The following is a 108,512-nucleotide window of genomic DNA, read 5'->3' as shown; positions in this document are numbered from 1 at the left end:
TGATGAAAATAAAATGTCCCGTATTCTCGACTAAAAACTATCGCTATTCGTATTCATATGCTATGAAAAATAAAAAATAATATAATTATTATAGTTAATATTGAAACTTTTTTTATGTAATTTATTTAATAAAAAATTGAATACAATTATTTTGTCCATATATAACTTTAGTAGGCAGGTACTTTATGTAATAAAAGAATTTAAATAAAAATTAAAACTTGACTTCTCATTTATGTATATAGCCTACGTCACTACACTCTACAGCCACTAACATAATAATTCAGATCATTGCAATGAAACCTCACAACTCAAAATCAGTCCAACGGTTTATACTGCAGGGCGTGTCAAAGAAATATTAATATACATACATCCATAAACTCGAAAAACATAACCCTCTTTTTTCCGTAGTCGGGGAAAAATTTGGGAATTTTTTCAATATCTGGCAACATTACACGCACACAGAAGCACCGTGTACGTTCAGTGCAGCGGCGAAATGACAGCACACATAGCTTTATTGAAAATGACGATAAATTATTCGGTTTAGTTCGGCAACGCTCCATCTGTCTTTTATTTTGTAATCTAAGCGGGACACTTTATTTTCATCATATCCATCATGGAGTTCACACTTCACATAAATTAAATCGCTAGCGAAAAGGACTATGACGTTTTTAAGCTTTATAAAAGTAACAAAATAATGTATTATGCTTATTAAAATAATCTAATAATTATCATGAACCTTTAGTGCACTATACAAATAATCACATTCACGATCGAAAAATCCAACAGCATTACCCTTTTTTTTTTTTTTTTTTTTATAGTGGGGAAATCTTCCAAAGATACCCACTGCCCCCGGGGAAGGAGCCGTGGGTTATGTCGGATTCCTACCGACTAAAACCCAACTGTGTTCCGTCGAGCCGCTTTAATGATGGGGCCGCGGGTATTTGTTAGAATTCTTCCGCGACAACAGCATTACCCTGAAGATCTTTTAACCATTTTACCGTTTTACCAATAAAAATGGCAAATTCATTTTCAAAATACTGGCAACATACGTTGAAGTTTTGTATTCCTTCATATCTGTAAAATTATTATTCGTATTAAAGAAATAAATCAGCCAAATAATCTACAGAAAACCTGTGAAACGATGTTTTATCTTTTTTTTTGTTTTCGGGAACAAATTTTACAGCGTTTCATTATCACAAGACGGCATTTTTTTACTTAAATTGCAAACCCTTTTTGACGTATTGCATGACACTATATGCGCTATAGCACTGGTGCAGCGACGTATTTGTTTTTGATTTCGTATTTTCTTTGACAAGGGCGACGGGCGGTTGTCATGCTCCATCTGTACTTTATTTTGTAATCTAAGAGTATACCTAATTTAATAATAGAATATTTAACTATTATGGCAAATGACATTAGATATTATGTGCCGAATAAATAAGTTCTTAGAATTTATATCTAATTAATATATTAATATTAAGTTGGACCAAAGAATGCACAAATCACAATGTAGGTATGTATTATATAATTTTTTAAAATTTTAAAATGTAGATTTGTCACAAATATGTAATTAATAAGTTTAAATAATATGGCAATAGTATAATCATATTTATTATGCTTGGTGCATAATGAAAGAGTTTATATACAGGGTGTTCCACAAAGTTGGGCGGGTTGCTTGTTATGGGTGTACACATAGAGTTTTAAGAATTCATCTATTTGAAAAAAATGCGTCTGGGATTTTATAAGTATTTCTTACGTACTCAGCGTATGCAAAACTATAACCTCCACCGTACTGCCAGACACAAGCAAAAATATCATCCACACCACCTGGATGCATGGCGCTCGACAACCGTGCTCGACACCTTAAAACCGGCAATGCGATCGCAGTGTCCCCAACGTTGTGGTCGTCATGGGCGGCGTCTATCACCTACCATCAAGTGAGTCGCCTGCCCTATTGCTAGGGTTACTATAAATAAAAAAAAAAAAAAAAAAAAAAAAAAAAAAAAAAAAAAAAAAAAACCTCCTTTGAGCTTAGTATACCAACAGTGGGACACCCTGTGTATATATTATTGAAGTTGTGCAAATTTAAAATTTTACATATTGCTGCAACTTGAAAGTGGTTTGTGTCTCTGTGAGGATCCGTTATCGGTGCATTTACATCAAACGAACATAAAGCAAGAGCTCGTATTCAGTGTTAAAACATTACATAGAATCTTTTCGAACGCACTAAGAACAACGAAAGAATGCTTGTTTACACTAAAATAATTTGACATAGTGGGGTTAGAATGAGCATTCGATTGTTTGATGTAAATGCACCGTAAGAATGCTTACAGACAACTTCAACTGTCCTATCAATTTAATAAAATCTTTTTATATCTTATTAACTATAATTATAAATAAATTTTAATTAAATTCAATTTATTATATGAATCTCTATCGTAAAAACATTTGATTTCCGATCTTAAAGTCAACTACTTCTAAAATCGTAGTAAAATTTTGTTCCTACGTAACATCGGTTTCATGAACACGTTTCGGACAAACAACCTTTCAAATGTAGGTATAATATAAGAAATTAATATGTATTCGTTGGAAAGAGGTCAAAATAACTGCAAATATAAGAACAATTTAATGTATACTTAGGTTATATTTTAATGAGTCTACATAAATAATGACTCTACATTAATCTACTTCAGTATGCACCAAGCCTTATAATTTACATAAGTGCCTTAGCACTAGTTAAATAAGATTTTTATAAGAATAAAACACGTATAATTATGTAGAAAGCACTTTTATACAAATACTATATAAGGTTTTAAATGAAATCCATAAATTAAAAGATCGGTATAGAACAAACGAAATCAGTAAATATTCGATTTTATTAATTATAAAAAAAACACTAAAAAAATATTCTTTATCTTTATTGGTGGTCTATGGTACGATAAAAAAGGCTATTTGTTGTCTACGCTTCAAGATAGAGCTCGAACGACATAGTAACAATATAGTAAAAGAGACATAGTAACAAAAAATATAAATTCAAGAAAAGGTCGTGTTCCATCGTTACAATATGGTATTCACTGAAAAGTGCTTCATATTGGTTGAGATGGTTGTTAAATCATCTCAATAGATGGCGCGCGGTGTGTCCCTTAAGACACATAAAACTGAAAGGATAGAATAAATTCGATTGCTCAGGCGGGTCACGAGTGGCTGAGTTGGTGAGGCATCCGCCCCGGAATGGCGCGAAGGATGCGGGTTCAAGTCCCGCCTCGTGATCGAATTTTTTCTATTCTTTATAAATTTATATTTATAAAGCATTTGAATGCCATAAAAACCAAAAAATATAGTAAAATCTTGAAAAAATAAAATTTATCTACCACAAAGATATAAAAAGAAAAGTTGCCTTATAAGCTGTAAATAATTAAATATTATTCTTATTCACTTTAATTTAGGAAACTATTTTAATAAAATAACAAATTAGTAATTTACACGTAGTATCACTACAGGGGCCAAGTTAGATTTAGATGTAATAATTAATTTTTTATCGAACACACAAACGTAAAGCACTATTTTTATACAAAGTTAATAAATAATATTTAAAATAAATATTACCTAACTATTTTGGTATACAATCTGAGCATTTTTTATAGATTCTGATTTTCGATCTTGTCTTATACGATTTAAAAATATTATGTTGTAGATTATTTTTAATTACCTAAATAATGTTTACGATGTTTTTAAGATATTATGTATTAGTTTCTTTTCTTATGTTTATTTTATGAATAAATAAAATAATAATGCAGTTAATATAACTCATAAGATACAATATAAATGTAGAAAAATAATTAAGTACCTAATGTAAAAGTGATAAATAATAATAATTAATAATTTGTCATCTCATTATCGAATCTTAGGATATAGATAAGTACAATTAAACACAATTATTGTATGTTTGTAGACATTTTATTATTTCATATTTGTATACGAACAATAAATAAATGAGCACAAATTTTATATGAAAAGTTGTTTTATTTAAAATCCTTAACTTTATAAAATTTAACTCATGCTATTCGATCTATTGACTGGCCGGTTGGCTTGATTGGTAGTGACCCTGCCTTCCAAGCCACTGGACATAGGTTCGATACCCACCCGGGGCTAAATGCCGTGTGTGAAAATTGTCCCGAAATATTTATTATTTATTTATTAAACTCTCTTTCGATTCAAAAACAATGATTAAGACAGAATCGAGTAGATATTTGCACAATCTTATCAACGACCTTCGCGGTACATTGATATGCAATTACAGAACGAACAAAAAATGTCAGTTCGCGCCATTTTTTCTGAAAGTTTCCCGCGCAAGGGTCGCTCTGGCTGTTTGGCACAGTTTCTATGGCCTTGACCGCCTGAAGATCCGCAGTTGCCCCACGAAGCTCGTGCAGTTCGGGTGTGGAGTGATCTATTTAAAAATCAGAACATCGTGATAAATATTTAATATGGTAAGTGGTTGATTATAGACTATTTTCGTCTTTATAATCTAGATAACAACCAAGGATGTTCTGTTTTATTTATAAACCCGCGCATTGAGTTGGTGGACCGAATTGAAGAAATTTAAGATAACGTTACGTCACGTAATGATAATAATAGGAGTTAGGACAGTTAATACTTTCTAATGTTCTTGTTAATGCATGCTGGCAGATAAGTATAATTATCAATGATAATATAGACAAAAATATTGATTACACACTGTACATATTATGACAAAGCTTTGTTTATTCGATTTCTAAAGGTTTTAAAATAGTGAGTATGTCTAATAAAAATTTAATGCAATCTCGGGCTGTGGATCCGGATTATAAATAAAAAAAAATATTAAAAAGTAACAAATTTCGATCTACTAATTAATTTTAATTTATGTCATTATTTTTGTTTTATTTATATTTATTTAATAATTATTTAAATTTATTTAATAACTCTTCTAAAGTATTATTACAAAAAGCTGAAAACATCGATTGTTATAAAGCACGCAGGTCATTTGAAAGGTCAAACGGCATTGATTCTACCTTGATTTTTCACAGTTTAAAAATACACTACAGTAATTCTCAGACATGAAGAATGATTAAATGCTTTTACATTTTATTAATTAATAAAATCTAATGTAATCTATAAATGTGTGTTTTTTTCTGTATAATCATCAATTTTATAAATCACAGATCAATTCGCTACAAATACATTTAAAAAAATAACTTAGTGGATTTCCATACATTTACGAGAATAATTCATAAATTATTATATTTTTAATCATTATTAACGTATAGCCAATCACTTCAACAACAATATTAGAATTATGAAATTCCTTCAATCCCAAACTATAAGCAAACCCAGGGCACACTATTAGGTTACAAAAGCTTCGTTGGCGTAGCAAAGTCTACGCCGCTCTACCATTAGCTTTGTTATTCGTTCAAGTATAACATTCTCGTTAAAATATATTTTTTTACCTTTGTAAATTATCTTTGAAATTAAAATAACGAGCTATATTTAAAAAAAAATACTTTTTAGAATCATATAATATGTATTTCCATCTTTATGGTTTTTACTGGTTTTTACCTACGTATATTTTTTTTAAATTAAAACATACATCATTAAATCATATCTACGTCTTTTTATACAATTATATGCTTATATAATGATAAAAATGATTTATTACAATAAAAGTAAGTTCTCTATCAGAATTTTTTTATAAAAGGCTCAATTGGCGTAGCAATGTCTACGGTCTCTACGCGAATCCGCATTAAAATTAATTCTAATGATGCATGTGACATCGTAGTATAACAAGAACCAACTCTGCGAACTTTCAATTTTAAAATAAATAAATTATTTTACTATAGCTAGGATTAGTTAGATTGTAAGATAGGTGAGCTAAAATGTTATCATTTTTTATAAAATACCTACTAGCTTACCGCCTGCGGCTATGCCCGCTTTACTTAAACCTAATAAATTATATACTAAAACCTTCCTCTTGAATCACTCTATCTATTAAAAAAACCGCATCAAAATCCGTCGCGTAGTTTTAAAGATTCAAGCATACTAAGGGACATAGGGACAGAGAAAGCGACTTTGTTTTATACTATGAAGTGATATTATGAGGCGACGTTTTTGAATCTTAATATTTTACAGCTTTGCTAATTTATTAACCGACTTCAAAAAAAAGGAGGAGGTTATCAATTCGGCCGGTATATTTTTTTTTTTTTTTTTTTTTTTATGTATGTACACCGATTACTCCGAGGTTTCTGAACCGATTTACGTGATTCTTTTTTTGTTCGATGCGGGATGGTGTCGAATTGGTCCCATAAAAATTTTATTCGGATAGGCCCAGTAGTTTTTATTTTATGAGCATTTTTGTCTGTAGGTATTTGTAAATTTTGCAAGTGCAAGTTTGAAGTCGGTTGTTTTTAACGCAGTTATTACTTGTATTGTACTAGCTTTCCACCCGCAGCTTCGCCCGCGCAGTCAAAGAAAAACCCGCATAGTTCCTGTTCCCGTGGGATTGCCGGGATAAAACCTATCCTATGTCCCGGGGTAAAAAGTAGCCTATGTCCTTTCTCGGGTATCATAATATCTCTATACCAAATTTCATGCAAATTGGTTAAGTAGTTAAGGCGTGATTGAGTAACAGACAGACAGACAGAGTTACTTTCGCATTTATAATATTAGTATGGATTTAATTATGGCACTTAATATCCAGTTAAAAAAGAAACATCATTTGCGTTGATTAATAATATTATGATTAATGAGACTCTGTACCCTCATAGAAGGCCTGTGTCCCTGCAGTGCGAACAAAAGATATGGACTGATGATGATGACGTCATTAATGCTACTTTTTTCACATATAAAATACAGATTAAACAATATAGGATAAAGGAACAGTGACTATGAGTGTTACTGCTTAGAAATGCGGTAGTTGGCAGAGAGACAATTCTATATTTATGTGAAAAAAATGTTCCTGTTAATCTTTATAACGATGTTAGACATTTTTTGTGTGGATGTTTTAATTTTGTTAATTAGATTTATAAATGTTTAATTCAATTTATTATATTTCGTACTAGCTGTGCACCGCGGTTTCACCCGCATTGCTCCGCTCCTGTTGGTCTTAGCGTGATGATATAATATTATAGAGTTTTTCAAATCAGACTAGTCGTTCCCGAGATTAACGCGTTCAAACAAACAAACTCTTTAGCTTAATAATATTAAAATAGATTAGAAATATAGTACGATTTCAATTGTTTTCATTTGAATTAATTATCATACAGTATTCAACAATACCATTACGTAAATCTATACTAATATTATAAAGTTGAAGAGCTTGTTTGTTTGAACACGCTAATCTCGGGAACTACTGGTCCGATTTGAAAAATCGGTGTTAGATAGCTCATTTATCGAGGAAGGCTATAGGCTATATATCATCACGCTGCGGCCAACAGCTGTGCAGCCAGGGGGGTGAAACCGCGTGGAGCAACTAGTATGTAAATAAAAGATAGATTTAGGTAGGTCATGTTTATTTTTCTATCGCACATGATTACTATTTGTTATTGAACATAAATACATAAGTAATTATTTATATTATACACACCTACAATGTACACACCGTGATACGAATAAATAGATCATATGAGTATAATTTTTAGCATTGATCTATAGATAAAATGTAGGCTTCACGATATAGTTTGGGCCCGGCGACGGGCTGCCGCTGATGGGGTCACGACTCACGGATGAATTCTACACATACCCGTGGCCCTGTCGCTGATGCGGCTTGACGGAACACAGTGGGGTTTTGGTCGGTAGGAATCCGACATAACCCACGGCCTCTTCCCCGGAGGCCGTGGGTATCTATGCAAGATTTCCCCACTAAAAAAAAAAAAAGGCTTCACGATATAGGTACATATAACTGTTACCCTTAACAGTGAACATAATTCATTCATTGCCAAACACTTCATTCAGAGATAAATATAAAAACATACAATGACGTATGAATCTACGTAACTTTCGGTCGTAAATTGTTATTTCTCCAAAATAATCCAGTAGTGTGTTACCCGCTGAAATCGACTCACAGCCAATTGGCAGCTGGTGTATAGTTCAAGATCTTTCCTCATAATATTAACGATATTTTGATGTAAAAATTGGTATTCTACAAACCATTTATTGAAATCTCTCCAAAACACGCAGTTTCATTTGGAAAGAACATTACATAATTCAAGAATAGAGATTATGCCAATTGACTACATATTCTAAGACTGCTTTGGAGTTTTAATTGATCAAAAACTATGTCGCGCTTATAAACATCTGTGTCGATTAATGAGGACAAAGCCTTGCTTTTTATTAGTTATTCCAATAAATGAGAAGCTCGATAAATTTATTGTCGAATAACACCAGAATACACCGCTCTTGGCGTCGTTCGTATCGCGCCAAGTATCACGCGTTTGTTTTACGCCAAAAATTTTCACCGCAGCCTTGTAAGATTTGCAGTTAAATGAAAATCACCATCAAAGACGACAGTTTTGTGAATAGAGTGTTGTATTTCATTATATTAGTGACTACAACGTGTCTTGAATTGAAGTTAGATTGGAGAGCTAATTACAAGGTAATAAAGACGTTTTTTATATAGATAGGTAATGTTTTATAGAAAACAAATTGTGTTTGTTGTTCAACAATAATATTATATGTATATAATAAAATGTAATAAGTGTGCGATATTTATTAAATTATTCCGCTTATTGGTGCAATGTAACAAATAGGTATGCATTAGGTACGTGCTAAGAATACAGAGTGAAAATTGACGAAAGATGATCATGCATAATGCATATATATACCGGATATCCGAATAGAGATAGTTGTGCTACGCGATTTTGGCGAAATATATACAAATAAATTAAATTAAAATTATTATGGATTGTTTATTGTTATAAAATAATTAATATTTATTATTACTTTTAAAATTTATTATTAATTTTATTATAAAATAACAAAGAAAACATTTGTGTTCGAGGGACACGTGGACACATAATGAACTAGGTTTTTCGTTCTTTCCGTTCATTCGTATTTTGAATATTTTGAAACCAAAGTGAAACGAACCAAAGTGTCCATTATTCTTAACCACCTTGACTATTTCTGAATAGCAACTGTCAATCATATTCAACTCAATTTAACTAAAATATAATTAGATTTTAACGCCAATCACCGTGTCTTTAACATCCATAAATTTAAAAAATATTTTAACAACAAAATTGTCGAGACAGTGACAACGTGTAGCGGTCATTGTCGGATCAGAAATAGTCGGCCTTTCGATTTTGAAATGCTCATGTGTTGTGAAAATGTTGTGAAGGTTATTTTACTCGTTATAAGAAATAGAGTGATTTTAGAGTTGTTCATTATAACTCTAAGGTTATTTTTTGAGCAATAAATAGAGATTTTTTTGTAGTTAAACTTCTTTAGGTGCGTTGAGAGTAAAATTTCAAGGTCGCGTCATGGCATTATCGCACGTCATGGAGGAAGGCGACGATTTTTTTGCACGATGATGCGAAGCATCAGAGAGTGCTTTACGATCGAAAAATTTTTTTCGCCTCATTTTTGCAGCTATTCTTATTATTATAGCCTTGTTAGTTCACGGAATCAAGATATTTTGCATACTATTGTCGAGATAATTTAATGGAGATTAATCCCATACTTTTTAAAAATTGATTTACTTCAATAGAATTGGAAAAAAACACCGAAATAGGTTAAAAAATTTTCCTGTCCGTCATGTGTGAAACCTGAAAACACTATAACTTGTGAAAAAATCCATCATTTGAGTTAATTTTTTTTTTTAAATATTCTAATCGACGATTGTAGGTCACTGAATGCGAATGATTAATTAATTCAGTGTCGTTTAATTGCAATTATTATTACTATTTTTTTTATATTTCATAATTAAATGAGCATTATGAGTCGTGCACTTTTGGATTTTCCAAATTTTCTTTGAATCTTGCCAAAGAAGTTTCACTTCTGACACGTGTGCTCGGCACACACGCTTTTTTGTGGGGACACAAAAAGCTAGACTCGATAAAGAAAGGTTTGTTTCGAGCATAATTCAATCTGCATTAATATGATAAAATTGCCAATTTTATAAAACCGAAGGTATAACAGAATTTAAATTTTATCAAAAAATATACTTACGTACATACTTATTATAAAAACAGCATTATACTTACAAAATAAACATACCATTTAGATTGAACAGGTATCAGATAGGATCACTTGTTTTTCTGTAAAATTACAATTAATTTAATAAATCAGAAATCAAACTCAAACTCAAACATTTATTATGTCACTGCTCTATAATGTTTCTATACTACAGAAAGACAGAATATCACTAATTAACCTCAATTTACATAAACTATAGATATAAATAAACAATAAACATCAACAATGACACTGTCAACATAACTTTGATATTATTTACAAGAGATTTGTTAAAATAAATTTACAATGGAAGATAACTGCTACCCGTGCGACGAGCCCATTATCGAGAAGAAGCCAGCGTGCCCTTTGCAGTGCATGTCGCCTAAATGTAAAGCTTTTCAGGTATTATGTTATTTATGAGCCACCGATCGCGGTTCCGCCCACGATTCTCATAAAACCAGCGCAAATAAAATGGTAAAATACCGGTTTTTAGAACAATATAGCTCTAGTTGAAAATACACCGGTTTTTAGCAAGTATATACACATAGAAAAAATATTATTTCTTTATATTATATGTATAGGTGATAAAGGTTATATTGGTGCTTATATTGGTGTAGGTAATAGGTGTAAGTTGCCTTCAACTTTGTTTCCGAGGAACTACGACTTGAGTTATTTTAAGAAAAAAGCATATGTGTTTCTTAAAGGCCAAAAGCACACCGCTTCCTAATTCACGGTTAGCTCCACCTTTCTCCATAAGACCGTTTTTATCCCATCCCATTCACCTCTATGGTAAGCAACACGCACAACGTACGTCTTTGGGCGGCGCACTTTGCCAACAACATCGGCCATTGCGTCTGCTCGTTTGCCTTCCAATGCTATAAAAAAAACGACGTGTGGCACTCGGGGACTGCTGCAGTAAAGCTATTGCATGCTATGCCTTCAAGCCACACCTCCGCCCGTCGGAGTGGGGAGCGTGAGGTTTTTTCGTTACGGAATTTCTCGATTCGGTCCTCGCGCTTAAGGCCCGCGATAGAAGCTATGCAATATCTTAAAAGGTAATAAGGTATAGTTAAATATCTATAACTCTATCCTAAAATGAATCCAATGCTCTATATTTTTCTATATGGTAATTATTATTTGTGTAGACCGTATAAAAACAAAAATGAGTAGAATAAGAGTGAATTAACACGCTTTCATCGAAAACTTCTAAATGAAGACCGACTATTTATAACAAAATCAATGTCATGTTCATTAAACATTAAGATTGAGGCTCTAAGTACGATAGTCCCTCGTGAATCAATATTTTATAGCGCTGGCTTGAGCAACCGACCTTATATTTAAAACTTTTGTATTAGATAGTTAAAGATATAGGTACTGGAAGAAAGAAAGGAAAAATTTATTGAAAATTACACATTTGGAATACTTTCTGAAAAAGCAGGTCAGATAACTATTAGCACTAGTCTAGAGTCTAGATTTATAGTTATAAAAAAGTAGATATGCAGTATTTAATTTATCTGCAGTTTTAAGCAAGAAATCCGCATTTTCAGTTCAAATACCTACATTTTCATCCGTGTAATTTTTGTATGAAAAGCACGATCAAGCAATTTGGCAAGGCGAATGAATAAGCAGTTTTTAGTTGAATCTGATTTATTGATTTTTATGAACGATTCAAATAGCATGTTGTCACGAAATTATGAACAATAAGTACTTATGTATCTACCAGTAGAAATAAATGCTAAGTTCAGCAGTGAGCTTTATGCATCGTAATATGATAATAGTAATTATTTGCATTCGAAGCATTTCTCAGAAAGCAATGAAATTTGTATTAGGTTTATAAATCAAGTTTAATGTTATTTGTAGTATCTGCTGTTTTAATGGACAATAATATTTGAAATAGGTTGGTAATTATTTTAAAGTGAAGTTATTCGAAATTATTTTATGTTACATGATATTTATGGTTTATTCAAGTTCGATTTACTGAAAACGTGCTTTTTTAATAACAATTGAAGGCAAATAAAATTGCTAGAATTATCTAAAACAGTAAATGTGTCTTTTATACTTATTGTTTCACATAAAATGTCTTAGACTCATATTTGAAAGTAATATCTTATCGATCTTCAATTCGGTCTACACGTCACACCAATCGATTTAATACTAATTCAATTAAAATTTTATATTTCGTAATTATCACTATTCCAGGCTCCAATCGACACAAGCAAGACACCGATCGTGTGGGTGCTCGGGGGCCCCGGGTCCGGCAAGGGCACCCAGTGCGAGAAGATCATCGCCAAGTATGGGTTCACCCATCTCTCTACGGGCGACCTGCTTCGAGCTGAGGTGAAGAGCGGCTCCGAGAGGGCCAAGTGCCTCACTACTATCATGGAGAGAGGTACTATTAAACTATAGGCTTAGTGTGGTGAACATACGTTTAAATGGTGAATGTGTGTATGTTTAAAAACATAGGTTATACAAATTCAAAGAAAAAGGTGGAAAGTGCCTTAGGACAGTTCCTAATTCAAAAAAGATTCGTAAGTTTTTGTTTATTACAGGGTACCTAAAAATATTTTTTTTTATTCGATCTATTTTATTATTAATGAAACGACGAAATATGGCTCACTGATGTGATGTGTTTAATAAATGGCCCACAGTTATTAATGCCACTTTAATATTCATAATAGCTAAGTAATTACTTCGATATCGATTGTTAGTTCAATTAACTAGTTATTCTTTGTTAAGCAAATAAGGTGGGTAAATTTTCGAAGCATCAGACAAACATACAAAATGTGTGTCCATTCCATGTCCATTTGTATGCTTAAATCTTTAAAACTACGCAACGGATTTTGATGCGGTATAATAGATAGAGTGATTCAAGAGGAAGGTTTTAGTAGGTATACAATTTATTAGGTTTTAGAATTTAGACAAATCGGGCGAAGCCGCGGGCGGTTAGCTAGTCCATAATATTAGATACTAAATGTACATTCAGTAATTGGTGCATTAGGCATTACTCTATTTTATATATCTAGTATTTACAATACTTCAATGTTACTTTCCAGGAGAACTAGTACCAAATGACATAGTGCTAGACCTCCTCCGCGAGGCTATCGTGGCTGCCTCTGGGCAAGCTAAGGGCTTCCTGATCGACGGCTACCCGAGGGAAAAGTCCCAGGGCATCGCCTTCGAGAAAGCTATTGCTCCTGTTACTGTAAGTTTCAGTTTTAATGCACTTTGACAAAGAGAAAGAAAATTATTTTATTTATTATACAAAGTTAAAAAAATGGACAAATTATTCATTTTTCTTTGCATATATAATGATACATTTCCTAAAGTTTTATGGTGGTTCAGAAAAGGTTTACTTCAACTTACTTTAGATTTGGAATTGTTCCTACAATTTGAGAAAGATTTTTATACAATTAATTATGTATTTAAATCTTGCCAAAGAAGTTTCATTTCAGTACGTCATGTGCTCGGCACACGCTCTTTTTTTTGGACTTTAATTATATTTAAGTTATTGTTGTAAATGTATCTTTCATTCAGTTTTATGGTTATTTATTCATTCAATTAGGTAAATCATTAATCGACTTATGGCAGATTTTTCAATCCTTGGTTAAAATTTATCCGTCCAATAAAGTATTACACGAACATTTTAAAATGTCACCTGTAAACTGTCATGTACGGACAATTAGAATACATTTTGAAATGGTAGTTTAATACGTTATTCGATGAATATGTTTTAACCAAGGATTGAATCTGTCGTTAATATATTCCAGGTGATAATCTACTTCGAAGCATCATCCGAGACGCTGACGCAGCGGCTGCTCGGGCGCGCGGCGAGCTCGGGGCGCGCGGACGACAACGCGGAGACCATCAAGCTGCGGCTCAAGACCTTCCTCGATAATAATGATATGGTGCTCGCTCAGTACCCCGATAAGTTGAAGAGGGTAAGTATTTTATCTATATATATATATTATCTATATATCTCTCACGCGTCCTACTATAAAATACAGATTTAGTTACGCGCGAATAACGTGCGTAGGACGTGCGAAGGTTTAATAGGTACTTAGTTAAGTCTTCTTATTTACGTTGTTTTAGTGTTTCTATTACTTACGTGTGTTTCATAGGTACGTCACTTGTCCTGAGGTCTATGTGAATATGTCCACTGAAAATCAGTGGAGTGGTCACATCAATGTGGTTAGATTTTTATGTCACGGAATGGACGTTCCATTTTATGGATGGTTTAGTTTTTAATTATTTTTAATTTGTATTTCAATATTTCTTACGTTTTTTACACACGTAAGAGACTAGCTTTCATAGCATTTTGATTTGAGTGCTTTGAATACAATAAAGTTTCCGCCCGCGACTTTGTATATGACGTCGAAAACTTAAAAAAATACCAACTACGCAAAATCGGTACAGTTTGTGTTTTATAATGTAATTTATAAAACACTAGCTTACCGACCGCGGCTTCGCCCGCTTTCTCTAAAATGATTTGAGATTTAAACTACCCTATCTCTCAAGTTGGATCGAACTGCGAAAAAATTCGATCACGAGGCGGGACTCGAACCCTCATCCTTTCGTGCCAATCCAGGGCGGATGCTTGACCAATTCAGCCACCCGTGACTCGCCAGAGCGATCGAATTTATTCTATTCTTTCAGATGATTAAGAGCTAGCGCACAAGTGCAACTTCTGTCTCTGCAACTATTTTATCTCTCCCATCAACTCTATGGGCTAGTAAGAAAGTGCGCGCACGTAGCGAGTAGCGACGCAACTCCCCGTAGAGTTGATGCAGGGGCCAGGGAGAGACAAAATAGTTGCGGAGACAAAAGTTGTTCTTGCGCGCTAGCTCTCACATTATTTATTTATTCGTTACAGATAAACGCTGAAGACACCGTGGACAACATCTTCAGCCAAGTGCAGCAGATCCTGGACCCGCTCGTCGCCAACTAACTCAACTGCTCTAGTCTTGTACATATTATCATTTAATTTAAATTAACGGCCTCTGCTAATAAAGTATATTAATTATTACTTATTGAGTTTTATTATAATAATCACTTTGGGTTTATTGACCGGATTTTATCAAACAAGGAGATCTCTATAGAATCTTAGTGCTGATTTACACAGGGTCAGTAGACAAGTTAACTGTTTACATAGACTTTAAGCCTCTGTACTGAGTTCAAATCTGTTTACACAGGGTTTTTTTTCGGGTGAGCACTGATTTGCCTCGAATTTGTAGTCAGTTACTGACCCTGAATCAGCACTTATAGCTTGCATCTGAATCTGAACAATAAAAAATATATTCAATACGTAAGAACTTTATTGAAAAGAAATTGCTTAAATTTATAATTTTCGCTTATTCCTAATAATAATTAAAATAAAATATCTTCTTTCGTTCCTATCCTAAATATCTAATACCTACACATAAATTTTACTCCACATTTTTGCCTATAAATCTATCATTATTCTATTTTTTTTTTCCAAAAGTAGCTTCTTAGATAATAATTATCTACAAACACAGAATCTTGCTACAAAACTTTTGTTCAATATTATTAAATCTATAGTTTTTGTTACTTTCAAGTTACTTAATTGATCTTTGATATACTTATAATCAATAATTGTGAAGGAGTTAAATTCTACTTAAATGGTTAAATTCTCCTGATCCTACTCATCTTAATTGATGATTATTTCAGTAATTTTTAATAATTAATAATAATTTAAAAGTTACGGCAGAATCATTTCTTCCTGTTCTATCTCCCTCTGACGAACGGCAACAGCAGTCTCCACGAGGAGGTACAAACACTTAAATTTCTCCTCTCTTTCGTAAGGCACCACCTGAAGACACGGTTCCGTTAAAAACTACACTTACAAACAAAATCTCATCAAAAAGGAACCATCGTATCAGGTGATGCCGGCGTTAAAACTGATCAAAAATAAAACAGTATCTTTTATAAAACGTTTATTCATAACATCAAACAAAATATTATCACTCGAATGAAACCAAAACATTTTCTAATTTGACTCTAAAACTACAATGTCTGTACAATGATATTGTATCGAATTTATATTGTTTTAACACCGACGTCGCCTGCACATAATTCCCGAAGATATAAATTTAATCTTAAATTAAAACTTTTAATTTAAATCTAAATAAAACAACACAATTTATATGATACTGATAACAAAATCATACACGCTACTTCTTAGATATCCTAAATAATTAACTAAAATCACAATCATGCTCTAAGAGCCAGCGCGCTCGAGCAACTTTGTCTCCGCAACTATTTTGTCTCCGCAACTATTTTGTCTCACCCACCCATGGGCTAGTATGAAAGTGCGCGCACGTAGCGACGCAACTCCCCATACAATTGATGGGAGAGACAAAATAGTTGCGGAGACAAAGTTGCTCGTGCGCGCTGGCTCTAAAGTGACTTAATTAAATCTCTGCCCACACGTGTGTAATGCCCGGTTTACACGAGCTAAGTAACTAAGAGCTTAGTGCTTGTCACTTATACTAAGTCCGTGTAAACCGGGCATTAGGCAGTTTTCAAATGCGATACAATAAACTTTAAACTTTACAGCCAAGAAATAAGACGTGAATTTCAACGAATGTGTCGCGCGGACTTTTTGACGATCTTGAGATTGTGAGTCTAGTTGTTTATATTTATTTATATACTCTTTATTCAGTTTCATCCCCAGTTTCCTAAGGGTCAAATAGTGCATGGCATCCCCAAATCTTCACAAGTCCTAACACCATATTAAAAGCTAAATTTTCAATCAGCAAATCTAAGTATAACACCTATTACAAATTATTATCCCCCCCAAATATTTCCAGATCCACAAGACCATCGCGTCCAAGTAGGCCACCTATTACAAGCCAGATCCCCAATATTTCTATCCTCAAATCTTCTCCATACCCACAAGACCACAATAAATGAATTTTAATTTGACACGACCATCACGTCTGTAGGCCGCCTATCATACAGTCAAATCCCCAAACATTTTTTGAAGTTATACTTCTTTTGGCGCGATGAAAAAAAATGATGAGAGTGAATTTTTACGATGCGAGCGCACATAGTAGGGGAGCCCAGGATGCTAAATGTGGATTTACTCGAGCGTCACGGGAACCTATTAGAATTGGTAGATTAGAACATAGCGAGAAAAAAAGGTCCTATAATGTTTTCACTTTTAGCGGTGGGGAAGGGTTTTTTGATTTTTTTTAATTTAAAAAAGAAAAAAATTGGCTTGGAAATACTCAAGCGCGTTAGATATTGATATTTTGCATGCTCCAGGACGTCACTGAAAAAAAGTATACGTTAATCTGACGATTTAAGTGGCGATTTAATCGCTATGAAGAAAGGGTAAAAAATTAAAGTAATATTATTCGAGCGCGTCAGATTAATATATGGGGGGGTTAATTACAATATAAGAAGTCCCCATTTCGCTAATCTGACGATTCGAGCTCAACCTTAGGGAATTATGGATTATTCAAATTTTCCAGCGGGGCCCCTGAGCGCACCCACCAAGCATAACTGCTCATATTGACTAGAGGTACTAATGAATAGCTAAGGTACCGTCCCTTATAGTAATCTGACGCGCTCGAGTAAATCCCAAAATCCCCTCTTGGGCTCCCCTACTAACACCGACACCTAAATATAACAGCATGAAGTTAGTTCTAGGTAGTATGAAAATTGATAACTATGTTCAAGTTGTATATTCTAGTATTTTTTCCATACGCCAAAGAAGTATAACTTCTAACGCGTGTACATAAGTACACAGTCTTTTTTTTATCCCCAAATCTTCCCAACATTAGCTCATTAAGTATGACACCACATGTCTGTAGTGGCCACTTCCAGCTCCACAGCGACGGGCGGCGGCGGAGGACTCACCTGTCTGCGCATCGGCGTGAGTTGCGTCCACACCGCGTTCTCACCGAGATCTGGTGTACTCACCCCGTCCTCTGTACTCACCGCTACTACTGGCGTTCTGGAGGAGAGGATGGTGCTGAATAAAAGTTCAGATGGAAGAGAATAGCTAGTAGTGCTAAGTAGGGGAATTGTTTGAGAGTGAAGGAGATAGCTTGTTTCGTAATTCCTGTAGAATAATAAGTGTTGTGCTCATATCAAAGATTGTTGGATTATTGGATTTCTGCAAAATGGATAAGATAGTATCTCAAGCTTTTTATTGTAATGTTACCAATTTTGAAGGTATCAAAAAAAATACACGAAAGTGACCGTTTTAGTGAAATGTGCAAAAATAAATATTTCAATTTTAATGTTAATAAATTGAGAGCTGTAGGAAAAATCTAAAGAATATTTTATTACTATTAATCTGTGAATATTGTACAAGATAAAAAAACAACAAAATAAATAAACGACAATTTATTACTATTACCTAACTACTATAATTTATTTTCTACTAGCTAGAATTCTATTATCAAAGTCACCTACCCTCTAACAGCATGCAGATCCCGCTCCTCCGGGCCATACCGTATGACACTCTGCCACACGGACGGGTCGTACTTCACCTCCTCCTCGCTGATCGCGCTCGAGTAGCCCTCCTCAGCATCCACCAGCTCGTCCCCGTCCCGGTACACTAGGAGACCATCCCCGTAGTCATGGGGACGACTGGGGTCGACTATGTTCTATAGAAATGGTTGGAAAGTGGTGGGGTTAATGTTCTGTAGGAATACGGAATGATGTGGGATAAGGAAGGAAGGTTTTGGAATAAATTATTATTCTATGATAGAACGACCAACCGTAAGTTTGCCTGATGATACGATATCACCACCGAAGACACGTTTGCAAAGGATCATACAGTAATAAGCGGCTGAACAGCTTATTTTAAAATTGTCATGGTTCCATTCAAATCCGCAAAAAGTCACCTCGAGCGGTCGGTCGTTGGCTGCTCAAGCTGTCGCTACAGACCGCGCAGTTGACGGCTTGAAGCGGATGCGACTGCTCAAGCAGTCCGTGTACGGCAGTGAATGAATGTCTACCGCGCGGTCGCCGCTTCAAGCCGTCCGTCTCAACTGCTTAAAGCGGTCCATGTACGGCCGGCTTAAGTTAAAACTTTTTACTTTTATACGAACCTGAACCTCCACTCCGTTCCACGGCATCATCATGCTCCCGGGTGGCATGCCAATACCCGACGTGGACGGCAGCCCCACCATGGGCCCCACGCCGGGCGGCTGCTTACGACCACGACGCGATATCGTGTAGTGTAACGGGTCGTGTCCCTCCCGTCGGATCATCTCGGGCAGGATGCGGCGGCGCGCGTTTATGAACCAATTGCATACCTGCAAAGTTCTTTGCTTATTGAAATGTAGCATTATAATATATTATGTATTATACTTGGGTATTGTGTAAACCTGTGTGTAACCTAGCTCAAAACTGTGTATAGTAGATCTAGAAGTGTATGAAATTATTTTTAATATTTAAATTTTCTTAATATTAAAATTATATTAAAGGATACGTTTCTCAATTTGAAAGCAGAGGGCCAGTTTCAACTGCTGTAAGTACTTACTTTACATTATTTACGAAATCTAGGATATCAGTATTGTGATTAGCTTTACAAAATCACCTGCAAAACCGTCAAATTAGCCTCTTGACTCAGCGCCATCTTCTCCGTGTCGCTCGGATACGCATTATAACGATGGTCATACAGCCACCTCTTCAGAATGCGCACAGAGTTCTTGGGCAGGTTGCCCCTACGCTTGCGAACTGCCCCCACCATCACGCCTTGCGGTGGGGGCAGACGGGGCATCATAGCCATTGGCGGCATATGGGGCATTTGGGGCATTGGACGCACTGTCTCCCAGTCATTTGTCGTGTCGATGTCTTCGTTAGAAGACGTTGATGGGAAACGGTCTCGCGCTGAAATATTTTCTAGAACTATACAAAATTCTATGAAACCATCAATGTAGGTACCTATAAAATTTCGCATTATTCTGTCAGATTTTTTTCTATTAGATATTTTTAAATTTAATTAATGGTATTTGTATTTTGTTCGGTATTGCGTATTTTTAAAGCGGTTGGAACAACAGATAGAAAATATTAAAAAAAAGTCGAGCAATTAAAATATAAAAAAATTGTGTCGAACCACATTATAAATTCATGCATGCTAGTCTTAGGATAAATTCATGCATGCTAGTCTTACAGAAGATGAAATGTATAATACCTATTGTATTGTGGATTAGCAGATTAATACATATTGACATCCATTTTTATTTAATATAGAATTTGAGATAAGCAATAGCTTTTGGTATGCGATCATTTACGTTTACTATATGAATATAATTAATTAATTATGAATACTAGGATAATTTTGATCATAAAGACACTAAGTATCTGACTCCAATCTGACTCCCATCACATCAAAGAGCGCGTAACAATATTGTCAGAGAAGTTTGAGTCAATTTAGTTTTTGTCAGTGCAAAAGTTTTTTGATAACATTGTCAAAACTTTTCTACTTACGCAGTTTGATTTTCATAACTTTAATCACGGATTTTCGTAGCGTGGCTATTTTTTCAATATTTTAATTATTTCTCAATAAAATTTCTTGTACGATCGTCAACGCTTGAGGACTTTCAGCAAACTGATTGTTTTTTTGTTTTAAAAATCGATCTGTTTTTGTGACAAATGACAACGACGTGTGTCGCTTGTCGACGGTTTGATTTGAATTTTCGAAATAAAAAATATTCTTAACGGCCAGTTACTTTTTTTCCAGTAACTAGATAGGTTATGAGTTTGTATAGCTTTTCCATTTTGTTATCGTTGTGATAGTTGAATTCTTTTCCTCTTTTAATAAAAATATACCTTAGAAAATAATTTAATGTTGGTTACCCACAACTACATTCATTTTTTTTAATGTTCAGTTTCTTATTTAATTAATAACTACTTAAATTATAACTGTGATTATAACCATTGTGGAATTGTATGATGATATCAAAAAAAAAATTGCACCTAACGCAGTTTTCATACTTTATTCTTTTTTTATGGAAAATTTAATAATTAAATTGTAACAAGATTTAAGTAGATTAGATTTTAACTAACAAGATTTCATCTTATTTCTACGAGCATAGCCAAAAATTGTATTATCCGAATCAACGAAGAAGCGATTTGAACACACCCCGAATAAAAAACATTTTTTAGCCATCAAGTAGTAACAAATAAAACACCAAATCTACTGAAACATAATATATATTTAATCTATCAAATCACTAGCCGCGTCGGGACTCGTCATCATGGCGGGCGCGGAGGCCGTCGCGGGCGCGGGCGCTTCGTTTCTCTGCGCTTTTTCCATTGTGTCTGAGAGGATCTCTTTGAGTGTGGTCGCTAGTGCCTTGGGGTTGCCGCTGCTGTCCAACTGTGCAGTTTATAAAAAGTATGAGATAACACTTAGAAAAAAGCAACGAATTGAGAATTTTTGGCTTGTCAACTTTTCCTTGATTTTTGCGTTAATTTCACTTTTGCAATTTTAGCTAACATAATCCTTCGTACGGAGAAATGTAGGAGCATATCTGCATGTATATCAGTTTAATTTCTACTAACAATATATAACTGAAGAATTATTGTTTGTTTGATCGCGCTAATCACAGGCACTACTGGAACTATTGGACCTTTCTCCAAAAAAAAACACTATTGATGTGTACGTGATCCCCGAGTGCTATATCCTACATATTATGTACCACCGTGAACAAAGTCACGAGCACAGCTACTTATATACACTTACCGTAATCACATGTCCGCCGAACCGCTTGTGCACATTCTTCACTTTATGCGCCGCCTGCCTCACGATCTGCCGCGCCGCGTTTATCTCGCACTCCGGACGACCTAGTTCCGACAGCTTGTTTTGTAATCTTGTTGCTGCTACCTGATAGAGAAGAAAATAGTTTTTCTGCTAAATTTTGGTATTCGAAAATAATATATCGTAGCATAAGACGCGCTCAAAATACGTATCTAATGAAATAGATGTCGACTGACCACTCTGCGATATTGAATTCTAAGCACGTTAAATTACAAAGAATCTGGACTAATTGGAAACCATTTCAATACGTAGGTACCTATCAATCATACTTTAAAAAAAACCTTTTAAGCTATTGCATAGCTTTTATCGCGGGCCCTGAGCGCGGGGACCGAATCGAGAAATTCCGTAACGAAAAAACCTCACGCTCCCCACTCCGACGGGCGGAGGCGTGGCTTGAAGGCATAGCATGCAATAGCTTTACCACGGCAGTCCCCGAGTGCCACACGTCGTTTTTATTTTTTTATTTTACGTATTTACCTCATTATCAACCTCCAAAGCGACGATCTTCTCCGGCCACTTGACCTGCCTGTTAAAGATGTTCGACATCCTCGGGTTCCGCGGGAAACCCACCAGGATGAAACCCTTCGCGTCTTGGTTCATCAGCATCTTCTCTTTTATTAGGTCCACTGTTAGTTGCTGCGAGGGGATAGTGTTGTTATTTGAAGTTATGCTTAGGAGGTGATATTGAGCTGTAACTAGATTCAATTTTATGTTTGAATATCACACTTGGACGTTAGATTTCGCGCTTAAAATTTTAAAAAAAGAACTATAGTTTCAAGCATATTATCTCGAAACATTTCAAGCATTTATTTTTTGGTAAAATTGTACTTATTTCAATAAATATAAGTACCTACTTTTTAAATGAACAGCGATCTTACCTAGCGCTCTAACATTTTTTTATTTCTTCGATCTAGAATAACGTTCTCATGCTTATGAATATGTTTTCGATAGCTTTAAATTTATGAACTACCGTACTCTAGAATATTACCTCGGAAATATCCTCTTGCGCGTTCAACTTATCCGAAATCATTCGTCCCCTGGCGGTGTCCTTCTCCGCCTCTTCCCGTATCAGCTCCCCTGGCCTTATCGTCATGTACCCTGTGATGCTGGCCATCGTCTCCGCGACCGTCTGGTTACCGGCGCCAGGTACACCGTTGACGAATATTACAGGCAGGTGCCTGATTGGTGACATATCGTACCCCGTATCCTCCTGAGAGGTTCAAGTATGTTATGAATGATGAATTATAACGAAATTTCATAAAAACCTATTTTGATGTTCTATGAAATTTATGAAATTTGCGTTATCTAGGTATATATAATATAATGTTGATCGGATGTGCCTTGATATAACTTAATACTAACCTCGCGTATTTGCCTTGAGTAAAAACAACCCATTCCGGTAATAAATTATCCACTAGCAAATTATAAATGTAAATTATTTTGGATAGAAATTAAATTCATTTCCAAAAGTGTCAACTTTTTGAAAACGGTACGTCTAGATTTTTGACGGTTTTTGAACGAAGACAACGTTTGACAATATTTATTTTTCTTTTCTTCAGAGTGTATTGTATATCCTTTTTGCATTTAACTATATTGAAATCTTTTTGCACGAAATAGTTACTACACCTATTTTAATTTTCAGATAACAAAAACTAAATTATAGAAATACACTTGAAATACACATAGTTAGAATATTTTACAAACGTTGGTCGTTATCGGTTAAAAATTTTAACGGACGGCGGTGTTAGAATTTATTATCGCCTTTATAGGTATAAAATGCTTTAAACTATATCTTCTCTTAATATATATAAATCTCGTGTCACAATGTTTGTCCTCAATGGACTCCTAAACCACTTAACCGATTATAATAAAATTTGCACACCATGTGCAGTTCGATCCAACTTGAGAGATAGGATAGTTTAAAGCACAAAGCGGGCGAAGCCGCGGGCGGAAAGCTAGTATTTCTTATATATTTTAACAATTATAGTATATCGACTTCCACCTTAGCCTAGCTAAGTATATGTAGAATGTATATTTTTATAACGCTTTTTAAGTTCTTACACACTTATCATCGAATCCCACACTTCGTTTTTAAGATATTGGCTATTATGTTTTCACAATACCTAATTATGTTATTGCTGTGTGCTGTGTGTTATAAATAGGTATAATATTATGTTCCCATCGATGTTCTAAAGTTTAAAATATATTTAATTTTCTATGGAATAGCGGTCCCGGTGAAATGAAAAGCTCATAATTCACAAATAAGTATAGGTAACACTCCTGAATGACTTGTTTAAACTTTCTCCCGCCGCACTGGGTACGTGGTCTATTGAAAGCAAAATTGGATGTCAAATGAAACGGCAATTACTGTGTCATGGACGATGGACATATCCGCCGGGTAATTTATACTACCTGTGGATTATAACAATACCTTAATTTATGGATGATTGTATATAAACTAGATGCTCTTTATAAAGAGGTTTGCGACGTGCGTGATTTTTACTGTTTCGTATCGTATATTAAAACTTACTTAACTCAAACAAAGGTTTAGGTTTAGGACTAGTGAAATATTGTAGAGCTTTTGTTTCGAAAGTTATTTAAGAATATGCATTTTCGAAAATATTCCAAAAGGCAAAAGTAACTACATATTATGTATAATATAAAGTACCAACAGATTTTGTTATTATGAGCCTTCTTGAAAACGTATCTTGAAAATGTACTCTATAACTGTTTTTAGACTTGTCATTTTCATTCAAATCTTTATCTTCACCGAAGCGAACAATAAATGTGCAGTAACGCCTAAAATCCCAAAATACCACCTACTAGAGAAGTGCCATAGATCAACATTAGGTGTCGCCGCACGTGCGAACTACGAATCTCTTACAAGCTGCTTCCGACTGGGCATTGAGAAGAAGGCTTTGGCACTAAACTTTAGCCCCAAACATGCATGGAATAGTTCCCTTGAGTATTCTTGTGAAGTGCTAAAGTGTGCGGAGTCGGAAGGCGGTTTGTCGCTGAGTAATGATACGAGATACGACTATTACAGTATTTATGCCAAGCCTATACGTGAGTGCTTGATTTTTAATAATTTATACCTACTAATATTATAAAGAGTATATATTTATAACTACTGAGTTTGGTAGGTACCTACTCATTAGGCTATTTTAAGTTTTAATTCCGGTTCACGCAGTTAGAGTACAGTCTAGTCTCTAGTAAATTACAGGTCAAACTTTCATATTAGGATTTTTATTCGCATAAATTTTAATATAAAGAACTTGCACTCTATGAGACAACGGGATGACTGTGCGGCCAGCTCGTAGAATATACAAATAAAGAAAATAATTTAAAGGATTTATTTCACAGCTAATGTTAACACGACGTGCGTACCAGCCTCAGGAATGTTTTACTTACTGGACAACCAGTTGAACTATACGCAAGCTCAGAACAAATGTGAAAACATGAGTGGCGTACTAGCAGATGTTACTAGCGAGCAACGCACGGACGCGCTTGCGCAAGTACTAATCAATGCTAACTTGGCAGCCGCTTATGTTGGACTTACTAAAAACAACGGCTCTTCTTTTTATAGTTTGAATGGTAAAAAATAATAAGTATACTTAATTGAAAAAATGTAAAAAAAATATTCAAATTATTTATCTGTGACAGGAAATTCTCTGGATTGCACAACATATAGAGCGTGGGCTCCAGGCCATCCGCGAAATAACCCTAATTACAATTGTGTTGTATTGACCAAGCAGCACACATGGCGAACTACAAGATGTAATAACGCATTCCCATCCTTATGCGAACTTTTTCCAAATGGTCCATACAAAAAAGGTTCTATATTTACCAATATCGGAAATGGTAAGATTTCCTTGGCTCTGTATAATAAATAAGCTTTAAATAATATATTGTAACTACATGCTACTACATGCGTTGCAATTTATAAATACACTGTAACATTTTATATATAATTTCAGAAACAACATCTTTCAACGAATACCATGAAAATGATGATGCAGCCAACATCACATCTTCAATGTTTAATTTCCTTTAATACAAATTATATACACATTCAACTATGAATTTTCCTATGAAATAATATTACAACCATTTTACAACTTTAAGTAGTTTTTCCCTGTTGGATGGATGATGATTAGGTACCTATTTCGTGAAATGAAATTTCAAATTGAAGTGTTTTGACATTTGACATATTGACAGTGACATCAGTTTATTGTATTTGTTTATTTTGCTAACAAAAAATTAGTGATTGTAGATTTGATTTAATAAAATCCAATTTTCTAAGGCATTCAATTGAAATGGGACAAGGCAAGAGCCAATTCACGGAGGAAGAACTTCAGGATTATGAGGTAGAGGTCGCGTCAATTATATCGATTCAAAGTAAATCTTATAACATTGTGTGACTAATTCGTTATTTTTTGCAGGATCTCACGTATTTTACAAAGAAAGAAGTCATGTAGTAAGTAACATCGTATACTTTATTCTATAATTGACATGAATACAGTTGATTTAACCCTTTTATTCACAATTTTAGTGCACATCAAAAATTTAAGGCGTTGGCACCGGAAAAAGTAGGGCATAACAAAAACGCAAAACTACCCATGACAAAAATCCTACAGTATCCAGAACTACGCGTGAATCCCTTTAGGGATAGAATCTGCAAGGTGTTTAGTTCCAGCAATGATGGAGATTGCACTTTTGAAGATTTTCTCGACATGATGTCAGTGTTTAGTGAAAATGCCCCTAAAGCTGTTAAAGCAGAACATGCTTTCAGGATATTTGGTAAGTGAATCTAACGATTTATTTTGCTTATTTGATTTGTTTAATCATTGTGTATATGTTGCAATGCACATTGAGTATTATGTTCAGTAATAATTAAATTGTTTCCCTTATAACATATTGTCTTGTTTTTCTTGGCCTTGTTTAATTTTGAGCTATAATGTGATTGGCATAGGCAAATTTAATTCTCATATTTCATTGATTTAGACATATTTTTTGTTATGTCCTCACCAGAAATGCAGACATACCCAGTACCATAACATGCTCACATTTATTTTTCTATAAATAAGCAACTGAATTGAATTATTATCAGTTTCTACTTTCTATCTTTACATATTTTTCAACAATTTTTCTACAGATTTTGATGGAGATGACATGATCGGTGTATCTGACTTACGGGAAGTTATAGAACGGTTATGTGGCCCAGAGCTCAAATTGAGCGACTCAGAAATACAGCAACTAGTCCAAAACGTTCTAGAAGAAGCAGATCTGGATGACGATGGAGCGCTGTCATTTGCTGAATTTGAGCATATTATTGACAAGAGCTCAGATTTTTGCCAGTAAGACTTCATAATTATATAAATTTTCAGCAATTTTCTCAAATGGGACAGGGGTTGTCAAATTCTCATTTGAAAATTTTGTTTTATACCTTTATTTTAGCATCTTGTTGGGAAATCCTAAATTGTAATAGGAACAGCATTTAATATTCTTGGTTCTATATGCTGTATTGTGTTTTATTAGGTGACTCATTTATTAACTTTAGGCTCAAGTGATTCAGAATTGATGGAAGTTTATTTAATTAACTGACTACTTCCAGAGCTTGCATTTTTAATTCAAGCTGCTTTCAGCGGTGGTGTTGTCGATATTGTATTCACTGCAACTTTTTCTTACACTTGAATTTTCATATAACTTCAAAAAGAAAAACTTTTAATGTAAGCTTCAATTAGACTAATCCTGTAATGTATAACAAAGGGCGGCTCGGCTCGTGCTCAAAACATCGCTCATCCATTAACTGCTCGAGCTGCCCGAGTACGGCTCTAACTTGTATGTAAATCATTGGAAGATAGTTTTGCTTATTAGTAGAATAAATTGTGCACAATTATAAAAAAATTGATTGACTAATAAGATTATTTGTTTCAGCTCCTTCCGCATAAGACTATAATGGTAACAACTACATGGTGTTTTTTGAAGAAGAAGATATATCATTCCCATAATCTAATTGGGATTTAGAGTGAAAGTTCAGTAAAATATGTGTTCAATACATATATTAATCATCACAAACTTTATTATTGTTAATTTATAATACTTTTTTGGATAAATGTTTGTGTGTCTGACTACAGTACAGTGAATCAAATTTGGATGATCATATAGATTTTAAGTTACCATACTTTTTATCCTCTAATTAATAAGGTAATTATTATAAATTAAAAATTTCTCAACTATTCTGAAATTAATTATTATCATTTAAATTTTTATTGTATTTGTGTAAGAAAACACTTTATTTAAATTAATTTTTTGTTGTATTTGTCTTCCTTTATGTAGTCCAAATATTTACAATGTTTTTATTGTGTTGTTATAATGATTTAAAAAAAATTGACTGCCAAATTAGTAGATTAAGGTTTTTATAAGTAGTGTAATTTGAATATAAATATTAAAAAAATTTGAAGCAATAACTGTTTGTTTTAATATCATTGATCAGCTTGTGATTTGAATGAATGAATGAAAAATTCTTTATTGCACACTAAATACAGGATTAGAAACTTAGAGCTATACAAGTAATAACAGGTACAGAGGGTGGTCTTATCGCTGTAAGCGATTTCTGCCAGATAACCAGAAAATTAAGAAGGATTACATTCATGGTGGTGGTGCATCACAGACTTTATATTAATTTTATCATATGAGTGTGCAAGTCGTTATAAAATTACTGAAAGTTATTTATTATCTATGCTTTCCCTTTATGTGCAAGAATGAATTATAATAATGACTACTAGTTACATTTATGCTGTTCTAACAATGACCACATTCATACTTTTTATATTTCAAACTATAACTTTGTTAATAGATTCTATGTCAGATTACAGCTACTTTGAAACTCATTCAAAACAATTCAAACAATAATTATTACCGAGTATAAAAAAATATTTATTAAAATAAATGTTGAAAAATTGATTCTTACATAAAATAATTAATTCAGTTCTGTAGATATCCAGGCAACTTCATTCTCATGAAAATCCATGTTGTAAAGAATGAAACAAGTATACAGAGGAATGCCACAGATATAAGTAGAATTCTGTTTAATTTTGGTGTTGATGGGTTGTGTGTTCTGTCTAGGATGATGAATCCGAGTCCACCAAGAGAAAAGAGGAAGCTGGACGCCAATCCCTCCATAATATATTGTCCATTGACTCTGTTCGGCATAAACGCTACAGGACGGCTGTGTCCGTGCTCATCTGTGGTTGAACCTACGCTAGGAGGCTCCACAATCACGTCATAAATAATGCCTGTAACAATACACACATTTATTGGTATACTTAATACGTACTTAATCTTATGGGAGTACAATCACTAAACTAACCTCCTGTTACAAGAAAATACGATAGGAGCACTAAAGAGAAGGTTGTCATAGCTGATGGGGCCTGCAGCCATGATGGCTTCTTAATTTTTATATTAGGTATTTCAAGCACAGTGAATGGTAATGCGAAAAGTGCTTCCATTTTTCGGTAAATTATCAAAACAAGTAAATTATTACTGATTGCAGCGGTTATGTTTTAGATATGACGTTGACAAGATTTCAGTAATCAGTTGCCATTTGACTTGTTCAACCTGCCTGAATAAATATATAACAACGATCAGTAAAGTAAAAAAAATATATTTTACTACATAATAGTTAATATTGAGCCGATACTGTGTAAATTTTTGATGCATTTTAAATTTTAACATAAATATTTCGTACGAAATTGTGTCGTACACACTTTATATTGATTGAAATTTTATTACAAATTTATTGGAAAATACCATAAAGTAGCAACACCGCCAAAGTGTACGTTTTGATTTTTTTTAGTGACATCTATTGGTAGCAAACTAAAATCGTAAAGACGTTCCGTTTTGTGAAATAATTTTATTTCAATAATTATTTTTATATGAAGAAAGTATAGAAAAAATAGCAGAGTTAACATATTAAATAACATTAAAATTAGTGGTACCAAAATAAAATACTTAATGTCAATTTATTTATTTAGTAATTATTTTCAGTTGATAAATAATTAAGATTTGAGAAAAGCGAAAATTTTAAAAAGGAACGTTGTGCTGAACTTACCAATCAGAAAAGGCTGTTATTATTAAATGTTTAAATTTCATTGGTCTATTTTTAAATAATTTGTCAATTGCATATTTTAAACCAATGGAATATCCTAAAGTTTATGAAATAAAATTAATAGACCCAAAGAAAAATCTACTGTGAAAAAACTTGGAATTTGTTAACTGTCAAATTCATTAAAAATGTTCGCGACTTCAATTCATCAGTTTCGCTTTTCGTGATTGTGGCCCAGTTTTGCAATTTTTTATGTTTCCAGATGGCGATCAGTGTTTTAGTTATTTAAAAATGTCTTAATGTGATGAATGTGCTTGTGAAATGTGTCGTTTGGTTATAAAATAAATATTCCGCAAAGATATGTGCTTCTTTTAAATTATTACACAAAAATGAACTGGAATGTGAATATTTTACTTATATTACGATGAAGGGTGGACTGTGTATCATTTACACGTCGTTATTGACAATTTCGGTACTGTCAAGGTAAGATAATTACAATGTATTGGACACGAAACAATGTTTTCATTCATATGTCGATATTAAACTCGGTTGTTTTTGTTACAGTTGTGCCCTATTTCTTTTGGTAGTGTCCGAAGCTTTGCAAGTAGATGATATTGAGGCAAAAGTGGACCTATCAGGACTTCATAATGTATCAAAGAAATCGGGTGAAATTGTATCTGGGCCAGCAGATGAGTTGCCGGAGAGACCTCCTGAAACAGATGTACCAGGGGAGCAGCACACAGAGGAAGATGACAAGAAGATGAAATTCCCGGACACATTGTCTGTGAACTCCGTAACAACAGATGGGTATGTATTTATTGTATATTTCCATATATTATTGCATCATGATACGATACAAAAAGATTATTAGTTCATAGCATACAGCTTGAGGTAAGTTCAGGGTAAATATGTAAGTTTTTTATTATGTGCGACAAAAGATTTATGAACCAATGAGAACTGAACACTAAATTAAAATTGTATTAATCACAAAAATTATAACCAAATGTCTTGAAATTTTTACTTTAATTAGGGTCATTGCGCCTGTTCGCGTCCACCTGCCTATTCGCGTCCATTTTGCGGATATCTTTTAGAAAATTCACGTAAATAAGTATACTTTATGTAAAATTGTAATAAGAAAAATTTCCGATAATACCTCAATGTATATGAGACATGCACACATATTCAAAATATGCCTGCGCAACTTCTATCCTATTTAAAAAAAATATTTAATTTTGGCTATTAAACGAGAAAGCTAAAACGCGCTGAATTTTGAGAAAAAAATAGTGCGCAGCGTCGCGTTTGACGGTAAGTATCTTATTGTTAAATGTGAATTTTTGAATATGTAACTGTTTCTTTGCTTTGCTAACAAAACGTGGAATAGTATGGATTATAAATCAGCTTATTTCTTTCACAATTAATAGCTAAAATAAGGTGGACGCGAATTACTACACCGATTTTGTACAACTTCCATTTTGCGTCCACAGTGGGCGCAAACTATACCTATAGTGCATAACAATAGAACATATTGCGTCCACATTGTTTTTCATTACGTAGCAATGAATTGTTTGCTAAAATATGTAATTTAGAATAGATTGTAAATTTTTGACTAAGACCACAAGTTGATAATTTAAATTTTCATTCAAATTAGCAAATTTTTATGCTATTTTTTCATTTTAAAATGGGTATTCTAAAAATGAGACTAGTATTTTTGAGAATGACAGTCAATAAGTCTGTGGTTAAGAAAATAATATAAACAAAAAAGAAATTTAATTCATTAGAAACTAAAAAATAGGGTAGGTAGGTAATCTTAATAGAACTGATTATTATTTATTTACATAACATAACTTTGTTTTTTGTTAATTTTTGGTTCTAATAATGATGAGAAGATAAATATAAATAAGTTTTTCCAGTTGCCTCACACAGTGAATTATATTAATAATAATGTTGATTTTAGGGTTCCAAACCTCAAAAGGAAAAACCGGAATCCTTGTAGGATCACTTTGATATCCGTCCGTCTGTATGTCCGTCTGCCGGTCTGTCTTTCTGTCAAGACCCTATTTCTCAGTAACGCGTAGAGGTATAAAGCTGAAATTTATTTTGATTACTCAAGTCTACGGTCCCTTGAAGCAGTGAAAAAATCACACTTATAAGCCAAAGCAATCAAAAGATACAGCCGTTTATGCTGCAAATTTTCGTAAATTTCGACATTCGCAAGGGAATCAAAACCTACAGGGTACTTTAGGTGAACACAGATACTTGAAGTTTGGTACAAAGCAACGTCTTATAGCACAAATAAGGGAAACATTGAAAAAATAATCATTTACAGTTAAAACATATGAAAAAAGACAGGTTAATAAGGAACCCTCGGTATGCGAGTCCCACTCGCATTTGGCCGGTTTTTATTAAATAACTATATTCGTAAATAAATAATTTATTAAAATCTAATTTTTATTTGCATTTATCTGATAAAATATCACCCAATACACTCTTAATTCCTTTTCTAAGCTGGTGGACGCGAACTGGTCCACGGGTGGACGCAAACTGGAATTTTTGGACGCGAACTGGGTAAAACGCCTAATTCTGCTATTTGTCTAGATAAATAAAAACCACATGATATTTCCAACACAATTGAAAGTAAATCTTAAAATAGACTATGTAATAAACACGTTACATAAATTTTGCGTTGAAATTTGTTCTGGAACATTTTTATTTTCTCCTTCAAACTTTCCAACTGCACTAAGTGGACGCGAACAGGCGCAATTACCCTATTATCTTTTATTACTTCATAATTAGTTTAAAATAAAATTAATAAAAAATGTAAGGAAAAGAAGCAATGTTAAAACAATTATTTTGAATGAGTAAGTAGCTATTGTCCATTTACTTTGATGTTATTATATTGGGAATGATTCAGCAGTTTTTTTTTATGTTAACACTGATTGGCTCTAATCATGCATAGGATGTAAATCTTATACAGTTTAAAACCATTTAATTGTAGGTAGTTAATCTTAATATGAAAATCTGCCTATGTAGACTATATCTGTATTCTTAGGAGTAGATAATATATAGGCTATGTACTTATTTTTTCTATATCAAGCTTACTTTAACATATTTAAAAGTAAAAAGTGAACTCCAAAAATCACACTGAAGTTTGTAAACATAAAAAATAGTGAAATACACATAATTTATATCAAGAATGTATATCATATTTGTTTTATCTTCCATTTCCTCTGAAAATAACTAATTATTAGGATGTGATTTTAATTATCTAGTTGTAACGTTATCTCCATAGATATGGGTTTATGTTTATCATTTTGTATAAACTTAACCATTTTGTTATTAATTTGAATCATAATATTGTTAAATTACAAATTTTAACTTAATATTGGTTACAAATTTATATATTTTTCTAAAGGGACCTAAAAACTGAATTAAACAAAAAGCAAAGGATATGATAGATGTTTGTTGAACTTAAGATCTTCAAAATAATGTTATGAATTTCTCCAGTACCGTTGAAGACTTCCACTAAGCTTTATTCTGGTGTTGTGGTATAGGGGTATATATACGTGTACTGTGTGTATACTGTAAAGTGCTTATAGCCTATAACATACAAGAACAATGTTATCTGGTTACATTTGTTATTTAGTTGAATGACTAGCAAGTTCATTGAATGACAACATGGAATTAATGCATTTAGAGCTTTAAAAAATAAAAATATATTTTCCATCACTAAAAGTTATAATATTAAGCAGTTATATTATTTATAGTATAAGCATAGATTCTATAAAGGGGTTGCTTAGAAATCAGTTGTAAAAAATCTCTCACAATGCCCTCTTATCAAACGCACAAGTATTTTTTTAAAACTCATCTCGTGCCAAATTCGCGATATCGCTTATCGACACTGAACACTGGTATAAGTTTGGTCTTGGTCGATGTTTATTTTAGTAAGTACCTAAACTTATCTCATGGCAACCTCGTTAGTGTAGTGGTTACGACGTATGTGTCATAACTCGAAGGTTCTAGGGTTCGATTCACGATGTAGGATATTACTACTGAATCCATATAGTAATACGGAGTCCCATATAATCCCTTACCCTTCCCAGTCCTTGCTTTTATTCGCCGCGTCAATTCTTTGCTTGCATTCCTTGCATTCGGCCAATCATTAGTAAAGACCATTCTGAAAAGATCTTAGGCTAAGCGCGCACCACGATTTTATGCAGCGTGATTATTTTATCGCAGAAATACAACGTATGAGTTACTATGAGAATGCGCGCACATGCGATTAAATAATCGCAGCGATTTTAAAATTGTGATTTGTCACATTTTGCTGCGACTGCTCGCGACGCGATTGTCGCGAAAATGAAATGCAGAATATGAAATTGTATGGTACCGCGCGCACTGCGATAATAAAATCGCACACTCGGGCCCGGCTGGCACTTCACTTGTGTTTCGTCTGTCCAGCAGTAAACATCGTAGTGGTATAGGTAGGTACTGCTTGGTAAACATAAACTCAGTAATCTGTCAAAGGTTTGAATTTATTTATTTATTTAACACTTTATTGTACAAGAAACAAAATAAACATAAAGGTTACAATAATAAAAAAAAATAAAAAAGCACAAAGGGCAGCCCTTTGGCGGAATTTTCATTCTATACCTAATAGCCAAAGAATTTTTTGGGATACATCCGAAGTTCATTATATTTCTGATTAGCTTTCCACCCGCGGCATCGCCCGCGCAGTCAAAAATAAACCCGCATAGTTCCCGTTCCCGTGGGATTTCCGGGATAAAACCGATCCTATGTCCTTTCTCGGGTATCAAAATATCTATATACCAAATTTACAGACAGACAGAGTTACTTTCGCATTTATAATATTAAGTAGTATGGATAAAAGAAACTTTTGACAATTCTATCTGCTGTAAAAGAATGAATCCAATATTGACGAATTTTCTTTTTTTTTTGCCTATCCTCCAAAGTAGTAAATAAAGACAAGCAACTTGTACGAAATCCATGATGAAAGTGAGTAAGTATCACTATTAAATTATCGCTGTGCGCGCACCGTACTCTATGCGATTTTCTACAGCGCGATTTTGAAATCGTGTCGCAAAAATTAAAATCGTGGTGCGCGCTTAGCCTTAAGCCTCTGCTTCTGCTGCTTTTAGTCACTTTTATTCCACTGCGGTGCTTATGAAATATTATTTCTTTCAAGTATTTTTTGAATTTTTTTAACAGTAGTTCTAAATACTCAAGCGTTAAACTGGCCTTCAAGAAAAGTAAAAATATTCCAAGCATTTAACATAATATGATTAATGTAATCGTTTAATCTGTTAAAAAAAGTTACCGCTCTAATAATTTTTTGTTTTAACACGATAAGCATTCGACCGTGAGTATTAATGTCGAGAAATCGAAAGTACTGCCTAAATATAGCTTCGTGTACTATTTTAATGGTTATATTAACGGTTTTATGAGTCCGGTATGTTTAGTTTTTTTTGGTTTATCGATTACTACGAAAAAGTTGTGAAATCTACGTACTAGTTGGTGATTAATGAACATTACGCCAAGTTGTTTATTTTGTGAAGTGATTATACAGAAGATTTGTACTGGATATAAGCTAAACAATTCATGCAATTTTTTTTGCAATATTTATTATTTAGAACAATTAAGTAGGATTAACGAGTAAGATTAACGAGAGAAGCTTTTGCACCGTGGGTATACTTACACATATAAACAAAGTCTAGGGATATTTAAAATTTATTTAATTTAAAATATATTCGTACAATACATAATATCCCTAGACTTTGTTGATGTGTGTAAGTATACCCATGGTGCAAAAGCTTCTCTCGTTCTTTTAATCATATTTTGCATTTTTCGGAAGAATCAGAAGTCAAGGCTACTGAACCATTATCAAAATACTGCTATTAACATTTCTATACCACAAATAGTATCAATTTATAGGGGTTATCAACAGCAACTTACATTTATGCATACGTCACAGTCTACGTACTATATCGTACGTAGTCAGATTTATTTCTACACGCACTTACGAAATTCTTTGTGTCAGTGACATCTATTTTATACCGCGTTGCCTAGCAGGTGCGTGGTCATGATATTTGGCCAATGTCAGACACACCCGCTCATTAACATTGAACGAGATTTCAAGATTCGTACCACGTTCTCACAGCTTTCTATGAGATTGCTTGCTTGTTATTTAGCTTCCATAAAAAATCTGCGGTTTGAAACTTACTTGAAGGAATGCGGATCATCTAAAATGTACTTTTTATGTAGTAGAAAACTACGATTCGAACGCTATGTGCTATGGCCTATGTGCTATCATGAGCACAGGCGGTTTGGCTCTATCTTATTAAACAGCTTAATTTATTTGTATTAACTAATGAAAGTAACTTATTCAGTTCGAAAGCTTTACAAATAATCCAGCTCAATCAAAAACAAATCTGAATTAGAAATGTAATTATAATTACATATACCCAAAAAGACTATCAAGACTTGGCCTATCAGAAAGTTAGGCTGTAGTCTATCCTCTGGACAGTTATACAATGGTCTATGCATGAAATCGGTTACGTAACTTATAATTAAAGTGAGATAATACGATGGACACGTACGGAAGTTCGGCTAATCAACAATGGGGTGCATTGGCTGAGGTTATCAGCCTATCGGTCGTTATGCGAACGCCTTGGGCCAATTTAAATGGCTTTCAGAAACGCGTAGGTGACTGTGGACAATCTAGACTGAATTGTTTTTCCGAGAAGTGGTGTGATTTAAATTGGATGGAATAAAAACAGTTTAGAATACGCATCCAATTTGTAGTGTTCTTAAACACTTCTTTCTTTGATTTTCTGAAATAAGACTTAAGTATAGTTTTCTAAAGTATTTATTGTAAGATATCCGTGTTAGATACTTCAAGATATAACATTTTATACAAACTTTGTTCTGTGATGACGAATGGAAAATTGAATTGGCCTGTGCAGCCGTTCGGAAGACGTTTAGCTCTAAGTTTCAAGTTCATTATAAATTTATTGTCCATTATGTACACAGACTTATAAGTCACATGGACAATTGGACATTCAACTTGCAAGATTTTGCGTCAAACTACAAGTTGCTCGTGTCCACACTCCACGTGCGGTAATTTCACTTGACTCAGAAAACAATTAAAGCAAGTCACAATCACTTTTAATGACGTAATTATAGTTGGCTGATGATAAAGAGATCCTTTTTGCTTTATACGATACATTAAAATAGAAGGTTATTGGAAATATTGATTATATGGATCACGATACTAACTAAATTGAACGTGGAATTGATGGTCGATCGCATGAACTTGTCCTTACAGGCGGTCTCCGACTGGGGCGATGCCATTCTGGTCAAGTTCAATGCTACTAAGACCCAGGCGTGTCTATTCTCCGCTAAACGGAGTCCATTCCATCTGACTCCGACTTTCCAGGGTGTATCCGTGCCGATAACCAACCACCTCGAGCTTCTTGGCATCACCTTGACGCCTACTCTGAACTTTGGTTCCTATATAGAATCCAAAGCCCAAGTAGCCTCAAAAAAGCTTGGAATTCTGGCGAAGGTGAGACAGTATTTCAGCCCGGGACAGTTGCTCAACCTTTATCAAGCACAAGTCCGATCGTGCATGGAATACTGCTCTCACCTCTGGGACGGTTCCGCCAAGTACCAGCTGGAGGCGCTTGAGGCGATAGAGAGGCGTGCCAAGAGGCTCATAAACGACGATGAGCTAGTAGGCAAAAAACTCCAGAGCCTCGCTCATCGTCGCAGAGTGGCCAGCTTATCGGTTTTTTACCGGATACACTTTGGTGAGTGCGCTGCGGAACTTCACGAACTTGTTCCGCCATCCCCGTTCTTCCATCGATCGTCGAGGCGCACAGATTCTAGGCATCGCCATATGGTGGACGTTCCATGTACCCGGACTAAGCGGTTCGATTCTACATTCTTCATTCGAACCGCAAGGGACTGGAACGCGCTTCCTGAATCTGTGTTCCCCGACGAGTACAATATGGGGGTCTTCAAGCGAAGAGTGAACCGGTACCTACTAGGGAAGCGCGTACCATCTTAGACCGCATCTCAGCTTTCCATCAGGCGAGATTGTGGTCAAGCGCTTCCCTATCCTAAGTAAAAAAAAAAAAAAAAAAAAAAAAAACGTGACAAATCGTATAAAAACGGTTAGCATGTTTTACGCTAAATAATTTCATGCATATCTGATTTCAGTAACCTAGGTTTATATATTATAGCTTTTTCTTATAGTAATTTATTCTAAACATGACTAGAAGAACATTTACCACGATATTTGAAAATTTTCCTTTTGTAAGACGTCCTGTTTTCATTGTTTGCCAATTTGACTAAAGCCCTACCATGATTCTGTTTATCCCCTGATTACAAAGCCATCTTTCATACCTCGTTACGCGAAGTCACTTGTTGCACTCGAGAAGTATCACCCTGTCGTAATATTTCATTCGCTGTTTAGATGATAGTTTATTGGTTCTACTGATTGGCGAGATTGGCCCGAGTTTCAGGACAATGGTACTAATGAAACAGTTTGAGAGGCACCTTGCAGGCGATGCTTTGTCTGTGTCGCCGTAAAATTGTAAACAACGTTACATTATGCCGGGTCCAGACTGGTGAAACGTAACATGCAATGTAACATTCTGCCTTTCATTGCATGTTCGCTGCAAGCGTGGACGCATAGCGCGCTCTAACGCGCATTCACTACGAACCTCCCGTATTCGTGTTCCTTGCCCCTTTGTGTTCGTCGAAAAACCGACAAATCACGGATCGCTCCGCGCGCGGCTTGTCAGTTTGCTTCCAATTTACAATATCACGGATAGTATCTGCGATGGCAGGCAGATGTTATGGATCATCATTTTTCGGCAGATTACAATAATAGCTTTTTCGCTGACATAGGTTCAGCAATATGTATGGATTAATCATTAATCCATACATCTTGCTCATCATGAATCATTAATGAATTGAATTTAAAATCCATACTATAATAATATTATAAATGCGAAAGTAACTCTGTCTGTCTGTCTGTCTGTTACTCTATCACGCCTAAACTACTGAACCAATTTTCATGAAATTTGGTATGGAGATATTTTGATACCCGAGAAAGGACATAGGCTACTTTTTATCCCGGGAAAATGACGCAATACCGGAAATCCCACGGGAACGGGAACTATGCGCGGGTTTTTCTTTGACTGCGCGGGTGAAGCCGCGGGCGGAAACCTAGTACCTATTAAATAAACACTTAACTTATTTTTAAATTATTTGAACAGCACAAAGTTCATTATTTAATTTATTATTCTTTAGTTATTTATTATTCTTTTGTTCATTATTTAGTTCATTATTTAATAATTTAATTTGAGTGATAGTTTCAAATTGGCAGTATTGAAAAAGCAGTAGAAAGTGGCTGTTATAAAATAGTAGTGTCGTGTGATGCCGGCCTAGAATAGCACTACCCCATCTCTACCCGTAGGTGTCGTAAAAGGCGACCAAGGGTTAACTACATGCAAACGGGCAGCAGCGTTATGCATGATCTCCCCCACCATCAACTGCGCTCGCCAACCCGCCTGCCAAGCGTGGCGAGTATTGGCATTCTTTCCCCCCAAAAAGATACACATAAAAATACATGAATAGTGCAACAACAACCAGGCCCCTAGTACCCGGCAGCTCCGCTATTCCTGGCTACGGTAGCGGCCATGGTAACGGCGGGGCAAGGGGTGCTAAGAATCACCGGAAGCGATCCGGCTACCACTCCCGACGACCCCTGGCCCTGGTAACATACAACGCACGCACGTTGAGGACGGACGAAAAGATTGTTGAGCTGGAAGAAGAATTGAGTAAGTTACGCTGGGATGTCATAGGGTTATCAGAAGTCCGAAGACAGGGGGAGGACACGATAACGTTGACATCCGGTAATTTATTCTTCTACCGGGAGGGCGACCAACAGTCCCAAGGTGGAATAGGGTTTATCGTTCGCAGACCCCTCATTAACAACATCATATCCATCGAAAGTGTGTCGAGCAGGGTAGCGTACCTGATCCTCAAAATATCTGATAGATATTCTTTAAAGGTGATTCAGGTCTACGCTCCGACCTCGGCACACTCAGATGAAGATGTGGAGGTAATGTATGAGGACATCAGTAAAGCCATACACACCTCGAACACACATTTCAATGTTGTGATGGGGGATTTCAACGCGAAACTGGGCAAAAGAGGCGATGATGAGTAGAGAGTGGGGCAATTTGGATTTGGGCAGCGCAACCCGAGGGGCCAGAGGCTCGCTGAGTTTCTGGAGAAAGAAGGACTCTTCATGATGAATTCCTTTTTCCAGAAATCTCCGCATAGGAAGTGGACCTGGATAAGCCCCGACGGTAAAACGAGGAATGAGATTGACTTTATCATGACTACAAAGAGACATATATTCAATGATGTTTCTGTGATCAACAGGGTCAAAACCGGCAGCGATCACCGTATGGTAAGAGGCACATTGAATATAGATGTGAAACTCGAAAGGTCTCGCTTGATCAAGCCAACTCTTCGACCGTTCCGCACCCTAATTCAGAACCCCGAAGGCTTTCAACTCGAGCTCCAAAATCGCTTCGCTTGCCTAGGCGATGACGTATCTGTGGACGATATGAACAACAGGCTTATCGAAACGATTCGTACGGTAGGGTTGCATCACTGCAAGATTCCCCGTAAGAATCGAACACAAAAACTTTCCGACCATACCCTCAAGCTCCTGGCAGAGCGACGCTCTTTGCTACTGAATACTTCCGATGAAGCGAAGTCATATAGGCAGCTCAATAGACGAATTTCAAAGTCCTTGCGACACGATATCCGCTCCTTCAATACGAAAAACATTGAAGAAGCGATACAGCGAAATAAAGGCTCAAAAGTGTTCGCAAGAGATGGATCTATTGGGCAAAGCCGGTTGACTAAGCTGAAGACGGATAGTGGCAAAATTGTGTCGTCTCAACCGGAGATACTAGGCGAGGTCGAGAAGTTTTATGGACGCCTTTACACCTCCATTGCTAAGCCTGTTGCGAGTCCGGCGAAAGATCCTAGAGCCCGACTAACCCGACATTACACCGAAGATATCCCGGACATCAGCCTGTACGAGATTAGAATGGCTCTCAAACAGCTTAAGAACAACAAGGCGCCGGGTGAGGATGGAATCACATCTGAGCTTCTGAGAGCGGGTGGCACACCAATCCTCAGAGTGCTACAGAGGTTATTCACTTCCACCTTACTCGAGGGCACTGCACCAAAAGCATGGAGCAGCAGTATGGTTGTCCTCTTCTTCAAAAAGGGAGACAAAACCCTGTTGAAGAACTACAGGCCAATATCACTGCTGAGCCATGTTTATAAGCTGTTTTCGAGAGTCATTACGAATCGTCTCGAACGCAGGCTTGATGACTTCCAGCCTCCCGAACAAGCCGGTTTCCGAAGAGGCTTTAGCACCATGGACCACATACATACGCTGCGGCAGATTATACAGAAGACGGAGGAGTATAATCTGCCATTATGCTTGGCGTTTGTGGACTATGAAAAAGCCTTTGATTCGATCGAGACTTGGGCCGTATTGAGGTCTCTTCAGCGTTGCCGCATTGACTATCGGTATATCGAAGTGTTGAGAAGTTTGTATGAAAACGCCACTATGTCAGTCCGGGTTCAGGAGCATTGCACAAAGGCAATTCCTCTGCAGCGCGGGGTCCGACAAGGAGATGTTATTTCTCCGAAACTGTTTACCGCTGCTTTGGAAGATGTCTTCAAGCTCCTGGACTGGCAAGAACTTGGCATCAATGTTAATGGCGAGTACATCTCTCACCTTCGATTTGCCGACGATATCGTAGTCATGGCAGAATCCCTGGAAGACCTCAATACAATGCTCGGTGGCCTCTACAGAGTTTCACAGCAAGTGGGCCTTAGCATGAACATGGATAAGACGAAAATCATGTCAAATGTCCATGTTGTGCCCACTCCGGTATCAGTTGGAAACTCTATTCTCGAAGTTGTTGACGAATACGTTTACCTGGGACAAAGCGTCCAATTAGGTAAGTCCAATTTCGGGAAAGAGGTCAATCGTCGAATCCGACTCGGCTGGGCAGCGTTCGGGAAACTACGCAACATCTTTTCGTCCAAAATCCCTCAGTGCCTGAAGACGAAAGTCTTCGAGCAGTGTGTGTTACCGGTGTTGACTTATGGATCTGAGACGTGGTCGCTAACCGCGGGCATGGTGCACAAGCTTCGCGTTGCTCAACGAGCTATGGAACGGGCTATGCTCGGGGTTTCTTTGCGTGATCGAATCAGAAATGAGGAGATCCGCAAAAGAACTAAAGTCACCGACATAGCCCACCGTATTAGTAAGTTGAAGTGGCGCTGGGCTGGGCATATAGCCCGCAGAACCGATGGCCGCTGGGGCAAAAAGGTTCTAGAGTGGCGACCACGTACAGGACGTCGCAGTGTGGGACGGCCTTCAACGAGGTGGACAGACGACCTGATCAAAGTGGCGGGGAGCCGCTGGATTCAGGCCGCTGGTGATCGGTCGTTTTGGAAATCTTTGGGGGAGGCCTATGTCCTGCAGTGGACGTCTTGAAAGGCTGGAATGAATGAAAAATGAATGAATGAATGAATAAAATAGTATAGATTTATTTGCTTAAATAGAAGCTAATATTATCGCGCCAAAGCTTTTCCCCTTTCAATTTCTATCCCCTATATCAGTAAAGTTCCATCAATCTATAGTTATTAGGTTGTCGCAAATCCGTTTAGGTGTTCAGAATTTACATTCAAATATAGGGAAATAAATTTGAATTATAATAGCCAGTTTCACTGCTTCTGCAAAGGTTTGTTAGTTTATCTGTCAGTTAAAATAACACATGATGTATGAAATAAGATGTAAGTGACTATATGAGGAACTCATGAAACTGACTGGTTCTACCTGTTGTGTGTACATAAAACGGCAACATGAATAAATGAATCCTAACCTTTCGAAAAAAAAGCGTGTTAATAGATATGTCCTCAACTGCAACAAAATCATCAAAGATCAAATAGGAACACACCTACCAATCAGCTATCTTTAAATTGCGTGTAAATCAATAAAAATCTCAATTTAATCATCCACGTTAAATGTCGGCCAACAGCTAATAATAATACTTTGTCGGAATAACTTATCAATACAATCAATCGATAGTTCAGGGTTGTTAAGAGTAGCTCTGTTTATAATAAACTGCGTATTACTGTGACGTCATAATATAGTTTTTGCAAATATTTAACACCATTGTTGTTATTGTTACATTGAGCAGGAAGTTGATGCGGTGAATTTATTTGCTGGTTTATTTATATAAAGGACTAGTTGTTCGCCTCTGTTCTGCCCGTGTGTTCAGTTGTTTACCTATTAGCTTTCCGCCCGTGGCTTCGCCCGCTTTGTTTAAAACTCAAAACTAAAGACATTATAACCTTTCTCTTGAACCATTCTATCTATTAATAAAACATCATCCGTTGCGTTATTTAAAAGATCTATACAAACATAGGGAAAGACGGCTTTGTTTTATAGGTACTATTTTGTGAAGCTGGGACGAAGCCGAATGAAAATCCTTCAGACGTCCTTGAGCATTCGTAATGAAATTAATGATATTCGTAATGAAATGAGATGCGGTAAAAAATATAGTCTATATTAACTACTGTCTAGTTTTATGACTGACACAAAATCATACAGAAAAATAGCTCTAACATAATTTCGCATTGATAATATTTGTGAAAGTATAATTTAAAAAATAACTCTAAATTTAAAGGGTAAGAATAATTAGTACAGCCAGCCACAATTATATGTACAAAGTCAAATGTTGCAGTGAAAGTGGGAATACGGTTGCATTGTAATATCTGTCTGTGAGGCATTGTCGCCAGACACACTGCACGGTTATAAATCTTATTGCGAATGTAAGAAGACTTAATTTCCATTATCACGATTTCCTGTTGCGGGCTAAAGGTGAACTGAAATTGTCTGAAACATGATTGGTGGTATCGGTGTATATAAGGCGGAATTTACACGAGCGACGAGATATGTAAATTGTCTTTATTTATAGAATTATGGTAGTGTGTACGATGTATGTACTAGATGCTGTTTATTTGAGAACGTAGTTGAATATGTATTTTTAAGCTTTAAATTGTTTAGTCATTGATGCTTTTCAGTAAAAGCATAGCAATGGACAATTTTTTGTCACTAATTGTACAAACAAGTACGGATGCGTCATTTGGCAAAATTTTGTGGTTGGTTCTTTATTGGAAAGCTAAATATGGTGGATTATTAATTTTATCAGGCGACAATTTTTAAACACATTTAAAAAAAATTTGAATTGAAGTTTTCATGACTTAAAAAGTTTTGGGTCGCGCGTTGCTAACCAGCCTAAACAAATGTGACTCTTATCTCAAAGGTCGTAGGGACTACCATTTTTGGTGCCGTTTCACCGTCAAACACAGCGGCATTAGAATACAATCGCGCGGGAACGGCGGGTGTTATATTATAATCAGGCTTTCCACGGGTTGTAGCCGTCAAGCTGTCTGGCTGATGTTTTTAATAGCTGTAAATGTAGGTATGTATAGATTGGAAAGTTGCTCTGTTTGTAGGTATTTTTTGTTTGGTAGGATTATCGCCGTGAGGAACTTTTTGATTGGAAGTTCGGATCACACTTTATTTTTTTGTTAACTTTGTGTTTGTATATCCGCATCTTTATACTCACTTGGTCGAAACACATAGTTCAAGTTTAGTTGTAAAGTTTGATTAGCTAGAGGTAAAAACTAAAGAATTCATAGGCAAGTGCCAACATAATGTTTTATGTGTATTGAACAAAGTATTCTACAAGGTGTCCTCATCCTAACTGGAGCGAAGCCACGATCGACAACTCAGCTCATTATAATTACTATAGATATAATATTTACCATTACCATACACGGCTATCTGCTATCAGCTTGTCTGGGTGTTGACGAGAAAGCGGTCTCTAATGCGGTAATTGCTGCGCCGTTTCCGCGAAGTTTTTGCCGCTAATAAGCTTATGGCACGCGTAAGACCTTTAAGAATTTAGATCGCGTCAAATTATCTTGACACTTCGAATATTATTCAGGTGTTGAGGATTGTATGGAGGCAAAGAGATTCCTAAAATGCTGTTTTAAACAACATTTGGTGCAGTGCTCTAGTTCGTGTCAATTTATTTGACTTTTCTGATAATGTTTAGTTGGTAGTTGAATGTTCTATGGAAGCAGACATCCTTGTAATGCAGAATTTTTTAGAATTAATAATATCCATTTTTAAGTGAACCTTATTTTATAGTTTTATGAAGGAAATTGTACAATGGCTGCACCACAATCTAAGAGTACAGCTAAGGTATTATGTGTACCTAAATTTCATGCACAATCAATTGTTAAAACATTGATTGCATTTACTTGTTAAAATAACCTAAGTACGTACAGTATTATCGATTTACCCACATATCATGCACGATTAATTGAAAATGATTACGTGTTGCAAGTTTCCTGGCTAATTGGAATTCTATACATATCAGCATTCCTAACCTAACCCAACAAAACCTGACCTGACCCAATAGATTTGCTTACTCGACGTAGAAAATGCATTCCAGCTGAATATTTGCCTATATTTCATTTCCTATGTACTAAAACTATTAATACGAATTTAATTGTTTTAGCCTGTTTACTTTGCTACGCAACCTTGGTGTTAATTTCGTATTTAGCTGTGCGATATACAGATAAACTGTTTTTTTAGATATTCCTACTCCGTTATAGAAGTCCGTTAAAAGAAACTAAAATGAGGTTAAAGATAAGACGATTAATTGTAAGTAATACCTATAAGCCGTTAGCTTACTACAACGAAGTATATTGTATACGCCTCATAAATAAATGCCTCCAATAAACACATTTAACACCCTGTCCCAGCAATCGTGACAGTTCAATATTGTTCTATCTCGCCATCAACGATTATTTAACTTATTAGCTTTGACGTGCATAAATAACAAGGTATTATGTTCATACCGAGTCGTTTCCCCGCGCCTGTATTGAAATATGACAGTAAGGTGCGACTTTCAATACGATATTAATACACAAAGCGCACGAAAACCAACTTTCTAAGTGCAACCTCTATCACATCGTCAGCCAAACCGATTGCACTATTAAATCTCCCTGGGCGAGCCTATTAAAGTTTAACAGCCGATCTTAAATCTAACGCAGCCGCATAAACAATCCGAACAGTTATATTATTCGAAATCAATAGTATATTTATTAGTGTCTCAGGGAAAGCGCTCTCGTCGCGCTGGACCTTACGACCGACTCCCACATGTTTGTCGAAACCGACATGGCTTCGAAAGTGAAACGATAACGGCCACGATTGTAAATCCCGATACATGCGCCGACGCGTTCTATTTGCGCGTGCTTTATGGGATTCTAGTCGTAATTGCGATCGCTCAATGACCATTTTCCGTTGAATGCTCTCGATTATTGTCCAAGAGTAAATTGTGAGTATTATTGTGAATGTTGGTAGCGTGTCTATTTCCTTTAGTGGATCTGTAATGAGGCTAATTAATAAACATCGTCTGCAATGAACGAGCTAGTGTCAGGTAAACTGTGTCGAGATGTAGCCGAGTCTTGGAAATGTTAATTCAATTTATCGATGTTAGTGGATGCTTTTATATCTTATGGAACGTTGGTTAGGGAAACTCGGAGGTTCTTAGTGAAATATTATATCTACGGAATTCATTTTGTGTTCAGGTAAACTATATTTATCCTTCTTTATGTTAGATACACAAATTGCGAAGGCGGAGATGCTTGATGGTTTTATTACTTTTTCAATACGATGTTTTCAGTTTTACTTCAATTTATGAATTGCAATTGAAATCACTAAAACAAGCAATTAACCCAATTTGTAGCAAACCATTCATTAGAGAAGCCACTTGGATGAAATAAATGTAAAATATTTCGTTGCTATTTCTAGCTCACACAATTTTTAGGTAACTTTGCGAATTGCGATAAATGTTTATTATGCATAATTTATACATTGCTGCATTGAAATGGTATTATTAAAATTTTCTCTGACCGCCAATATATTGACCTTGAAACGATACTTTTTTTAAATCTTTAAGGACACATGATCCAATACTTATGTAAAAATATGCATCCCATTCAAGCACACCCCAGGAAACTATACACTTACACACGACCAATAGCTACATACCGTTGACAAAACTCATCATTTTCCGCACTTTTTACACCACTATCGAGTTTCCATAGTACCCTACAAGTTACACATCGCGACGGTCGGTCCAGTACTTGTTAGTCTGTTTATGGAAAACAATAACGCCTGATTTACTGGCCCTTTATGCTTTCCTCGTGGACACTGATTGAGACTTTACCAGCGGCTGTGAAATGCTGCTATTGGTTATAGATATTGCACGGTTATGTTGTTTTATCGACAGATAATTGTGGTGTAATCGGTCTATCGTTTTATGAATGAGCTTGGAACGGATGATGGTTAGAAGCTTGATAAATGGTTTATTTATAAGGGAATATAGGGTGAAGTGTTCGCCGTTTATTTTATAGGCTTGTATGTTCTATTAACGTTTGACATTTTCAGTAGCAGTCCTTATGAAGTTACTTATGGAGAAGTAAGTTTATCACAAGTAAAGGAACTTATGTGTGAAAAAATATTTATTATTGTTTGATGTTTCGTATTTTTTTCAAATTATATCCGATTGACTTTTTGGGGGAGTATCTTACAGGTATAGTAGCTTTTTTACTATTTAAAATTCAATTCGCATTATTTTTACTATTTAAAATACCAGCTAAAAACTGTTTTGATATTAGGTCTGTTATTTCGTTTTACCAATAACAATTTCACAGTATAATAACCTTCGCATCTAGTTACCATAACCATGAGTCTAGTTCAAATAAATTATAATAAATATCTAGATATCCTCCGACTTTCGCAAACAGTTATCCGCGACGGGAAACATACGGGCTCAAATTGCGCGGACATTAATTGATTGACAAATTGACGGACATACGGACGCATAATGGGACGCTATTTGTTATGCGCATACGCATGGCTCTGTGGTACGGCGTTGTTTATGGTTGGGTTTTGTCTTTGATTTTATAATGTTTCGATGTAGTGATACGTTGTGTATTTGTGATTTTAGAGATTAGATTTGATCGCTGGAAATGATAGTAACATGTGTTTGGTGAATGCGTCACTCAATGTGAGTTTAATTAAATGTATGGAATTCATAAGCATATTGATTTACGAAAATAAAAAAAAATATTATATGTAATATAATAAACTTTACAGTCAGTAATATTTACAGTCGTATCTCAAAATTTTATAATCAAACTTTAGTTTTGTCTGAAATTAAATACCTAAATGATTTCCAGATAGAAAAATATTCTGAAGTTCATGTACAACAAACATTAACATACACAGTAACTCCCATTTATATTTATCTATACATATAATAAATCTGTAACAGGGTCAATTCTGTACATTGAAAATATTGAAAAAATAAATAGCAGGGGGTGTTACTGGATCGAAACCAAACCCAAATATGTGATTAAAAAAATTTTTGTCTGTCTGTCTGTCTGTCTGTCTGTATGTTCAGGCATCACGTGAAAACTAACGGTTCGATTTCGATGAAACTTGGTATAATTATACCTTATTATCCTGGGCATAAAATAGGATACTTTTTATCCCGGAAAAATACGTATAAAAAAAGTAAATCTTAATTTTTCCGCGCGGACGGAGTCGCGGGCGGAAGCTAGTTGATGAATAAAGCTTTCTGAACACAGTTATACATTTCATGTATATAATTTAAAATTAGATACTAAAATCAGTCTGTAATACTCAGGCAATCAAGTTATAAATATTTATATTTACATAAATGTGTTAAACACTAGGATATCCATTATATTCTCATGTCATTAACAATTTTATAGTAAGGATTCTTGCGAACGAGCGTTTGTATCTGTTAATTTAAATATGTACGTCTTTCCGAATACAAATCATCGGGTTGTGTGGATTACATTGATATACGGTATAAATAATTATAAGTATCTACTTTATATATTTTTATTATATTTTATTTATACTTACCAATTTTTTAGTTCGTTACGAACAAAGCAAAAAGTTTATTAGTATTACATCAGTAGTAAGTTGATTTGTTGATTTGACTATATAATCCAGTCTGTAGGTATTTATGCTCTACAAAAGGTGGCGTAGAAAATGTTTTGAAACAATATTGTTTAGGTATGAAAGGTTAATAAAAATCCAAGTTTTCGACCTTGACGGACCCAGGCGCTAGCCGCCATCTTGAATTAAAGGTGCTAAAATTAGGTATATTTTAAATAACTTCTCAATTGTTTACTAAATCACAAAAGTGTCTATGAGGGGTTCAAAGAAGACAAAATTACCTAAATTTTTTGCATACATGATTATTCCGTAAGTCTTAAAAGTAAAAAGTTACAAGCGACGGAAATAATAATATTTACAGAAATCATATAATTTTAATTTTGTTTAAAAATTGTACAGCTATCATTTTTTAATTCTCTTTGATGGCCCAGGCTGGTTAATGGTGGCTTCTTAATGAAGAAGCCACCATTAACCAGCCTGGGCTATATATATAATAGAAACTATATATATAATAGAAAATTTCAGCGAAGATAATGATCTTCGCTGAAATTTTCTATTTCATTGTCTGTATTTTTAGTTTCCAACCATGAAGTTAACCAGTCCGGGCCATCAAAAAGAATTAAAAAATGATAGCTGCACAATTTTTAAACAAAATTAAAATTATATGATTTCTGTAAATATTATTATTTCCGTCGCTTGTAACTTTTTACCTTTAAGACTTACAGAATAATCATGTATGAAAAAAATGTAGGTAATTTTGTCTTCTTTGAACCCCTCATAGACACTTTTGTGATTTAGTAAACAATTGAGAAGTTATTTAAAATATACCTAATTTTAGCACCTTTAATTCAAGATGGCGGCTAGCGCCTGGGTCCATCAAGGTCGAAAACTTGGATTTTTATTAACCTTTCATACCTAAACAATATTGTTTCAAAACATTTTCTACGCCACCTTTTGTAGAGCAGAGGCTTTTACACTTCCCCACAGACTGGACTAATACACCAGTAGATCTAGAAGTCTGTCGCAAAAGTCTTCCGTCGAGTCCAACCAGCGTAACTGAATAAAATTTATAGTACCTTCAACGGTGAACCGTAACCACCTCGTCACTAAACAGCCTAACAGATGCACAATCATTATATTTTGAAGTTGAATTATTGGCGATCGCAAATATTGATGAATTAAGTGTTAACTTTCACGGAGGCTTTCAGGTGAACAATTTGCACACGGGTAAATGGAGAAAGCGGGGAGTTTTTATTGACGAATAAAATCGGCTTAGATAGTAGATATTAGGCGATTATGACTACCGTTTGTTGACTAGTCGTGCGTCCTGGCTTCGTCCGGATATAAATTTTTGGATGGTTGTTTTTAAATTTCCTTTCGATAAAAATTTGTTCTGGCAGTTTTGACTGTTAGAATTCGGTAAAAAGATTTTCCAGTGTTCTGCAGGTATGCGCGTACATACATATTAATATATTTTGCATTATAATTCATACATTGTTTAACTTTGTCCATATCGTTTTTCACGGGGAAGAGAAAACAATAAAGTTTTGCTCGCTAAATTCAGTAAATCAAGAATCAGACGGAGACAAAAATTGGAAGTGTAACCTAGGACTGTTAAAATAACAGCAAAAGTACAGTATTTAGGATACACAGAACGACACTGCAGTTATATTTAAATGTATCTAGTTAGACTAATGATGGGTCACAGGCTAAGAACGAATGGTGTTAAAGCTTGCTTGGTATTCGTTTGCGTGGGATCTAATGGTGTGAGATCGGTAAGAGTTATAGGTGGTATATTATCAGGAATTATTGTACTACGCTACAATAAAATACTTGGGTTTAATTTTAACATTAGCATTTTGCCACATTTGAAACATCAAAATATAGTCTACTAGCTTACCGCCCGCGGCTTCGCCCGTTTTGTCTAAAACCTAATAAATTATATACTAAAACCTTCCCCTTGAATCACTCTATCATTTAAAAAAACGCATCAAAATCCGTTGCGTAGTTTTAAAGATTTTAGCATACAAAGGGACAGAGAAAGCGACTTTGTTTTATACTATGTAGTGATTATATTTTTCAGTAGTAAAAAAATGTGTTTAAAAAATTATGGATCCTGGTCTATAGGCAACTTAATGATACAAATAATAAGTTGATTTATCAAACTTATCGAAAAGAAAGTTAATTGTTTTGTAGCAAATTAATTTGACAATAAAATTTGGCTGTCGTGGTCTAAATAAGTGAACTAGACTAAATCTGAAACTTAAACAATAATATTCAAATTAATGTAATTGAGATATTGTTTGTAAATAGTAAATCATATGACTACGTTGTAGAGGTATTTCACTTGCACAATTTTCACATTTTACGAGTTATAATAAGTAACGTTTATATACGAAATAGAGTTGCCACTTGTGAAGTAACTTTCTTGCAAATTTTCTTGATTTAAGTAAATACTCACGCCACGTGACTAGGTACTTACTATTATAAATCGCAAAATTATGATATTTTTTATGTAACAACAACAAAATATTATAAAAGAGTATCAACCGGGATTGGAACTCGGAAGTATTCAGCCGTAGTGAAACCAATTTACGAATCCACATCAACGCACAAATGTACCTATTCTATTGTCTATATTGCAATTAGGATATCCAACTTTTACAGACATGCTTATTTTTTCCTTAATTTAAGAAGTTTTAAAAGAATAAAATTGTTTAGGATAAAACGTGCACCAACGTCCTATAGTTGTGTGTCTCCTCCTAGTTCCGATTTGCTTGAATTTTTGCAGATGGTCTATAACTCTATGACTATGCTAAGAATAACAGCAGCCATCCCCAGGCATCTACTTCCGACAAATCGTAGACACGGGGTTCTTAATTTTTAATAGTGCTACGTGCGGTCGTTGACTTAACCAAAAAACTGCCTATTAATCTCGCGAGATGGACGGTCAGTGATCACTTTCACTGGTCCAAGATTGATGCTAGCCATCTATAAGTTACGTAATGTTGGCATAATTGTTTAATAGATTTCTCTGTACATACATAACTTGATTTATGCGACAGCTGTCAGCGATCTGATAGAGTTTATGGTAGGCTGGTGAATCTGTTATATTTGTGTATTTTCATTGTAATTAGGAGATATGGGGGATTCTGGTCTGGATTTCTCACGCAAATAAACTACATTACAAACTTCTTTAGGCGCGTTGAGAGTAAAATTTCAAGGCAATACCGTCACATCATGTAGTAAGGCGACGATTTTGGTATCTAAGAATTTTGCCAAAGAAGTTTCACTTTTGAGTTTTGACACGTCATGTGCTCCAGCACACACGCTCTTTTTTAATGTTGGAAAATTGCTCTTCCCATATTTAAAGCCTTTAATGTATGAATTCTTATTTGTCGAATCGGATTGAGTATTTCACAGTTATAACTTGTTACATTCATATGAGAAGTTAATGAATGAATGAATGAATGAATATTCTTTATTGCTTATAAATAGATAAATACAAGTGGAAAAGCACACAACACATAATATAAAATAAGCAAAAGGCGGCCTTATCGCTAGGTGTTAATTTAAATTAATTCCGTTTATAATACACCTACAGAAAAATATCTAAAATCGATATGGTCAATAAAAGTGTAGAAAAAAAAATACGCAACGCCCTACATTTCGAACTTGTACATAATAATACTTACATTAGCGATGCACTATCTATTTTTAAACACTTCCAGTGACGATAGGCATTCCGAACAAAAACATGTGACTATATTCGCTTTGAACTATTGTAATTAATTATTGTATCGTTTGATTGTAATTAATATAGCATTACGCAAAACGATGTATGCTGACGTAAAGATTTTAATTTATTACGTACTAGCTTCCGCCCGCGACTCCGTCCGCGCGGATGTCGGTCTTCGCGTGGATGGTTTATTTCTCCATTTTGAGTAACTGACAATAACATCTTATAAATATCTATTGTACCCAATTTCCAAATACGGCTAGGCCTATAATAATACGCAACGTGTGTTCGCGGTTCTACGGAACTATATCTATGATAAAACTGAAAAATTAAGATTAATTTTTTTCTACGCATTTTTCCAGGATAAAAAGTATCCTATTTTACGCCCAGGATAATAAGGTATAATTATACCAAGTTTCATCGAAATCGAACCGCTAGTTTTCACGTGATGCCTGCACATACAGACAGACAGACAGACAGACAGACAGACAGACAGACAGACAGACAAAAATTTTTTTAATCACATATTTGGGTTTGGTATCGATCCAGTAACACCCCCTGGTATTTATTTTTTCAATATTTTCAATGTACAGAATTGACCCTTCTACAGATTTATTATATGTATAGATTCTCTATTATTTTGTGTGTGTTTGACTGTGTGTGTGTAGGTATATGTACTTGTTATTATTTCGAGATAATATAGTTTTTGAATTTGGTCTAAAATATTAGATTCAAGAAAATATTTTTTCTGTAAAATTCATTATCCTTAAAATTCTGGTATTCAGTGCAGTATTTGCCACTTCCCGATCCTCTGAACACATCCATTCAAAAATTACATAAATCAGATTCAGAAAGGATAGATAAACAGACACAATTATATTATCATTTATCAGTACAGATTTATCTATAAGGCCACGTGGCGCGTCGAGACGCGGCACTGATATCAGCTGTTCATATCGTATTGATATGTAATATGTATGATTGATGATCACATAGTTGTAAATGGATCAATCGGTGATGAAATAGCTATAGCCTTACTGTCATGTGTAACTTGTAGTTTGATTGTTGGGTTATAAGGTTTTGAATGGTTTTAAGAGCCAGCGCGCACGAGCAACTTTGTCTCCGCAACTATTTTGTCTCTCCCATCAATTGTATGGGGAGTTGCGTCGTGCGCGTACGCGCACTTTCATACTAGCCCATGGGTGGGAGAGACAAAATAGTTGCGGAGACAAAAAAGTTGCGGAGACAAAGTTGCTCGTGCGCGCTACCTCTAAGGTGATGAATGATGATGGTAAATCAATGATTAGAGTTTTCAGTATAAAGTAAAATGTATTATGTAGCAATAATGTGGAAATACCTGCCTATGCTAAAAATACAACCTTTATATACCTATAAAAGAAAAAAGGTTTTTTATAGACGCTAGTGTTCGTCAGTTTTTATTCACGCTATATTTTTGTCAAACTTTTTTGTCAATTTATGTTAAAGTTGAAATGAACTAAGAAGGTCATTCTTATAACTGTTTTTGTTTCTGTTATATTTCTGTATGTATGTTGTCAACTCCGCCCACATTTTTCGCATGCACGCTTTGCTACACGCTTTAAAATAATCTATCTTATCTGTGACAAGTTATGCGTCACAGATACCATTAAAATATGCGTAAATAATTGTGTTGAAGTCTCGTATATTATTCTAGGAGGTAGCAACGTTGACAAGTGAGCATTTTAGTATAGTTGGTTCTTTGATATGCTGTTCCTCTTGCTATTTCGGTTACAGTCCGGGCTGTCTGGCTGGCCGCAGTGGTTGCGTTTATTAGTGCGCATCTTATCTGCACAGGAAAATATCCTTAATTTAAAGTCATTTTTTAACGCATAATTTTTAATCTTTTGCCTTAAGATAGATCCATTAGACATACATTTTTTATTGCAAGACGTTTTTTTCGTTGTTAAATAGGTGCCAGACGCAATTTTTATTTCAAAATAATTAAAATATCATCGAAATAAGTGAAATTCCATCAACATAAGTCCCCGTGAAGGATAAGTAATCACTGTGTTACATATACTATATATAATATTCATTTTACTATTTACAATTTTTTTGCAACAATCTACCATGGTGCCTCCTTTTCCCAACGAACCTCAAATAGGACGTTTAATGTAAACTTGATAAAAACCAAATACATATCATCAAATTCATATTAATACCCAAAAGTGTAATAAATATGAAAGCATCTATTAAAAATATTAGTTTACTAATTATTTAGTATAAGTATTAAAAAAGGATAATATAATATAAGTAATAAAGTTATTAGTTACTTATCTTTTAAGCGGACTCATGTTGATGTAATTTCACTTATTTCGATGACATTTTAATTATTTTAAATAAAAAATTGCGTATGGCACCCATTTAACAACGAATAAAACGTCTTGCAATAAAAAAATTATGTCTGATGGATCTATCTAAAGGCAAAAGATTAAAAATTACGCGTTAAAAAATGACTAAAGTTAAGTATATCTTCCTGTGCAGATAAGATGCGCACTAATAAACGCAACCACTACCGCCAGCCAGACAGCCCGGACTGTAACCGAAATAGCAAGAGAAACAGCATATCAAAAACCCAACTATACTAAAATGACTTTTTTTAAAACGTTGGTAGCTCCCGTACCATATGGGGCAGATGCATTTGACATCTGCATCACTGATCAATGTTATTTTTGTTCAAGTTGGTGACAAGCCTACAGTGTCCTATCAGATACCTATTAAATAAATAAGTAAATTAACTTTTGGTGGTTGCCTGGTTGAGATTGCTTGACAGCGATAAGGCCGTATTTTGCAAATTAATTCCATGGTTTTCTTTTCATGATTTTATTTTAATGCTTTATAGTATTTTCCTTCATTCATATTTCATTCATTCAAATATTAATTGTTAATCAAAATTAGAAATGAACTAATTGCATATCTTTGATATTTTGGCCGCGTAGATAATGCAATAATTCATTATAATTATTCATGTATTTTATCTTTTAATGGATTAGCAAACATAACATTACTGAGACACGTAATTAAATTCCAGAGATATGCCGATATTATTATGATTCTTGTTTTGTATTAATAAGTATCATTTCTAGAAATGTATTTGCCAATATTGGTAATACTGGGTAATTGATACGTTTATCATTCATAGATTTAGTTTTGACATATGCTTGCTTAGGCATTAGGTATTATAGGAGGTATTAAATACTTTTTGTATAAAAATCATTTATACAAATGTAGTGTCGGAACTGTCCATAAAAACCCTCTATACATCCAGTAAGCAAAATGATTTACCTCAAATTGATTTCCATTAAAACTATTTCTGTTCCAGTATGTTCTTACAATATATTGTGTTCACATATGAAAACAACTTATTAATAACCATCTGGAATAAATTATCACATACACACGTCACGGTCAAGTTCGATTTAGACCTTGCAATAACAGAGGCACGCTTCCAAAGCATCTGTCACCGAATGTGGTCAAATTGATGGGTTTAGCGGCGCGCGTGCAGCACTGCCAAGTGCAGACATTGTCGGCAATTGAACTGTATGTAAATACGTTCGTTTGGACTTTGACCCTGTAGTAGAGAATTTTGTAGCAAAAGTAGTAGATTTGAACTTTACCATTAAAAATCAATATAAATGCTACAAAGTTGCCTTCTGTACTGTATAAATCCCTCTTTCGATAGGTGCTAGTAATAACATTCTAATTGTTGTTATACAATGAATTATTAAATTACAAAGACAATAGTTTAATCTATAGATCTCGATGCTCGTAAGAGATACTCTTGTAATGAACAATGCACCATTCATATTTAAGCCAAAAGGCCATCGAACGAAACTTGCGAATTTTGTCATAGGCCATTGCCCAGGTGTTTAACGCTTGATCCGTTCCGATTTCGCAACAACACTTCAAACGGTGCTATCTTCTTGCGCAAGACTGACAATTGAACGTAAGTAAGTGTACACTGCTGGGTGAGCGAACTCTTTAATTGCCCGCGAGTGTGTCATTGGAGCAATGAACTTGACGCATCGGTAGTGGACAGGGGCTCGTTCACATGAGATGGTCTGTGCGGTTATCCTGCTAATATTTTTAACGCGAGAGTAAGAATAAGTGTTTGTGTGGTTGTTACTTTTTCACGCTGGCTGTTCGGATTTGTATGAAATTTGGCAACGATGGATCGAAGTATCTTCGACCTACTACGCACGTGTCAAAAATCTGACAACTTTCTTTTATCTGTAGTTATCAGAGGTTTAAAATTGAACTTAAACTGAACTGGGATTAGTAAAACTTTCTTTTATCTGTATCAAAGGTTTAAAATTGAACTTAAACTGAACTGGGAATAGTGCCTGTCCTATGGGATCAGTGCCCTTATCATTACGTTTAGATCTTACCCATTAAATGCTTGTTATCTTTCCTCGAAGCGTCTATGCCTTACGTAACTTTATGCAATGTGTCGTGCTTAGTTATTGGACCATTTTTGTTCTAACTTTAAAATAATAATATACAATCCCAAGGAATTAATTCTTGTGTGTATGAGTCGTAAGTCCCACATATTATGATGTCGGATGCGAATATTCGACCACTGTTTGCGTGGGCTACTAGTGTTTTATCTCCATATCTAGCCATGTCCTGTTGCTAGCCAATTTGAATTGCATTTAATAGTGACTGGTCGGTAAGTATTCGTAATATTTCGATTGTGCAATACTGAATAAATAATAGAATCAAATAGGTCTAATTGGATAGTGAGATGACAATCAAATAATAGCATGTATTGGAATGTTTAGCGCGATACTAGAGATAGGGTCGTAATGATAAACAGATCATAAATTGAGGAGATTTATGCACAGCATAGCGAAGCATTGCAATATGGTTTTAATTAAATCATAGTTGGCAATTATTGTATAATAACAAGAAGAAATACAACTCTTATGATGATAATATAAGATATATTTTTATCGGTCGACGCTTTTCAATGGTAAGAAGAATAGCTGAGATATGCGGTAGATTCCCATAGATTTATAGATAAGTCTTAGCCTATATCAGAGTATAAAAGACCAAAAAAATGGATCGATGAACCATGTCAAATGTACAACTGCAGCATCAAAGGAAACAGACCTTAAATAAGAGAACGTCATTGTAGAAAGCACTCATAATTAAATAATTAATTAAGTACAATTTGATGTGTACGAGACACAAGGATCTAACTCGTTGTTTTCTGAACAAAACATATTCAGATCCTGTGACGCAGCGCATGAGTCACATTTATTTTAGTAATTGGGTTTCGGGATAAAGAAAGGTACAAAAATATTGAGTCTTCATGAATACAATGTGTATGAAGATCTAATTTTCTGACAGATAAATAAAATGTGCTGGAAATTTGGTGTTTCCTGACCGAGATACAAAGATTGAGATGTTGAGTTTATGTGTCATAGATTTGGGTGTGCGTCGTGCGAAGCTTTGTTGTTTGACCTTATTTTGTGGATTATGTGTGGGGGTGATTATTGGATTTATGCGAAGAAATAGGACGGCGCTAATTATCCTAGCCCTACTTTTTCATTGTGTATATTATTAGTCGACTTGTTTCGAATTTTATCTTCAGGTACGACTAAATATTGCTTTCCCGGTACCTATTGACGTATACGGGCAGAATTATTTTTTGGAAAGGTTTTTTTTGTATTGAGAAGTAGGACTTGATATACTTACGTATAATTTTCTCAAGGTCTCGGTTAACGTGTGTGTGATAATTAAATATTGATATTCTTCATATTTGTAATGCTTTATTAACGTATCTTATCTACGACATGTTTGCGAAGTGACTTTGCCTTTTCATCATAATTTGTTGATCTAGGATTTAACATAGGTACATTTATTGTGAGAAACTTGATTTAGCTATTCTCATGGCTACTATGATACTAAGTTTCTAATCCATATTTAGTCTGTAAGTACATAAATGTCACAAGTATAAATACTTCAAGATATTTTATGATCGCGATATTTATCTGCGTTTTAATGTGGCCAAAGTTATTCATTTTAATATCTAAGTATTATTCAAAATGAGAATTTGCGAAATTTCAGAACGGAATTTATATAAGAATTTCTGATAAGGACTTATAAATTAAATGTTTTTTGTATTCTTATTTCTTGATGAAACTACATTTCATTATTATTTTCTTGTTACTTATAGACATGAAAATTTTATTACTTTTATGTAAATTTTTATACCATACACTAGTTTTGGAGTCAGTGAATCTCCTTTTATGAATATGTACATGACTCTCTCTACTATTTAACAAAATCTGTCCACTATCAAAAGGTACAATGCATTTCAGCAGCCTTTGTACGCTTAAAACAATCCTACACTTACCCTTTCTAGAATTATTGATATCCCAATTAAGTCCATACGCATCCGAAGCGATAAATCAATCAGGAGCAATTTTATGTGTTTTACTGGATACGATATACACTCACTTTCCCTTCGGTAGCGTATTGCCTGCGCAGGCGCATGAATTCGTCAAGCCACTCCCTGCGCGGGTATAAATAGACGCAGGCTGTTATAGGTATGCGGTTTAGGTAGCGCATATTTTAACGGTACTATGATAAACGCGGTGGGAATGGTACATTGTGTTTTGCTATGGTTTTGTTGTGTTTTTAGTGTGGTGGTACGTAACCACTGTATTCCTAGGTCTGTGGTATGGTTAGGGGTTGTTTGAAAGGTTGTCTTGCTGTGTTGTAAGGTTTGAGATGGTTATGTGTGTACTAGGTAAATTTTAATTATTGCTATTTTTTACGAATTTGTATTGCACTAAAAACATGTAGGTAAATAAGTAATTTGATTTGATTTTTTTGCCAAACTTCACAGCTCGCACTTTGATCCTAAACCATACGTAGAAATATAATACATATTGCTATAACGTTTCACCTTCAAAGTAATAAACGCGATTGACCATAAAAATTGCGTATGTATGGTAGCCGCGAGATCGAACGTGGATCGCGTGCGAAGCAGCGGTATTAGCTATGCGATATTATTTTGAATATTTCGTACGATACGCTTGTTGAAATGCCTTTCATGTGTATGTTTGTATGCCATTTGTTTGATATATTGGCATGCACTACGGAGAAACTTATCAACAAACATATTTGAATTTTGAGGTTGATTGGTTTGGTAAAATTTTTGGTCTCTAGATACAGACTTTCTATAGATTTGAATTGTATTTTTAATTTATGTGATAACCTATTTCAACCCTATTAACCAATTTGATAACCTGGACGCATTCAAAACCGACTGTGCTATATGTTTCAGTTAAGTTCAACAGATCTCTGTATATTTGAGTTACTAAGCTCTTATTAAAACTAAAATCAGGATCTCAGCAAATAAGTATTTTCAATATTTACTTACCCGTGTTTCAAATGCTCAAGGCTCCGTCTCAATTACTGTTAAGATCTCAAAATTCACGACAATAATTAAATACCGTGCGAAACCGATATGGCATATATAAATGTGGCTATTGAATGTCTTTTATACCAATGTCTGACCGATAGGAAGCGAACGTATTATTTCTATTGTCAGTTTTATGTTTCTGTAGGATACTGTTTCATAATTGTATTCTAATTCTAGAAAGTGTTTGCTCCTGTTGTGTTTGGATTACAGTTAATTAAAGAAAATTTTAATTTTTCTCATTATTTTCTGTGCCTTCTAACATATTAGTGCCTATTTATGTTTTGCCGTTGCATAGGCTTCTGAAAGAACTCTACACATTGCAAAGTCCTATATTCCGATCCTAAATGATCTCACGGGTACAACTAATTTAGCAGTTATTATTTTAGGTACAGGTTTTAATTCCACTTGAGCAGAAATGTCCCCATAATAATAATATATTCATCAGCCTATTTCAGGACAGTTTTCCGGCCTCCGGGAAAGGCGCAAGTTATGATTTCTAATTTGTTCAAAACAATTTCACATATTTTATTGTCCATGTGACGTCAATTCTTTACATCGATAATTTGTATGACGCTATGTGACGTCTAAAACGATAACCATCCAGAAAATTCTTACAAACAATCATGCACAGATACATTACAATAAGCATCAAACCTCCAAACATCAATTACCACCTATTCACACGCCTGTAAATAAATCATTAACATTTGATTGTTGAAACACTTGTTTAAACTGAAGTCTGAAATTACGTTCTCGAATGTTCGACACGGATCATTAACCGCGTTAGTTCATATATTAATTATGTGCATGCGATTAACGCGCCCTTCCATTGCTACACTATTATTTCTATTGCACTGCGTTATAAATTTATAATAAACATATTGAGAAACGCGATAGAAACATTCCACTCGATTTTGATCAAGTTTTTCATACGGAAAGGGGGTTATTTATGAGACAAGAAAAGTGCATGAGTGGTCACATACAATGATTGTGGAGAATGGAAACGTGTTTCGATCGTGGTGGTAACTGGTCTATTATCACTTACATTGCACGTGGTAAATGCATCAAAATTGATTTCTTTTTTTTTTACTTCTTCTTACAGTAACGTGGATCGCAAAAGTTATACCTGAGTAAGGTGTTTGTGGTTAAAGTCCGCGAGTCTTCGAGTGTACGAAGTGTCAGGGTTTATCGATTTAAATAAAAATTTTAGGCAATTAATCAATCTTATCTAATCAACTGAAGTTTCCAATACAACTAGAAATTTCTTCAAGATTATCAGCTCTTTTTTCTTAACTCTCATTAAAATTTGCAAAAACAACTCTGATAGAATTAAGCTGTTTCTGTTTTCAAAGGAATCCTTCATATAAAATTTTATTATTTTGCCAATAACTGTACTTACCTGATGGCCTTAGAACGCGTAAAATACCTAAAGAGTAAGTAAACCTTAGCTATTTTTAGCTTTTATATGACGTGCACGGTACACACCAAATGAACATCTAGATCATTGTGTACTGAACTCCGTAAATAATGTATTTGATCAGTATGCGGTCACACGACGTCACGGTACAGTGGTACCTAATATAAAGGCGGTATACAATGTTCTTCAATCATGATCGAAATGTACGTATGTGTTCCAAGGTTAGCGAGCAGATCAGATGTAAACGGAGGCGGATTAAACCAGCTCTGTAATGCAATCCGTCTGGCAAATAGATTTTTTTACTTGATAATAAGGCTTCTGAAACGGATTCGATTTGAAGAAGTTCTTTAGGTATCCGCGAAAATGTATGTGTAAAAAAGAAGTGAAACTGAACATAAACAGGTGATATGCCTAAATTAAAGATCTAAGGCATTTATTTTCTTTCATTTTCGGTCTGAACCTGAAAATGTTAAGTATATTGTGGTCAGGCGATCTCATAAAGCAAGAAAATTATTTCCTTACAAATAATGTAAGAAAGGATAAAATGAACGAATAAGTTGACAATAAGTATTGGTAACAACTTCGCATCAATAGGCTAACGCAATCATGAAGCAATTTTCCACGACACAGGAAGAGATTCTACGTTGTAAGACGAATAATATTTGCATTTTTAATACAGAACAATCTCCGATATGATCTATGTCATCTATGTGCAATAACATTTCGAACCTACGGATGACATGTTCTTGATCATGAACTTTTAAGCCACGTCATGGTAGCATTTGTTATTAGTAGTATTACCCTCTGATGAAAATATGAAATCTTCAATGATAATAAAGACAAGAATCAAAACAAACTATAAAGTGATGAACTGTTCTTCGTTATACACCTGGTCGTTGAGGTGGTTCCTATCTGTCGATAATAACTCAGCTTCCAATAAGGTACTTGCTATTTCATTGCTCTTGAATTATTTATAACTTGATAAACTATGATTACGCGAAATCCGATCAGTCTGTTTTATGATTATGTCTCAAGCAAATACGTGAATATTTTAACGGCAGTAAAATTAAATTAAAACAATATTTTATTGTTAAGTTATTAAACAATTAAATGAAAGCGACCAGACAGAAGGTGGCTTTCGTTTCTAGTTTCATAATAAGTTTATATAAATGCGAGTTTTATACGATTTTCCAGCGGCTGGTGGCGTACTAGTATAGTGTAAATGTAGTTACAGGAAGGAAATGGTTGGACAAAGCTACTTTAAGGTTTTCTATAGTATTTGTTTCAAATATGAAATGGAGGGGTATTTCTCCACTACGCCATAAATTGCAGTAAAATTTGAGGTTCTTTTCATTTTGATAATTTTTATTTTGGAGCAACAATTCAATTTTTTTTGAGATAGTTATTGATACATTAATAATTTTATTTTGACATCGTAGAAATGATTTAGATGCTTCCTTGGAACAGTACAGTTACAGTAGCCATGTTGAGAGAGAAATTAAACCAGAGGTCGTACTAAGTCCGATTAACGGTGTCAACTAATTAACATTCTCTGTCTAACAGCTAACATAATATTATGCTTTATAATAGATGATGTAATACGCTTGTAAAGTAAGGCCATTGAAAAAAGCAATATGCAATCGATTACTAGGAAATGCTGGGCTTAAATTAATAAGAAATAAAATATTATTTCTATCTAAAGAGAAAAAGGCTACGATAGAATTCATAAGGAACAAATAAAGTTAAACTAAATAAACATTTACAAAGATTAAGTTATCATCTATATTGAAGTGATCCGAAATAAATTGAACACAATATTTATCTAAACGAAGAGTTATTGGCTCCTGGCGCAGTTTCTCGTGACCAACTTGTTGTGATGGGACAGGAGTTGGAGACTTTGTATTTATTATTTTTATATTGAGTTTAATCAAGTAGGAGACAGTAAGTTATGTCTATTCATACAAATATTATAAATGAGAAAATTTATCTGTCTTTAATAGCTTTTACAGCCGAGCTACAACATATACGGCACTTATAAAAGTGAAACGATGACTTGCAATTTTATTTATTATGTCTAATCTCTCAGATTTTGATAAGTAATTCAATGATCTAACTTGTTTTCTTTTGGATAAAGCCTTAAGTTGCCCAAGAAAAATGAAACATTGATAAAATCGTCAACATATATAAAATGTATTAATTGCTGAAGAAAAATTATCAAGACAATTACTTCATGTAGAATCGGCCAATCGGCATAGAAATCGGCAAAGCACCTGCAACACTTCTAGTGTTACAAGTGTTTATTGGCGGTAGTGACCACTTAACATCAGGTGGCCCACCTGCTCCTTTGCTTGCTCTGACATAAAAAATAAAAAAAAATACTTCATGCAGTGGTTCATGACTGTTTAAGGCTTTTACATGCGCTAATAAAAAATATGAAAAATGAAAAATATATTTATTTATAAACCAAATGTTTTTACACAGATACACTTAGTTTGACGTTGCTCGCTTTACACATATTGGCTTAATCTATGTTTATTAAAAAGGATTCCCTATAGTACCCACACTAGGCAAGCCTGTATCGTGGGCACTGAGACGATTTTACCAAAAAAACAAAATTAGATGTCCTCGGTATGATCAACGCTTATAATAATACGTACAAAAGCATTTTATCACTTATAAGCTAGGTACAGAATAATAAATATGGAAAATACTAAAAAATACAATTAATATAATAAATTATGAAATAAATAAAATAAATCTTAATATATATAAATCTCGTGTCACAATGTTTGTCCTCAATGGACTCCTAAACCACCTAAACGATTATAATAAAATTCGCACATTATGTGCAGTTCGATCCAACTTGAGAGATAGGATATGTTTTATCCCGGAAATACCTAGGGACCGGGAACTATGCGGGTTTTTCTTTGAAAACGCGGGCGGAAAGCTAGTGAATATATATAGATTATATAATATATAATATGTAATAACAATAAATATAATAAATATGAAATAATATAGGTGCCGATTATACACAAATTAAAATTAATATAATGATGCAAGAAGATTTTCTGTTGATACGTAGTTTAGAGAATTAAGGTAATTAGTTACGATGATCTTTGCTTTTTTAGAAGTGCAGTTTTTAATGTTACAATTGGAGCTAATTTTATTATAAATAAATATACCAATAAAAGGATTGAATCGCTTAGCAAAAGAAGTATTTACACGAACATTTGGTATTTTGTAAATACGCTTTCTCACATAATTCTTGTAATTGGGAGAGGTTATGACCCATTTGTGCGTAGATATAAATTTATCAAGGATAAAAAGTTGGCGAACTGTAAGAACACTGGCGTCTTTATAAAGGTCAGAAGTAGGATATCTAAAAGGTTTTTGTAACATAGTCTTAAGTACCGCTCGTTGAGCCCTCTCAATACGAATTAGGTTTGACTTAACGGCGCCTCCCCACGAACCAATGCAGTAAGTAATTAGTGATTGGCATAGCGCGAAATATATAGTTTTGAGTAATTTGATAATAATAATAATAAAATAAACACCGCCGCGAGGCGAGATACTTGCCCCCCCAATTAAATAAATAATGGGAGCCCATCGACCGAACTGGCGAGTCACCGTCTGCCATAATTTTCAATTTTTAATATTGAAAAGGCAGACGTCCATAGCCCCCATAGACCCAATATACCAGTCCATCTAACACCCCCTTCCATAACCCAGTTTTATTCATTTCCATTTTTCTGCAATAGTCCTACATTGGCCGCGGACTGCCCAGGGCTGTATCTCTATAGTGCAGCCATGGGCAGGCTGCGGCTGGTGTCCCACAACACATTAAATTCTCTAAAGGGCCTCTGCGTGTTGGACCTGTGTCCCCACGTTAGCCTTCCAAAGGATCGGGTATCATCCTTACGGCGATACCCGTGTATTATGGAGAGAGACAAAATAAATAATAATAACCTTGAGCATACTTGACGGATCTCAAACCTCTCACCCTGCACCTTCTTTTTTCCTCGCATTTTGTATTTAAAAAGATACTAATCAGTGAAACAAAAAATCCTCGTCAGGGACTGTTGTGTAACTGATAATTTATTAAACATAAAATTTTCAGAGCTCTAAGTCAGCAGGTTACGAAGTTTATAGAGTATTTGCGTAAAAATCAAAGACCACGGCACATTTTTTTTCTAGAAATCTATTAACTTTGGAAAAAAGTCCTCGCGAGCAATTAAAGATCAAAGACCATCCTATTTTATATATTTTTTTCGGTATTGTGCTTTATGTTGTACCAGACTTTATAGAGGTTGAACATAGTCGAAATTGCCGGGTAACGCCTTAAGGGGCCTTGATACGAAATTCATGTTTCTAAATCATGTTTTTTTCAAAGAAATCATCATATTTAAAATCCTAAAAAAATATATAGTACAGATAAACGTTTGATCTAGTGGAATTTTTGGATAGAAACACAATATTAAACATTTAACTCGATAAAAAAAAAATCAGAAGTTGCATCGATTTTGAAAGCAGATACAGTTTTATGCGAATTAGGGAAACGCTATTTTTATGAAAATTTTACATTTCATTTACTAATCAGGTTTTACAGAAGAATTTTTGGATAGATATATAATTTAGCCCTTATTTTTTTTTATATAAAATATAATACGTAAATTACGACTCGCGCGCACCACGCCAGTGCCACCAAAGTCCAACCGGACGTCATCGAGGGAGGACCTGTGCTAGTTTTGCTCCCGACCACGTTGTAGTCGCCGCTCGTTTTAATTAGAACCGAGCGGCAAGTACAACGGCGAGCACGCCACAATATAAATAAATCAGTAGTTTAATTTTATTACCTATTGTTGGTGTAAATAAATTAACTTCTTAATCTATACTATTAAACGAGCAATATTTGCATATTTATATATGTATATTTGTTTGTAAATTTGTTTGTAAATACAGTGTGGAAATTTTCGATGTGCCCTGGGTGAAAGTACTAGAAATACTGGAGATAGCAAATTTTGCTGAAAGGAAACATTCCTTTATTTTTAAAAAGAAATAGACCTGCATTCAAAGATTTTCAAAAATTCATTTTCTTCGGCCGGGAATCGAAAGAACTAAAAATGTAAAAAAATAAAATTTTCTATTTTATTCTTCAAATCAACACAAGTTTCATATTACAATTATTTGTAACTAGCTTCCGCCCGCGACTCTGTCCGCGCGGATGTCGGTCTTTGCGTGGATGGTTTATTTCTCCATTTTGAGTAACTCGGACAATGACATCTTATAAATATCTATTGGACCCAAATACGGCTAGGTCTATAATAATACGCAACGTGTGTTCGCGGTACCTACTACAGAACAATTTTTTTTCTACGTATTTTTCCAGGATCAAAAGTATCCTATTTTACGCCCAGGATAATAATGTATAATTATACCAAGTTTCATCGAAATCGAACCGGTAGTTTTCACGTGATGTCTTCATTGTCTTCACATACAGACAGACAGACAGACAGACAAAATTTTTTTTAATCACATATTTGGGTTTGGTATCGATCCAGTAACACCCCCTGCTAGTAATTTTTTTCAATATTTTCAATGTACAGAATTGACCCTTCTACAGATTTATTATATGTATAGATTTAAAATTATGTTTTAAAAATTACCTTGCCTGAGACCCTCTTTTTTATGGGTTGTTGAATAGGAATAGCGGCAAAGTTTTGAAGTACTAGTCTGTAGGAAGACTATTATGATGTTGGTTGATCTGTATGAGTATGACAAATATTATTTTTATGAAACAACAATCCAAGATGGCGCCGACGAAAATTTGACTTTTTTTCGTGACGGGTGTCATTTTCATGGTTTTTGGGGTAGCTATTAACGAATATGAGGTCAAAACTAAAATCCAAGATGGCGCCGACGAAAAATTTGACTTATTTTCGTGATGGGTGTCATTTTCATGGTTTTTGGGGTAGCTATTAACGAATATGAGGTCAAAACTAAAATCCAAGATGGCGCCGACGAAAAATTTGACTTATTTTCGTGATGGGTGTTATTTTCATGGTTTTTAGGGTAGCTATTAACGAATATGAGGTCAAAACTATAATCCAAGATGGCGCCGACGAAAATTTTACATCTTTTCGTCATGGGTGTCATTTTCATGGTTTTTGGGGTAGCTATTAACCAATATGAGGTCAAAACTAAAATCCAAGATGGCGCCGACGAAAAATATGACTTATTTTCGTGATGGGTGTCATTTTCATGGTTTTTGGGGTAGCTATTAACGAATATGAGGTCAAAACTATAATCCAAGAGGGCGCCGACGAAAATTTTACATCTTTTCGTCATGGGTGTCATTTTCATGGTTTTTGGGGTAGCTATTAGCGAATATGAGGTGAAAACTATAATCCAAGATGGCGCGGACGAAAACTTTACATCTTTTCGTCACGGGTGTCATTTTCATTGTTTTTGGGGTAGCTATTAACCAAAATGAGGTAAAAACTAAAATCCAAGATGGCGCCGACAAAAATTTTACATCTTTTCGTCACGGGTGTCATTTTCATGGTTTTTGGTGTAACTATTAACCAATATGAGGTCAAAACTAGAATCCAAGATGGTGCTGACGGACATTTTATATGTTTTCGGCATGGGTGTCATTTTCAAGGTTTCTGAGACAGCTATTAACAAATCCCCAATGTAACCGTCGATAATTTGGTATATTTTTCTTACAACCGTTTACATATTTTTCGAGCAGAATTCAAATTCTGTGGAACTGTACACAGATAATAGCCTTTTGAAGTGAAACTTCTTTAGACGCATTGAGAGTAAAAATTTCAAGAACGCGTCATGGTAATACTGCAACTGTCATGTTATGGAGCAAGGCGGTGATTTTGGTATCTATAAATCTCGCCAAAGAAGTTTCACTTCTGACACGTTATCTCGGCACACACGCTCTTTATTATTTTATTCTCTTCGTTTTAATGTTTTAGATGAACTTTATTTTAAAAAAAGTTAAGCGAATATATTTGTTAGAATATTAACATGATTGCCACAGAGTTACGTTTTATATATGTTACAGGAAATGTATGTAATCCGTCATTGTATACAATTCCTAGGAAATGTATGCAACTCCTAAAATTGTAAGGAAATGTGTGAAATAAATTATTTTATACACATTTCCTAGGAAATCTATACAATTCCTAAATAGCTATCGGAAATGTAAAACATTTAAGATATTGATATGTCGCAGGCAAGGGTTGGACTAAAGCAAAGGGGGCGCAGGACTTAAAAAAATTTGATGGAGTTGGTATCATTATAACACCTATTTATTATTGTTTTATCGTAAAGATTACGCTTATATAAGCATGTTTTATAGGAACAACTTTTCTCTAAAATCAAAAATAGCCGAGATATTCGCCCTCAAAGTTAGGTTAGGTTAGCCGTTAGGTTAGGTTAGGTTAGGTTTGTTAAAAAAAAACTACACAGACATAGGAGCCCCGCTTCGCGGGGCTCCGTCAACGAAGATCGAACGATCGAAGATAATAATATGAACATAATATTATTACAATTTTACGGTATGACTGTTACCCGATTGTATCAATAAGAGCTATAATAAAAAAATAACAACGTGTTTTATTACAGAAAGCATTTACTTTACACATTCGTATTAGGAAATACGATATAGGAATTGTATACAATTCCTAGGGAGATTATACATTTCCTAGGATATGCATGCATTAAATAGTTTTTTAAACAATATTTTATACATTTCCTAAATGGTATCGGAATTGTACACATTTCCTAGGAATTGTATACAATTCCTTGATTTCATACATTTCCGGTAACATATATATATTACATTACTAAATATGCATTTCAATGTTCTTTAAAATTGTTTTTAAGACTGTCTACAAAACTGTAGTTGTAAACGTTTTTGTTATTTTATTTATGTTTACTTTAAAGGAGTAAGAAAAATATACCTAATTATCCACGGTAACATTGGGGATTTGTAAATAGCTGTCTCAAAAACCTTGAAAATGACACTCATGCCGTAAAGATGTAAAATTTTCGTCGACACCATCTTGAATTTTAGTTTTGACCTCACATTGGTAAATAGCTACCCCAAAAACCATGAAAAAGACACTCATCACGAAAAGATGTCGAATTTTCCTCAGCGCCATCTTGAATTTTGATTTTGACCTCATATTGGTTAATATCTAGCCCAAAAACCATGAAAATGACACCCGTGACGAAATGATGTCAAATTTTCGTCGGCGCCATTTTGGATTTTAGATTTGACTTCATATTTATTAATAGCTACTCCAACTCTTTGAAAATGACACCCATGACGAAAACATTTAAAATTTTCGTCGGCGCCATTTTGGATTTTAGTTTTGACTTCATATTGGTTAATCGCTACCCCAAAAACCACCCACATTTGCTACTTAGGAAAAGTTCAGATTTAAAGATATCATAGGTAATGTGACGATTATAATTTGAAATTTCATTCCGACCGTTTCTCGGAATAACAAACATTTTCTAAGAAGGGTTTAATATATTACCGGTAACATAATATTATGATGTATGATAATAATTAATAATTCATAAAAAAGTATTTTATACATTTCTTAATAAGCTTCGATATTGTATACAATAATACAATTCATTAATTGATTATTATTCAAATTGTTGTAAAATAGTCACACTTTTTTAAGTTGGTTGAATACACTAACATACTTATCAGGATCGTACCTACTAATAAAAAAGACAAAATGAATTTTTAAAGTTCCCAGTAATCTTCTAGAATCAATTTCAATAAAAATAATATAATATCAAGTTTGAAGATGGTCTATAAAATGGAATGTGCTATGTTTACGTGAGCGTGATGTTCCCGCGCACCACGTTGCGACGTTATTAGATACCTAAATTTGAGTAACGCAGATATTATATGTACTAGATTTCCGCCCGCGGCTTCGCCCGCGTTTGTAAAGGAAAACCGGCACAGTTCCCGTTCCCGTGGGAATTCCGGGATAAAAACTATGCTATGTGTTAATCCAAGTTACCCTCTATATGTGTGCTAAATTTCATTGTAATCGGTTCAGTAGTTTTTACGTGAAAGAGTAACAAACATATAAAAAGAAAGAGTAACATACATCCATACAAACTTTCGCATTTATAATATTAGTAGGATTAAGATATTAAGATATACATATATTAAGATGTGACAACGTCCTTAAACATGTTTGCGGTGCAAGACTTCAATTTACAAAATTCAATTATTATTTTGCCTTTTTTATTTGTTTTACTTTTAATTATTATTACCAATATTTTCAGAAGAAAATAAATTATTGATGTATCCAGAACGAGAGTTTCATTTTAAACTTTAAATGTATTTATAAAATTAAAGACCAATAAACCAGAAGCGTTCTTTATGTTTAGATGATGTTGATGCTACAATAAGAAACGAGAAATTAACAATAAATTATCTTTTATATTGTTCTATCGATTTGAATAATAAAATAAAATTTGAAAAAGGAATGTTTCCTTTCAGAAAAATTTGCTATCCCTAGTATTTCAAGTACTTTCCTTTCAGGGCACATCGAAAATTTCCACACTGTATATATACAAACAAATATATAAATATGCAAATATTGCTCGTTTAATGGTATAGGATAAATAGTAAATTTATTTATCAACAACATTCCTACGATAGCAAATAAAATCGAACTACTGATTTATTTATACTGTGGCGTGCTCGCCCGTCTCCATAGGTCACCGGAGTTCATGTCGCGCCGGCTCCTGCGGAACGCGGGCGCGAGCCGTCTCAGCGCCTAAAATGCCTAAACTTTCAAAATCATGGGCTCTTAAACAATGGCGGGTTCGATATCCGATTCGCGTATTGTATCAAATCTATCCATATGAAATTCTTGGTCAGTATAAATTGTACTCGGTATATGGTAATAGCCTCGCCCACTGGTACATGGGCTTTGAACATAAGTGATTAAATAGCAGTGTACTACATGTTTTACACTACCTACTCCTTTTGGGAGTACATTTGCATGTAGTTTCTAAGAGGATTTAGTACTTCCGGCTAGACATTGGCTAGAGTGTTAAATATACATACTAAATTTTGGCTCTCAGAATGTTTTTGGAGCTTTTAAATTTATACATTTATTAATCTCTTGTGAAGGAGGTTCACTTTGCGAAACATGCACTTTAATTCGAATAGCTATAATTTCTACAAGTTTTTGCTGTACATTCTCGATAAATAATGAAGTAAATGATTAATGACACGTACTTCCATCTAGGTTTTTCATTCACTCGCTATAAGATATTTATGTACTAAGTCGAATCGTATTTAATATACCCACCACAATATCCAGTAAAAAAGGTTCACTATCCCTTTCGTAGAAAGAAAAACCTTGACCCGCTCGGATGAAGTTCGACTCTATTATCTGCACGTGAAAGTGCAAAATGCATCTGCAGCCGGCATTGTTAAGAAAACAATTTCGCTCTCAGCTTAATGTTAGTGCTTGCAAGGCAATTATTTAGTGTTGCGCGTGATCGCGTGCCGACCGCACGTGCCCCGTGCTGCTCGTAAAATAGTTCGACTCAAAATATCGTCATGGATATAGAATTCGAAATTTAAATTGTGTTTATTTTTTTGTGAATGTGTGTGTGATAGCGGGATTAACTGCGTTTGTTTTATTCTACTATGGTAACAATTGTAGGATAATGTATGTTTGTTTATATGTACCTATTTAATTTCTGGTTATTTGCCAAATTATTATGACAAAATTATTTTAATAGATTTCAATTGCATATTGAAAAATTAAATATAGATTATTTAATTCAACTTAACAAATCTAAATAAAACATTAAAATAACAAACATTATTACAAATATCATTTTAATACACAATTATTCTATAACGGTTGTTATATCTGCACAATCTAAATGTTAATATATTATATGCTAATTAAATCGTGTGAAAAATCATAGAAATTTCAAAAAATCTAAATAAAACATACAGGAATGCTAATTTCGTGATTTATATGGAATTTTAGCATAATGTAGAAAACTAGCGATTACTAGAATTAGATGGTTTATGAATAATCTCATTCAAAACGCAGATAAAGTCACGGTCCAAGAATAATCATCTCATATTGCGCTACATATTTTCAAAAATTATATTATAAAAATACGATTAAGAATGTATTTAAATTAAGAGAATTAATACAAAAGCTCTGAATGGGGATTAGGGAAATTTTGACGTGTATATCTTTGTTATTAAAATTTATTTTAAGACATACATTACCGCAGTGGTACCGCACCTTATTAATTCATAATTATTATTATGGTTTATATAAATTCAAAACAGTTACATACTTAATCTTGCAACCAGTTCTTATAGAATGCACCATTTGCTATAGTAACATAGGTATATTCTCAGCTGATAAGTGAAAAAGTACACTATTTCCTCACTAAGCAGTAAGCATGTGGCATTTGTAGCGATAAAATTGTAGGCGTAATATCGCGTACCTTTTTGCAGTATGATACATATTATTTGAATGCACTGAAGTTATTACTTAAGAATTTGAACAAAAAAAAAATTGGCTACGCACTATATTTTATTTGTGAAATAAGAAATGAAATTAATAAAATTAAAATAGATGATTCTATAATCTGATTTCTCTTTCTAGGGTCATAAATACATGGTTTATCGATTTTAATTTGAATATTATCAATTTTATAATATCTAGGTACATTTATGAGCATGGAAAAACCGTCGATGTTCATCGTATATTTATTATAAGTTTATTCTAAATCGGTTTAGTGCTTTAGGCGTGAATATAAAAGCAGGCAGATACACAGGTTACTTTTGCATTTATAACTTGTAATATATATACTTGTATAGTTATTCAAAAAATAAAAATAAATCAAGCTGTTCCAATTATTATCTATGTTTTGTTTAATTAAATTACTCTGGATAAACCATCACGATACGATATCGTTGCATTATATCACGATAAGAGATTATTTAAATATATTTTTTTATATGATAACTGTTTTAATCTCTTTTCAGACGTGTCTTTTCATAATTCTATTCATCCGTTCTTACCTTGACGTCACGTGCGTGCCAAGCGCGTTTCAAACAAAAATTATTCTTATTCCCTTGCATTTAGGTTTATTATGCAATGGCAATATACGCTATTGATATATGCTCCAGCATTTCAACCTCGTAATATTAATTTTGTATGTGATTGAACTCGATTTTATCTACTTCAAGTAAGATGTCATAGAAAATCTGAATTGGTGATGACCAGCAATCATTATCATCATCATAAGTAGTTTCAAGAAACTTCATACCGTCTTTTGTGCTATGGTACGAATTACAATTCTTACAACCTTTGATTTTCTTGACTTTGTTAATGTTTATTTCCTATACAAGACGCTTACTAGGTACAAAGATATTAAAAATCGGTAAAAGCCTAGACTATACACATCATTAACGAAAGGATCCATATATCCATAGCTTTCTGTGTCTTGTCAAAATGTTATTTTTCCATTTCTCCGTAGTCCGGAGATCGAAGTTCAGATCTAAGACGGTTGCGTCTACTTCAAAAAAGATAATATACCTAAGTAAGCTAGAAATTTCTATAATTAGTCGATAGTCTTTATACTCTGAAGAGTTTTAATAGTTATTGAATGTGAAAATTAACACACTTTCGTACGAAATTGACTATCAAATAACGACCGAATGTATAATAGGGTACCTACCTAATAAGTATAATAGGGTAATACAGCCTTTGACGGGCATAACCTTTGAATAATTGTTATTAGTACACTCGTGTAATTAAATATTGAATGTACATTGTACAGTATATAAGCGGTATCTTTGTAGATATAATAATAAAGGAAAATGTATATAAATAAAATGTAAAATGTACAATATGGAGTGAGCGGTATGTATGTAGATATAATAATAAAGGGAAAACGAATGTATATAGGCGATAACTTATGACATTGTTTTGCAAATATTGCCAATGTTTTATTTCTAATCGGCGACGGTCGCTCGGCACGAGTGCAACGCTTTATTATAATCAGTAATCACTACATAGTATCTACACTAATAGATATTATAAAGAGAAAAACTTTGTTTGTTTGATTGTAATGAATAGGCTCATAAACAGGACCAATTTTAAGAATTCTTTCACCATTCGAAAGCTACATTATCCACGAGAAATTATGATAGGTTAACTATGCGAGTTTTCTTTGAAACCGCGGGCGGAGCCGCCGGCGGAAAGCTAGTAAAATATAAAGTAGATGTCGTTGAAATGTGAACTGCCTATCAAATTCTTATTTAAGAAATGACGCTGTTCGTTGATGTTCATAATTCGTTTAAAGAACAGTATCCGGTACGTTAATTAATCTAATTAATAGCTAATTCTGGCACTTAAACTTTTTTTTAGTTTTGATTTTTTCTTTATATTCTTTATTTTACAGCTAGTATCGTCGGACGAAAATCGTCGAAGTTCGTCATTTACCTCTATCAAGGCTCACTTGCATTCCATTACACCAATCAGAATGTAACGCAATATTGTCAAATGTAAATTGTAATACAAAAACAACGACATGTGTATGGACGACACGTGGAATAACACTTCTTCGTGCGAGTAGTTGACCTTACTGCGTATTAATAAAATATGTACAAACCCAACCGTAATGATCAGTTATAATAAGCAGCCCAGTATCTGAACAGGAACTATAGCGAATTCCATTTCCCTTACCAACAAATCGGATAAATAATAGCGAAATATTCAAAATTGATTTAGACGAGATTTATCGGGTTTCACATTCAAATTGCTTCTTGTAAATAAATTCTTGGTAGAGAAATAAACCAGCGCCTCGTTATTGGCTATAAATGTGATCAAATAAGGCCTAATGGCAACGAATTCAGATCAGAAAGCCCGTGTTCCGAGTCAATTGCAATATAGATTATGGTGCTTGTAATGTCGTCTGGATCTGCGAATGCGTTTAATATTGATCTTTAATAAAACGCAGTAAAAACAGCTTCGGTCTGGTTATCTACTGGGTTAGTTGGGGCATTTGCAAGTGACAGTTCTTGCTTTGCTTCGCAAGGTGTCCAAAATTGGTTTGTAGAAACAGTAGTTTTCTATCGATAAAGACGTAGTAATAAAATAGTAATGGGTACTGGGTAGAGTAACAATTTCTTTGGTTGGATAATCTTTGTGGAGTTGCGGCAAAATTTATTTCATATCCGTTTCACAATTTGTCTATCGCTACGTGATTTCGGTGATCATTCTCCTTTACTTTGCATGTTCTTTTCCTCAAGACGTTCTTGCGGGGAGTCGAACATCTTTGTCATGTTATAATTTTTTAACATAGTTTTAATTATTATTGTCTTGTAACATAACAAATTTTGTTTAAACAAGGGGTTTTGGTCTGATTCTGCATGTATTGGACAATCAACATTCACAAATTATTACTTTTAGTAGAAATAGAATGAGCTATTTTTAAAGGACCAGGACGCAAAGTGATTGACAAAACAAAACATTTAAAATTTTTGCAAACAAACTAGAGCATTACGCTCATTACATTTGGGATAGTTGACCTTTAATCGTAGCTGATGTATATGTTTAAAAATAATTGGACCATTGGCCGCTGTTGGCGCTTAAAGCTCTCACCGCAAATGTCAGCGGGCTTATTATAGCCGCTTATTTAGGAAGTCGCATTATCTGCCAGCGATAAAACTGCTTGAATTCTTGTCGATTTGTGGTCGTGATGAGAGCTGTGTGATATCTTATTATTAGGGTGTTTATGGATAGAACTGCTGATCTGTGTATTAACGCGATACTAGCATGGACATGTTCTAAAATGCATATAAATTAAGATGACCGGTGAGTGACGGTGACCCACAATATAAAATAGTATCTCTATCTATCTAGGAGTTTTTTTTCTTTTCTATAAGTAAAGTTTGAGTTCGTGTAGTGTCATGATTCACGTGTGCATCTATTTATGCGCCTGTCTTGTCAATTTAAAATGCCCTTCCGCAATGAATTTTAGACTTAAGAAGAAGCATATATTTGTGTCGAGATTCAGCATAGCTCACTGGCCTACGAAATGTTAATAGTTTTATTGTTATCACAATAAACTTCATCCGTTCATCTTATACCTTAAAAAAAAGAAAGAAAATAAATACTGGATTTATTTTGGAAACATATGAATACAAACAAGTATGACAAAATGTACATTTATTGCCAGCAGCTTCTTATTGCCTGTGTTGGTGGGATCTTTATCATCTTTATCAAGATTAACTTTGTTTGCGTTTTTAAGAAGATTTATTTGACAAATGCGAGCGATAAGCTTAGTGCAAATTATGGTTTTTATCCTCTTTTAATATTTGCTTTTTACCTACATAGCTACCCGCTCTTATTAAGCTATTACATAGCTTCTATCGCGGGCCTTGAGCGCGGGGACTGAATCGAGAAATTCCGTAACGAAAAAACCTCACGCTCCCCACTCCGACGGCCTCGCAGGTGTGGCTTGAAGGCATGCTATGCAATAGCTTACCGTGGCAGTCCCGGAGTGCCACACGTCTTTTTTTTAAATTCAAGTTTTAAGGCCCAAATTTTTAAATTCAAGTATTTTGATCTGTGCGTCAATATTTCATTTACTGATTCAGATATCCTTTACATTCCTAGATTTTATGTTTCAAAACATGTTTCATAAATCGGTATCGTTCACTATTCTAATGTAATCGATTAGGAATGTCGCAGCGCCAACGGCTCAAGTGACATCGACTGCATAATTAAATACAGTCCTATAGGAGTGCAGTATTTTAGTACCTATATGTTACTGACCCTGCAGTATAGCAGTATTCATTCCAGTGTGAAAGAATTACAGAGCATATTTGAAGAGCATATCAGAGAATTATAGGTTTAGAGTCATCACTTTAGCACTAAAGCCCCTTTTTTTAAAGTGGGGAAATCTTCCAAAGATACCCACGGCCCCCGGAGAAGGAGCCGTGGGTTATGTCAGATTCTTACCGACTAACCCCACTGTGTTCCGTCGAGCCGCTTTAATGATGGGGCTGCGGGTATTGGTTCCGCGACCCCCTCGGCGGCAGACCATCTCAAGGACAGGCGCAGCACTAAAGCCCCTGGGGTGGTCCGTGGTACCATAATGTCTTATAGCAGTATTATATGTGTAGGAAAGTGATGGCGCTAGACTACCTATATACTAAAAACCGCAGTCTTATTTCCACCCTGGATATAATACTGCTTTAAGATATCATGGTACGGGGTCTGGTGCTCGTTCGCCAATGTTGTTGCTAATATAGTTCATACGATTTTTTATATGTAGATGAGGTGATATTGGCATTTTTTATCGTGCAGATCTCTGGGACTTGTTTTGAAGGCAAGATAACATGCAGTCTGAATGTATGTTAGGTTATAGATTGGAAAGATAGGTTCGATTTAATATGTGGAGATTTTTTTTGAGATAAAGTTTGTAAATGAATTAACTGTTCTTATTTTATTTTATTATTTAAATATTTCCATTGAATTCTCAAGAGTCTGGACAAACTTTATTCTTATTTTGCAGTTGCAAAAATATAAAATTGAAGTGTTTGCAAATATAGCTGAATCGAGTAATAAAAAATTAAACTTGGCAACCGTTTAAAGGTCAATTTATCAATATACCCGTTTCTAGATATTTACTCACTAATATAATATCGATGTCTAATAATTTGTTAATATGCAGACTTCTAAAAATTTAAATTAAGTCCCATATCGTGCTTATAATCTCTTGCTATTGTTTATTTTTTCTACTAAATTAATTGGAGAACTTGATTTTATAAATGCATGAATCTAAAATTATAATAGGTAGGTAAGTATCTTCATAATTCATGGCTTGGTTATTTAATTTTATTATGCGGTAATTTTATAAATCATATTGGTTTATTTATTGCGTTGATTTAAAATTGTGTTCATTTAATATTTCGTCATTAAAATCTTTCTGTAATATTTTAGAACGATGGAGAAATTTTCTAAGAAAATGTTTTATCTACATGTCATAAAACTTAATTTTCTTGTGAAATGATACATTCTTTTCAAAAAGTTACGTATTTCAATCAATAATTAATTATCGAATCGAAGTTTTACTTTGCATTTTTATACTATGCACATATGTAGATATCGCACTGTATGTTCTAACGTTATAGAAGTAACAATATTAGCATTTTATTTAGGTTTAGTATCCATTTAAAGAGCACTTAATTTATGCGCAAAGCTTTAACCTTTACGTTTATGCTATTTTTGTATCCAATTACAATTAATATTCAGTTACCTATATTATAGTATGCAGTCTTTTGCAATGGTGGGATTTTATGAAATGGTGAATCTTTAATATCTACTTATAGGCATGTGCATAAGGCTCATCCATTTATATGTTATTTTTACACAACTTTAAGAGTGGGCATTTAGCAAAATTACCAATCTACTATTAGATGATACGTGTAATATTCAAGACCAAATCTAAAAAAAGACGTGTGGCACTCGGGGACTGCCGCGGTAAAGCTATTGCGTAGCATGCCTTCAAGCCACACCTCCGAGCCCGTCGGAGTGGGAATCGTGAGGTTTTTTCGTTACGGAATTTCTCGATTCGGTCCCCGCGCTCAAGGCCCGCGATAGAAGCTATGCAATAGCTTAAAAATAAAATATATGTCAAACTAGATGATATTTTCATCCAGGAAATCGGTAATAGTATGTGAGTATGGCCGCCAAAAATTGTACATTCAAGAAAAAAAAAATGTCCTTGTCATTTTATATAGCACCAGATTTTTTTATATAGTAATCACTTCCCTCGCGGCTCTCGTCAGGCACGTACGTCTTTTTAGTTGGTGCAAGCTATAACATAATTTATAATCTTAACTTCGTGATCAAAATATATCTGTGAATTGAAATAGTTATTGTGCTAAATATTATTAAATAATAAGAATAATTCAAATCGTAAGAACCAAGACAATAGTGTTAAAATAAGTGAACAAAAGTGAAATAAAGAAATCTGCAAGTCATTTCAACTGTCGCTAAGTCGTAAGTTCAATGACCTTGAAGTTAATCACATAATTAATAAGTGTAGATTACGGTCTTAAATTTCGCAAAGAATCGCAGCGAACGCTTGGCAGTGCATTGAACTATACTGACCGCCACATAACAACCTGAGTGTCTGAGGTTCAAATCCAACTGGTCACCTGACTATTTTTTTATTTTTTTTTATATTTTTTTTTGTTCTTTCCCGACCACAATTTAAGATGCAACGTACTCCACCGCAATATAATGCCTCTTGCCTCTCTGAAACAGAAGTTTTAAAGGCACAAGTCCCAGATAAAAGGAAGAACCTTACAAAGAGACAAAAGAGAAGAAGAGGATCACAAGAAGAAGACTCCTGTAAGGAAACTGATGTTCATTTTAGAGATGAGATACTCGCAAAGATTGAAACTTGGAAAGTAGACCAGGAAGCAATATTAAACAAATTAAGCGATGATATAAACGAAGTCAAATTACAAAATGCATCTATCCAAAAAGCAAATGCTGAAATGAAAAATTCTTATGGCGAAATAGAAAAATCACTAAATTTTATTTCCCAAAGATATGAAGAATTGAATAATGTTGTATCTGCTCTGCAAAAGGAAAAAAGAGAGACAATGGACTATGTTAGATCCCTAGAAGAACAAATTGAAGATTTGCACAAAAATCAACGCTCAACCATGTTGGAATTTCGTAACATACCCTCCAATCTAATTAAATCGCAATCAGACTGTATTGATATTGTTAATAAATCCTGCGACGCCATACAAGTACCTATAAAACCATCTGATATCAAAAATATAATACGAATTTCTGGAAAACTAAATAAAGATTCAAGTACCATTTTAGTAGACTTTCCATCAACCATTGTCAAGAACAAAATCCTAGAAAAATTGAAGAACTTTAACAAAAATAAAACTTCTCACAACAAATTTAATTCGAGTCATATTGGTCTGGCCTGTTCAACTACTCCCATTTATATAGCAGAAAGTCTAACACCAAAAACTAGGAAGCTTTTCTTTCTTACGCGAACTTTTGCAAATGAATATAACTATAAATATTGTTGGACATCAAACGGAAGAGTATTTCTAAGGAAAGAAGACAACGCTAAACAATCTCTTATTAAAAATGAGCATCAACTGCTTTCACTTAAAAATTCATTGTGACTAGATTTTAATTTTAGTTTTAGAATTAGTTTTACTAACCTCTACACATCAATTTATACACTTTTACCACTACATCTAAAAAATATAAACTACAGTACACGCACAGATCTTTCCACTGTTATTAATGAAAAATATATTCTAAAAATAAAACAATGTCGTTCTTGTCTACACCATAACGTATGGGTCATGTTTCTAAATGATTTGTTTTTCTCTAATATTATTAACATTCGATAAGCTCAACTCTAGTTTAATTGAAGATCTTGATTCTTCATGCGCTATAAGTTGTGAAACTTGCAATTTATTGGAATTTGTGAGTCATAAAAGAACACAAATAAGGGATAATCATTTCTTAATCCTCACTGTCAATATAAGAAGCGTACATAAAAACTTCGATTCGTTAGTAGTTTTTATCGAGAGCTTGGGAATTGATATAGATATAGTCATTCTCACAGAATGCTGGATTAACAAGGATAGCTTAATACCTCCCATAGACAATTACCGTTCAACTCATACACTTAATAGTTATAATCAAAATGATGGTGTTATTGCTTATATTAAAAAAAATATAGAATTTACAAGCGAAGAACCATTACTGGATGACGGCAACTGCCTTATCTTAAAAGTATCCGATAACACCTCAATTGTGTGCTCATATAGACCACCATCTTTTTCGAACCCTAGCAATTACACTAAGTCGGTTTGTAATCTTTTATCCTCAATTAAATCTGATAATGTTATATTCACTGGTGACATTAACATAGACATTTTACCATCGAACTTATCTAACCATGCATATGAATACCTGAACGTAATGTGTTATCAAGGATTCCGACAAGCTGTCGACAAACCCACTAGACTGCTTACATGTATTGACCATTTTATGGTCAAAACAAACAAATCTTGCCAAACGTATGTATTTGAAGCATTAACGGACCACTCCCCTATATTACTAGTATTAAACAAAAACCAGTTAAATAAACATAAACCAGACGCTTACAAAACAATATACAACAAACAAATTATATCAAATATTATCAGTGAAATAGATTGGCAACATTTTTATAAAATTACAGATCCGAATATTGCAGCTAATTATCTAACACTTACACTAAGTAGAGCTATCGAAAGAAGTCAATGTATAAAAAGAATACCCAATCGTAAACGCCCGTTGAAGCCATGGATTACACGAGGATTAATTAAAAGTATAAGAATAAGAAACAGACTACACGCTAAAACTAAAAAATCACCATGCGATGAAGAAATCTTAAAAAAATATAGAAACTACAGAAACCTATGTAACAAACTAATTAAGACAGCAAAGAATACCTATTATAAACACAAACTTGAACAGCAGACTGGTAATATGAAAGAAACTTGGAACATTATTAAAGAAGCATGCCATATTTCCAAAATTAACAACAATTGTACAAACTTACTAAGTATAAACCCTTGCCCTACAAAATCTCTTAATGATGTTAATCAATACTTTGTTTCAGTTGGATCAGCTCTAGCCAATGAAACTCTAAAGAAACTCAATCACTCAGAAGTCGAACTAGCTACCCTAGCTAGAGACAAGGATAGTCCAACTAATTCATTTGCCTTTACACCCACTGATAAATATGAGGTAAACACTATCATCACTGGTCTCAAAAATACCAATGCTTCGGGACATGACAATATTCCTACACCTATAATTCAGACCTTCAAAGATATTCTTTCAGAACCTATAGCCCACTTGTGTAATTTAAGCCTATCAAGCGGCAAATTTCCTAACGTATTCAAGAAAGCCATAGTTTGCCCAATATATAAAACCGGGGACAAAACTCTTCCTTCAAACTATAGACCAATATCATTGCTTTGTACCCTATCCAAGATACTAGAAAAATGCGTCAATAAAAGACTCATGAGATACCTGGAGTCATTTAAATTACTTCACTCAAATCAATTTGGCTTCAGAAGCGCCAAGTCTACTGAAGACGCAACATTACGGGTAACATCAATGATCACCTCGTATCTTGACTCGAATAAGAAATGTATTGGGGTCTTTCTTGATTTACAGAAAGCCTTTGACACTGTCTCCATACCTATTCTGCTAAGTAGGCTAGAAAATGTAGGTGTAAGAGGCATTGCCAAAGAGTGGTTCCAAAGCTATCTTAGCGATAGAACCCAAAGTGTAAGAGTTGACAACAATTTTAGTGCAGAGTATCAATGTACGTATGGAGTACCCCAGGGCAGTACGTTAGGACCTACTCTGTTCTTGATTTATGTCAACGACTTATGTAAACTCAATATTGGATGTGGACAAGTTACTATGTTTGCAGATGATACTGTGATACTCTTTAATGCAAACACCTGGTCTAAAGCCATTGATAAAACTGAAAATGGACTTCGATGTATAAGCAAATGGTTAGAAAACAGCCTATTGACTTTAAATACGGGCAAAACTAAATACATTTGCTTTAGCAAAACCTCTTCTACGGAGCCAAAAGGGAATATCAATGTCAAATTACATATCTTTCCATGTAACCGGTACAACAAAACTAGCGTATGCTCTTGCCCAATACTGAATAGGACCGACAAGATGAAATACCTGGGTATCTGGGTCGATGAGAGACTAAACTGGAAAGAACAAATTATTAGCACATCGAGCAGGCTCAGACAACTTATAGTTATTTTTAAAACCCTAAGAGACATTGCAAACCAAGAGTTAATTATTCGAACATACAAAGCACTGGGTGAATGTGTGATCTCATACTGTATTATTAACTGGGGTGGAGCTGCTAAAACTTACATGATACATGTAGAACGCGCGCTTAGAGCTCTACTCAAAGTCTCGCTCAAATTACCGTTCCAATTTCCAACCTCGATGCTATTCAAGAGGGCTAATCTCTTAAGTGTTCGTAAGATTTTTGTACTTCAATTAATTAAACGGTTTCACCGCCTAGAGGTACCGAAAACTAATAATCCCTTGAATACTAAAAGAAACTATCGTGTACCTGTACCTTACACTAAGACTCGCTTTGCACAAAGGCAGTCTTATTACCTAGCACCCATCCTCTATAATCGTTTCAGTTTATATATTAAAAATGCTTTTGCTCTCACTAATTATAAAATGATACAAAAGCTAAAAGAATGGCTTTTACCACTCGATTATTCTGAAATGGAGCACCTGTTAATGCCCACATATACAAAACAAACACCAAATATATAAAGAAAAAAAATAATTTTCTTTAATTTTATTGACTTTTAATAATTAATTTAATATGTGATTTTTTTTACTGTCTCTATAAACTTTATTTTATTTGTTAAAAACGACATTGGAATGTATTGAAAATATAATAAGCCTCATAATGAACTCTCTCATTATTCACACATACATAGTTACGCACATACAAACACACACACACACACACACACACACACACACACACCCTACCTACACTACGTCTTTAAAATACATTTTTTTTCTTTAATCTTTAATTCTATAAAATACTAACTAGTCAAATAATTATTTTGATTGTATTAATTGTTTTAATTGTATTAATTATTTTAATTGTCTTAATTATTCTATTTGCATAATATCGGGAAGGCACAGACTCCTGAAACACAGCGAAAGCTATATTGGGAGTCTGGGGTCTATATTCTGATGTAAGGAAGCTTGTTCAATAAATGATTTTTATTTTTTTTTTTTTTAATTATGGTAGTTTTTATATAGTTTCAGCTTCACTATGTTATATTTATCATTATATTAATAATTTAAATTAATTTTGAGTGCCTTTAACAAGCTCAATATTTTTTTTTTGAAATGCTTATTTTCCTTTCCATACTAAAATCATGTGTCCCACTTAGTCATCTCACACTTTGAAGTCACAAAATTATGCAAAAATCTATTGATACCTGTAAAATTTTGGTATTTCTAAATTATTCTGTAAACTTGTGGATAGTTTTAACAAGTTCTAATAAAAATAACATAAAAGAAATTAATATAAAACTCACTTAAAACTATGTCCCACTTTTTTTCACGAATGATACTTCACGCACGGTTACCATGAAATAACACCCTAAATAACTAGATATCCAAGCCACAAAAATATTTTTAAGTAGTGGCAACACCGATTTACATGTTGGCCAACCTTTAGAAGAAAAATCGCCATTTTGTTACTGTCAAAGTTAATCGAAAGGTAGTCGGCATTTTTGCTTCGCAACATTTTAATAATTTTGAGTGAGAATTATGCAAGGTAAGAATACAAATTTACTATATTATTTAAATTATGTGTGTAGCTTTAGTGACCTAGTAACAAATCAAACTATGCGGCGTCTTATTACTACAATACTTTGGCGAATAAAGGCTTTTTAGGTTATGTCCAACCATATTTTTATTCACGAATGATACCATGTGTTACTATTGTGTTACGTAACATCCGTGAGCGGCTCTTAGGGGTAGTACTCACTAGAGAATCTAAACTTAAAAATTTACTTTTTTACATAAAGAGAACCCACTTCAAAAACTATCATGTTTCGGAAGTTAGTAACTTTTTTACTATAATAATTCGTATTCGTAATTAATATCATAAGTTGTGAATGATTCTTGCATTTGTAAGTATTATAGAAATACAAAATTTGAGAAATAAAACTTTTTCTTTAATATTTAAATTTGTTTTATTGAGTTTTAAAGTAATTTAATCAAATAATTTAATTAACAATATAAAACAGAAATGTAAAAAAAATCTCCTGCATTATTAGTTGTAATGTACACTAGGCTTAACAAAATCACGTATGTTACTATCAGTCACGTATGTTACGGTGTGTTACGACTTCACGACTGTTATTGTACAATATTAGGCGGCCATACTCAAAAATATGTTGGCAGGTGGTGACTCGCCCTCTCACTGTATGGGCCCCCGAAATAAGTCGCTGCAATAGTGCGACAAGGGGGCAACATATTGTGAGCAGCTAAGGGTGGAGAGGCGTCCCTGGACTTTAAACTCCGATCACGCGCTCCCTGAGGGTCCAGCATCACGTGCCCACTCGCCACTTACGATTCGCATCCACCCTTCGAGCTAAAAGCTCTCGCGACTCCACTCTGGCCGGCCGGTTAAGGCAAGCCAGAGGTGGGGGTCCTGTCCTCGTCAGGCTTCACTCCGACCGGCCGGTGAAGGCAAGCCGGAGATGAAGACAGGGGCCTCCCCCGGGAGCACTCGGTTCCCGCGGGGTCGCTACTCCCCGACACCCCGCCACAAGGTGTCCTGCGGGTTGACTGATTGCACGGGTGGAATATCTATTGTCACGTAGACAACAGATATTCCAACCGTGGGCGATGGGGTCGTCACATCCCTACGCCCTTATTATTATTATTATTATTGCTTCAAATTTTGTACCAGTGGCCTTGAATCCGAAATATATTTTCCCTTGGAAAAATAATGTCAATGTGTCTTCACATTCGTACAGGTATATTTGGACTGAAAGCATAAAAAGTTACTTATCTCTGTGTTTAGGTATGTAGTTAAAGTTTCGCCAAATAAGTAGGTTACCTACCTACGTTTTTTTTTTCTTAAGGTACAAGTGGGTGATTAGACTTCTGAGTCTAAAATGTAGGTCATTTTATTTTAGTCTCCACGAGGCGTAAAATTCAGACACGCACTTACCACTTTAAAGGATGTAGGAGGTGGTCAAAATTTTTTTAACAAATTATAACTTACCTAAACTTTCATTGAATATGTATAGAAATGCCCAATTTTTATGAAACTAATGGGAAGAAAATACTTAATCATCTTCAGACAACATAATATTAAAATTTTAAACATTTTTGCAGATGCAATCATTTATTCCACCCTATAAGAAAATGTTTATTATATTCCATTCATCATATCTCGAAATCCATGACACCAACTAATACATATTTCATTTCGTCCTAGATCTTCAAACAAAATAGCTAAAAAGATGACAAATAACTTGATCGCTAATTGCAAAATACAGAAGATATTATCTGTTACACCATTATTAATGGCTCACCGTGCCGACACCAAATTAAACCATCATAACCACTTTCCCGAGCGAATCTGACAAATAGCAAGCCGTCCGCATTTAATGACTTAGAAACTGCTATGACAAAAGAGAATTATCGCCGTAAACTGGATACATTAAACAGTATTTACGATTATACCAAGATCTAGGAGTAAATATAAATTAGAGTGGTTCAGTCAAATGTAGGTTGTACAACCTAGCCCACTGTTTCCAGTTTCGGTGTTATTTATAGACGCGGACTGGTTCTGGTATGCTTAGCAGCTTATTTGGTTGGAGCAACAAATGTTGCATACCTGGTAGTAATGAGAATTAATGAGACGCGGTTTGACGCCGTTAGGGGAGCTCTAGGCGCACGCGCATGCCATGTTCGAACGTACAATTTCCGTTGAAGAAAATGAGCACTAGGTATCTGTATGGCATCATTTCTCGGAAGGTATGTAAGAATAAGATGATTGAATTGTTGGAAAAGTGATCTCTTAATTCAACACAATCTGAATCTTTGATGCGAAAAGAAAGAGAAATACATACATACAGAACAAAGAGCATAAATGTCGTTTAAAAGCGGAAAAACTACCCTCAATCAAATTATAAACTTTTTATCAATAATTCGTCATTTCTGGTTTTATAAATCATAACTATTACGATCTGTTGTTATGTTGCATACTAAAGCAACAACAATAAATTACACTGATGTTACTAAATCTCAATAAAGAATGCGTAAATAGCCGATATTTACAAACACAGCTTCTGATATGAATAATCGCGTAAACTCCTCCTTAATGCAGTTGATCGTACATTATCCCGGTTCAACGGCCTGTTAAGTTAACGTATATTTAACAAGACCACGGATAAGCGTATTATTTTATACTCTTCCGGAGTCACTTCTGTAGAAATAGTGATGAGGGTAAGGATAAATCAATCGTGTCACGTGCGGGAGCATTGATTTTTATTGGCTGCTCCTTAAATGGTGACGAATCAGACCTATTTATTTTAAATTATGTAAAAATCATACACAGTCTATGTGTAATATGGTCTTAGATTTACGTGAATCTAATCCCTACTCGCTCTTTGTCCTGTATCGTTTTCATCATGTGTGTGAAAAAGTGTGTGCATTAGACCAACACACGTTTTTGCCCGCATGTTCTAAATTTTCGAAAGCGTGTCGAAATTTTGATGTAGGTATTCTTAGTGCATTTTTTTGTTATTCTAGTAGGTCAATGTTTTGTGCGTATCCGGTGTGTAATACAAATTAATAAATACGAACATATTTTAAAGTGCAATTGTAGAAACATTACTTTAAATTGATTTTAGGTACTATGACTGAAGATATATCTCTAAGAATTTTAATCATAGCGATCGAATATAAACGCCATTTAATATTCGTTTAACTATTCAATATATCTAACGAATTCCATAAAGCACTCAATATCGGATGCATTATTCATCTATCCTATTTGTTCAAATACGTCTGCTCTCTATAAATAGCCTCCCTAACAGATTTTCACATGTCGTTCGCATGAATCTTAGACGGGCATATCAATAAGCGGTCCGGTTTCAAAGTAACCGACACTTGCGACACCGGCGAGACAATGGACAGTAAATACTTGTTATTGCGGCTGTCACAGACCGCGACTTCATTATACATCGCCCACGGTACCCACCTACAGAGACGATTTCTAATTTGCTCTGCACTACTTCAATGAAAGGGCAGGATATCACCGATGTAAAGGTGAACGCTAAGTCAGATATGAAAATCAGAAATCTAAACCTTAGGGTATCAATTTTTTTGGTTATTTTCTGTTATACGCTACTGATTGCTGAATTAATATCGACACTTACTTGTATAGTCCTGCCTCTGAAAAACCACTGCGTTTTGCGTCGGCTTAAAAGATTACCATCATTCTAATTTCTATGTATGAATAAGTAATCACTGCTAAATCTGATTCGAAACGTGCCCAAAGCCTTCCTAAAGAAATCTTTAGTCAGAATGATTCTATTAATTTTTTAACCACATCGGTAAAAGGGTTGTAATTTGATCACTGTAACATATCATAGTACATAGTTCGCAATTAACGTTTTCAACTTAATAATTACTAGAATTTTATAAGTCACGAGATGAAATATTATTAATCGTTACTCCAGATGTAAATTAATCAGTAATCGGAATAGCTGATCGTTTGCATGTTTCATGCCATAACTACGGGTTGTAGTTCAAATGGTTTTACATGATGTAACGTGATTGGAATTGCACGATGTTCTGAATGTTGGATCAGATTTTCCTCATATTGATTGCCAATATCAGGAAGGAGTTGTTGCCCTTTTTTGATTTGTATAATAATTCAATATGTGACAGTGCGCTATGTATGCGATGATATTTGTAAAGCTTGAGAAAAAAACGTAAAGTAAATTACTCGTGATGAAGCCGTTCATTTTATCGCTGAAAATGTTTTTCCAATACCTCAATTTAATATACAATTCTTACATAGTCTTTTCTCCAATACAACTGCAAAGAAAGTATGAAATTATCGGAGAATATTGTTCAATACGTTTCTATATTAGGTGTATCGTTCAAATTCCTATTTAGTAACTGAGTTGCCTAATTAGGTAATGGTACAGTAAGAACTGATCACAACCTGTAGGGGCAGGGCATAACTGTGATAAAGCGAACAGGTGCCGCCGGCAGTATTCTCGTTAAGCGAAAGCGTTTATGAGGACGATAAAATAAAATAATTATCAGTAATTGTATGTTGATTGAAGACTCGGCTTTTACTCTATAAATTCATGAGCATAACCATTAACAATATTTATTTATTGCAAGCGTTTTGCCCGAGGCGCCGCTCGTGCTTTGTACACCAAGGTTTATTACAGAGCCTATGTGTTTATTGCTGTCTTGAAATTTATAAGGGACTGTGCTAAAATCAGTGTTAAATAAACTAACTAACTAATCAAAGTTAACAAACCATAACCTTAATGGTTATCCACCATTAAAGTTATGGTTTGTTAACTTTGAGACGCGGTTGGGTCATTATAACGATGTTAAGTTAGTTAAGTACCTCGCGTACCGTAAATGTTGTTGGGAATATGATCCATGGTAATTATTCTATACACCAAAAATTGTTGGCAAATAAAGCAAAGGTACTGTAAGGAATCTATATAATTGTATATTGTAAAAGGCTTCACTATTTTAAACAATATTGATCCCATGAAAGAATTTCTAGTCAATACTTTGTTCTCCGTTAGACGGAACGTGTTTTTGCGTTTCATGTCATAATTTGCAGTGCGAAATGTGACGGTGACACCGGAATCGCGAACCAGCCCGCCTACCTAGTACATTGCACCACCAGGGAAAGCAAACACCTACTGTGCGTTTGGTGTCTCGCAAGGTTCTATACTTGGCCCTTTGTTGTTGCTTATTTGTATTTGTCTGAATTTATTGCTCGGCATTAGTCATCGTGTTCGAATTAGAAATACAGACGTGTTAATTATATATTTCAGGGGTTTATATTTTAAAATTATATACGGACGTATTTCGTAAAAATACAAAGTTAACGTATTAAATGTGTAAGACCATTAATTAATACGTTTACTTTGTTGTACAAGCTATGAGAATGTGTACGCTTTTAAGTGAAAACGACGCAATTAATGTTCCATGAACAGTTCAGCATTACAGAGAACAACGTCGTAATGGATTTTTTTGTAAACGTTTCTTTCTTACCACATTTCCTTTGCAAGGTCGTTCGAGTCGCGTGTTTATTGGCTAATTGTGGACATTTTATGAATAACTCGATATTTTCATTTGATACGCTATAGATAGAGCGTGAAGAATTTTAGCGTGACAAACTGTGTGCCGTGTTTTCTTTTCCACCATTTGTGTATCGCCAGTCAATGATCCCTCTATTTGTTTCCATATAGTGTAACCGTGTATCCGAGTGGGTTAAGGGCCAGATGCATTATACATACATCTGTTTCACTGATTGATTTTCTATATATAAGGTGACCTACATCCTGTGTTCTGCCAGACCTAGAGATTATTATTTCTTCGTCTCCACTGGGAATCAAACCCAGGAACCCTCGGTTCTACGCACACGCGTCAACCACCGTACCAAAGAGAAGGTCTGTTATGTTTCCATATAATGTATGCCAAACCAATCGACTAAGTTTTCACTGGTAAATAGCAGATGCGGTAAACATGAGTGAAAATGTTTGAAACTATTTTCCTCAAGACTCTAAATGTTTCCCAATAGCTCTAAGACAATTGTTTAGTTCAGTCTAACAATCGTGTTACTAGTGGGCAAATTATATAGTTTCTTACAAATACATTTGTATGCCGTTCCCGCAGATACATTACCGTTTGAAAGTCGCCACAAGCGTTGAAGTGAGGCATGCAAACTCATGCAAACTTTTTAGTTAACAACGTTTCTGATGATTTTCTTGAGGCGTGTTGTCAGTTCGCTTCAATTGGTTTGTTATGTTGTCTATATTATTAAAGGTGTTTAGTTTATACCTAAACATAGATAACCTGTGAAGCTATATTCGGTTGGGCAAATTAAAATTGCTGTCAGTTAAGTGGAAGTTTTCGTGCTAAATATGTAAGGATTTAAGCCAGACTTAAAGCCAGGCTGTAAGCCTGTAGCGCTTGATTGTCGTAAATTGGAATTGTTTATTTTTAACCCCTATATCGCTAACAATTAAAGTCGAAAGCGTAAGTTCACAATGCAATGTCAATAAACTGTCTCCACGATGGCTGATTATTTTCCAACCTTTCGTTTAAATGTCGAAGCGTTTAACCAACATGCATTATACTGTTTAATTGCTGGGGTTAGATGTGGGGTTAATTCTTTTACATAACAACCTCACGTTCGGTCGTGAGCGGTCGGTCTGAGCGGAGCCGCGGGCGGTTCCTTGTATCCAATAGCATCTACGAGTTAATAATTTTCAAGCACGCTATTACCTTAATGATTCCTTAAACGAAACGGCATATTACGATTTACTTCTTAGTGTCATTAAAGTTACGCGGCGTACGGCGGGTCACGTGCCTTCACTTCCTCGTGAGTGAGGAAACCCATGTGTGCCCGCTCGGCCAATAATTCATCGTTCAATGGCGACGTTGATTTATGATTCATTGATGATATTGATTTATCGATTGCTAAGATGCGCCGGTGGAATGATTAAAACTTTCGCTAATCGCCTCCGCCGGTGCTTGTTGATGTTGCGCTCGCGGAATCAATTCAGTAGTTTGGAACAGGGTTGTAGTGACTAACTTATTATGACTTCCCTTCACTTTCTTTAGTAGGTTTTGATTTTTCTCCTTTTAAGGCCATTTTAAAACCTTTCATTATTTTGTTAATGATCACCAATAAACAATGAAATGAAATGTCTACGATACTTAGTAAAATTATTATTTAAATTTTAAACAGATACATTGTGATCCATTTCAAACTCAAACATTTATTTATTAACTAGCTTTCCGCCCGCGGCTTCGCCCGCGTTTTCCGAGAAAACCCCGCATAGTTCCCTTTCCCCTGGGATTTCCGGGATAAAACCTATCCTATCTCTCAAGTTGGATTGAACTGCACATGGTGTGCGAATTTTATTATAATCGGTTAAGTGGTTTAGGAGTCCATTGAGGACAAACATTGTGACACGAGATTTATATATATTAAGATTGAATAAATAGACTTCTTCTAGAAGCACTTTTAAATCGTCATTACATATTTTAACATTAACCACCGATTTTTAATATCATTGTTGGACAAATAAAAATAAATACTTATCCAAAATTCTATTCTATTCGATAAAATATAATCAATTACCTACAATCCATTAGTAACAAATAAGGGCATTCGTATCTTATGCCATATTAGGCCTTAATTATATAACTTTAAACGATAACGATAATTAACCTCATGCAACGGATCGCAGTGATTATAATGAATTAATTTCATTTATAGATTTATGTGATTTTGCGGACAAATTAATACAAATTGTATCGTAATTTGTAAAGTAATGAGTTTGCGCGGGACAAGAGTTTTATTCAAGTTGATAAACAAGTGAGTTATTGTCTCATTTATCAACAGTGTCTTTTTCTTCTGTATCTTTGCTATTGATGTTATAATTTAAGTCATATCACATTTTTCTTGGTAAGCTCGATGAATTAAAATGTTGAATGGTGATAATGTCAATTAGGTAAGCCTTTTGCTCCTACCTCTTGCCATATTATACCAACTGACATTTATAATGATTGTTACGTAAAAAACTACATTTCATTTATGTTAAAGTAAATCTATTTATTATCTGTGTTAATTCTAAATTGCGTGCCTTCCATTTACTGTGTATAATCTGTGGTCTCTCTCTACTCTGTGGAACATCGAAGTGATTGTACGTACAACAAAAGTAATCTAATTAAATCTGCTCTAAAATATAAGAAAAGCATTTTATTTGCCACTCTGCAATAATTTATAGATGAAACTTCCTAAAATACTCATATTAATATGATTAAAACTCAAAAATCCTTTTCACGCACAGGCGCGATTCCGCTATATACTTAGATGCCAAATGACATAACCATTGCTTTCTTAAACGGTTAAATTAGATTTGCTCCGACAATAAGATTGTTACATAATTAGTTTGAATGTAAACCGACGTAATGATGCATGGGAACTGCTTTCATTTCAAATTGGATTAAGTTTAGCGTTTGTACGAGAAATGGTGCGTTCAATCTGCCTTACCCAAGCCTTACCATAGTTATGTTGTTTCCAACATATTATTATCCTATACCTACCGCTTTTTAAGTATTTGCGAACTTTCTTGTTCTCTTGGCTTTGTACTTTATTATCTCTTAATAATGAAGAACTGAGTCTTCAATCTAAAATAATAGTTTATATTGATTGCTATCTAATATAATAGTTTCCAGGTCGATAAAATTAACATCTAATTGTATCTTTGATCTTATATTGTTCCTTAACGTATATGCTAAATGCATCTCTGAAAGTCTTCACTACATTGCTTTTTATCAATGATTACTCGATATTCCATCTAGTCTTAACACAGTACTTATCTTGATTGAATTGCTTATGAATTATGAAGTCATCCATTGACCCAGATTACAATTATTCGTACCTACTTAGTATTTCTTGCTATCAATATTATGTTCTCTTTGTTTCGATGTTGCAGCTCGAGTAATTGTTTTTAATTAACAACCTGAACTCGGGTACGCTGCGGTATTGTTTTTTTTTTTATTTATTTATTGGTTTGATTGTAGTGGTTACTATTGATTCTCCTTTTCAATTAACGTTGTTAATTTCTATAGAAATGTAAAGTATTCATTCAAATGCACTCTAATTGGGTAGGTAGTTGAATAATGTTTTTAAAGTTTATAAAAATCAGGTTGCATGATTTTGGTCAGATATTTATCATTAGGTCATCATTGAAAGTTTTCTTCTGAAAATGTATTCGATTGTTTTGGAAAGAGACAGCAGTTTCGCATAGCATGTACTTACTCGTAAAAAAGTTCAATTTGTCAATAATAATGTAGTAAATAGTAAGAGAGGATGATAACACTTGTGATTGATGAGTTGGCCGAACCGATCCAGATTGGCATTTGTTTCACTCCTTGAGAATAACCATCATTTAAGAAACTGCTCTAAAAGCAATACGATTGAAAACGCTCAATCGTTATGAATGAAATATATACACACAATTATGAGTCAGTTCCAATCGAACTTGACTGATATGAACACGAGGATCGATACACGTTTGGCAAGCGTTTTGTGTATGTGTGTCAATCAACGATTTTTCATATTTGGCCGCTATTTCAGTTGCATGGTTATGGTTGTTGATACGATATGTGAATATTTATAACATTGTTAAATGCAGTAGGAGAAAGATGTTCAAGAGGCAGTTTATTTCGGTCTATGTTTATGCTGGTTTATTATGTTGTTAAGTGCAGTAGAAATAAAATGTACAAATGACTGTTTTTTCAAGATTGATTTTTTATAGTAGGTCGCTATTTCTGCTGTATGGTTATGTATTTTATGATCGTCATTGCATGATAATAATTGATTATTTATAACAGCAGTGGCAATAAGATGTACAAGTGACAGTTGATTTATTTCCGTTATATTCTAGTCGGGAACCGTGACTTTGTCTGCGTTAAATGAGAGGTTTTGCGAGAAATGTGACATCTAGGTATATCTAAAAAAAAAGTAGATTAAATCGTGGTCTATTTATCTTCAAATATTTTTTTAGTTTTAATTACAGGACCAGGGCGGTAATAAACATTAATTATATTAAGGAGAGATTTGTAAAAAATATAATGTAATCTGCGTTTATGATACATGTGACGTAATACAAATATAAAATTATGATTTTAATGACATTGTCAAATAGCGCCTTATCATTACGAAAATACTACATAATATTATGAGTAAACTAATTACGCTAATACAAATAACAAGTTGAATAATAAACAAATTAGCTAACGACTTGCAAATATAACAGTTGTATTATTAACTCATTAATAAATGAAAAGTCATCCACGGTTTAATAGCACTATTGTTTTAATTTATTTAAAAAAGTTACCATACTATAATAAACAACTCATAACAAATGTGAATAATTGCTCAGTTTTCCCGTCATCGCAATCAGAAATACACGCGTGACATTCAAAGGCGCGCGAATCTGTGGATTGTGTGATCTGTGATTATATGTGCACCGAATGTGACATAATAAATGACATATGGTGAAGAGTTTTGTTATCTGTGATTCGTATCTGTCCGCCGAATGTGAAATCGATAAATAACATATAGATTGTAGAGCGTAGAGCTTATCTGTGCACCGAATGTGACATTGAGCGTTCTGAGGATTGTGTCGTCTGTGATTCGTTCTATAAGCTGTGCCACGAATGTGAAATTTCCGACGTATCTGTGATCCGCTGTATAATCTGTGCGCCGAATGTGACATAAGCGCGTGTATCTGTGATTCGCTGCATAATCTGTGCGCCGAATGTGACATTAGCGCGTGTGACGTCACGGCGCAGTGTTGGCGGGCGCGGTGCGGTTACTGCGGGCGGCGGTGACCGGCGCTCGCCAATGCGGCGGCGCGCGCGCCATGTCGCCGCCGCGGGCGCTGCTGGCGGCTCTGCTGCTGTGCCAACTGCTCTCGTACGGTGGCCACCAGGGGCTCACCAAGATATTCTATACGTAAGGGTGTTGAAATGTTAACAATTGAGGCACTGATAGATTCAACAATTTCAGGTTGTCAGTTAAAGTTGCATAGCTATGTACGAAAAAAGAGCGTGTGTGCCGAGCATAGGTGTCAGAAGTGAAACTTCTTTGGCAAGATTCAAAGATACCAAAAGTCGCCTTACTCCATGACGTGACGGTATTGCCATCACGGTGCCTTGACATTTTATCAACGCATCTAAGACGTATTCAGAAAGAAAGCTTGAAACTTATAAGCGCTTATCGGCGCTTGTCAGGCGCCATATAAAATTTGTTTTAGTCTGCTTCAACCTGCTTCCTTTGTGTAGAACGAACCAGCGTTGACAAGCGCCGATAAGCGCTTATAAGTTTCAAGCTTTCTTTCTGAACACGCCCTAAAGAAGTTTCACTTCAAAAAAAAATTGTAATCAAAAGTTAAATAAATTGTCGACGCCCTTATAACTAAGTACTTAGTACTTACCTTGCAAATTCTAGAATACTTTAATCTAAAATAAACTATGTTCTTTATAGGAAATCTTAAAAAATGTGATAAAATGATTTAGCATTGTGCAATTTCATAAACCACAATGTTATCATTTAATATAGGTGTTATAGTCATAAAGATACTTATTATTTAACTAGCTGTGCCCGCGACTTCGTCCGCGTGGAATAGCGACTGCATAGTAGTTACTACTTTACATACAATTATTTAGTAAACACGTACTACCATAAACAATTCATAGAATTGTTAATAGAATTTATTAGAAAGAAAGAAAGAAAGAAAAGACATTTAATTCAACACATATGAAAGACTTAAAAATAAAAATAAAAACAGAGAATTAAATAGAAAAACACAGTGCAATATAAAACATTAATATTAATTAGGTGTGATTCTGTGTGCTGAACAGGGACACCACTCAGGAATTCTGCGGCTTAAGAGCTACAGCACTGATTTTCAGTGGTTCCCATGTTCTCAAATGACGCCTACAGTGGCAGAATGTGAAAAAATAGGAATAAATTAAAATAGATACCTATACACGTATATACACTACATAAATATCAAAATAAAACAAAATTCATAAATCAAAACTACAAATTATATATTACTAATCTAAGCTAAAAAACTTACGTACTTTCCGGAAATCCGGGGCATTTTCCGGGGATATCCGGAAAATGCCTGTAAAATATCTGGAAAATCCCCCGGAAAATGTGTGAAAATGTCCGGGAAATACCCGGAAAATATCCGGAAAATGCGTGAAAATGTTCGGGAAAAGCGTGGAAAATGCCTGAAAAATCTCCGGAAAATGCCAGGGAAATGTCTGGAAAATATCCGGAAAAAGCGTGGAAAATGCCTGGAAAATCCCCGGAAAATGCCTGAGAGATGCCCAGAAAATGCCCGGAAAATATTCAAAAAATGCGTGAAAATGTCCGGAAAAGGCGTGGAAAATGCCTGGAAAATTCCCGGAAAATGTCAGGAAAATGTCTGGAAAATGCCTGGAAAATCCCCGGAAAATGCGTGAAAATGTCCCGAAAAAGCGTGGAAAATGCCTGGAAAATCTCCGGAAAATGTCAGGGAAATGTCAGGGAAATGTTCAGAAAATGCCTGGAAAATGCCTGGAAAATATCTAGAAAATATCCGGAAAATGCGTGAAAATGTCCGGAAAATCTCCGGAAAATGTCAGGGAAATGTCAGGGAAATGTTCAGAAAATGCCTGGAAAATGCCTGGAAAATATCTAGAAAATATCCGGAAAATGCGTGAAAATGTCCGGAAAATGCTTGGGAAATGCCTGGAAAATGCCTGGAAAATATCCGGAAAATGCGTGAAATGGTCCGGAAAAGGCGTGGGAAATGCCTGGAAAATTCCCGGAAAATGCGTGAGGAATTGCCCGGAAAATGCCCGGGAAATATCCGGAAAATGCGTGAAAATGTCCGGAAAAAGCGTGGAAAATGCCACTTCAAATTTGCGAAGTAATTAAAGCAGACAAATATAAAAGTAAAATTAGGTATTTAAAATAAATAAATGAAAAAACTACCAATTACAGAAAAACTTCTTTTTCGGTTGAAAATTGCTGGATCATGAGTATAATTCTTTATCTCTTACCTTGGGCAGTCTGGAAGAGATCGCTAGTAAGCGATAAGACCGCCTTATGTACATACCGTGTTAATCCATTTGGTATGATTGTAAATATTTTACTTGGTGTGGTACGTATATTACCACACCAATTGATAAATAATATGTACTCTGATCCCAGTACGATCTGTACCGCGATAGCCATAACGGTAATAAAAGAATCAGATGACAGTAAAGCACGATTAAAAATCATACTTGTACAGTACCTAGTTGTGAGTGCATTATTTACGTTTCAAAATAACATTTTTTTTGGTAATAAAACGTAGGTAGATTCTCACGCACGCACGCTGATACGTGGTTGGCTGCCCCTTTTCTCATTCCCGAAAAATATCCTCTAAAATTACCCAAGATTCTTCCAATGATTGTACCATACGTTGGAAATTAACTTTAGTCAACAATTGACCACGCGCCAGGATACTTATTTCTACTACATCCTCATGCAAATCGTTAATTTTTATGAACATTGAATCTGTAAATAAAAAAAATGAAAAGATTAACTACCTAATTTTATTAAAAAGCTACTAACAAATAAAATTCTATCAAGAACTAAAGTGACCTTCTTTGGGCGTTTAATATAGTCTTGTAAAAGTTATACATAAAAAAAAATTTCATCATTTTCTTATTTTGTCGTAACTTCAATTCTAATTAAAAACATGAGTCTAACTATATAATTAATTAATAAAGAATAAATATAAAAGCTACAACTTACCTTTTGTGGGAACGCAAGAAGGATTTTTAAAAATGTCACAATTAACTGTTAATAGTGTCTTGTTTGACATCAAATAATAAACATCTACCCTCACTTGTAATAAGCACCTGAAGTGGACTCTGGGAAGACATGGGTTAAAAAGTTAAATAAATAAGTACAATTAAAAACCCCACCAACATCATATTATTTAATTTTTAATTATAAATTTGCAAGAAGCGTTAAACATGTAAATTGATTTGATTTTAATGAAGTCTCATAGATGGCGCTGTTTCAAATTTGTCTTTATACTACTAAGATTCATTAAACTGTTTCTCTGCCAAAATTACGTAAATGACGTAGTTTTTATAGTATAAAGCTAGATAATAGCGTGGCTTACCCAAAAACAACATTTAAACATGAGTCTTTAGATTGTACGCTGTGTAATACACGGAATACGTTAGAAAAATAAAGGTTCACAGCTCCTCCCCCGGAGGTGATAGCATGATAATGTGTATATAAAAGCCTCACCCGATCTGTTAGTAATATTCATGCAAAATTTGAAGTCAATCTATGCGGTACTTTTCGAGATTAGCTCGGACAAATATACAGACAAACAGACAAACAGACAAACAGACAAACCGACAAACAGACAAAAATTCTAAAAACTATGTTTTTGGCTTCTATATCGATTATAGATCATGGATTATGTATTCTTTAAAAAAAATATTCAATGTACAGTTTTGACTTTCCTACGATTTTATTATATGTATAGATTAAAAATAATTATCAAACAGACACTGATATTTGGCTCAGAAAAGCCTTTCCTTAAATATCTAAATGAATGCTTATTTTAAATTATGATTTTTCGAGATATTTTGATAAGGGGATTAAGGACCGATTTTTCAATCCTTGATAAAAATTTATCTGTCCAATAAAGTATTGCACGAACATTTTAAAATGTCACCTGTAAACTGTCTTTCTTCTTCTTCTTTTTTTCAAATGGCAACTCCCGATCCTAGTGGTAAACTGTCAAATACGGACAATGAGAATACATTTTTGAAATGGTAGTATAATATGTAATTCGATGAATAAGTTTTAACCAAGGATTGAAAAATCAGCCCTTATTTATCTAAAAAATAGAATAAAAATAATAATAGTAATAGTAGTATTAAATATAATTAGATAGGCAAATTGTTTGTTTTGTTCTTGTTTCAAATAAATGCTATATATTATTTTATTTTGTATTGAAAGTGGTTTTATAACGAAAACATTTAATTCAAGGTGGTATGGGTAAAAGCGAGAATGGCAAACCCTCCCTATTAATTATTATCAACCCTCTCGTTATGCTATCAGCAATATTATTATTTAATTACTTTGACGATAAATTGTCTTTTAGAAGTCATTTCGATGATATTATCAATAGAAGCTCTCGTCTCCTTGGGTTTATCTCAAGGATCACGAAGGGTTTTAAAACACCATCTAGTCTTTTACATTTATTTGAAACCCTGATTCGTTCAATCCTAGAATTTAACTGTGTCATATGGTCACCGCACTATACAATTCACATCAAACGCATTGAACGACTTCAGAAGCGTTGCTTAAGGCTGGTTTCTCTTCGTTACAACATCGGTCGAAGTGGATCTAGCTACGAAAGTCTTCTTGAGAAATTTAATCTTGTCTCGTTGGAAAAGCGTCGACAGAGGCTAGAACTCATAACACTCCATAAAATCGTTCACTCATCTATCCACTCTCCGTCACTACTGTCAACTGTTAATTTTAATGCTTCATTTCGCTTCCGGACTAACAAAACTTTTTCTTTACCTTTAACCAGGAATAATACCTCTTTTTATAACCCCATATCTCGTTTCTGCCGTTTGTACAATGACTTATCCACAAGATTCCCCGATTTTGATATATTTGATCATCGAATAAACATATTCAAAGAACATGTCTGTCGAATCTTGAAATGATGTCCTAGTTTTGTTGTAATGTATTGTGTAATGTAACCATTATTTTTATTGTCTTTCTTTCATACATGTAATATTGAATTATCGAATTTTTAAATATGAATTTATTGTAATACGCTTTAGATAACTTTAAACTGTATCCCATTTTAGTATTGTAATTGTACACATTTTGTTGGGCTGCGATCTGCTCGTAAAATCGATGTGGCGCCTATGGACCCGGCAAGATCGTGGCCTGTTGTGTGTATTAAATTGAATAAATAAATAAATAAATTGGTTAAAATACTGAAAAGAAAGAAAGAAAGAAAGAACATTTATTTGACTCCACAATAATAACAAACAGAATGTAATGTATCTTGTATCAAATGAAGACAGACAATTACAAGACAAGAAAAAGCAACGAAACTGAAATTTTACTTTACTTTTAGGTTAAACATTATTATTGTCTTTAAAAAGTTGTCAAAGAACTAGATGACGAATGATATTAAAAGTCTCTGATACAGCTTAACAAAGTCACCTGTTATTTTTTAATCTCATGTTGAAAATAAACATTTTTGACGTGACTACGTCTTATAATTCGATAGAGCCGGCTGCACGCACGAAAAAACATGACTCATGCGGCGTTACCTCGCTCTGAGGCGTTCCATGTGCAAGCGAGAGCGCGGAACGAGCGACAAAGAAGCACAATCGGACGTTGTCACGTTCAACTATCGTCAGTAAACCGACTTTACAGACAACCAATTTTTTTTTTCACACCTTTACAGTTAATCTAGCTTGAAATTTTTGTAGCCTTGATTTTTCTTATCAGTACTGTTATGTTATGTCATATTGTTATGTTATGCTTTGCGTGAAAACCGTTATTAATTTTCATAATTTAATTTTAACATTTGAACTCTTATTGAAATATCAGAATTGCGGTAGGTACTTTTTATATGCATATATTAAGGACAGGTACATTAAGACATGTTATTAAGGACATATTCATTTGAATAAAACTCCATCAATTTTAGCTTTACATAAATCTTATAATATAAAAATGAATCCCAAAATGTGTTGGTAAGCGCATAACTTGAGAACGGCTAAACCGATTTCGTTAATTCTTTTTTTATTATATTCCTTGAAGTACGAGGATAGTTCTTATGTAGAGAAAACGTAAACATGTACCACGGGCGAAGCCGGGGCGGACCGCTAGTATGTAATAAAAAGTAATTCATTTGGATTATGTTTAATCATAATAGATAGCACAGGATACATATTTCAATATACTTAATTTATAGGATGTTTTTTTTTTATTTTTGTAGAAAAATAAGTGACGAGAAAAATGTCAAACTTAATCGCGCATACCTAGATAAATACATCATTTACGTTTTTGCGATAGATTGAATTGTTTTCACTCAACTTCCTATCACAAGTGTGAAGTTCTCATTGTGTTTCTAATTTACAACGTCTCTCGGCTATTGATGCTCGGGACGCGTTTCACACAAATTGTTTTATTAAAACCAATTGACGCACTGATTGCCCCAATTGTTCGCCATAATGTGTACATTGTACAGTCTTAGAAAATTTCGTATAAGGTCTAGATTTGTTGGATATTTGTAAAATAAAAACTGGTTTTATTTATGATAATTTAAAGTATTTATCTTAGAAATTATGATGTCTGGGATAATTTAATTGACCAAAATTTGCATTTTATAGCGTCATTTGTAAAACATTCTCAAATGTTCCTTTCTATTTCCAGGTTACCTGACACGGGACAGCCTCCAATACTCATCTCCCTCACAGACAACGCCAAATTGGACTTACGAACGGCAGACGAACTGCTATTCGCCAACGAATCTGAACAGCACAATGATACCCAGAGCTTCACAATCGTCGACAATTCGTCCGACAGCGAGAAAGTACCTGAAGTTGCAGAAAAAGAATCCACTGAACCCAGATTGATCGTCAAAGCAAAGTCCATGCACGAAACTAGGCAAGTTGAAGAAGCATTTCAAACCGTCACACCTGTGCCAGAACACGAGAGCACAGTCGAATCTCAGCCAGACAATGAATCATTAGGAGAAGACATTCCAGAAACACCACAAGAAGACATACCATCATTCTCAGAGTGGGCACAAAAGCAGTTAGCGGAAGCGGAGAAACAAGATACAGTGTTGAACCACTCGAGTCAACCTAGTCATAGCAATACGAATTTTAGCAGTAAGAGCACCAAGTTGCGGTCAAAGAACTACGCGTCGCCAGCGTGCGGGGCCAAAGTGATCGCCGTGAACCCAGAAGCGGGTTCCGCGAGTTCCATATTGTCTCCCAACAGAGACGAGTACATGCTCAATACATGTAACAGTCGCATCTGGTTCGTGGTGGAGCTGTGTGAGGCTGTTCAAGCTCAAAAGATAGAAATAGCAAATTTTGAATTGTTCTCTTCAACTCCCAAAGACATCGCTGTGTACTTCAGCGATCGTTTCCCGACACGGGAATGGGCAAGCGTCGGTCAGTTCACCGCGCAAGACATGAGAGACGTGCAGAGTTTCGATTTATTTCCACATCTGTTTGGGAAATTTATTAAAGTTGAGATGCTTTCGCACCACGGGTCTGAACACTATTGTCCCATTTCGCTGTTCAAGGTTTACGGAACGTCGGAGTTCGAAGTACTTGAAAAGGAAAGCTCTCAACATTCACCTCATATTGAGGAAGATGAAGATGATGAAATAATAGACGTTCCTGATATTCCGGCAGCAGAAACGGAGCCGACGAAGAATCTCTTCGGCTCCGCAAGAGATGCGGTCATGTCTATTGTTAAGAAAGCTGCTCAAGCGTTTAAAACGGAAGTTCCTAAAAATGTGTCTAGTGAACAAAACGATACATTATCAGACAAAGTGTACAAACGGTGTTGCTCTCCCAGCCATATTATAGTGTGTGATAATTGTAGTGAAACTCTTTACAGTGAAGTGTATGAACTTCTTAGTTGTAGCTCGGACAAATTAACAAATTTAGTGCGGCAAGTGTTCCTGAGAGACACGTTGAAGTGTACGGGGATATGTCAGCGGTTCGGTTTAGATTTTAAAAGTACAAAGACAATAGAGTTCAGTGATGAACGTGTTGCGTATATGAACGCTATGTTTCCGCCAAAATACTTGGCCGCTTTGTGTAATATCCTTGCGATTAAGGAGAAGAAGGTCGTATTAAACACTAGTTTTGAGACTGAATTAAATGTTACCACAAATATAACAATTGACGAGTCACCGCAGAAAATAAACAGTGAAACAAATAGTGAACATGATGTAAATTCTATTCCAATTAAAAGTAACGACACTGATAATGATAAAGACAATGAAACTGTTATGTCGGAGGAGAAACTTGTTGTACCTGAAGAGAAGAATGACAGTACCCCCGTAGATGTATTAAAAGAAGACAACATAGAGACTATTAAAGATGAAACACCGGCGTTTATTGAGGACGCCCCAGTACCTGAGTGGCATGAAGAAATATCGCCTGAACATAAAAATGTTGAAATACCTGACGCAGAAAATAAGGAAAGCAATCAGAGGCCTGATAAAAATGGTAAACTAGAAATATCGGTAGAGAAAACCAAAGAAACAGTGAATAATGGAGGGGAAGAAATAAACGATGCAACAATTATTACCGATAACGATAATTTTATGTCGGATTTCGATCAAATGGCAGTGGATCCGACGCCGCCTGGAACACAAAACCCCATAAACCAGAATCCAGCCTCAACTACAATACAAAAGGAATCCGTGTTCCTGCGGCTATCAAATAGAGTAAAGGTGGGTATTATAAAATAATCATTGGCACTTATTAAAACTATTTGGACACTATAAATCTGATCTTCCTGGAACATTAAAAAGTATATAATATGTATTACTCATACATATTGGCTACATCATACACTAGCTTGGTCATTACTTATTATGGAAATGTCTGTTCTAGTTGAGCTATGCATTACATTTCTCTAAGAAATAATGATATAAATCTTTTTGAATTTTTACTGGTTGATTAACAATAACTTCACAAATAATATGTTGAATTTTTAAACAATATTTAATCATTCCATAATTATGAAAATAATTCCATAAATATAAATTCCTGGTCCTTTAAATGTTAATTTTCAAAATTGATTATAATTATTTTAGATTTAATTTATATAGATCCCCTCTAGTCTCTAAGAAAGCATGCGTTTTTTGTAATTTATATTAACGTTGATGTTTTTCAATTACAGACGCTCGAGCGCAACATGTCTCTCTCGGGACAGTATCTAGAAGAGCTGAGTCGACGGTACAAGAAACAAGTAGAAGAAATGCAAAAGTCTTTCGAAAAGACCATAGTTCACATGACCGAAGAAAGGAAGAAAAGCAACGAGAGGGAGCAGAAATATCTAGAACAAATGAACAACGTACAGGAACAACTAGCACAGATGACAAAAACAATGGAACTTCTAATGGAGGAAAGGGACAGCTGGTTCGGAAACGTGACCTTCTTCAAATTCATCGTATTCCAAGCTATAATCGTCACTGCAATTATCTATTATTTAACAAAGAGATGGAAAGCAGAACCAATAATAGTGCATATACCCAAAAAGCTCAGGAAAAGACAAGATAAGTTAAGGCGAAAGTCGGTTGAAGGTGTAAGTGGGCACGCAACACCAGCGATCAAGAAACGAAGGCCCAGTGAAGAAGCGTTTCAAATAGCGCGACAATCCACTGACGAATTGGTCAGAGAGCAAGACAGCGGCGAATGGCAGATTGCTCGGAAAAACAGAAGACGAAAACCATCCATAGTACACCAGAGTATGGAACCAGATTCTAGCATCATCGATCAAGATGAAGTGAGGAAACTGGACGACAATCCCATACCGTTAGACGAAGGCGAATACTTCGCGCCCGTGCCAGAGCCTGTAGAGTTTATCGATGTAAATAATAAGAAAGAGTTACCAAAAACGAACGGGTCTTTCTTCAATAACTTGAAGAACAAGACCCTCAAAACAAGACGGCTCTCGTCTCCGGCATTTTTAAGGACTCTCAACAGACAGAGCTTAAGAAGCACGCCGAGTCCCATAATGAGGACCATAGAACCTATTTTCAATGGAAAAATAGGCAAAAAGGCCGCCTCAGAATCTCCCACGGGCAGCCTCTGGTCCGACTCCACGGAAATATCTCAGAACGGTCAGCTCAGTGAAAACGGTAGCAAGAAAAAGAAAAGCATAAAAAATATCCTCAAAAAAGTGTTTTAAGACTTAAATAATATATTAATTAATGTAATCGTTTCTATTCTATTGCTTTTAAGCATCGGCTATTGTAATTTATTTCATCGTGAATGTATTTTAAATTATTGTATAGTATTTGTATGATTGTTAGACCTCTATAGGTGCCAATTGTGATAAATTAGGGAGCCTAATGATGTTAGCTGTTATAATTTGTTTTGTAATGCCGTTGGGTGACAATAAGCTAAATTGTGGATGGACGCTAGTCGGGCGAGTCGCGATACAAAGAAATGGCATTAAATGCGTTTATTTTAACTCTGTTGTTTTATTATGCATGACCTTATTACATATGAATTAGTACATTCATTGAATACTGACAGTAGTATATTTGCATACTACATAATATTTAGTTTCATTATTATAATAAACTAGTACCACAGAATACATAATAGTAGCTAAACGCTACAGAACGGACACTCTCCGCCTCCCGCCAAAATTAAACACTTACCTCACCCCGCACGATCAGCCATAAAATGGTCCGTATTTTTCGGCAAGGACGATACGCAACGAAGATTGACAATATTAATCAAATTGACTTATAGTAATTTTATTATTTTGGATTTGTGATTAAGTTGTGATTATTGTTTTTCGTAGAAAATGGTTAGATATTGTGCTGTTTACGGATGTATTTCATCAGAAAAACGCGAATTTTTTTTTACGCTAGTCACAAATGTGCCAACCATAAAGCGTTAACACACACATTTACAGTCTCTACAGTGTGACTGTCAAAACGATAATTTTGTATGGAGTGTCCGGGGTGTGCTAGTACTATATCTATCAAAAATATGTAGCAATGTACACAGTACAATGTTCTCAAACTTTATAATTCTACTAACGCCATCTGTTGTCAATGGAGTCTGAAGTATGCGTGAGCAAGGCTTTGTGGCTTTATCATATTTTCGTTACTACAAAAAAGTCGAGCATAAAAGTGGTACGGCTATACTTTCCTTATTTCGATAGATAGCGTGGTAATATAAAAACATGTAAAATGGTTGTAAAGACAGATCAATAGATGCCGTTAGCTTCACTTTACATCCCGGTATCGAAATTTTTTTGTATTATTACATAAGAGTACGATTATATATTATATCTTATACTCGTCTTACGAGTACGAGCAAACATTACGGAAAAAAAAAGGATAATTTTTGGAGGTCCTGGGCCTTTGCCTCGGACCGGAATTTAATCAGTTATACGTCACTTATGTTATTAAGCTATTGCCAGTTATTAGTAACTCATTGCTTGAAAACACGTGTGGTAATGTCGAGCCGATCACTTGATAATTGTCCGGGACGCAGCAGCAGTAGAATAATTTCCATCCATTTTGGATTTCATTTAAAAGTAATGAATAGATCCAGGCCGACCATAATGACGAACATATGTCATTGCATCTTGCGCATATTCATGCGTATGACTTGGGCTACCTGTGTATGTCGCCGGTAAAATAGCACCTATATAAGCACCTAAATAGCCCAATAAATATTTTCTGCATCTTCTTCTCTGTGCTAATTGCATCGCGTAAATGGATGTAATCTTCAAAACGCAATTTAGCTTGGTTCAATCGAATGAGCCAGGGCCTCCGTTTCAATTTTAACGTTATAACTTATAATATTATTTCAACGCAATATTGTTGAAGCAGTCGACGAAATCGCGACAAATAGTTGTCAGAATTTTTACATTTTTAGAGATTTTTTTTTAAATAATTAATCGAACTATCCTTCTTGGTTAGTTTCCTCACCGAAAATACCTTATCAATTTCTGAAAGCACGCGTAAACATAAATATTTAGGGAATTTTTATGTATCTGCTTTAATTGCACTTTTCAATAATTGATTTAAAAAAAATACAGACAATAGTTTATTCACCCTTTTTACTTTTTAATTATTTTACACAAAATACATTTTTGAACGCATGAATGTCAAACGATATTTTGAGTTTTGACCGTATTCAACCGTATTTGACAGGATTGACAACTAATGATTGACATGTACGAAAATCAAAATTATT

General features: G+C 34.6%; 7 protein-coding genes across 12 annotated transcripts; 4 read left to right on the top strand and 3 right to left on the bottom strand.

Annotated features, from left to right (window-relative positions):
* Window positions 1–4,333: 4,333 nt before the first annotated feature.
* Window positions 4,334–15,223, top strand: LOC123706476 (adenylate kinase isoenzyme 1). Of its 2 annotated transcripts, none has more exons than XM_045655780.1 (5): window positions 4,334–4,490; window positions 12,403–12,592; window positions 13,257–13,405; window positions 13,971–14,141; window positions 15,074–15,223. In XM_045655780.1, the coding sequence occupies exons 1-5, from the start codon at window positions 4,488–4,490 to the stop codon at window positions 15,146–15,148; spliced, it is 588 nt and encodes a 195-aa protein (XP_045511736.1). In that variant the 5' UTR covers window positions 4,334–4,487; the 3' UTR covers window positions 15,149–15,223. The 2 variants fall into 2 exon arrangements, with proteins under 2 accessions (XP_045511736.1, XP_045511735.1); XM_045655779.1 differs by lacking the exon at window positions 4,334–4,490 and adding an exon at window positions 8,435–8,626.
* Window positions 15,224–18,012: 2,789 nt separating this feature from the next.
* LOC123706474 (pre-B-cell leukemia transcription factor 2-like) lies at window positions 18,013–20,778 on the bottom strand. The gene is made up of 5 exons (XM_045655777.1): window positions 20,671–20,778; window positions 19,778–20,070; window positions 19,287–19,493; window positions 18,646–18,839; window positions 18,013–18,181 (listed from the first exon to the last, which is right to left on the bottom strand). Exons 1-5 carry the CDS (start codon window positions 20,684–20,686, stop codon window positions 18,013–18,015), a joined length of 879 nt encoding a protein of 292 aa, XP_045511733.1. The 5' UTR covers window positions 20,687–20,778.
* A 622-nt stretch (window positions 20,779–21,400) lies between these two features.
* Window positions 21,401–25,855, bottom strand: LOC123705958 (adenylate kinase isoenzyme 5-like). The gene is made up of 6 exons (XM_045655081.1): window positions 25,851–25,855; window positions 23,366–23,378; window positions 22,992–23,213; window positions 22,481–22,639; window positions 21,929–22,069; window positions 21,401–21,562 (listed from the first exon to the last, which is right to left on the bottom strand). The coding sequence occupies exons 3-6, from the start codon at window positions 23,193–23,195 to the stop codon at window positions 21,401–21,403; spliced, it is 666 nt and encodes a 221-aa protein (XP_045511037.1). The 5' UTR covers window positions 23,196–23,213; window positions 23,366–23,378; window positions 25,851–25,855.
* Window positions 24,340–26,098, top strand: LOC123706287. Its single transcript, XM_045655481.1, has 4 exons — window positions 24,340–25,069; window positions 25,367–25,597; window positions 25,667–25,864; window positions 25,981–26,098. Exons 1-4 carry the CDS (start codon window positions 24,718–24,720, stop codon window positions 26,055–26,057), a joined length of 858 nt encoding a protein of 285 aa, XP_045511437.1. The 5' UTR covers window positions 24,340–24,717; the 3' UTR covers window positions 26,058–26,098.
* A 117-nt stretch (window positions 26,099–26,215) lies between these two features.
* Window positions 26,216–28,473, top strand: LOC123706285 (calcium and integrin-binding protein 1-like). Its single transcript, XM_045655479.1, has 5 exons — window positions 26,216–26,370; window positions 26,446–26,480; window positions 26,556–26,803; window positions 27,159–27,360; window positions 27,941–28,473. The coding sequence occupies exons 1-5, from the start codon at window positions 26,320–26,322 to the stop codon at window positions 27,960–27,962; spliced, it is 558 nt and encodes a 185-aa protein (XP_045511435.1). The 5' UTR covers window positions 26,216–26,319; the 3' UTR covers window positions 27,963–28,473.
* Window positions 28,474–28,921: 448 nt separating this feature from the next.
* LOC123706286 (oligosaccharyltransferase complex subunit ostc-A) lies at window positions 28,922–29,589 on the bottom strand. The gene is made up of 2 exons (XM_045655480.1): window positions 29,376–29,589; window positions 28,922–29,301 (listed from the first exon to the last, which is right to left on the bottom strand). Exons 1-2 carry the CDS (start codon window positions 29,512–29,514, stop codon window positions 28,991–28,993), a joined length of 450 nt encoding a protein of 149 aa, XP_045511436.1. The 5' UTR covers window positions 29,515–29,589; the 3' UTR covers window positions 28,922–28,990.
* A 701-nt stretch (window positions 29,590–30,290) lies between these two features.
* Window positions 30,291–106,764, top strand: LOC123706449 (SUN domain-containing ossification factor). Of its 5 annotated transcripts, none has more exons than XM_045655723.1 (4): window positions 30,291–30,593; window positions 30,675–30,917; window positions 102,970–105,016; window positions 105,469–106,764. In XM_045655723.1, the coding sequence occupies exons 1-4, from the start codon at window positions 30,535–30,537 to the stop codon at window positions 106,477–106,479; spliced, it is 3,360 nt and encodes a 1,119-aa protein (XP_045511679.1). In that variant the 5' UTR covers window positions 30,291–30,534; the 3' UTR covers window positions 106,480–106,764. The 5 variants fall into 5 exon arrangements, with proteins under 5 accessions (XP_045511679.1, XP_045511680.1, XP_045511683.1 ...); XM_045655724.1 differs by lacking the exons at window positions 30,291–30,593; window positions 30,675–30,917 and adding exons at window positions 72,511–72,664; window positions 95,873–96,447; XM_045655727.1 differs by lacking the exons at window positions 30,291–30,593; window positions 30,675–30,917 and adding exons at window positions 72,512–72,664; window positions 95,917–96,447.
* Window positions 106,765–108,512: the final 1,748 nt, after the last annotated feature.

The sequence above is a fragment of the Colias croceus genome, chromosome 3 (genome assembly GCF_905220415.1).
Source record: "Colias croceus chromosome 3, ilColCroc2.1".
NCBI lineage: Eukaryota > Metazoa > Arthropoda > Insecta > Lepidoptera > Pieridae > Colias > Colias croceus.
This window is presented reverse-complemented; position numbering and strand designations above follow the sequence as displayed.

Coding starts and splice junctions, on each gene's coding strand:
- LOC123706476 (XM_045655779.1), top strand. CDS start 8,516: ATGAAAATCACCATCAAAGACGACAGTTTTGTGAATAGAGTGTTGTAT. Junction 12,593..13,256: donor CACTACTATCATGGAGAGAG/GTACTATTAAAC, acceptor GTTACTTTCCAG/GAGAACTAGTACCAAATGAC. Junction 14,142..15,073: donor ACCCCGATAAGTTGAAGAGG/GTAAGTATTTTA, acceptor TATTCGTTACAG/ATAAACGCTGAAGACACCGT.
- LOC123706474 (XM_045655777.1), bottom strand. Junction 19,494..19,777: donor CTAATTTGACGGTTTTGCAG/GTGATTTTGTAA, acceptor AGAACTTTGCAG/GTATGCAATTGGTTCATAAA. Junction 18,840..19,286: donor GGAACGGAGTGGAGGTTCAG/GTTCGTATAAAA, acceptor CCATTTCTATAG/AACATAGTCGACCCCAGTCG.
- LOC123705958 (XM_045655081.1), bottom strand. CDS start 23,195: ATGTCACCAATCAGGCACCTGCCTGTAATATTCGTCAACGGTGTACCT. Junction 22,640..22,991: donor CGCAAGAGGATATTTCCGAG/GTAATATTCTAG, acceptor ATCCCCTCGCAG/CAACTAACAGTGGACCTAAT. Junction 22,070..22,480: donor CTTTGGAGGTTGATAATGAG/GTAAATACGTAA, acceptor CTTCTCTATCAG/GTAGCAGCAACAAGATTACA.
- LOC123706287 (XM_045655481.1), top strand. CDS start 24,718: ATGTACTCTATAACTGTTTTTAGACTTGTCATTTTCATTCAAATCTTT. Junction 25,070..25,366: donor TATTTATGCCAAGCCTATAC/GTGAGTGCTTGA, acceptor TTTATTTCACAG/CTAATGTTAACACGACGTGC. Junction 25,865..25,980: donor ATTTACCAATATCGGAAATG/GTAAGATTTCCT, acceptor ATATAATTTCAG/AAACAACATCTTTCAACGAA.
- LOC123706285 (XM_045655479.1), top strand. CDS start 26,320: ATGGGACAAGGCAAGAGCCAATTCACGGAGGAAGAACTTCAGGATTAT. Junction 26,804..27,158: donor ACATGCTTTCAGGATATTTG/GTAAGTGAATCT, acceptor ATTTTTCTACAG/ATTTTGATGGAGATGACATG. Junction 27,361..27,940: donor AAGAGCTCAGATTTTTGCCA/GTAAGACTTCAT, acceptor TATTTGTTTCAG/CTCCTTCCGCATAAGACTAT.
- LOC123706286 (XM_045655480.1), bottom strand. CDS start 29,514: ATGGAAGCACTTTTCGCATTACCATTCACTGTGCTTGAAATACCTAAT. Junction 29,302..29,375: donor GTATTTTCTTGTAACAGGAG/GTTAGTTTAGTG, acceptor GTATTGTTACAG/GCATTATTTATGACGTGATT.
- LOC123706449 (XM_045655723.1), top strand. CDS start 30,535: ATGAAGGGTGGACTGTGTATCATTTACACGTCGTTATTGACAATTTCG. Junction 30,918..102,969: donor AACTCCGTAACAACAGATGG/GTATGTATTTAT, acceptor TTCTATTTCCAG/GTTACCTGACACGGGACAGC. Junction 105,017..105,468: donor GGCTATCAAATAGAGTAAAG/GTGGGTATTATA, acceptor TTTCAATTACAG/ACGCTCGAGCGCAACATGTC.